This window comes from Eleutherodactylus coqui, chromosome 6 (genome assembly GCF_035609145.1).
Source record: "Eleutherodactylus coqui strain aEleCoq1 chromosome 6, aEleCoq1.hap1, whole genome shotgun sequence".
NCBI lineage: Eukaryota > Metazoa > Chordata > Amphibia > Anura > Eleutherodactylidae > Eleutherodactylus > Eleutherodactylus coqui.
This window is the reverse complement of record NC_089842.1, coordinates 6,494,614-6,638,792: the sequence shown is the minus strand read 5'-3', so window position 1 is coordinate 6,638,792 and position 144,179 is coordinate 6,494,614. Positions and strand designations below refer to the sequence as shown.

The following is a 144,179-nucleotide window of genomic DNA, read 5'->3' as shown; positions in this document are numbered from 1 at the left end:
TTTATTAAAAGACCCAATTTTAAACAAGGAGATACAAGACAAACCAAAGGTAATTTATCGTGGGAACAAAACCACACAAAATACACTAGCCCCATCTAATCCTCATAAAAAACTAAACAAGGAAGTTATCAATAAACCCTTAGTGACAGGAGTGAACTGTCGCGGTAGAAAAAAATGCAAGTTACAAATGCAGTAATATCACACGGGGGAGAAAATCGGTATATTGCCAAAAAGAACAAAGAAATATTAAAATAAATCAATTTTTAAATTGTTGTTGTAAATTCATCATATACCTGATAGAATGTCCGTGCGGACTGCAATATATAGGACGCACTACGAACACTTTAACCCCTTCATGACACGGCCTATTTTGGGCTTAAGGACGCAACAATTTTTGGCGGATTTTCTTCTCCGTTTATCAAAAGCCATAACTTTTTTATTTTTCCGTCGACGCGGCCGTATGAGGGCTTGTTTTTTGCGTGGCGAACTGTAGTTTTTAATCGATGCCAATTTTGGGTACATAGACTATATTGTAAATTTTTTTTTTTTTTTTTTAATGATAGCAGAGAGAGAAAACGCATCAATTCTGCCATAGATTTTTTTTTTTTTTTTACACCGTTAATCATGCAGCATAAATGAGACTTTCCATTTTTTCTGCAGACCGGTACGGTTACAACGATACCAAAATTCTAACATTTTTTTTAGGTTTTCCCACTTTTCTGCAATAAAAACCCTTTTTTTTGGAAATCTTTTTTCTATTCTAAATTGCTGCATTCAAAGTCACGTAACTTTTTTATTTTTTGATGTACAGAGCTCTATGAGGGCTTATTTTTTGCGAGACGAGCTGTAGATTTTATTGGTACCATTTTGGCGTACATAGACTTTTTTGATCACTTTTATTGCGTTTTTAGTGAGGCAAAATGCTAAAAATGAGCATTTTGCCTCAGTTTTTTAGCTTTTTTTTTAGCGTTTTTTTCCGTGCACAGTCAAAAGCATGTGCAACTTATTGTACGCATTGTTACGGATGCGACAATACCAAATATGTGGGGTTTTATTTTTTTTTTACCTTTTTTTATGCTAATCTGAGAAAAAGCATAAAAAATGGTTTTTTTACTCTTTTTTTTTTACATTTTTTTAATTCATTTTTTAAATCTCTCTTTTTTTTTACACTGTTTGTGTCCCTCTGAGGGACTTTAACCACTGCCCTGATGATCGCTGTCATAAGGCATGGCAGACCTACTGATCTCCCATGCCTTATCGCTCATACAGCGATCTCAGGCATAGGCAACACAGGACGCCAGTGTCTGGTGTCCTGTTGCCATGGTGACAGGCCGGGCTCTCACGATGACATCGCGAGTTCCGGCCGGAGACACAGAGGGAGCCGCGCTCCCGCTGTGAACTCTTTCCCTGCCGCGATCTACTTAGATCGCGGCAGGGAAGGGGTTAACAGTGGCGGGCGCATCTCCGATGTCCCCCCACTGTTGCAGCGAGACGCCGGCTGTGACTGACAGCCGGCTCCCGCTGCGGGATAGCGCTGGATCATATGTGATCCCGCTGGATCATATGTGATCCCGCGCTATCTCCAGGACGTAAGTTTACGCCCTGCAGCGGGAATGGGTTAAACATAAGGGTCAACCAACATAGGTTTAACATAACAACAGGCTACTCTAAACACGGTGTTTCACGCCATTTTTTGGAAAAACACAATAAAAATCCGAAAGATATAAAAATAACTCCATTGGAACAAATCCATACTTTCTCTTTTGCAAAATTAAGAACACGAGATGTTTTGGATTTTTAGAATGAACGCTTTATCGCCGTTTGGTCTTAATGAGGTTTTAGAGAAATTTTGATAGCACTATTTTTAGATTATTATGAATTTTTTTTTTTAAATATGTAGTTTACAGTATCCATTTTAGAGATATATTATAGATAACGTAACATCCATTTATATATTAATTCTTAGGTTTATTTTGGGTCTTTCATATTTTATGTTTACATTTCATCATTAGAGATGAGCGAACGTGCTCGGCCACGCCCCTTTTTTGCCCGAATACCGCGATTTTCGAGTACTTCCGTACTCGGGCGAAAAAATTCGGGGTCACCGTGGCGGCGCGGGGGGTTGCAGCGGGGAGTGGGGGAGAGGGAGAGAGAGAGGGCTCCCCCCTGTTCCCCGCTGCTACCCCCCGCGCTGCCACGCCTCTCCCCGCCCCCCGACGCACCCGAGTACTTTTCACCCGAGTAGTGAAGTACTCGAAAATCGCGGTGCTCGATTGCGAAATCGCCCTTACTGAGTACGTTCGCTCATCTCTATTCATCATGTATATTCACATTATATTTATTGATCTCCATTACCATGCATGTATTTATAGATTTGAGTAATAGAATCCCATTATGAAGTATATAGTTATTCATTTTTTAAACTAGTAAAGTTATATATTTTAGGATATATATCATTTATTCTAAGAGAAGTAATTAATTGATTAATATTGATATTACTAGACAAATAATTTGAAGAAATGACACTGCATCCACTCCTTTGGAGGTCGGAGTCAGCTCTAGCTAGCGCTATATCGGGAGTTACGCAGTTAGCGTTCCTCCCCTTTCACGCTACGGAATCTACGTTCAGGTTCAGCGCACACATGCGCTGGAACACCTCCTCCAATACGGAGCTATGACGCCCAGATATCACGCCAGAGCGACACGATACGGAGGCGCGCGGAGAGCACTCGTAACTCCCACCTCCACAAGGTAAGACATGCTATTTAACCCCTTAATGACGCGGCCATTTTTCGTTTTCCATTTTCGTTTTTTCCTCCCCCCTTTAAAAAAATCATAACTCCTTTATTTATCCATCCACGTCACTGTATGAGGGCTTGTTTTTTGCGGGATGAGTTGTATTTTTCAATGGTGCTATTTAAAGTACCATATAATGTACTGAAAAACTTTTAAAAAATTCTAAGTGGAGTAAAATGGAAAAAAAACGACATTTTGCCATCTTTTAGTACGTCTTGCTTCTACGGCGCACAAATGGCAACAAAAACAACATGATAACTTTATTCTATGGGTCGGTACGATTACTACGATGCCAAACTTGTTTAGGTTTTTTTTTACTATACTCCTCTTTTTTTTTTTAAAAGACATAAAAATTTTTTCAATTATTTTCTGTCGTCATTTTGTGCGCGCGATAACTTTTTTATTTTTCCGTCGACGTAGTTGAGCAAGGTCTCATTTTTTGCGGGATGTCCAGTAGTTTCTGACAGTACCATTTTGGAATACATGTGACTTTTTGATCGCTTTTTATTGCGTTTTTTCTTGGAGACAGGGTAACTAAAAAAGTGCATTTCTGGCGTTCTTCATTTTTTGTTTCGGACGACGTTCACCGTGCGGGAAAAATTATGTGCTACTTTGATAGATCGGACTTTTACGGACGCGGCGATATCAAATACATATTTTTAATTTATTATTTAGATTTTTTAATAATAGATATGGCAAAAGGGGGGTGATTTAAACTTTTACAACTTTTTTTTTTTTTCAATTAAAAAAAAACTTTATTGATTCTTTTTTTTACTTCACTTTGAAGTCCCCCTGGGGGACTTTAAGATGCGATGCTTTGATCGCTCCTGCAGTATGACGTAATGCTATAGCATTACGTCATACTGCTTTTTGACAGGCAGCCTATGAAGCCACCCCACGGGGATGGCTTGATAGGCAGTCTGCTAAGGCAGCCCTGGGGCCTTTCATTAGGCCCCCGGCTGCCATGATACGTGCATGGCTCCCCCGATCTCACCGCGGGGGGGCCGCGCGAGACCCCCGAACATCGTTCGGGGGATTTAAATGCCGCTGTCAGAATTGACAGCGGCGTTTAAATGGTTAATAGCCGCGATCGGCCGCGCGGCCGCTCGCGGCTATTGCCCGCGGGTGTCAGCTGTTATAAACAGCTGATGCCCGCACTGTATGAAGAGAGGTTGCCACGCAACCTCTCTTCATACATACCCCGACGCTCCATGACGTACCAGGTACGTCATTGGTCGTTAAGGGGTTAAAAGATGTATTTCCAATCTATTGTTATGCTTGAAAAAGGCGTCTAAGAACGCCGAAACGCGTTGTATGATTACTGCTGCAAGAATTTTTTCTTGTATGCAATCCCGTTGTATCCTTTGTTTTGGAATAAATTTATTATATAAAAAAGACTGTCAGCTATGACAGTTGGTTTGTTCTGAGCAAGCAGATCTACAGCAGGAGCACGGAAAGAAACTTTTTTCTTTGAACCTTCATATACGCACTTATGACATACATACTTATGACAAGGCACAGACATGGATGGGATTGGTTTGCACTTAAAAGGAATTCTGCAAGGGAAAACAACCTTTTATTGTCTAGGCACTGATAGCGGAGTGAAAGTTTTATGGTCCCTGAATTACTGTTGGGGTGGTGGGGGTAGGGGTGGGGGTCATCAGGCTAGGAATGCTACAAGAGGTACACAAACATTTATAACTAGACACTGATAAGGGATTATAAACCATACAGGAACCGTCCGTGATGAAGGACTGCACGGAGTTGCCCTGAAATGTTCCTGTACAGCAGGAGCACGGAAAAAAACTTTTTTCTTTGAAACTTCGTTTATTTAACCCATTGAAGAAAAAGTTTTTTCTCTGGGATTTTTTCATTCCGGCGGCTCTCCTCTATTGAAGGATATCTGGAGTTTCTTCGCATATATACTACAGGCACACTTGGACCACAGGTTCAGGCGGGGTGTCCCTAATGGTTTCACGGGAACCCCGTTACGCACCAGGTGAGTTATTTCATCGTTTGTTATATGGTGGCGCAGATCCTTGTTCTAATTTCATAAGTGTGTATAAATATTCATGCCTCTTCAGATCTATTCCATTTTTAGCCTGACGAAGAGCCCATCATGTATTTTTGTTAGCCATTAAAAGGTATCATATCTACAAGATTACTTGGTTTCTCTTGCTGGGAACAATCACACTATAAACTCTATTCACAATTATATACACAAAATCCGATACAATCAGATATCCCAACCATTGTCCTTTCCCATATCTCATTACTCTCCCTATCAGCAGAGCAGTGTTCGTTCTTAAACGGCCCTATATCACAGACAGAAATAAAAGAAGCTAAAGCAAATTTAAAAAACAAGGCCCGAGGACCAGACGAAATTTTTTAAAATTCTAAAAGACCAAGCAACCCCAATACTGGAAAAACGTTTTAATGGATACATGCAAGAAAATCCCATCCCAAATTAAATGAACACAGCCCACATCAAATTATTACCCAAACCGGGGAAAGACCCCACTGAGGCGAAGGCATATCGGCCGATTTACCTAATATTTATACACCTAAGATATAGCTATTCATGAATGAATAGCTAAGGGCTATGTGTGATTGGCTGAGCGCACAGCCAATAGCTAAGCAGTAGCTGCTATTGGCTGAGTCCTCAGCCAATCTGCACAGCCCTTTCAGGAGGCGGGGATTTTTAAATCCCCGACTGCTGAAAGAGCTTCATAGCAGTGCTGGGAAGCAAGCAGGAGGACGCGGCTGAGCGCAGGAGAGACGAGTATGATTTTTTTTTTTTCACACTTTTGGCAAATTATCGGGGAAGGGCTTATATTTCAAGCCCTTCCCCGATAATCATTCCAAATGGCTTGCAGAAAGCAGTGCTTTCAATGGGATCGGCAGCAGTGCCGATCCCATTGAAAGCAATGCAATAGAATACCAGGGACTTCTGCCACAGCTGTGGCAGAGGATTCCTTCATCCCGGCGGTCCCCGTGGGGATGAAGGAAACTCCTGCCATAGCTGTCACAGCTGTGACAGCTGTGGCAGAAGTCCCCAGCATTCTCCATCGCTTTTCAATGGGGCTAGCGCTGCTGCCGCTGGCCCCACTGAAAAGACTGGCGATATGTCGACGTGATGCCGATTTTTTTTCCTCGCACTGCGATGCGAGACTTTAACTTTAGAATCGCATTGCAGTGGAGAAAATATCGCCAGTGGGTGGGAGCCCTTACAACCAGCTCTCACCGTGAAACTGCACTCTAAAATTTCCTAGCCTACTGCAAAGTAGTTCAGTTATACCGTTGTGTGTGCAGTGCATAACGCAGAGTTTAGGGACACAGCGACTTCTATAGGGAAAGTTTTAAAGTCCAGATCCTCCGTACAAGTACACCAACGCTCATTCTTAGAGCTACATCTCACCATGTGCTTCACAGTTGTGGCTGGCTGGGAGCAGTAGTGCATTAATTTTTGTATTACACATCTAGGCCTGTTTCCAGCCTTGCAGTTACAGCGTTCTCAGCCTGCAGTGCATAATGCAGAGTTTAGGGACAGAGCTGCTTTTATGGTGAAAGTTATACAGTCCTGATCCTCCATACAAGAACCCCAATGGTCCTTCTTAAGGCAACATCTCCCCATGTGCTTTACAGTTGTGGCTGGCTGGGAGTAGTAGTGCACCAACTTTTGTATTACGCATCTAGGCCGGTTCCCAGCCTTTCAGTAATAGCGTTCTCAGCCTGCAGTGCCTTACAATGAGCTCTCACCTTGAACTTGCACTCTAAAATTTTCTAGCCTACTGCAAACTAGTTCAGTTATACAGTTCTACGTCTGCAGTGCATTAGACAGCGGTCTCACCGCTAAACAGTACTGTAATATTACCGGGGCCACTGCAAAGCATTTTAGCTCTGCCGCTGTGCAGAGCGTCTCACAATACCCTTTCCTTGGTGGGGTTGAGATAGCTGCAGTTACCAGCACTAACCCCGAGGTATCAGCGCAAGACAGCGGGTTATTTTTTCAAGTCACAGCATAGAGCCTCCGCTATCTACAAGTCTCTGTGTGCGGTGAATTAGCCACAGTTGTCAGTGCTGTACAGTGGGGTAATTTATTTGGGCCCTGCTCTATTCTTAATCCGCCATGATGAGGAGTAGGGGTAAGGGCCGAGGACATGGGCGTCCAAGTGAGGGTGTGGGCACAGGCCGAGTTCCTGGTCCAGGTGAATCACAGCCGGCTGCTGCGGGATTAGGAGAGAGGCAAGTTTCTGGGCTTCCCAGCTTCATATCACAATTTACGGGTCTGCGTGGTAGACCTTTATTACAAACAGAGCAGTGTGAGCAGGTCCTGTTGTGGATGGCAGAAAACGCATCCAGCAATGTATCGACCACCCAGTCTTTTACGCAAAACTGACAGAATTTAAACGTACATGAACCAAGTCACACTGCAAACCTGACCAGACACGCATTCATGACTACTTACCTGAGGGGCCATACAGACTGACCAGGAGCTGGGTTTATATGTGAGCACAGATCCAGGGGATTGGCTAGCAGACAGTACCACACCCAGCCAGCTCAATCATTAACCCTGAGAGTGCTGTGCTGCTGGAATCACAATAGTACAAGCAGCACACGTAACACTGGGGACTTACGGCAAGTGTCTCAAGAGCTTTTTGTGGATGAGGATGATGAGAAACAGTTGTCTGTCAGTGAGGTAGTAGTAAGGGCAGTAAGTCCGAGGGAGGAGGGCACAGGGGGTTCGGAGGAAGAGCAGCTGGATGATGAGGTGACTGACCCCACCTGGTTTACTAAGCCAACTGAGGAAAGGGCTTCAGAGGGGGAGGCAAGTGCAGCAGCAGGACAGGTTGGTAGAGGCAGTGGAGTGGCCAGGAGTAGAGGCCCCAACCTGCCACACAGATCCAATCCCCCTCCCAGGACACAGGCACGAGCACCTCCCAGCCTGCACCCACACCCTCACCTCCACTGTCCTCCACTCCATCCAGCAATGTCTCTCAGCGCAGCGTCCAGCTGTCGCTAACACAAGCGTTGGAGCGAAAGCGGAAATACGCCGCCACCCACCCGCATGCACAAGCTTTAAACGTGCACATTGCCAAATTAACCAGCCAGGAAATGCTGCCATACAGGCTTGTGGAAACGGCGTCTTTCAAAAACCAGATGGCAGCAGTGGTCCAGCGCTACTCGGTCCCTAGTCGTCACTATTTTTCCGGGCATGCCATCCCCACCCTACACCAGCATGTCTCCCACAACATAAATCGTGCCCTCAACAACGCGGTTACTGGGAAGGTCGACTTAACCACAGACACGTGGACAAGTATTGGCGGGCAGGGCCACTATATCTCCCTTATGGCACATTGGGTGAACTTGGTGGAGGCTGGGACCGAGTCAGAGCCTGGGACCGCTCATGTCCTACCCACACCCAGAATAGCGGGTCCTACCTCGGTGCTGGTATCTGCAGAGTTTTATACCACCTCCTCTAAACCCTCCCCCTCCTCCGCCACATCTACCTCTCAATTAAGAAGTGTGAGCACGTCGCCAGCAGTCGGTAGCGCGCAGCATGGCAGCACAGCAGTGGGCAAGCGTCAGGAAGCCATGCTGAAACTAATCAGCTCTAGGTTACAAGAGGCTCATGGCCCCCAAGCTGTTGCAGGGTCTGACAGAGCAGACCGACCTCTGGCTTTCGCCGCTGAGCCTCCAACTAGGCATGGTCTTGTGTGACAACGACCATAACCTGGTGGTGGCTCTGCAGCTCGGCAGCCTAACACACGAGGCATGCCTGGCCCACGTCTTTAATCTGGTGTTTCAGCAGTTTCTGAAAAACTACCCCCACTTGTCTGACCTGCTCGGCAAGGTGCGCCACGTCTGCGCAGATTTACGCAAGTCCACCACGGACGCTGCCACCCTGAAGACCCTGCAATGTCGGTTTCAGCTGCCAGAGTACCGACTGCTGTGCGACGTGCCCACGTGCTGGATTTCTATGCTGCATATGTTGGCCAGGCTGTACGAGCAGCGTAGAGCAATAGTGGAATACCAGCTGCAACATGGGCGGCGGAGTGGTATTCAGCCTCCGCAATTCTCTACTGAGGAGTGGGCATGGATGGCAGATATCTGCCAGGTCCTCGGAAACTTTGAGGAGTCTAGCCAGATGGTGAGCGACGATTCGACCATCATTAGCATTACCATCCCGTTGCTTTGCCTGCTGAGAAGTTCGCTGCTAAGCATAAAGGCTGATGCTTTGCGGTTGGAACAGGAGACGGCGGATGACAGTATATCGCTTGATGGCCAGACCAGCCTCATGTCTATGTCTCAGCACGTTTTGGAGGAGAAGAAGAAGGGGGAGGAGGAGAAGGAGGAGGGGGAAGAGACAGCTGGCCACACTACAGAGGGCACCCATGCTGCTTGCCTATCATCTGTTCAGCGTGTATGAGCTGAAGAGGAGGAGGATCCTGAAAGTCGTACTCCTAGTGAGGACAGCGATGTGTTGCGTACTGGGACCCTGCCACACATGGCTGACTTCATATTAGGCTGCCTTTCCCGTGACCCTCACATTAGACGCATTCTGCACAACACGGATTACTGGGTGTACACCCTTCTCGACCAATGATATAAGGAGAACCTTTCCACTCTCATTCCCGAAGAGGAAAGGGGTACGAAAGTGCTGCAATACCACAGGGCCCTGGTGGAAAAAGTGATGCTAAAGTTCCCATCTGACAGCGCTAGTGGCAGAAGGAGCAGTTCCGAGGGCCAAATAGCAGGGGAGGAATGGGGATCAGGCAACATGTCCAGCACAGGCAGGGGAACACTCTCCAAGGTTTTTGCCAGCTTTATAGCTACCCAGCAAGACTGTGTCACCACTCCCAAGTCAAGGCTCAGTCGGAGGGGCACTGTAAAAAGATGGTGAGGGAGTATGTAGCCGTTTATACCACCGTCCTCCGTGATGCCTCTGCTCCATACAACTACTGGGTGTCAAAGCTGGACACGTGGCAGGAACTTGCGCTGTACGCCCTGGAGGTGCTGACCTGCCCTGCCGATAGCGTCTTGTTAGAGAGGGTGTTTAGTGCAGCTGGGGGAATCATCACGGATGAGCATACCCGCCTGTCAACTGCCAGTGCCAACATGCTTACACTCATAAAGATGGACAAAGGCTGGATTTCCCCAGACTTCTCTTCTCCACCGGCGGAGAGCAGCGGAACTTAATGATTCTTTTTGCTGCAACAAGAGAAAAATGCATCCTCTATCACCTCAGAAAAGGGGAAATTAGCCTTGTCAAGAACTTTCGGATATCATTACTCCTCCTCCTCCTCCTAAAACAGCATGTCATCACGCTGAACTGCCAATTTTTCTGCGACACAAAAGGCTCTGCTTATAAGTTTTTTTCAATTTTTCAAAGTTTCAGAAGTATTTATACTTTAACAGAAACCAATTTTTTTCACAGGGCTGCCTGCAGGCTCTGTTACAAATTAAGCAAAAGCGAGCTGTATCTTTAAAAAAATGCCCTCGCGGTTAAGCAGTTTTTCAGGGGTGCACTTGTACTCTTGGTACACCAATTTTTCTGGCCCTCGCCTATACTGTTATCTAACTAATTTTTCCGGCCTTCGCCTACACTCTAGGTATCCAAATTTTTCAGGTGTTCGCCTATACTCTTGCTACAAAAATGTTACAGGGGTGTGCCTATACTCTTGCTACAGAAATGTTACTGGGGTCGCCTATACTCTTGCTACAGAAATGTTACTGGGGTCGCCTATACTCTTGCTACAGAAATGTTACTGGGGTCGCCTATACTCTTGCTACAGAAATGTTACTGGGGTCCGCCTATACTCTTGCTACAGAAATGCTACTGGGGTCCGCCTATACTCTTGCTACAGAAATGTTACTGGGGTCCGCCTATACTCTTGCTACAGACATGTTACAGGGGTCTGCCTATACTATTGGTACAGAAATGTTATTGGTGTCCACCTATACTCTTGCTACAGAAATACTACTGGGGTCCGCCTATACTCTTGCTACAGACATGTTACAGGGGTCTGCCTATACTCTTGCTACAGACATGTTATAGGGGTCTGCCTATACTCTTGCTACAGACATGTTACAGGGGTCTGCCTATACTCTTGCTACAGAGATGTTACTTGGGTCCACCTACACCCTTGCTACATAAATGTCATTGGGCTCCGCCTATACTCTTGCTACAGAAATGTTACTGCGGTCCGCCTATACTCTTGCTACCTAAATGTTATTGGGGTCAACCTATACTCTTGCTACATAAGTGTTATTGGGGTCCGCCTATACTCTTCCTACATAAATGTTATTGGGGTCCGCCTATACTCTTGCTACAGAAATGTTACTGCGGTCCGGTTATACTCTTGCTACAGACAGGTTACAGGGGTTTGCCTATACTCTTGCAACATAAATGTTATTGCTGTCCGCCTATACTCTTGCTACAGAAATGCTAGAGGGGTTTGCCTATACTCTTGCTACAGAAATGTTACTGGGGTCCGCCTATACTCTTGCTACGGAAATGTTACTGCGGTCCGCCTATACTCTTGCTACAGACAGGTTACCAGGGTCCACCTATACTCTTGCTACAGACATGTTACAGGGGGTCCGCCTATACTCTTGCTACAGACATATTACAGGGGTCCGTCTAAACTCTTGCTACATAAATGTTATTGGGGTCCGCCTATACTCTTGCTACATAAATGTTATTGGGGTCCGCCTATACTCTTGCTACAGACATGTTACAGGGGTCCACCTATACTCTTGCTACATAAATGGTACAGGGGTTCGCCTATACTCTTGCTACAGAAATGTTACAGGGGTCCGCCTATACTCTTGCTTGATAAATGTTACTGGTGTCCGCCTATACTCTTGCTACAGACATGTTACAGGGGTCCGCCTATATTCTTGCAACATAAGTATTACAGGGGTCCGCCTATACTCTTGCAACAGAAATGTTTTGGGGTCTGCCTATACTCTTGCTACAGAAATGTTATTGGGGTCCGCCTATACTCTTGCTACAGAAATGTTACAGGGCTCTGCCTATACTCTTGCTACAGACATGTTACAGGGGTCCGCCAATACTCTTGCTGCAGAAACGTTATTGGGGTCCGCCTATACTCTTGCTACAGACAGGTTACAGGGGTTTGCCTATACTCTTGCAACATAAATGTTATTGCTGTCCGCCTATACTCTTGCTACAGAAATGCTAGAGGGGTTTGCCTATACTCTTGCTACAGAAATGTTACTGGGGTCCGCCTATACTCTTGCTACGGAAATGTTACTGCGGTCCGCCTATACTCTTGCTACAGACAGGTTACAGGGGTCAGCCTATACTCTTGCTACAGACATGTTACCAGGGTCCACCTATACTCTTGCTACAGACATGTTACAGGGGGTCCGCCTATACTCTTGCTACAGACATATTACAGGGGTCCGTCTATACTCTTGCTACATAAATGTTATTGGGGTCCGCCTATACTCTTGCTACATAAATGTTATTGGGGTCCGCCTATACTCTTGCTACAGACATGTTACAGGGGTCCACCTATACTCTTGCTACATAAATGGTACAGGGGTTCGCCTATACTCTTGCTACAGACATGTTACAGGGGTCCGCCTATACTCTTGCTTGATAAATGTTACTGGTGTCCGCCTATACTCTTGCTACAGACATGTTACAGGGGTCCGCCTATATTCTTGCAACATAAGTATTACAGGGGTCCGCCTATACTCTTGCAACAGAAATGTTTTGGGGTCTGCCTATACTCTTGCTACAGAAATGTTATTGGGGTCCGCCTATACTCTTGCTACAGAAATGTTACAGGGCTCTGCCTATACTCTTGCTACAGACATGTTACAGGGGTCCGCCAATACTCTTGCTGCAGAAACGTTATTGGGGTCCGCCTATACTCTTGCTACAGACAGGTTACAGGGGTTTGCCTATACTCTTGCAACATAAATGTTATTGCTGTCCGCCTATACTCTTACTACAGAAATGCTAGAGGGGTTTGCCTATACTCTTGCTACAGAAATGTTACTGGGGTCCGCCTATACTCTTGCTACGGAAATGTTACTGCGGTCCGCCTATACTCTTGCTACAGACAGGTTACAGGGGTCAGCCTATACTCTTGCTACAGACATGTTACCAGGGTCCACCTATACTCTTGCTACAGACATATTACAGGGGTCCGTCTATACTCTTGCTACATAAATGTTACTGGGGTCCGCCTATACTCTTGCTACAGACATGTTACAGGGGGTCCGCCTATACTCTTGCTACAGACATATTACAGGGGTCCGTCTATACTCTTGCTACATAAATGTTATTGGGGTCCGCCTATACTCTTGCTACATAAATGTTATTGGGGTCCGCCTATACTCTTGCTACAGACATGTTACCAGGGTCCACCTATACTCTTGCTACAGACATGTTACAGGGGGTCCGCCTATACTCTTGCTACAGACATATTACAGGGGTCCGTCTATACTCTTGCTACATAAATGTTATTGGGGTCCGCCTATACTCTTGCTACATAAATGTTATTGGGGTCCGCCTATACTCTTGCTACATAAATGTTATTGGGGTCCGCCTATACTCTTGCTACAGACATGTTACAGGGGTCCACCTATACTCTTGCTACATAAATGGTACAGGGGTTCGCCTATACTCTTGCTACAGAAATGTTACAGGGGTCCGTCTATACTCTTGCTTGATAAATGTTACTGGTGTCCGCCTATACTCTTGCTACAGACATGTTACAGGGGTCCGCCTATATTCTTGCAACATAAGTATTACAGGGGTCCGCCTATACTCTTGCAACAGAAATGTTTTGGGGTCTGCCTATACTCTTGCTACAGAAATGTTATTGGGGTCCGCCTATACTCTTGCTACAGAAATGTTACAGGGCTCTGCCTATACTCTTGCTACAGACATGTTACAGGGGTCCGCCAATACTCTTGCTGCAGAAACGTTATTGGGGTCCGCCTATACTCTTGCTACAGACAGGTTACAGGGGTCAGCCTATACTCTTGCTACATAAATGTTATTGGGGTCCACCTATACTCTTGCTACAGAAATGTTACTGGGGTCCGCCTATACTCTTGCTTCATAAATGTTATTGGGTCTGCCTATGTTCTTTCTACATAAATGTTATTGGTGTCCGCCTATTCTCTTGCTACAGAAATGTTACAGGTGTCCACATATACTCTTGCTACATAAATGTCATTGGGGTCCGCCTATACTCTGGCTACATAAATGTTATTAGTGTCCGCCTATACTCTTGCTACAGACATGTTACAGGGGGCCACCTATACTCTTGCTACAGAAATGTTACTGGGGTCCGCCTATACTGTCGCTACATCAATGTTACTGAGGTCCACCTATATTGCTACAGAAATGTTACTAGAGTCCGCCTATAAACTTGATACTGAAAGGTTTGAGTGGTTCACCTATACTCTTGCTACAGAAATGTTACTGGGGTCCGCCTATACACTTGCTACTGAAAGGTTTGAGGGGTTCATCTATCCTCTTGCTACAGAAATGTCACTGGGGTACACCTATACTGTGGGTGCACAAAGGTTTCCCATTGCAGTGTTCAGCTGCCTAACACATAAACAGAATGAAGTGTGTGGGGACACATAGATTTCACATAGCTATTTAACTCACGGCACCTTGGGTCACACAAGGTGGAGGTTGAGACCAAGCCTGAGCCAGGGCCAGCTCACGTACTTCCTACACAGAGTATTGTGGGTCCTACCTTGGCCATGGTTTTCTTGGCCTTATTATGCCACCTCCTCCTCCTGCTTGGGGTCTGGGGCTCAGCGGTGGGCAACATGTATTTTCTCTCATGTTACCACAGTTATCTGAAACAGTGGTTTGGGCCAAACAAAAGGAGCGTTACTGCATTAATGAAACGATCACAGCTGCACTAGCATCCGAGTCCGCTTGAGGTCCATGATTACTGAGAGTGTGGGCAGAGGTCAAGGTCCTGGGGGAGGGGGTAGAATCAACTGTGCCAGGTATGGCATGTGGAACTTCTTTGTGGTTCATCCACTCTTTGAAGCCATATAAGCAACCGTTACTGATTTAAAGAGACGTTCACAGCTGTACTAGCATCCAGGTCCGCTTTATGCCAATGATTACTGTGGGTGTGAGCCGAGGCCTAGGTCCTTGATGGGATGAAACTGTCTTGTTTGGGTGCTCTGATTTCTTTATGTGTAATACCGTCTTTGAGTTTCATGGGCTCGCCTATGCTATGGGTGCACAAAGGCTTTCCAATTGCATTGTTCAGCTATCTGACATATACAAAGAATAAATTGGGCAGAAATGTGGGCCGAGCCCGAGGTCCTGGGCGTGGTGAAACTCTGCCAAGTTTGGGCACTCTGATTTCTTTCTGTGTAATACCATCTTTGTACACCCACAGCATAGGTGAGCCCAAGGAACTCAAAGACTTCCCATTGCCCTGTTGAGCTATCTGACACCTACACAGAATGAATTGTGTGGGGACACATGGATTTCCCATTCTATGTAACTCATGGCACCTTGGGTCACACAAGGTCGAGGCTAGGACCGAGCCTGACCCTGGGTCCAGTCACATGCTTCCCACACAGAGTATTGCTGCATTGTGAGATGTGTAGAAGTGCTGGCACCTGAGTCCCCTTTCTGCCCACGTTTGCGGCTCTTGACAGTTTTGTGATGGAGGTGGCATGGGATTGGAATAATGATTGCATGTCAATTTATCATCAATTCTCAACAGCATTGTTGGCTATCGCCCACACTTTCAAAGAGGGTCACTACCTGCCAACTAGCCCTGCCAAGCCTCTGCAGTGCGTGCCTCCAGTTCTCCTCTCCAGTATGCACTTATAAATAGACATGAGGGTGGTGTGGCTATGAAGCAAGCGTGTGGCATGAGACCAGCTGAGCGCTGCGCAGGGAACATTTTGTGTGCGCTGTGGACGCAGGGTCGTGTGGAGGGTTGGACAGCAATGCCAACATGTAACCCAGGAGAAGAGGCAGCAGTGTCACCCGCAGGCTGTGATTGTCCTTGGTTGCAGGTAGTGTGGTGTTTAGCTAAGATGTGCCAGCACGTGTGCCTTGCTAATGAGGGTCTGTCCCAAGTAAATTGTTAGGGCGGTGACCGCCAGGCTCTTTCCCCCATTTTGGCTTAATAGTGGCACCTGGGAGCCTCAGATGCAGCCATGCATGCTGCCCCTGCCCTTCCCTATCCATTTCTGTGGTGTTTCCATGACTTTCTGATGTTTTCTGGTGTTTCCCAAGTCATCACCTATGCGGAGCATAGGTCCCATACAAAAATGCTTGAGTCCCCCATTGACTTCAATGAGGTTCGTTACTCGAAACGAGCTCTCAAGGATTATGAAACGTTTGACTCTGGTACTGAGCATCTGAGCATTTTGGTGCTCGCTCATCTCTATTCTCTATCCCTCACAATCTATCCTATTTTTACTTAAACGACAAGATTTGGGAAGGACAGCATTAACACAGCATTCACGGCCTTCATCTGGTCCCACAAACGTCCACGTATAGCCTTGAAAAAGCTTATGCTACCTAAGACTAGAGGTGGATTGAACTTTCCAGATATACGTGCATATAATATAGCCAGCCTTATGCGACATTCAGTTGACTGGCTACTGAAGACGAGCCATTTCTCAAACTACCAGCTGGAGAACGACCTGATGCACCCTTGGAGCTTAAACACTCTCCTACACACAGGATTTTCCAGTCTTCCATCGGGGGCCAAACATTCTACTATGGCAAAGGACACCATTGCTGCTTGGAAAATAATCCACTAAAACTATCAGCTACCATTCAAATTATCAAAACATATGGATTTGTGGGGGCATCCGGAGTTCAAAGAAGGGCAAGACAATAAAATGTTTGAGCTATGGCGTAGTAGGGGAATTATGAAAGTCCAACACCTTCTTCATCATAGAGAACCTAGATACAAAACGTTTGAAGAGCTTCGTGAAGTACATGGCCTACCCGCATCACACTTTTTACCATATGCACAAATAAAGGGTTTTCAAAGCGCTAGACTTGGGTATGTCTCAAAAGAGGCAATAACGAATCCAATTGACATGTTCATGCAAGGATCATCACAAAGGCATTCTTTATCTGATCTATACTACCGATTCAGGGAGGGGTGGGCCGAAACAGATAGTACACCTTTGTTTACAAAGTGGGAACGGGAACTACAAGACCCAGAACTATCTCAAAAACTGGTAGATGGTTGGATATTTATAAGAAAGGCTATAAACAATGAGAGATGGAGGGAAACTTATTTTAAAATCATACATGGAGCGATTTATGGTTTCAACATACCCCCGCACCCCGGGAACCCAACTAGACAACAGGCGTGCCCTAGATGCTCCCAACCAAAACCAGATTTTCTGCATGGAATCTGGCATTGCCCCAAAATCAAAACACTCTGGACAGAAATTAAATCATTGGTACATGAATTTGCAGGAATTACTCTACCATTGAGCCCACAAGCTTATGTATTTCACTCTCTCCCTAGCCATATAAAAAACGCTAATTTGATACACACTATTCTTATAATAGGCAACAGGAGCATGTTAGCAAAATGGTTGCAGGCCAGTCCCCTGGAAGTGCCAGATATCATGCAGCAACTAAGGCACCTTCTAAAAATGGAGAGACTGGAGACGGAAAAACGGGCAGAATCCCAAGCATCAACATTTTTGGGGAAATGGCGAGTTTTCATAGAGAGATTCACGGACCAAAATGAGATCTTGGAATGCATGAGCCTATTTAGTAACACATCCTGGTATCACTCAAGCAGGAGCGGATAGATTAGGAAGATTAAAAATAACATAAAGCAATGTTATTAAAACATATAGGAGATGAGAAGACAATATTTTCAGGCAATAAACCGAAATTTTTACATATTGATAGGACGTAGCATATAGTAAATGAATAAAAAGAAAAAACAGAGACACAACGCTTTACTACGAAAATCCACTGTTAAATGTCCAATGCTTGTTTATTTAGTTTATTTTGTTCTATGTTGACAATTAAAGGGGTTCTGACATCAAAAAAAAAAAATTGTACTCACCTTGCCTGGCCTGGCCCGATCGCCAGGCATGTCCCCTCCAGCCGGCATCTTCTTCTGTGCCTTTAAAGCAGAGCAGGAGCGGTCAAAAAGACCGCTTCCTGCTCTGGTCCGTCCGTCAGGCACTTCCGAGGTGAACGGACGGGCTCTACGTCACAAGCAGTGCTTGCTGTGGGCGGCCCGTCCGTCCTGCTGAACTCCGGAGTGCTGCGCATGCGCAGTGGAGACGCAGCCCGCCCTGACTCCTGTCAGAGGGTACCTCTCCACTGCGCATGCGCGCGATCCCGGAGCGGCACGGCTCGTGCAGACAGAAGAAGAGGAGCAGCGCCTGCCGGGAGATGACCCCCCGATGTCAACAACAACAGAAGAACAGGTAAGTATTATCTTTTTATGCTTTAGCAGCCATTAAACCATGGGTTCCCTGGGTCCATTAGGCAGACCAGGGAACAATGGCTGCTAAAGCATAAAAACATTATTTGTGTCAGAACCCCTTTAAAGCTAATGTGCTATATATATAATTGTTAACCATTGCGATGCTATTACTCAACATGTAGATGTGTCAAAGATGTAAATGACTACACATAAAAAAAAAATTTCTTGTATCGTAATGTGAGTTGATGTTTTGATTTGTTCTTGATTATGAAAAAATTGTAATAAAAAAGAGATAAAAAAAATAATAAGTTTACAATTTTTTATTCATATTTAGAAAAAAAAAAAGACAAAAGAAAATAAAATAAAAACAAGCAAAAGCATATTTGTTCCAAAAAAGTCTGATTTATCAAAGTATTTATCCACTATTATCCTGCATGGTAAATGTCATCAGCAAGAAAAATACACAATGCCAGAATTGCACTTTGGTCTCCCCGTCTCCAAGAAAAATGTAACAAAAATCTATCTAAACGTCACATGAACTCCAGAACACCAATAGAAACTACAGAAAATCCGGGGGGGAAAATCGAGCAACCAGATCGATGGAAAAGTTAGAAAGTTATGGCAGTCAGAAAATGCCAGAAAAAAAAAAATATTTTTTTCCAAAAATATTTTATTTTATAAAAGTAGTACAACAACAAAAAAACTAGAGAAATGTTGTATCGTAATAATTGTACTGACGCAGGGAATAACATGATCAGGTCATTTTTGCTGCAGTGTGTTGCGTGTTAACTTACCGCAATGATATATACTGCTGTTAGTATAGTTTTACCATAACCCCCCCCCCCCCCAACCCCCCCCCAAAAAACTGAGGCAAAATGCTTCCTTAGTTCATTTTGCATCCCGAAAAACACAATAAAAGCGGTTAAAGAAGCCGTATGTACCCCAAAGTGGAAACAAAAAAGCTACAGCTCATCACGCAAAAAGCAAGCCCTCACAGAGCTCCGTCCATGGAAAAATAAAAAAGTTATGGGACTTTGAATGCAGCGATGTAGAAAAATATTAATAATTACAAAGGGATTTTATTGTGCAAAAAAAAACAATAATAATTTTGGTATCGCCCTAATCATGCCGACCCGCAGAAAAAAATGTATCCTGTTATTTATGCTACATAATTAACGCTGAAAAACAAAAATTATAACAATGCCAGAATAGATGTGTTTTCTCTCCCTGCTCTAAAACAATTAATTAATAAAAGTTTTACAATACATTATATGTACCCACATATGGTACCAATAAAACCTACACAAAAAACAAGATCTCATATGGCCATGTCGATGGAGAAATAAAAAAGTTCTGGCTTTTGAAAGTGGAGATAAAAATCCCAAAAAAATCGTTGCATCTTTTGGGCCAAATTAAGCCAAAGTCACTAAGGGGTTAAAGGGAATCTGTATTCAGAAATTGACCTATTGTATAAACCAGGGGTGAATACTTCTGAGACTGCAGGAGTCGGTGAAAGTGGCATTTTGTGGTGAATTTGGGGAAACTAGTTTTTTTTTAGTTGTATTAAATTTGTAAGTTGTTCTCGTTTGATTGTCTTTTTGAAAACAGCTGAAAGTTTGTACATTTAACAAATAAATGTAATTTGTAATGGGGGAATAACTATGATTGCAACTGTGTGTTTTACAGTAGTTGCTGTGTCTTTGCCCTGTGTTCTCTATAGAGCCCTCGCCACTTTATCCACTCCTCTTTCCCATACAGAGCCGGTCACCTGTCTTTCACCACCTCTCTCGCCACACAGGGGCTTATCATCTTGTGCCGTCAGCCTACTCTGTCCCCCACAAAAACTCTTTCTCTTCATATTCTGTATCTTCTCCTCACAAATCCCAGCCACTGTGTGTTTCCCCAGGGCCGGCCCCCTTCTGCCCACACAGAGCCCCTAGCACCTTGTGTTCTCCATGATACCCCCTCTCTGATAACTAGCTGCATGGAGCCCAGAAATTCCTGATGTAGCCCTGAGCAGAAGCGCTGCGCCTTTTTTTTTTTAATTCCCCAATATCTATTAGATTATTACAATAGAAAACATCCAATAACACTGAGCTTCTCGCTCTCGGGCTTCTCCTCAGTTCCAGGTGGCCAGAGCTGAAGAAAACCCAAGAGTCAGAAGGGTCTGAGCAGCGGTTAACCAGAATGCAACCTGCACATACAAATAGGTAATATTGACTCTAGAAATGGTGTGAAGGATGGCATTTGGAAAGGGAGGCTGAAGTTTTGATACCGCACAGGGTCTATGGTCCAGGCCACCAGAGATGCTGAGCTCTAGCTGCACTTCTACAGTCCGACACCAATGGAGGAGTCCTAAGCCCACTCCTCCTACAGCCTGCCGGACTAGAAGCCCCAGGACAGACCCTCCTGCAGTCGCTACTTCATTGACCTCATGAAGTGGCACCCGGACCGGGATCTATGGCTGTTGAGTCGGCTCTTCAGTGTGTCAGTCTAGCGAGTCACATTCTGTGCCTTTACTTACCACTTCTGTTACTACTACTAATTCTGAATGTGTAAGCAGACTGGCTTCTTCTGTAGATTTGCCGTCTCTAACAGGTCATGGTGCCCTTGTTGGCATGCTTTCAGAAACTAAACATACAGGTACTGTAGCTCACCTGAGGTTAACTCTCCAGTGCCAGGATGTATGATAGGAATCCTCACCAGACGCTTTAGTTACAGATTTTCTGCACCATCTTCAGGGATCCTGTGGTGAATTCATCTTCTGGGACTTCAGAAGCAAATGTGGTAAATGACATATGACTGGTTGAAGCACCAGAGGTGAGATCTGCATCTGTTTTAAAGGTTCATTAAGGGCCCATTTGAAGTTGACGGTGACAGAGAAGATGTGGAGAGATGAATTGGTTGAAGTCTTCTCGCTGCTTCCTCTTAAGAACTATAATTAGGACAAAGGTAAATCTGATAAAAGCAGGGAGGAGGAAGAAAAGTATAACTATTAACTGATTTCATAGAGCTTTTGCAATTAGCTCCAGGCCTTCGCTACTCTTGTAACACGGCTCACCCATATGTGATCTTATTTACACCCAATTATACTGAGTCCAATGCAGGGGACACTCAGGCTGCTCAGCTTCATTAAAGTGAAGAAAAACCTGTTAAAGGATCCAGCAGCAGGATTTACATAAAGTCACAAGCTTTCTTTAAACAGGATTAAAAACCATACGGGAACATTTCAGGGCAGCTCCGTGCAGTCCTTCATCACGGATGGTTCCGGTATGGTTTATAATCATGCTAAAATAAAACTTGTGATTTTAGAGATATCTTGATGCTGGATCCTGTAACAGTGTCGAAGACTTGTGTGGTAACGGCATAATAGTCTGTTCCATCAGCACAAGGTCGTATGCCCATCACTACAAAGGGTCCACATTGACATAGGTGTGTGGAGATGCCTGTGGATTAGAGATGAGTGAACGTACTCGTCCGAGCTTGATACTCGTTCGAGTATTAGCGTGTTCGAGATGCTCATTACTCGAGACGAGCACCACGCGATGTTCGAGTTACTTTCACTTTCATCTCTGAGACGTTAGCGCGCTTTTCTGGCCAATAGAAAGACAGGGAAGGCATTACAACTTCCTCCTGTGACGTTCAAGCCCTATACCACCCCCCTGCTGTGAGTGGCTGGGGAGATCAGGTGTCACCCGAGTATAAAAATCGGCCCCTCCCGCAGCTCGCCACAGATGCATTCTGACAGAGATGAGGGACAGTGCTGCTGATGCCGGAGCTGCTATAGGGAGAGCGTTAGGAGTTATTTTAGGCTTCAAGAACCCCAACGGTCCTTCTTAGGGCCACATCTGACCGTGTGCAGTACTGTTGAGGCTGCTTTTTGCAGTGTTGCACTTTTTTTTTTTTTTTTTTGTATATCGGCCGTGCAGAGCATTGCGTCCAGAGCATTGCGTCCTGCAGTAATTTTACATAGTCCACGGCCAGTAGTGGTGGTGAGGCAGGGACAGTGAAAGACATATCCAGTCTATATAGGCAGTGGGCTTTTCCAAAAAAATTTGGGAAAAAAAATCTATTTGGGCTGCCTATGACCGTCCTCAGTGTTCTGGGTCTGTGCTGGGGGTAGTTGTCCTAATTCATACGCAGCCAGCTAAGTGTTACAGCAGGCTTGCGCAAAATTCTTTCCTGCCTCTGCGTTGCCTCTTACATCACCGCTGTCATCCTGTCCAGAGTGAAACAGTCTGCAGTAATTTTACATAGTATAGGGCCAGTAGTGGTGGTGAGGCAGGGACAGTGAAAGACATCTCCAGTCTATATACGCAGTGGGCTTTTCCAAAAAAATTTGGGAAAAAAAATCTGTTTGGGCTGCCTGTGACCGTCCTGAGTGTACTGCGTCTCTGCTGGGGGTAGTTGTCCTAATTCATACGCAGCCAGCTAAGTGTTACAGCAGGCTTGCACAAAATTATTTCCCGGCTCTGCTGTGCGTTCCGTAAGCGAAGTCAGCAACCACAGGCCAATAAGCGGCACATTTAATTACAGCGTTCTGTTTCTGCACTACTGGTAATACAGCATGCTGAGGGGTAGGGGTAGGCCTAGAGGACGTGGACGCGGGCGAGGACGCGGAGGCCCAAGTCAGGGTGTGGGCACAGGCCGAGCTCCTGATCCAGGTGTATCGCAGCCGACTGCTGCGGGATTAGGAGAGAGGCACGTTTCTGGCGTCCCCACATTCATCTCACAAATAATGGGTCCACGCGGTAGACCTTTATTAGAAAATGAGCAGTGTGAGCAGGTCCTGTCGTGGATGGCAGAAAGTGCATCCAGCAATCTATCGACCACCCAGAATTCTGCGCCGTCCACTGCTGCAACTCTGAATCCTCTGGCTGCTGCTCCTCCTTCCTCCCAGCCTCCTCACTCCATTACAATGACATCATTCTGAGGAGCAGGCAGACTCCCAGGAACTGTTCTCGGGCCCCTGCCCAGAATGGGCAGCAATGGTTCCGAATCCTCTCCCACTGGAGGAGTTTGTCGTTACCGATGCCCAACCTATGATGGTGGCGGCGGCCCCGCTCTACTCAGTTCCCAGTCGCCACTACTTTTCCCGATGTGCCGTCCCAGCCCTGCACGACCACGTCTCCCGCAACATTGTACGCGCCCTCACCAACGCGGTTACTGCCAAGGTCCACTTAACAACGGACATGTGGACAAGCACAGGCGGGCAGGGCCACTATATCTCCCTGACGGCACATTGGGTGAATTAAGTGGAGGCTGGGACAGAGTCAGAGCTCGGTGGTGGTATCTGCGGCGGTATATGCTTCCTCCACTAAACCACCCTCCTCCTCCTACGCAACCTCTGTCTCGCAATCAAGATGTGTCAGCAGCAGCACGTCGACAGCAGTCGGTGTCGCGCGGCGTGGCAGCACAGCGGTGGGCAAGCGTCAGCAGGCCGTGCTGAAACTACTCAGCTTAGGAGAAAAGAGGCACACGGCCTACGAACTGCTGCAGAGTCTGACAGAGCATACCGACCGCTGGCTTGCGCCGCTGAGCCTCCAACCGGGCATGGTCATGTGTGACAACGGCCGTAACCTGGTGGCGGCTCTGCAGCTCGGCAGCCTCACGCACGTGCCATGCCTGGCCCACGTCTTTAATTTGGTGGTTCAGCGCTTTCTGAAAAGCTACCCACGCTTGTCAGACCTGCTCGGAAAGGTGCGCCGGCTCTGCGCACATTTCCGCAAGTCCCACACGGACGCTGCCACCCTGCGCACCCTGCAACATCGGTTTCATCTGCCAGTGCACCGACTGCTGTGCGACGTCCCCACACGGTGGAACTCTACGCTCCACATGTTGGCCAGGCTCTATGAGCAGCGTAGAGCTATAGTGGAATACCAACTCCAACATGGGCGGCGCAGTGGGAGTCAGCCTCCTCAATTCTTTACAGAAGAGTGGGCCTGGTTGGCAGATATCTGCCAGGTCCTTGGAAACTTTGAGGAGTCTACCCAGATGGTGAGCGGCGATGCTGCAATCATTAGCGTCACCATTCCTCTGCTATGCCTCTTGAGAAGTTCCCTGCAAAGCATAAAGGCAGACGCTTTGCGCTCGGAAACAGAGGCGGGGGAAGACAGTATGTCGCTGGATAGTCAGAGCACCCTCATGTCTATATCTCAACGCGTTGAGGAGGAGGAGGAGGAGGAGCATGAGGAGGATGAGGAGAAGGGGGAAGATACAGCTTGGCCCACTGCTGAGGGTACCCATGCTGCTTGCCTGTCATCCTTTCTGCGTGTATGGCCTGAGGAGGAGGAGGAGGAGGAGGATCCTGAAAGTGATCTTCCTAGTGAGGACAGCCATGTGTTGCGTACAGGTACCCTGGCACACATGGCTGACATCATGTTAGGATGCCTTTCTCGTGACCCTCGCGTTACACGCATTCTGGCCACTACGGATTACTGGGTGTACACACTGCTCGACCCACGGTATAAGGAGAACCTTTCCACTCTCATACCCAAAGAGGAAAGAGGTTCGAGAGTGATGCTATACCACAGGACCCTGGTGGACAAACTGATGGTAAAATTCCCATCCGACAGCGCTAGTGGCCGAAGGCACAGTTCCGAGGGCCAGGTAGCAGGGGAGGCGCAGAGATCAGGCAGCATGTACAGCACAGGCAGGGGAACACTCTCTAAGGCCTTTGACAGCTTTCTGGCTCCCCAGCAAGACTGTGTCACCGCTCCCCAGTCCCGCTGAGTCGGCGGGAGCACTGTAAAAGGATGGTGAGGGAGTACGTAGCCGATCGCACGACCGTCCTCCGTGACGCCTCTGCCCCCTACAACTACTGGGTGTCGAAGCTGGACACGTGGCCTGAACTCGCGCTGTATGCCCTGGAGGTGCTTGCTTGTCCTGCGGCTAGCGTCTTGTCAGAGAGGGTGTTTAGTGCGGCTGGGGGAATCATCACAGATAAGCGTACCCGCCTGTCAACCGACAGTGCCGACAGGCTAACACTCATAAAGATGAACAAAGCCTGGATTTCACCAGACTTCTCTTCTCCACCAGCGGACAGCAGCGATACCTAAACAATACGTAGGCTGCACCCGCGGATGGAAGCATCGTTCTCTCTCACCATCCAAAACGGGGACATTTTTGCTTCATCAATCTGTGTATAATATTCATCCTCCTCCTCCTGCTCCTCCTTCTGAAACCTGACGTAATCACGCCGAACGGGCAATTTTTCTTAGGCCCACAAGGCTCACTCATCTAATTTTTCTAAACAATTTTTATACGTTTCAATGATCATTAAAGCGTTGAAACTTGCACCTGAACCAATTTTTATTTTAACTGGGCTGCCTCCAGGCCTAGTTACAAATTAAGCCACATTAACCAAAGCGATTAATGGGTTTCACCTGCCCTCTTGGTTGGGCATGGGCAATTTTTCTGACGTACATTAGTACTGTTGGTACACCAATTTTTTGGGGCCCTCGCCTACAGTGTAATCCAATTAATTTTTTGCCCACCTGCATTAAAGCTGATGTTACATCAGCTGTGCTGGGCACTGCAATGGGATATATTTATGTACCGCCAGTGGGTTCCAGGGAGCCACCCATGCTGTGGGTCCACAGGGAGTTGTAACTGCATGTGTCTACTTCTAAAGAACCCCAGTCTGACTGGGGCATGCAGTGTGGGCCGAAGCCCACCAGCATTTAACATGACATTACCTCAGCTGTGATGGGCAATGCAATGGGATATATTTATGTACTGCCAGTGGCTTCCTGGCACCCATCCATGCTGTGGGTCCACAGGGAGTTGTAACTGCATGTGTCCACTTCTAAAGAACCCCAGTCTGACTGGGGCATGCAGTGTGGGCCGAAGCCCACCTGCATTAAACATGACATTACCTCAGCTGTGATGGGCAATGCAATGGGATATATTTATGTACCGCCGGTGGCTTCCTGGCACCCACCCATGCTGTGGGTCCACAGGGAGTTGTAACTGCATGTGTCCACTTCTAAAGAACCCCAGTGTGACTGGGGTATGCAGTGTGGGCCGAAGCCCACCTGCATTTAATCAGACGTTACCTCAGCTGTGATGGGCACTGCAATGGGATACATTTATGTACAGCCGGTGGGTTCCAGGGAGCCACCCATGCTGTGGGTGCACACGGAATTCCCATTGCGGAGTTGTACCTGCCTGTGACTATTTATAAAAAACCACGGTCTGACTGGGGCATGCAGACACCTTGACAGAATGAATAGTGTGTGGCACATAGGTTCCCCATTGCTATGCCCACGTGTGCAGCTCCTGATGGTGGTGGCACAGGATTATATTTCTCATTGCTTCTGTACAGCATTGTGGGCTATCGCCCCGCCCCTTTTAAAGAGGGTCGCTGCCTGGCCGTGCCAACCCTCTGCAGTGTGTGCCTGCGGTTCCTCCTCATGGCAGACGCACTTATAAGTAGACATGAGTCTGGTGTGGCATGAGGGCAGCTGAAGGCTGCGCAGGGACACTTTGGTGTGCGCTGTGGACACTGGGTCGTGCAGGGGGGGGGGGGGCAGCATGTAACCCAGGAGAAGTGGCAGCGGAGTGTCATGCAGGCAGTGATTGTGCTTTGTTGTAGGTAGTGTGGTGCTTAGCTAAGGTATGCATTACTAATGAGGGCTTTTCAGAAGTAAAACTTGTTGGGAGGGGGGGGGCACTCTTGCCGCTATTGTGGCTTAATAGTGGGACCTGGGAACTTGAGATGCAGCCCAACATGTAGCCCCTCACCTGCCCTATCCGCTTCTGTGTCGTTCCCATCACTTTCTTGAATTGCCCAGATTTTCACAAATGAAAACCTTAGCGGAGCATAGGTCCCATACAAAAATGCTCGGGTCGCCCATTGACTTCAATGGGGTTCGTTACTCGAAACGAACCCTCGAGCATCGCGATAATTTCGTCCCGAGTAACGAGCACCCGAGCATTTTGGTGCTCGCTCATCTCTACTGTGGATGTGACAACATGCATAGTGCATATGCCCATTCCTAGTGTATTGGCTAGGACCAAATAGTGACAGCTTGGGGTCCAAAGCCTCCACCCGACCAGCATGTTGGTGGCACTTCAATGTAGGTCAATGTCATTTGGGAGTTTATGTTGCCTTAACCCATTAATGACCTATGACACATATATACATCATGGGTTGCAAGGGGCTATGAAGCAGGCTAAGGAGGACATATAGTATTTTTTTTTTTTATTATTCTTTATTTTCTGTTTTCAAGTTTAATACAAACAATAGGAATCGTTGCAAAACATTTGTGTAATACAATAAAATCGATTCTTTGTCTACCTTCTTGGTAACATTTTCCGTTGCCATCAGATTCTAATCTTTGAGTGAACTTTTAAAACTATGTGTGTGGATGGGGGCCACGCTCAATGTCCCATCCTAGGGTCTCTGATTTAAGACGAGGACCTGTTGTTCTATTTAGGTTCTATTGCATTTATCATGTCTTGTTAAAGTGATAACATTAACATAAATTGAAACTCAAATCATCCATAATTATGAACTAAGAAGCAAGTTGTTTTTGGAAAGCAGCACTGGTCCAGGGGAGATCAGCCAAGAGACAGAAGGTATTGCTGAAATATCATCCTTTATTGGTGAATACAGATCCAGAAGTAAAACAGCATGGCGACGTTTCGACGGCTGCTGCCGTCTTTGTCAAGCTCAATACACAATACTTGGCTCCTCGGTGTCCGGGACCTGGCAGGCGTGACGACGAGTATTTATTATCTTCCTCCACACCTATTATATGGTGCATATTGGCTTGGTGCTGCTGTTTGGCTACTATTCATATATAATTATGAACTAAGACGCAGGACTGGGTACAATAGGGAACGAGTAGGGTAGTGGGGGAAGGGATATACGAAGGACAGAGAAGGATGTGGGTATGGGGGGGCTCTGTAACCTCGATTAATTGGTTTCTAATAGTCTCCGGTGTTTTGTTGAGGTTTGGAACTCAAGCCAGTGGAACAATGTATTTTTGAACTTTTCCTGAGTACCTTTGAGTGTAGCTGTGAGGTCCTCCATTTCCAGAACTCCTCGGATCATGTTAAGCCAAAGGGTTATTGATGGCAGGGTAGTCTGGTATGCAGGATCTCACTGCGGTGACCAGATGACGTATTACTGAATTTTTGTAAGCTGAAATAGGAATCTCGTTATGATGTAGGAGAAAGAAGGCGGGGGGTTTTGAAATAGAGTAATGAGTGAATTTGGAGGTTATCTGCCAGACTTTTGTCCAGAAGCTCGCCAACACATGACATTCCCAGAAGATGTGTAAAAGTATCCCATGCTCCGATCCGCATTTCCAACATATGGGGGAGACCGAGGGATATATTTTGCTAAGGCGTGTAGGCACCCTGTACCAGCGAGATAGTACCTTATACCCTGCCTCCTGAATTTTACTGGATATGGATGAGGAGCGTGTGAGCTTGAATATTTTTCCCCTTTCTGTCTGGGAAAGTGTAATTTTTAGGTCCTCCTCCCATTTCCGGACGAATTCCGGGGATTGTGATTCTGTTTTTGTGTTAAGTATGTTGTACGAGAGACAGTGTGTGTCTGGATGGGCCCTCTGTGCTGCATATTGTCTCGAACTGCGTTTTGGGACACGTAAATGCGCTAGGGTGTGGAAGGGAGTTGAGGAAGTGTCTCACTTGAGTTGTTTGCCAGAACAGTATCAGGTGTGGGTCTTGTGTCCCTATCATATGTTCCATAGTGAGCCACTGTCCTTCATGCAGAAAATGAGCAGCTCGGAATCTACCCTTTCTCACCCATAGACGGAAGACTTTGTCTTCGTTCCCTGGAGGAAACGAGGGATTGCCCAGAACTGGAAACATTGGTGAGGGGCTGGGGGCAATGTCAGGTCTTGTTAGAGTTTTCGCTACTATCGCCAAGGTAGGACCGATTGTGGGGTGTTGGCTCAATTCAGTAGTGATTTGTTCCTGAATCCACGGTAGGGCCTTCAGTGGTATGGACGTGGACGATTGTTCTATACTGATCCATTGTTTAAGCTCCCCAAGTCTGTGCCAATCGATTATGCGAGCCAGGTGGGTTGCTTGGTAGTATTTGATAAAATTAGGGAGTCCTAGTCCTTCCTCCTCCTTGGGTCTTGTTAGTGTGTCGCGGGCGATACGAGAGGGTTTATCTGCCCATACAAGATTGGATGTGAGGGAGGACAATTGTTGGAAGAATTGTTTGGGGACATTGATGGGGAGTGCTTGGAGCTGGTAGAGTACTCTGGGGAGTATGTTCATTTTGAAGATTGCGCATCTCCTGAACCATGAGTGTAAGCCTTTCGTCCATGAGATTAGGTTTGTCTTGCACAGGAGAGCGGGATAGTTGGCCTCAAATAGGCCTTCCGGCTCAGGGGTGAGGTGTATTCCTAGGTATTGGATGTGGCTGCTGGCCCAGGTGAATGGGAAGGAATTTTTAAGCTCAACGACGAATGACTGCGGTAGGGATATGTTCAGGGCCGCTGATTTGTGATAGTTAATTTTAAAGTTTGAAAGCTCAGAATTTTGTTTGATTTCAGCTAGCAGGTTCGGGAGTGAGATTCGTGGGTTGGTGAGGAAGAATAGGAGATCCCTGTTATATTCGGATTGGCACGGATTTGGGTTAGCAAAGGCTCCAGGCACAAGATGAAGATTATGGGTGATAAGGGGCACCCTTGTCTCGTACCATTTGTAATTGAGAAGGGACAGGAGATTTGTTCGTTCACTCTTACCGACGTTGTGGGGTAGGAGTAGAAGCTTTTTATCCAGCTTAACATTTTAGGGCCCAGTCCCAAGTGTGTCATAGTGGCGAATAGGAAGTCCCAATCCACTCTGTCAAAGGCTTTGTCTGCGTCTGTGGACAGCAGGCATGCTGGTAAGGCTAGTTTTTTGGCTAAGTGGATTACATTTAGTGCTTTTGTCGTGTTGTCTTTTGCTTCTCTGAGAGGGACGAATCTGACCTGGTCTCTATGAATTGTGTATTGTAAAAGTGGGGAGAATCTGTTTGCCAGTATTTTTGTAAATAGTTTCAGGCCTACGTTCAGTAGGAAGGTGGGGCGGTAGCTCTGGCATTGTGAGGGGTCTTTTCCTTCCTTTGGGATTACTGTGATGTGGGCTCTTAGTGTGTCTCTGTGCAATTCTTTCCCTACCCTGATAGAGTTAAAGGCTTGTAAAAAATGTGGGGTTAGGGTCTTCGAGTATTTCTTATAGTATGAGAGGGTGATTCCGTCTGGCCCGGGAGATTTTCCTGTTTGGGTTTCGGTAAGCGCGGTTGACAGTTCGCTTTGTGTTATTGGGTCTTCTAGTAAGTCTGATGCCTCTCGTGTGAGCCCTCTCATATTTGATTGTTGTAAGTATACTTGTATTTTCATCTTCCGTGTGGCTCTGTCTTGTTCCGATGATAGGGTGGTTAGATTGTATAGCTTTCGGTAAAATGTGCGGAATACGTCTGTAATCTGATGTGGTTGGTGCATTGTTTGGCCGGTGGGGGAGGAGATGTGTGGGACGTATGTTTTTGCTCTTGTAGCCCAAAGGGCCCGTACAAGTGTGTGGCTCGCTTTGTTACTGAATTCATAGAAGTGACGTCTACATTTTGCTAGGGATCCCTTCGTCTGCCCCAAGCAGTGAGTTCTCACTTGGTCCCTTAGGAGTGTTAATTCCATACCCGTGGCGTTATCTTGGGTGTATTTATGTAGGTGCTCTAGTGCTTGGATTTGATTGAGAAGTCCACATAGGTGAGCTCCTCTTTCTTTTTTAACACAGGACCCCAGACCTATAAGGTATCCCCTTATTACGCATTTGTGCACCTCCCAGATCATAAGTGGGTCCATGTCCGTGGTGCAGTTGTTTTCGAAGTAGTTTGTTAACTCTTTTTGTATTTGTTCCGATGTCTCGGGGTTGTGGATAAGGGATTCGTTTAACCGCCAGTGCCAAGCTCTGTCGTGTATGGTGGGGAGTGTCAGGGAGAGAGTTATGGGTGCGTGGTGGGAAAGTCTAATGTTGTCTATTTCTGCTGAGGTTAGTAGGGGAAGGGTCGAATGATGTATCAGGAAAAAGTCAATCCTAGAGTATGAGTTGTGTGGGGGAGAAAAGTATGTGTAGTCTCTGGTAGTGGGGTGTAATATTCTCCAGGCGTCTATTAGTTTGTGCTTGTGGGGTGTCTTCCTGAGCCTGCTGTGAGCGGACAACGCGAGACTGCTGTGTCCCTTGGAGGTATCTGTGTGTGGTTCTACCATGATGTTGAAGTCTCCTCCTAGCACCAGGGTGCCCTCCTTAAATTCGTCCAAGTCCTCCAGGGCCCTTTCTAGGAAAGAGACCTGGTTGGAGTTGGGAAGGTACATGTTCGCGAATGTGACTGGTGTGTTAGCAAGCTTACCTTTGACGAAGATGCATCTTCCCTCAGGATCACAATGCGTAGCTGAGTGTTCCCATGGGATGGAGCTGGCAACTAGGATCGACACTCCCTTTGATTTGGAGGTTGAGTTCAGGCAGTGGTAGGCATTCGGGAACTTGGCATCGGAGAATTGGGGAGCCCCCTCAGTGTGGAAGTGGGTCTCCTGAATGAAAGCCACCTGTGCTCTTTTCTTCCAGAGGAGTTTGAGGATGGAGGACCTTTTCTCGGGGATGTTCAATCCCTGTGCGTTGAGGGAAACGATAGTGAGGTTAGCTGGAGCCAGAGGCATGGTCTTTCAGTTTAGAATGGTACTAGGTAGATAAAAAGAATATAGTGAGTAATCTGTTTGGCCGACGGGTGAAGAGGGAGGGGGGAGGTTATGTAAGGGTTGGGTGGGGTGAACGTGAAGGTGGATGGGGAGGGTAGGTTGGGGTAGACAAGACAAAACTAAGGTACTCTCCGAGTTTGTCAGGAGACCCGCGTCCCCACCAGAAAGGGGTGGAGAGAATGGGAAGAAAATAGAGATGGAGGGGAGCTGCTACCGTTAAAAATTTCCTTCTTTATTGAATAAAATAAAGCATACAGCTCACAAGTGCACGCTGAACGCGTTTCGGCAAAAGCCTTTTGCCGAAACGCGTTCAGCGTGCACTTGTGAGCTGTATGCTTTATTTTATTCAATAAAGAAGGAAATTTTTAATGGTAGCAGCTCCCCTCCATCTCTATTTTCTGCTCATATGGAATCTGGCCGTTTGCCGTCGGCTACTTGAGGATGGAGCTCCTGTTGGATCCCAGATCTTCCTGCAACATTGAAAGTTACTGCTGGTGAGGTGAGCCCACATCTTTCTTTTTTGGAGAGAATGGGAACTCTGGCGCCCTATTGGGGGAACAAGGGAGAGCATACAGGAGCTAAATGCTCTGTGTCCTGAGCTGTGGGGTAATGCAAGATAGTGCGAGTCCACGCAGTGGATAGTGTTTCTTGTTGAACAATCGAAGTTAAAGTCAAAGATGCTTTATCCAATTGGTTCCAGGGGTCCGTATCGCCGCATCTTGGATGCTGTATAATTGGGAAGTGGGGAAGTCCTAGCTTGGAGGAGAGAAGAGAGGGAGGGTGTTTCTACTCAGAAATGTTTGGTTCCTGCTGCCTTCCGTGAATAGGTGGGAGAACGTTTGGGTATTTGGGTGTCTGAAGGGAGAAGGGTAATCCGGTGCCCTGTGGTGTACTGTTGGTCTGTACGTTGTGGCCGTTGGGTGGTAGTCTGTGGTTCTAGGTTCTGAGTTAGAGTCTGAGCTTCTTAGTGGCTGGGGTCACCGACTGTCGGGCAGTCCGTCAGGACCAACAGCTATGTTTAGGTAAAAGGGGCATGGTTCTGTGGGGTCCCTGGGTTTCATGTGTTAGAGGGAGCCATTTCCTGTGGTATGGTCCAGTCTGGTATTGGCGTTGCTGGGACTCCGAGAAAGTCAAATGCCCCATCTAGGTCTGCCGGTGATCTGACTGTGAAGAGCCGACCCCGTTTTCGGAGGATCAGGTGGAAAGGGTATCCCCATCTATATGTTGCCTCGGCTCTGCATGTGGCATCCAGAAGAGGGCGTATCAGTCTCCGGCAGTTGAGTGTCAATCTGGACACATCAGGAAGGATTGTTATGTCCGTGCCATTGTACTTGATGGGGCCTGTTCCCAGGCTAGGCGTAGTATCTCTTCTTTTTTTCTATAGAAGTGAACTCGACAGATTACGTCTCTCGGGAGATTTGGGTTTTGGGCTCTTCCCCCTTGTAAGCGGTGTACTCTATCTAGTTCGATCATCCTGTTATCGGGTCGCTGCAGAAGTTTGTTGAAGATGGTAGTTACGTGATCGTAGAGGTCTTCTGATGGTATGTCCTCAGGGAGACCCCTTACTTTGAGATTATTGTGTCTGTTTCTGTTTTCGATGTCGTCCAAATGAAAAGTCAGTTCTCTTAGTTGTGTCTGCTGCTTTTCGATCGTTCGGGTCATTTGTTGAAAGTCTATGTTCGGGGTCTCTGAAGTCTGTTCCAGTTATGTGACCCGTTCTGCCAGCTCCTGCACCGAATGGTTAATTGCGTTGATTTCTGTCGTATGTTTTTCCTCAATGCGTCTAAGATGCGTTTCGAGGTCTGTTTTGGTGCGTAGGGCGTAAATCATGACCCATAGGGCTTGTAGGGTCTGCGAGTCGTCTTGTGGTGGGCTCTGTGGTGAATGGATTCCCGTCAGAGTCAGAAAAGCCGAGCTCTGTGGATTAGCGCTGCCTGGTCTGTTGTTTCCCGCCAGTGGTGTTGGGGGGTAGGTTGGGGCTGCCTTCCCTCTTTGCACAGGGCTGCCCATGCCTGATGCAGTTTCCTTAGTGTAGTTAACGCCATAGGGTGACCCTGGCTCTTCGCTGGTTGCTGCAGGTGTGTGGTGGCTTCTCTGTGTGGGCAGCTGTGGGGGTTGGGAGTTCAGAGGTGTCTCCGGCTGTGGATCTCTGGTCCCCTCACTGACCTTTTGAAGCTGTTTTGAGCGTTGGGGTGGTGCTGCCAGGTACTCCATGTTGGCTGCTTGCTCCACATGTGTTTCTGGCGCCGTGCCAGAGGTGCCTGGAGTGCCGCCCGGCGTGTCTGCAGAGAGTGTGCTGGCCGGTGAACTCTCTGCCTGTGTGCAGCTGGCTCTTGCAGTGTCTCCTCCGCTGGGGCTTCTCTGCTGCCGTTTGTCCTGCAGCAGCGTTGGGGCTTCCGACTTCTCTGGGCAGGTGAGCGCGCTCTCTCCCTTGCCGTCCGGTGCCATGGTGGAGGGGCTGTGTGATGTGCCGGCAGAGCTCGTGCCGCTTGTGGATGGTGGGTCTTCCCTTCTTTTTCCCCCTCTTTTAACGGTGGGTAGGCGCTGTATCATCCTGGTTTAAAGGCTATCTGTATGGTAGCGGCGGAGGAGCTCTGAAGCGCGCGTCTTCACGCCTCCATGCTCAGGCCATGCCCCCAGGACGTATAGTATTAACTCCAGCAAATAGTGCAACCTGAATAACAAACATAGGCAAATCCCCCAAACCAGGGAACAGATCAGGCAAGTCATAGTTCAGACTAGGCGCCAACACATCAACAGATGGAGGGAAATTCTAGCGCCCGCACATCTACGGATGGAAAGGGAATACAAACAAAACCACATGCGTGCAGCCCACAAACCAGACAAACAGAACTATACACTAACAAGCACACAGAGATCTGCACAGCATGCCTCCTATCACCAGGGTTCAGTTAGGAGATGTAAAGGTAAATGACCACCACCCTACAGCCAGAGGGGCTGGTATTTTTGTGCACAGACCCCAGGTGATTGGCTGGCTGGAGCAATCCACAGAACAGCCATCCAAATCAGCCCACGCCTTCAGAAATGCACTCCTGAAAGTGCATAGTACTAAAAGACTCCAGGGAAAAAATATGTTTATCAAATGGAAAGAGGGGGGGAAATATAAAGAAGAATATAATGCAGTCTGCAGAAACTGTAGGCCAAGTGTCAGAAAAGCTCAAGCTAATAATGAATTAAGGCTCGCAAGAGAGGCCAAAAGCAATAAAAAGGATTTTAGGGATATGTCAAAAGCAAAAGAAAAGTCAAGGATTCTATAGAACTTGGTTAGGTCTAGCAGATGGTGGCGTCGTCCTGCCTCCTGAGTCTGCTTCTGTTTCTTTGAGCATCCACAGGGTTACTGTGTCTGGCTCCTCCACCCCGATTCCCAGAATGCTTGGTGGTGTTGTTCATTTCCTTGTATTACTGCATGTGAGCTGCTGCTGCAGTTATCCTGTCTGTATCCCGTTCCCTGTGTATGCTTAGTTAGATTTTAATGTGTCTTTGGGTGAATTCAGCTTTCTGTGTGTTTTGCTGCTGGTCTCTTGTTTACTGTCTGTTCCCTGTGTCTGTTGTTTCTGTATAGGACTGTCTCCTGTCCTTTCCTTACATTTACTCCTCCATGCCTGCTTGGCTTGGTACAACTCCCTCTGCTGTCTGTCATCATCGGGTAGGTGGAAGACTAGGAGTAAGGGATAGGAGAGGTGGCCTGGAACTCCCCACCTTCAGGGGCACCTCCAGGTAAGGGACACTTAGTCCTTCTCAGTTCAGGGCCAGGTTTGTTCTTGTCCCTTGTACCGAGTGCTAGCTTTTCCGCAGTCAGCTGTCCATCCTGCTGGGTGGTTTCACTCAGCAGGATGATGCAGTGGACCCACTAACACCTCGTAACAAACCTTTACAGGATGAAAATTGTGAATTGGTTAAAAAGGATATTGAGAAGGCTGAACTTTTAAATTCCTATTTCGTATCTGTTTTCTATCAGTAAATGTAACATCAACTGATCATTGGATCATTCTACTGGGATTTGTTGTTCTACAAGGTTTCTCAGCAGCTCAGCTCCACAGGTGGGGTTGATTAAACTGACTGGGTGTGGATTGCTCCAGCCAGCCAATCCCCCAGGTCTGCTGCTCATATATATCAGCTCTTTTGGAGGCTGCTGGTGTTTCTCGTTTGTTCAGGGTGTTCTGGTGTGAGCTGTGTCATGTTCTTGTGTGTCTGTGCAAGTTTCCGTGTTACGGGGGTGTGATCTGTGCCTTGCAGGTGCTAATTTATGAGCTAGTATTAGGTAGGACCCTAGGTTCCAGCGCAGGATGTCCTTATTAGGATGATCGCTCTGCTGCAGGCAAGTTTCCTGGGGTCAGTTGTCTTATTAGAGTAGGAACTCACAAGACTATAAGGACCTTTGAAGTGGGCTTGCAGGTTTAAGTATCTTGGCCAAAATATAAACTAATACCTCGTACATTCTATAGGTACTCAATCTGGCTATGTGTGCAGGTATGCAGGTCAGTGTTTTGTGCGCTTGGCAATCTTTGGTTAATGCCTATCCATGAGTATGTAGTCTGTTTCCCTGTCCTGTGGTCCCATCTGAGTTTGTCTATTCACAAGTATGAGTGCAGCTCTGTTCTGCGGTTCTGTCTGAGTTTGCCTGTTGGCGAGTGTGAAGTCACTTTCACAGCGTCCGTACTCCGTCTGAGTTCCGGAGAGTCTGTGTTCTGTCTAAATTCCTGAGTCCCTGAGTGCACTTCTGCAATTCCGTCTGAGCTCCTGAGTTCTGAATTTCCATGTTCCATCTGAGTTCTGTCTGAGTTTCTGTGTGAGAAAGATGTAACATTGATCTTTCCTGTGCTATTGAAGGAATAAAAGATTGTAGGCTATTTAGAAGCAGAGATATGGTAAGGGAACACTTAGCTAATATAAATGAATTCAAGTCTCTTGGTCCAGATAAATTACATCCTTGGGTGTGGAAGGAAGCAGTGGAGGTAATTGCTAAACCACTCGCCATTATCTTTGAAAATTCCTGGAGAACAAGAGAAGTCCCAGAAGATTGGAGAAGGCAAATGTTATCCCTATCTTTAAAAAGGGAAGAAGGTGGATCCAGGCCTGTGAGCCTGACTGGTCTGTATATATATATATATATATATACACACATATTAGCAATGTTCTCCAGAGGGGTGGCAAAAACACGCAGAGGCTGCAGGTCCTCCTGGGGCAGCAGGGCGCTGGGCTTCACGGTCAGGGCACGTACCCCAGGCTGGTTGTCCGGTTGCCGGGGGCACGGGTGGCTGGTCGGTGTGGTCCACGCGCTCGTGGGTCCAAGCGGCGACGTGCACGCGCCTGTGAGTGCAGCTCCATGCACGAGCCCCTGTTTATGGTATTCTGCTGGGAGGTAGTCGCCTCCCTCTTTCCGCCCCTGGGTGGAGGCTTCTGTTTATAAGGCTGGCAGTGAGGTCCATTCACTGCCAGTTATTGGTGTCTGTCAGCGTGCTAGCATCCTGCCTCTGTCAGTCTCCTGTTTGTCAGCTTTTGCTATATCTGCCAGGTTCTCCCATCTGCCTCGGTCTGCCGGTATTTCCTGTTCGTTTTCTTCATCTGCCCTTCCTATCGGTATTCTACCCAGTTCCATCTTGGTATGCCAGTTTCCCCTCTCGGTCCCTAGTGAAGTTGCCTGCCTGGGCTTAGCCAGGAGTGGAGTGGAGTCATTTTCAGGATCTAGTGGGCGTGATTCAAGACCTGACCGGTCGTATGGTGGCCCAGGAGCGGCGGGTGTTGGCGCAGGTTCCTGCCGCCCCGTCTATCTCTGAGCCCAAGGGTCCCCTCTGTCCGGGAAGAGAAGCAAGTTTTTTGTTTTTCAGCAGGCATGTAGACTACATTTCTGGATGCGTCCCGGATCCTCCAGCTCAGAGTCCCAGAAGGTGGGATTGATTATGCCCCTACTGCGAGGTCCCCCCCCCCCCCCCCCCCAGACATGGGCCTACTCCTTACCTGAGAGTTCGACTAGCCTGCAGTCTGTTGATTCGTTTTTTCAGGAACTAGGAGGTATTTTTGATGAGCTGGACCGGGCGGGGTTGGCAGTTTCCCACCTCATGGCTTTGCGTCAGGGGCAGCAGTGTGCTGAAGACTATTGCTCTAAGTTTAGACAGTATACCGGTAAAACCTCCTGGAACAATGGTGCCATCAAAGATGTGTTTTTGTTGGGTCTTTCTGATGCTGTCAAGGATCTAATTATTTCCCATCCCGCTCCCATAACACTTAAGGAGGCGATGAAATTGGCAGTAAAGGCTGACAGGAGACTGAGATCTGGAGAAAAGGAACGTCAGGCCTGTGAATCTAGGGAGTCCTGCAGACCCGCTCCCACTTCTCCCATGCCAACTCCTGGGGCCAAGCCTATGGAAGTGGACCAGCTAAGTCCCGGGGAATGGTGACGGTTCCGGATGACTCACCGTCTTTGCCTCTGCTGTGGGAAAACCGGACATCGGGTAGGAACCTGTCCACAGAAGCAACAGCAACATCAGTCTGAACCAGCGGAAAAACTACAGATCGTAGGCGGTTGTCGGGAGGATCGCCTAGGATCACAGGTACTCCCTAGGTTGTTGGCGCCTTGTCAGGTTGGCTTCCAGAATTTTATTTGGTCCGGTCAAGCCTATTTTGATTCGGGTGCTGCAGTCAATCTGATTAATTTAAATTTTGTCAGACCTCTGATGACCAAATTTTTCATGCTGGAGCCCCGCATACGCTTCATCAGTATTGATTCTACCCCTCTGTCCGCAGCTGTTGTCCAATGGAGGACCATTCTACAGCTCACTGTGGGTGCTCTCCATTCTGAGAACCTGTCTTTCCTGGTTATGGAAAAGATGTCTGTTGATGTGGTGCTTGGTATGCCCTGGTTGGCACTGCACAACCCCCAATTGGATTGGTCCACACGTGAATTGACACATTGGGGGTTGTCCTGTCATAATCATTTAACTACTATAGCCATGTGCTCAGCAGATACCGTGCTGGTCCCAGAGTATTTGTCGGATTTTCAAGACGTATTCTCCAAAAAACTGTCTGAGACTTTGCCTCCCCATAGGGAGTGGGACTGTGGTATTGATCTGATTCCCGAAGTCTCATCCCTAAGGAGCCATTTTCAATTTGTTGGGGTGTGATCACGAAGCCCTTAAGTCCTATATCTCGGAGTCTCTGGCCAAGCAACATATCCGTCCGTCCAGGTCCCCTGCTGGGCAGGTCTCTTCTTTGTTGAGAAGAAGGATGGCACATTGAGGCCATGTGTGGATTATCGGGCTTTGAATAAAATCACAGTGAAGAACCAGTGCTCCTTGCCCCTGATTCCGGACTTGTTGAATCAGATGGTAGTGACCCACTGTTTTTCCAAACTGGACTCAAGGGGAGCTTACAATTTAATTCGCATTTGAGAGAGAGAGATGAATGGAGGACCACGTTCAACACCCCGTTAGGACATTTTGAATGTCTGGTCATGCCCTTCGGACTCTGTAACGCCCCCGCCATGTTCCAGGGGTATATGAACGCGGTATTCCACGAATTCCTGGAGGTATTTCTGGTCATCTATCTGGTGTATTCTACAGACTGGGATTCACATGTGCGGCACCTGAGATCGATTCTGACCCACTTGCGTGAGTACCAACTGTTTGTCAAGTTAGAGAAATGTTTATTTGGTACTAAACATGTGTCTTTCCGAGGTTATGTGATTTCACCCATGGAGATTCAGATGGAGTCAGATAAAGTGGCAGCAATCTCCCAATGGGTCAGACCAGATAACCTGAAAGCTCTCCAGTGGTTTTGGGGTTTGGCAAATTTTTACCGTAAATTCATTAAGAATTACTCAGTTATTGCTCAACCCTTGACCGACCTTACTAAGAAGGGGGCCGACTTGGTAAAATAGGTCGCCTGCGGCCCTAGAGGCTTTAAGTCATCTAAAAAGAGCATTTACTACTGCCCCCGTGTTAGTACAGCCGGACGCGCGGCGACTATTTTTTATTGAGGTAGATGCATCTGAGGTGGGAGCAGGAGCTGTATTGTCTCAGGAAGTCAGTGGAAGATCCGGGTATTGTCCCTGTGTGTTCTTTTCATGGAAGTTTAGTTCGGCAAAACGTAACTACGACGTGGTTAACCGTGAGTTACTGGTGATCAAGTGGGCTATAGAAGATTGGCGACACCATCTTGAGGGGGCTAGACATCCCATTATCGTGTATATGAATCATAAAAACCTGGTATACCTCGCCAATGCTAAAAGACTCACTGTTCGTCAAGCCAGGTGGGCATTGTTTTTCATGAGGTTTAATTTCGCCGTGACTTATATTCCAGGAGTGAAGAATGTGAAGGCAGATGCCCTGTCACGGAGTTTCGGGTCGCCAGAAAGTGAAACAGTGACTCCTGAGAATATGTTGGTACTTGGGGTGGTGGTGGCAGCTGTAGAATCTAACCTCATCCCTGAACTACAGAACTGTAAGCAGGACGCTCCTTCGGGGGTACCGGAGCGCAGATGGTTTGTGCCAGAGACCTTACGTCTCAGAGTCATTGAAGAATCTCACTCGTCGGTTTTCGCAAGCCATCCGGGGGTAGACTCTGAATTTTTGTTCTAGACACTTCTGGTGGCCAGGCATGTCTCAGGAGATCCAAAACTTTGTTAAGGGATGCTCTGTTTGTGCACTAATGGTCAGACTGAGCGGAAGAACCAAGATTTAGTGCAATATTTATGGTTGTTTGCTAGCGAAAAGTCTCATCAGTGGGCAGAGTTCCTGCCATTGGCAGAGTTTGTGCTAAACAACCGCACTTGTTCTTCCACTGCCGTATCTCCATTCTTTTGTGTATACAGTCAGCATCCTTGCTTCCTTACAGCGATTCCTACTCGATCTGTCTGTCCTGTAGCTGGCGTCGCCACAGATCCGCTGCAGGGAGTATGGAAAGAGATACAGAAAAACTTGGAAGCAACGGGGGCTCGTACGCAGTTGCGTGGTCTGAGGTGTCTGTCAATATCTGAACCTTACAGGGTGGGACAGAAGGTATACCCGTCTTCTAAAAATCTCAAATTAAAGGTTCCATCCTTGAAGCTGGCGCCACGTTACATGGGGCCCTTTGTCATCACATGTGTAGTGAATCCTTTCGCCTATGAACTGGATTTGCCAGCTACATGGAGGGTTCACAGGATTTTCCATAAGTCTTTATTGAAACCTTTTGTCCCTTCGGTAGTCCCCCACCACCCACCCTGGTCCGGGATGAAGTTGAAGGAGATCCTGGATTCTCGTCTGTGTCAGGGAACCTTACAATATTTGGTGGCCTGGAGGGGCTTTGGGCTGGAAGATCATTCCTGGGTGGCTGCACGTGATGTTCATGCTCCAGTTTTGGTGTGGCGTTTCCACCATCTGTTTCTAGATAGGCCTGCACATGGTGGCGGGGTCCCGGAAGTCCCCAGTCAGAGGGGGGTAATGTTACCATGTGGCAGCTGCGGGTCCTCCTGGGGTGGCAGGACACTGGGTCCTGCGGTCGGGGCATGTCCCCCTGGTTGGTTGTCTGGTTGCCGGGGCATGGATGGCTGGTCAGTCTCCTGTTTGTCAGCTTTTGCTATATCTGCCAGTTTATCCCATCTGCCTCGGTCTGCGTGTATTCCCTGTTGGTTTTCTTCATCTGCCCTTCCTGTCGGTATTCTACCCTTTTCCATCTTGGTACGCCAGTCCCCCCCTTTTGGTCCCTAGTGAGAGCAGGGACCGCCGCCTAGTTGCCCGCCTGGGCTTAGCCAGGAGTGGAGGCAAGTAAGCAGGGACAGGGGTTGTGGGTAAGTTCTAGGGTTACCCAGGCTGGAGTATCATCGGGTAGGATACCATAACAACTGGATGTTTTTCCCCATTTATGGACTGGGACAACACTACACCCAACCCTACATTAGAAGCATCCATCTGCACAATAAACTCTTTCGAGAAGTTGGCCATTATCAATACTGGCTGTTGGCAAAGAGCAGACTTTAAACTTTGAAAGGCCTGCTCGGCCTCAGCTGTCCATGCCACCATTACCGACTTGCCCCCTTTCATCAAGTCTGTAAGTGGTGCTGCAATAGAGGCAAAGTTAGGCACAAACCTACGGTAGTACCCGGTCATTCCTAAAAAGGCTCTGACCTGTTTTTTTTGTTAAAGGTCTAGGCCATGCCTGTATGGCCTCTACCTTGCTGACCTGGGGTTTAATGACGCCATGGCCAATAACATAGCCATGGTACTTGGCTTCCTCCAGGGCTAGTGAACATTTTTCAGGGTTTAAGGTTAAACCCGCCCCTTTTATGGCATTTATGACTGCCTGTACCTTATTAAGGTGACTCTCCCAATCGGTACTATAGACTATGACATCGTCTAGGTACGCGGCAGAATCGTTTCGGTGAGGCCTCAAAATCCGATCCATTAACCTTTGAAAGGTAGCAGGCGCACCATGTAGTACAAACAGCATGTCTTTGTACTGAAACAAGCCCTCTAGGATTGAGAAGGACGTTTTCGCTTTGGCCTTGTCAGTCAGAGGTATTTGCCAGTACCCTTTAGTAAGGTCAAGTGTGGTGATATATCTGGCATTACCTAGTCTCTCAATTAATTCATCAACCCTGGGCATGGGATATGCATCAAATTTAGAGATTTCGTTTAACTTCCTAAAATCATTGCAAAACCTCCAAGTACCATCTGGTTTGGGGACTAACACAATGGGGCTTGACCACTCGCTTTTTGATTCCTCCATCACTCCTAATTCCAGCATGAGCTTAACCACGGCAGAGACTGCTTCCCTACGTGCTTCTGGAATCCTATACAGCTTCAAGTTTACCTTCATCCCGGGTTCAGTTATGATATTATGTGTTATGACTAGAGATGAGCGAGCATATTCGTCCGAGCTTGATGCTCGTTCGAGTATTAGGATGTTAGAGATACTCGTTATTCGAGACGAGCACCATGCGATGCTCGACTCCATTCCATTTCCTTCCCTGCATGTTTAGCGCCATTTTCTGGCCAATAGACATGCAGGGAAGGCATTACCACTTCCTCCTGTGACGTTCCAGCCCTATCCCACCCCCCTGCAGTGAGTGGCTGGCGAGATCAAGTGACCGCCGTGTATATAATAATAATAATAAACTTTATTTGTATAGCGCCAACATATTCCGCAGCGCTTACATAGACAGGGGGAATACAGAGAGACAAAAGTACAAACATTACAGAACCACGCTTACATATAGTAATCAGTTGATTGGTACAATAGGGGTGAGGGTCCTGCTCCAACGAGCTTACATACTACGAATAGTGGGGTGATACAGAAGGTAAAGGGTCTGGAGATGTGCACGGTATGGCGGGGTGGAGATGTGCACGGTATGGCGAGGTGGAGATGTGCACGGTATGGCGAGGTGGAGATGGGCACGGTATGGCGAGGTGGAAGAGTGAGCGATGTTATACACATAGACAATGGTCAGACATTTAGCTGTGTGACGGCAGAAACGGTGTGACTGCAGGAGCGGTTATATAAAGTGGGCCCGCCTGCGGCTCGCCACAGACACACGCTGGCAAAGATTAGCGAGAGTGCTGCTGCTGCTATAGGGAGAGTGTTAGCATCTAAAAGAACCCCAACGGTCCTTCTTAGGGCCACAGCTCACCTAGTGCATTACTGATGTGGCTGCTGGGAACAGTTTTGCACTTGTTTTTTTTTTGTATATTGGGCATGCAGGCTATAGCATTCTCAGGCTGCAGGCTGTACTAATGTAGTATAGGGGAATAATACCATAACCTCTATCCTCATCTTTACTGCTAGCTTTAAAACCTATTTCCAACGCCCACCTCTGGTGCATTCTATTCACATCACCCCATCTCTCCTATGCACAGTTCACATGCTCTCTTTACATTCTTACTAAGCCTCAAACCCCCTAAATCTCCTAACCACCTGCTCACCTCTACTATATGCTGCTACGAGCAGCAGGGAATATCTCTCTTAATCCTGGCCCACCCTCTATTGCTCCTAACTATTACCCCCCACCTGCCTCACTTAGACACCCTTTCAAGCCCAACTACTAGCCCACGCATAATCTCGCATAACCCACGCTAAATATGTTCACGGTTGCCATCATCCACTCTCGGCTTGATTATTGCAACTCATTGCTGATCTGCTTTCCCCGAGCCAGACTCTCCCCTCTGCAATCCATGCTGTCCAGCCGCTACATGGACGCCTCGGCCCTGTGCCAGTCACCGCACTGGCTGCCCATTAAATGCAGAATTCAATTTAAAATCATTACCTTTATCCACAAAGTTCTTAACAGCACCGCACTGCCCTACACTGCCTCCCTCTTTTCAATCCACCACCCAGCCTGTGCCCTCTGCTCTGCCAATGAAATCAGACTGCGAGGGCCAAGTAACAGATGGAGGGTGAGCAATCCTCTGAAGTACAAGAGACCAAAGAGGCGGCAGCTAGGGAAGTGCCAGTGGAAAATAGAGACCCCCGAGCCTGGAGTTTTGACCCCAGGGGGTCAAAAGCTGTGAAGATGCCTACTGCCTTTATCAGGGAGAGGGAATATGTAAGAGTGCAGTACACAGAATGGCCTGCAGAGGGTGGTAGACAGGGATTCAGACTGCAGTAACAAGAGGTAACATAAAAGTGTCAGTTCCTGCCACACTCAGGGGTAAGGTGGCTGAGAGCCAGAGTGAGAGGTGGTGAAAAGACGCCGCATCAGGAACTAGGAGCCTGAGGTCCGGCATGGACCATTTGGGGCACGTCCCAAATCTGATAGAGGAGATGCCTCTAGACTCCCTGTGTGAGGGGTGGTGATGGAAGAAATTCCAAGTCTCCTGAGCCTTTTATGCATCCCGACTTAAAGATGGCGATCCGATAGGTGAGAATTCCCCAGGTTGCCACAATCCCCCTGGTTGGTGTCATCTTGTTTTGGCAATGAGCCAATCAGGTCACAGTAGATTTCAGCTATTGATGTCATGTATTGGAGCTGAGAGGAGCTCATTTGTCAGCATATTATGTGATTGTTATCAAGTTGTTTGGTGTTTTTTATGTTCTCTCATTTAGTGAGCTTGTAAATCGTAATAAAAGAAATAGCAAAAAGAGTTGACTGGTCACCAAGGAAGCAATGTAAAATAGTACTATTATGAAATTCTGAAGACATTACAAGAAACATTGGTGGAAAAAAACAAACATTTTTATCTCTCAAACAAAGGCGGGACAATGGAGCAGTGTTACTTAGAGTGATGAGACCAAAATCTCCCTGTTTAGTAGTGAAAGCATAAAATACGTAAGAAGAAGAACCGGAGATTTGCATCCTGCTTGCATTTTTCCTCCTGTGAAATTCCCAGTTAGTATTATGATCTGGGGAATTTGATTGATTAATGGGAATATACATAGATCTGTTCCAAGATAATGAAGCATTTATTTTTCAACAGGTTTCAGTTCCATATTTCTTCTGTCTGCAAAAAGTGGTTTCCAGATAATCATCTTCCACTGCTGGATCGGTCTGGGAATAGCCAAGATCTTAACATAAATGAAAATCTATGGAACCGACTAAAAAAACTTGTTAGTCAGGAACAACCCGGTAATTACAGCCCATTAATAGAAGCAGGATGCAAATCCTGGCTTCACATGATAATAGCTGCAGAACTAGAAAACTTGGCTCACTCCATGGGAGGGCGTTGTAATTAACTCTAAAGGTTTCCTAACTCGCTATTAACTGACGAGACAATTTATGTAAATCTCATTTCTTTCTACGTGTTTCACTTTTCTTCTTTATAACTGTTGTCCTAAGAAAAACTACTTTCTAAAAGTTACTGCATTACGTTCCTGATTAAATTACCTTTCCATTTATATATAACTAGCTTACCCGTCGTGCGTTGCTGCGAAGACAGACATACATACATACATTCGTTTTTATATATCTAGATAACAACCAATCACAGCACAGCTTTCAAGTTACCTCAGTGGTATAATATATAACAACGAATTGCAGCGCAGCTTTCATGTAACCTCAGTAGATAAGAAGTAGCAACCAATCACAGCACAGCTTTCATGTTGCCTCAGCAGTATAAGTATCAACCAATCACAGCACAGCTTTCATGTTTCCTCAGCATTCTCAATATCCAGCAATTGTCTTGCGAAACGTTCGGCGGATGCATCATTTTGTAGTTGAACACTCATCCCGTTGCTCGTAATGACTTTTGCTTTCGTGCTTGAGATGGAAATCAAACGATCTTTGTCTGGGGGGCATAACTGTCGACGATGCTCACACGCGCGCCACCTATCGTAGGATAGATGTACTATGCCAGTAATCCTCCCAGGAGTGTACTCAACAACTTCCCAAAGTTTCATGGCGATTGGATGAATGGTGTAGTAATGCATAAAGGACAGACAGACAGACATTCATTTATATATATATAGATGACATCAGGAAGTGAGAGAATTAGATTCCGTGCGTAAAATTTGGACGCTAATTCTTTTGCGCTTAGAACTGAATAATCGAGTTGGGACACATTAACTTTTCCTATTTATGACATAATCAATGCCCGTGCCAAATTACATCGGGAAGTGAGGGAATTAGATTCCGTACTACGCAAAGTTTGGACGCTAATTCTTTGGCGCTGAGAATTGAATAATCGAGTTGGGACCCATTAGCTTTTCCTATTTATGACATAATCAATGCTGGTGTCAAATTTTAAGTTTCTACGACATTGGGAAGTCATGGAATTAGATTCCGTACGTAAAATTTGGACGCTAATTTTTTTGCACTTAGAATTGAATAATCGAGTTGGGACCCATTAACTTTTCCTATTTATGACATATTCAATGCCCGTGCCAAATTTAATGTTTCTATGATATTGGGAAGTGAGAGAATTAGATTCCGTACTACGTAAAATTTGGACGCTAATTCTTTTGCGCTAGAAATGAATTACCAAGTTGGGACCATTAACTTCTCCTATTTATGACATAATCAATGCTCATGCCAAATTTCAAGTTTCTATGACATTGGAAAGTGAGAAAATTAGATTACGTACGTAAAATTTGGACGCTAATTCTTTGGTGCTTAGAATTGAATAATCGAGTTGGGACCCATTAGCTTTTCCTATTTATGACATAATCAATGTTCATGTCAAATTTCATGTTTCTACGACATCGGGAAGTGAGAGAATTAGTGGATGGGATTCAGCCATGGGTTTTCAATGATGGAAATCGAACGATCTACGTGGGGGGGGGGGGGGGGCGTAACTGTCGATGGCGCTCGCACGCGCGCCATTAATCATAGCATAAATGTACTATGCCAGTAATCTTCCCAGGACTGTACTCAACAACTTCCCAAAGTTTCATGGCGATCGGATGAATGGTGTAGTAATGCATAAAGGACAAACAGACACACAGACAGACATACATTCAATTTTATATATATAGATTACTAGTAATTACTAGGAAATTATAATACCAGTGTTTCTGGTGGTGCAACAGCTTTGCTACATGCACGTCACACACAGCTGTGGTACAACGGCGTGTGACAGACACACAACTTTGCTACATGCCATGTGCCTGACAGACACAGCTCTGCTACATGACATGCTTGTCACAAACACAGCTCTGCTACATGACATACATCCATGCTGGCTATACACATTACACGCACAGCACATTAGACAAACAGTCCTACTACATTTATGCTGACTGCACACATGACACACAGAGCTCCTGGATACAGTGATGAGCCACTGCTCATGTGATCCCTGGCTTCACCCACACAGGTGATCACATGACAGTGACATCATCACAGGTCCTGGTACTTTTTGTTGACTTATCCAGTACACAGTCCTACTAAACTCCAGAATGGCTCCTCCCACAGCAGTGATTTCACCACAGGTCCTTCAGCCCACCGTATCCCTGTGGTGGCAGTAGGTCGGTGTCTCCTGTCAGGATCATTGAGTTGTGTCTGAGATAATAGCGGTTTAGTTATTCTCAGTGTGTTAGGCTGCCATAACGGCATCAGGGGGCAGAGTTATGACAGCACCAGGGGGGCGGACTATGATGTGGTTATGGGCCAGGGCTATGACATCACCAGGGAGCCAAGCTATTAAATTCACTCACATACAAACAGACAAAGTAGTCGTTAGTAGTTTGATAGTATTACTCCAGAAAAAAGTGGTGTTATGAGACATCAAACCTCAAGGCGAGAATCCCCCAGGTTGCCACAATATACATAGACATACACATACATAGAAAATGATACGTATCAATAGAAGGAACTATTTATCATCTGTTCCACCAAATAGACTAATATATATATATATATATATATATATATATATATATATATATATATATATATATATATATATATATATAGGCGAGTATATTTCTTGAACAAAGAACAGCCTATAGTCTCTAGTCTTTCACCCCATGTAGTTCACCCTGTATATAGGAGAGAACTAACTGGGGCTTCTTCTTTTTCTGTGACCTCACAAGATAACCTCACACTCCTCTGCCTGTCCATGATGTCCAAACTAAGTTAAACTTGTAAAGACGCAGGAAGACATGGAATAGCAGTAAGATGGAGACAGTGAAATAGTATGGCTTCTCTCAGCCCAGAACTAGATGATTATTTTTTCCTGCCACCACATATTTCTACACAATTTGCAACACACTTTCCCAGCACATGCGCACAGTATTCACAGCCCCTTCCATCCGGCTGCCCCCTTTAATAGTGCCAAACAGGTGTTACCTCTAATAAGTAAACTATCTTACACAAACTGCTCCCCAGCCTCTCCCTCACAGACCACGGCATATCCCACCATAAACCACGGTCTGCTGAAACCCACTCTATTTGTGAAGCAAGATGCCACTAATGGTTCACCTCCTGCCCCTCTCATTATTCAGAATGCCCCTTAGGGTACGTTCAAATGTAGCAGAAATGGTGCAGTGGAAAATCTGCATTATTTCTACTTGAAATATAGGGGCGCAGGGCGCAATGTGCGAGTGGGGCGCAGGAATTTCTAGACCCACGTGTGTGTGTGACGTGCATGTAGCAGAGTTGTTTGTGTGTGACGTGCATGTACCAGAGCTGTGTATGAGCAACGTGCATGTAGCAGAGCTGTTTGTGTGCGATGTGTGTGTGACGTGCATGTAGGAGAGCTGTGTGTGAGACGTGCATGTAGCAGAGCTTTGTGTGTGTGACGTGCATGTAGCAGAGCTGTTTGTGTGCGATGTGTGTTTGACGTGCATGTAGGAGAGCTGTGTGTGAGACGTGCATGCAGCAGAGCTTTGTGTGTGTGACGTGCATGTAGCAGAGCTGTGTGTGTTTGCTGTGCATGTGGTAGAGAAACTCTGGTACTATAATTTCCGAATAATTACTAGTTTCTTATATGTGTGACCTGAGGTGATGTATTTCTCTATCCTTTTCCCCTGAAAATAAGAGAGGGTGTTATATACATTTTTACTCCATAGGATTTTACATTTTTATATGTATAGCTGCCTGGACACTATTTAAATAGAATTTTTTATTACCTGTAACTTGGGCTTATTTTTGGAGTAGGCCATATATTTCAAGCATGCTCAAGCCCTAGCAGGATTTTTCAGGATTTTTATTTCTGGGGTAGGCCTTAATTTCCTTCATGTTTTGTTTTTTAATTGTTTTTATGTAATTTTCAATAAACATTTTTTTTTATTGATAGTTCTGCAGTCATATCTTGGACATTGATTTTGGGGTTGTCATATTAATAAATATGTAGGACTGATATTTTTGGTGGGATTATAGCTGTCTTTATATAGGATTTATGTTTGGTACAAAGCCAACACTGTGCATCACTAGAAGACCACCAGACCCGCAGTGAAGATAGTGGGGGCAGCATTACGAGTCTCACTGTTTATCTGCTGCTGGGGCTTTAGTCAAGGGGGAGGAAATTATGAACAGTCCCAAACATCAGTCCACTTTGGCACAAAACCTTGAGGCCTCTGCTAAAAAGCTGAAGAGGAGTTTCATCTTTCAGCGTGACAAAGACCAAAAGCAGACAGACAAGTCACCAAAAGAATGGTTTCACCTGAAGAAGATGATAGTTTTTCTGATCTCAGCATGTATTATAGTCCTCTCTTAGTCACTTGTATTTACTGCAGTTGTTCCGTATGAAACGAAATGTATCTCATATATACTGTGTATATATATATAATTTTTTTTTTTTTACTATTTAAAACCAGCAATTTTAGAATTATTTTATTAGTTTTTTTTTAAGGCAGCGTAAATGACCTTTTACCTTCATTCTGTGGGTCAATATACAATTATAGATATACCAAATTTATATCATTTATTGTCATTTATTACTACTTTTACGCAATAAAAACACGGATTTAAAGTTCATCATCATGTGAAATAAATAACTATTTTCATTGTTTGGGTGAATATGAGTGTGGCAACACCCGTTATGTGTACTTTTCTTTATTTTGTTGGTTTTTTTATATTACATTTTTTTTAGTAAGAGAATTTTTTTTAAATTACGGTTGATTTTTTGTTAACAAAGCTTTTTTGCACTTTTTTAAACAATTTTTTAGTCCCTCCATGATTATTCAATCGCTAGCATTGCACACTGCATTATTTCTGTAGTGCAGTGAACTAAGCATTTACTGTCAACCTATCAGAATTCACTAGAGGCAGGGTCTTTGCCAAGCCCCCTGCTGCCATGGAAACCCATCACACCCCCCCTTACCTGCTTACATGCCCCAATCACTATTGATCGGGGCATAGAAGTGGTTACGTGGTCAGGAGTAGAGGCTTTTTCACTCCCAGCTATTACAAGAAATCCTGGCCGTCATGAGACCACTGGGACTCGGCTCTCCCAGCACAGGAGATCCGTGCTGACTTAAAGCTGCATCGCTGTACAAAGGCAATTATGCAGGTTTAGAGCCCCTTAGAAACTGCTGTAAAAAGCCATATGGGTGGTCACTAAGGGGTTAAAAACCTCTCTCCTAACATGTCTAGTTTTGTAAAAACTTGCATTTCCATAAAAGTACCAATCTGGAGCCTCTTTTCTTATAACTCTGGATAAAGGTCCATTTAGAAACAACGATTATCGCTCAAAAGACATCTTTTGATTGATAATCGTTGTGTCATTTAAAGCGCAAGGTGATCGCTCAAACATTGAGCAATCACCTTGCATTCCGAGCGGAGGATGCAGAAGACAAGCGGGGCCACTTGTCTTCTGCATCCAGCTGTTCCCTGTCCGGAGTGCCCGGCTGTTATGCAGCCGAGCACTCTGAGCGAAGGATGCAGAAGAAAAATGGCCGTTACTTACTGACTGGGGAGGGCATATAGATGCATCCTCCTCTCACCATGCAGGTAGCTGACTACCAAATGGAGGAGCCAATAACACCTGTGAGGGCACTGATAAGACACCCACTCACACTGCCTCCTGATAATGAGGGGGGTGGATGCTTGGTGTACACTCCCACACATAGTGGATACAGGGTGCCAGACCATTCTGATATATGTAGTTCACCATGCAGACCAGCAACCTATTAATGACGCCATGATAATTCGGCAGGTTGCCCTGCATTTCCTTCAGTGAACCACATTGGTACTGCCACCCTGGGCTCCCCCTGGAGACTTAATGCCACACTGCATGTGAATGATAGATAATAAATGCAAGGCATTGGTTGGATGTTGGCCAAGATACATGAGCCCACTAACCACTTCACGGTTCCCTGCGTTGTAGTGGGTCTCTACTAGAGATGAGCGAACCTACTCATTTCGAGTAATTACTCGATCGAGCACTGCGATTTTCGAGTACTTCAGTACTCAGGTGAAATGATTCGGGGGGCGCCGGGGGGCGGGGGGAGGCATGGCAGCGCGGGGGTAGCAGCGGGGAACAGGGAGATCCCTCTCCCCCCTGCAGCCCCCCACTCACCCACGGCGCCCCCCGAATCTTTTCGTCCGAGGACAGAAGTACTCGAAAATCGCGGTACTCGGGCGAAAAAGGGGCGTGGCCGAGTAGGTTTGCTCATCTCTAGTCCCTACACTAATATAAATGCATCACAGAAGGGGAAATCAAGAATTAAAAACAATCACAGTGGCTCCTCCATTTGGTAGTCAGCTACCTGCATGGTGAGAGGAGGATGCATCTATATGCCCTCCTCAGTCAGTAAGTAACGGCCATTTTCTGTGATTGTTTTTAATTCTTGATTTCCCCTTCTGTGATGCATTTATATTAGTGTAGGGACCCACTACAACGCAAGGAACCGTGAAGTGGTTAATGGGCTCATGTATCTTGGCCAACATCCAACCAATGCCTTGCATTTATTGTCTATCATTCACATGCAGTGTGGCATTAAGACTCCAGGGGGAGCCCAGGGTGGCAGTACCAATGTGGTTCACTGATGGATATGCAGGGCAACCCGCCGAATTATCATGGCGTCATTAATAGGTTGCTGGTCTGCATGGTGAACTACATATATCAGAATGGTCTGGCACCCTGTATCCACTATGTGTGGGAGTGTACACCAAGCATCCACCCCCCTCATTATCAGGAGGCAGTGTGAGTGGTTGTCTCATCGGTGTCCTGCACAGGTGTTATTGGCTCCTCCATTTGGTAGTCAGCTACCTGCATGGTGAGAGGAGGATGCATCTATATGCACTCCTCAGTCAGTAAGTAACGGCCATTTTTCTGTGATTGTTTTTAATTCTTGATTTCCCCTTCTGTGATGCAAGGATGCAGAAGACAAGCGGGGTGGCGCTGCTTGTCTTCCGCATCCAGTTGTCCTCTGCTCGGAGCGCCCAGCTGTTCTACAGCCGAGCGCTCCAAGCTTGGTATGGAGAACACAGCTGGCCCGCTCTGCTCTTCATATCCAGCCTGTCATCAGGGAGCGGGATACAGTTGAAACAATAGTATCAGCTGTATCCCGATGTGAATCCCTGATCAGGCTCATCGTTGTCTTTAAGCATACTGAAAGATCAGCGATCATCGACAAAATCACGAAAATTGCACGGTCAGTGCAGTTAGACACAACGATTAATACTCAAAAGATGGCTTTTGAGCGAATTTTGAGTGATAATCGTTGTGTCTAAATAGGCCTTTACGCTGCTCTTCTGTTAGGGTGGTTTCCCACCTCCATTTGGAGTCCTTTTAAAGCGGATCAGTTTTTAATTGAATCTGGACTAGTTACAAGCTGAAGGCGAACTGATGAAGCGTGCAAATACCTTTTTTGAGGTAGAGTAGCTGATTATTGGATATGCAGGTCATTGCACACTCCACCAGTTTTACTCTGGGATGTCTGCAAGATCTATTCCTCCAAGACAGCACAATGCACACAATACACACTCCTGGCCGGTGGGTGGTGGCTAAGCTTCTCCCTCCTCTTCCCTGGGCTTCTCTTCCCTCCCCTTTCATGTCCCTCTGAGCTCACCTATTGTTTTTCCATGCAGTGTACTGATAAAAAGGATCCATTCAAAACTAAGGACATGGAGGCTCTAGTACCCTGTTGTACCGCCTCTAGCTTGGATACAAGATGTGATACGGATGGGCATGGAGGCTCTAGTATCCTGTTGTATCACCTCTAGCTTGAATACAAGATGTGATACGGTGGCGGGCATGGAGGCTCTAGTATCCTTTTGTACCACCTCTAGCTTGGATACAAGATGTGATACGGGTGGGCATGGAGACTCTAGTACCCTGTTGTACCGCCTCTAGTTTGGATACAAGATGTGATATGGGCAGGCATAGAGGCTCTAGTATCCTGTTGTATCACATCTTGTATCCAAGCTAGAGGTGGTACAAGTGGGCATGGAGGCTCCAGTACCCTGTTATACCACCTCTAAATTGGATACAAGATGTGATATAGGGGCGGGCATGGAGGCTCTAGTATCCTGTTGTATCACCTCTAGCTTGGATACAAGATGTGATACAGGTGGGCATGGAGGCTCTAGTACCCTGTTGCACCACCTCTAGCCTGAGTACAAGATGTGATATGGGGAGGCATGGAGGCTCCGGTATCCTGTTGTACCGCCTCTAGCTTGGATACAAGATGAGATACGGGCGGACATGGAGGCTCTAGTATCCTGTTGCACCACCTATAGGTAGGATACAAGATGTGATACGGGTGGATATGGAGGCTTTAGTATCGTTGTACCACCTCTAGCTTGGGTAGAAGATGTGATACGGGCGGGCATGAAGGCTCCAGTACCCTGTTGTACCGCCTCTAGCTTGGATACAAGATGTGATACAGGCAGGTATGGAGGCTCCAGTACCCTGTTGTACAGCCTCTAGTTTGGATACAAGATGTGGTACGGATGGGCATGGAGGCTCTAGTACCCTGTTGTACCGCCTCTAGCTTGGATACAAGATGTGATACGGGCGGGCATGGATGCTCCAGTATCCTGTTGTACCACCTCTTGCTAGGATACAAGATGTGATACGGGTGGGCATGGAGGCTCTAGTATCCTGTTGCACCAACTATAGGTAGGATACAAGATGTGATACGGGTGGGTATGGAGGCTTTAGTACCGTTGTACCGCCTCTAGCTTGGGTAGAAGATGTGATACGGGCGGGCATGAAGGCTGTTGTTTACTGCTGACGGAGGCGATGGTGGGTGTCAGACGCCGTAAATGTAATGGGGGTCGCAAGACCAAATGTCCTTCTACCAAGCGCCTGGAAATGGTTATGACAGACACATGGGTGTAATGATGGCGCTCCGTTTTTGGATGGCGTACAATGAAACAGCTGGATGTGCTGCTGCTTGAGGACAATCAGACGCTCCTCTCTACTGGTGGTCTGTAGGGGGAGTCCTGAGCCTGGTCCATGTGTGCCCCTATCCAATGGTCCCAACACCCCCTAACAGTCTGGTCAGACGCTCCTCTCAACTGATGGTCTGTCGGGGGGTCCTGAGCCTGGTGACCTTGTGTGCCCCCATCCACTGGTCCAACACCTCCTAACAGTCTGGTCAGACACTCCTCTCTACTGGTGGTCTGTAGGGGGCGTCCTGAGCCCGGTCACCTTGTGTGCCCTCACACATCCACTGGTCCCAACACCCCCTAACAGTCTGGTCAGATGCTCCTCTCTTCTGGTGGTCTGTAGGGGGCGTCCTGAGCCCATTCACCTTGTGTGCCCACATCCACTGGTCCCAACACCTCCTAACAGTCTGGTCAGGTGCTCCTCTCTACTGGTGGTCTGTAGGGGGCGTTCTGAGCCCAGTATCCTTGTGTGCCCTCACACATCCACTGGTCCCAACACCCCCTAACAGTCTGGTCAGATGCTCCTCTCTTCTGGTGGTCTATAGGGGGCGTCCTGAGCCCGGTCACCTTGTGTGCCCTCACACAGCCACTGCTCCCATTACCTCCTAACAGTCTGTTCAGACGCTCCTCTCTACTGGTGGTCTGTAGGGGGCATTTTGAGCCCGGTCGTCTTGTGTGCCCTCATTCATTTGTCCTAACAGTTGGGTTAGAACGGCCCGGTGGGGGACAATTCATCGATACGACCATCCAGCTTCTCACATCCATATAATGCTCCCCTCCCAGCCTCAGTGAAATCTTTTTGATTGCATCGTAGAGGCATCTAGTGGCATTCCATTTTCCTGCTTTGTTTGGGAAGCAGGATAATGGCACCCCCTGGCTGAAGAGTCCTGCATTGACTATAATTGGGGTCCGCCTAATTTCCAGCCAGCAGTCTGGCATTTTGCTGGAGTTTATAGGATGAAATAGAGCTGCTTGCAGCGTTATTCCATCCCATTTCCTAGCAGAAATCAGTGACAGAGGTTGGAGCCTCCGACCCATACTGCTGTCCTGCTCCCGCTAGCAGCCTGTTGCCTTATATATAGAGACAGGTTGTTGCTGCTGTACGGTATATGTGCTCATTCTCTGTGGAATACTGACACCTAGTGGTCAACTGCTCCAGGTTCAAAACAGATATATACACAGATATACATACATACACATCAATTAGCCGAAGAATTAAAATTACTGACAGGTAAAGTGAATAATATGTATTATCTAGTGACAATGGCCAGTGGCTTTAGCTATAGGGGGATCACAATCCCAACTGCTCCCCTTGTCACACTGCCGCTGCCTGTACCTTTATATCGTATACTTTCCTTCATTACATATTATGCACCACCGTATAGACGCGTGGGGCAGCGGGTACATTCTGCATCCTCCCCTATCTCCTCCTTCTTGGCTCTGCAAAACTAAGAGGATAGTGGTGCAGTTTGCACATCTGGACATGCATGGCTGCTCTAAGGTCAGCGATGTGCAGTGAAGAAAAGTACAAGATATGAAGGTACTGGCAGGGGGCCCTAAGGAGGGAGCACTATTATGTGAGGGGGATGCACAGAGGGATCGTTAGCACTTGGGGGAACACACAGTGGGACCACTATCACTTGGGAAGGAGTCGAACAATGAGACCACTATTACTTTGGGGAAGGGGTGCAGATAGACGACTTTCATTTTAAGGGACGCTTTACCTTGGTCTTGTTACTTTAGGATACAAAGTGGATATTATTACTGTGTGAGGGGATAAATAGTGGCACTATTACAGTGGAGCACAGAGAGGGAATCAAGCACTTTATGGGACACAAAGGAAGTATTACTGTGTGGAAGCACAAAGAAGATACTGTTTCCCTGAAAATAAGACCTATCCAGATTTTTTGGGATTTATATATAAGCCCTGCCCCCAAAATAAGCCCTAGCTGCATTACATATAAAAGAAATACATTACCTAGCAGGCTCAGTCCAGGTTCTCCCGCTGGTCTCCGGAGCTCCGACGCACTTCTTGCAGTCCTCGGCTGCCCACAGAAGATCACTTCCTGGTTACAGGTTTCATAAATCCCACCTCCAGGAAGCAATACCTCTGACTGATTCTCAAGTGCTCCGCCAAGCAGTGCAGCGCTCAATAAACCAATGCAATGGCTGTGATTGGTTCATCGAGCGCTGCATTGATTGACTGAGCAGAGGTCGAGGAACGAATCACAGCCATCGTGTTGTGGAGGCGGCATTTATGAATTGACCCATCAATGCCACACCTCAGCCAATTCATAAATACCGCCTCCACAACGCAATGGCTGTTATTGGTTCTTCAAACGCTGCTCAGCCAATCAATTTAGCGCTCGATGAACCAATCACAGCCAACGCATTGGTTCATTAAGCGCGGCATCGATTGGCTGAGCAGCACTTGAGATTCAATCAAAGCCATTGCTTCCTAAAGTCTGGATTTATGAATCCCGTAACCAGTAAATCATCTTCTGTGGGCGACTGAGGACTGCCAGAAGCACGTCAGAGACCAGTGGGAGGGACCTGGACTGAGCCTGCTAGATAAGTATAATAAGACATGTCTGAAAATAAGACCTAGCGCCTCTTTTGGGGCATAAATTAATATAAGACAGGGTCTTATTTTCGGGGAAACACGGTACTACTACTCTCTGGAAGCACAGAGGAGCGAACTATTGCTATGAGGAACCAGGGAGGCATTTTTGGGGGGAGGCAACAATGGAGGGATTATTAATGCATGGGGCATCTCAGCCTCACATATTATAAAAGTTGTCTTGTGGATACGTTACCTCCTTTGTATTTATTTTTGGGGGGAGGACTGGGGCAAAATAAATGTCTTAGATTTTCTAAGACCCTCGCAATAATCCTACATCTCTTCAGAGACCCAATGATGCAACTGAAAAATACTGAAGGGGCAAAAACATGAAGCTGCTCCAAAGAAAGGGGGGCCCAAGGAGAACTTTTACACCAGGCCTCATTAGCTATTACCTACTTGACCATCGGAATAGAGCCCTGGGGCAATGGAAGAAGGCGGCCCATTCATACCGGCGTACTTTCTGTCCATTTTATTTGCTGACTGAACACGGACAACACACGGACCCCTTTAATTAAATTGCTGTATTCAGACGTGCGTATCTTACTAGTCCGTATCCCCAGACCAAAACTGCCCATCAAAGTCTATGGGAGCATAAAAAACCTGCACTGATTGGGCCTTGTTGCGTAAAAAATGGATGTAACATGGACATAAAAAAATCCCGCATGTATGCAGCAACAATCCATGTAACGCGCATACACGCACAGTGACGTTATTCAAAGACTAAAATTGCAAATGCCGGTGTGAATAAGCCTGAAGGAATCCCATTTTCTCTTATGTCATGTGGACCAACGGGTGGCTGTGCGCTGCTTATCTTACATCTGGTGTCCCAATTCATCCCTAATGCCCATTTACACGGGTCGACTGTCAGTAAACGATCTGTACGTGCGGGGGATGTCACCGCTAGCTGCGTTAGACAGGCAGATCACCGCTGAGTATCTCTGACTTCCCACTCAGCGCTTCACATTCTCAATATACCCCGAGCAGGGAGCGTTTACACGCAGCGATGGCTTTTATGCTGCTTGAAAGTGAGCGACAAATGAAAAGTAAATGATGGCCGTGGATTTAGACGTAACGATAATTAAATGATTAAAAATTATAATAATTCTATTAAGATGAAATAATTGTTGAGCGTTTTGTTTGTTTGAACTAATCGTCCGATGTAAATGGCTCTTAAGGCGTTCGGTGGGCTCGGTGCCTCCTCACCAGACTCCGTAAACGCCATTAGGGACCTCAATTTGTGCGCAGTCAGGCAGGACCAGGAAAGACCCTTCCCTAATGTCTGGCCACAAAGTACAATGTCTGCTGTAACATTATGATGATCCGTCACTATAAATAAGGAACCGAACTCTGAAAACCACCCAATACCAACACTCTTCCACCAAATGCTACAATGTTGCATTCTTCTAGGTAGCGTTCTTTGGGCATCCGCCAAACCCAGATTCTTCCATCAGACGGTCATATACTGAAACATGATGTCACTCCAGAGGAAGCGTTCCTACTGCTGGAGTCCAGTGACGACGTGCTTTACAACATTCCAGCTACTGCTTGGCATTGTCCACGGAGATCTTAAGCTTGTGTGCAGCTGCTGGACCGTGGAAACTCATTTCCTGAGGCTCCCGCCACAGTTCTTGTGCTAATGTCATATCCAGAAGCCGCTCATAACTCTGTAGAGACCAAGAGTTTGCTTAGTCTGCCGTTTCATGGCCGATTAGTAATTTCATGAACTGACTTATGGCAAAGATGGATCCTCTGGTAGCGGCACGTTTAAGATCACTGAACTCTTCAGTACGACCCACTTCTCTTCTTTGAATGGAAAAGAACATAAAAAATTCCTCTTTTTTCATGTTGAGAAGATATGTAAATTAACCCCTTAATGACCAGCTTATTTTATGTGTTAAGGGCCCGGCGATTTTCATCACCATATTGCTGATAAGCTCTGCTAGAAAAATAGAGGGTTCTAGATACCTCCTTTGTTCCCTGCTAAAGTTAGGGAAATGTCATTACTTTAAAAAAAAAAAAAGTAGGTAAATCTTTATTTAATCTCTTAAGGACCTAGCACGGTAAATATACGGCTCTTGGTCCTCAGCTTTAATCCCCACCGATAGCAAAAATACAATGCGGGATTAAAGCCTCTGCTAATGTAATCAAGTAGGAGCAGGTCAGATCCTCAGTGGTCAGACACAGCAGAGGACCCGAAGGAGAAGTGATTTTAACCATTTCTGCCTTCTCCTTTCCTGTGTACATAGCCCTCAATGAATGCTATGTACTAAGAAGTGGAAGTGTTTCTTCCACCATACGACCCAGTGATCAGGTGCCCAACAGGATCCCCTGGCACAGCAGAGCTGCAGGTTCCTATCAGACCCTGATCAGCTCTACCAGTGAATATTGACACTACAGGGGAATGTTTCCCTGTAACTGGGGCTCCTATGGATGCAGCTCCTATGGACGCCTCAGCTACAGTGGAAAAGTGTGAAATAAAAAAAAGACAATGTGAATGACCCCCAGAGGTCTTATATGACATCATTGGGGACATAGATGGTAAAAAAATAGTTACAAAAGCATGTAAAAATAAAATTACAGAATAACATAAAAATATAAAAAATTACCCAAAGCCACCGCCGTATGCAACCTATAATCCAAAACTATGCGTATTATATATCAAACCGTTGAAAACAAAATAAGGAACCAAATCCATACTTTATTTTAACGTAAATATATTAATTTAAAAAAAAACAACTATAAATGTTAATTCATTTTTTTCAACTTTTTACCCCCAATAAAACTAAAAAACAGGGGAAAAAGTCAGTGAAAAAAGATGTTGAAAAATCACCCTATGTGTCATGTGGAAAAAAACACAGCAAAAATAATTTTGGTAGCTGAAGGAAGAAAAATAGGGCAGTAAAACCACCACATGGGAAAAATCCCTATAAAGGGACTGGTCCTTTAGGTGCAAAACAGCCTGGTCCTTAAGGGGTTAAAAGTTGAAAATAATATTTTCTAAGCTCCAGTCTGCAGTGCTAGTTATTACTGTGAACAAAGGGAACCATAATGGAACAGAAACAAACTAAAAGCATTCCATTTTTTTAAAAACTCATTGAAATCAATGGGGAAAAAAAACCTTGAAATGTTTAAAGGGGTTGTCTCGCGGCAGCAAGTTGGGTCTATACACTTCTGTATGGCCATATTAATGCACTTTGTAATATACATCGTGCATTAAATATCAGCCATACAGAAGTTATTCACTTACCTGCTCCGTTGCTGGCGTCCCCGTCGCCATGGTGCCGTCTAATTTCAGCGTCTAATCGCCCGATTAGACGCGCTTGCGCAGATGGGTCTTTTCCCTTCGGCTCGGCAGCAGCGGCATTCTGGCTCCGCCCCCTTGTACGCATCATCGCGTAGCTCCGCCCCATGACGTGTGCCGATTCCAGCCTCCTGATTTCTACAAAAATTTGTAGAGTCTGGCAGTGTATCCATCCAGACCTGGGCTCTTGTTCACCTTCAGGTTTTGGATAATATCTAACAGTTCCTGGGGGGAGAAGTCTAATTCTAAGTCCCCAGCTTCCGTGGAAGTCAGGCTCCCAGGGGTATGGTCTGTTAAATTGGCATCTATCTCATTTTTGTGGGTCAGTGATGACGTTTGAGAGTCAGGTTTAATGTTATATAGTTTGTCATAATAAATTTTAAATTCCTCCAGGATATCAGTGGTGCTGTGTACCATGTGACCCCTGTTAGATCGGATTTTGGGGATATATGTGAGCGGTGTCCTAAGGTGTTATATCCTGGCCAGGTGACTACCACATTTGTCCCCATATTCGAAGGATCCTTTTTTTAAGCTTGTCTCTGAGGGCTAGCAAGCGTTGATCCAAAATCTCGAGGATCTGCTGTCGGGTGGTGGAGATTTCCGCGCGTAAAACGTCGTTTTGTTGACGTTTATTTGCTGACTCTTTAGACTTCAGAGTGGTTAAAAGGTTCAGGAGAGCCACCGATCTCTCTTTTTTGATTCTAGTTCCCTGAGAGATCAACACGCCCCTAAGTACACATTTAAGTGTTTCCCATTTTACTGGAGCAGGGCTCTGGTCTGCCTCATGAGTCTCCTGAAAGTCTTCTATTGTTTTTCTGATTGCCGCTACAAAGGGGGGTCTCTAAGGAGATTGTCGTTAAGTCTCCACTAGAGATGAGCGAACGTACTCGTTTCGAGTAATTACTCGATCGAGCACCGCGATTCTCGAGTACTTCCGTACTCGGGTGAAAAGATTCGGGGGCGCCGGGGGGAGGCGTAGCGGAGCGGGGGGTAGCAGCAGGGAACAGGGGGGAGCCCTCTCTCACTCCCCCCCACTCCCCGCTGCAACCCCCCACTCACCAACGGCGCCCCCCGAATCTTTTCGCCCGAGTACGGAAGTACTCGAAAATCACGGCGCTCGGGCAAAAAAGGGGCATGGCCGAGTATGCTCGCTCATCTCTAGTCTCCACGAGTGACATCTTAAGGCTGCTCCACAACCAGCAAGGTCTCCAAACACAGGAGCGTGGTCTGACCACAAAAAAATCACCGTGGGGGCCCCATCTAGTAGGCCGTGAGAGATCATGAGGTGATCAATCCTACTGTAAGAGTTGTGCGCCGCTGAGTGAAAAGTGTACTCTCATGTCTCTGGGTGTAAGATTCTCCAGAGGTCTATTAGGTGTATGGTGTCAAGTTTTTTCTTGAGTGCCCGAGTTGCCGCTCGGGAGACGGAGGACTTACCCGGCGAGGAGTCTATGGCAGGATCCATGACCAGATTGAAGTCTCCCCCCAAGATGATTTTCGATCCTTTTGCAAAGGCGGCTAGGGTGTTCAACGTTCTTGTTGCATGTGAGACTTGGTTCTGGTTAGGAAGATATACATTAGCAAAGGTGATCACAACGCCTACTAGTTCAAGTTGAAGGAAGATGTACCTACCACCCAGGTCTATTAGGGAATCAATATGTTGGTTCTGCAAGGTTCTGTGTAGGGCGATAGATACTCCTCTGCCTTTCTCAGAGGGTCTGGGCCGTGAAACCATGTTGGGAAATATTGGGAGGAACAATTTGGCACACACCCTAATTTAAAGTGGGTTTCCTGGAACATTGCCACCATTACCTTTTTTTTATGAAGGTGGTAAAGAATTTGTCTTCTTTTCTGAGGGCTATTTAAACCCTAAGTATTATAAGTGCAAAAAGTTAGATACGCCATTTAAATTTTGAGAAACGGGTGGTTAAGTGCCTCTTGTTTCTCCCCGGGCTGGTTGGTGAAAGGGTGGGTGGGGGAGGGGGGAGGGATACACATAAGGAAATGACGGACACTGGTGACGAACAAAAAAGAACATTGTTTCCTTAATGGAAACCAGACAAACACAATACAACGAGTGCAAAAACAGGGGGAGCCCCTAATGGCCCCTGTATACTAGTGGTCTGCCTAAGACTGGCAGTAAACAACAGCTTAATTTAGCTGTAAGCCCTAAGTGGGAGGGTGGAGGCTCAGGGGAAGTAAGCTTCCTCCCGCTCCCCAGTCGCCCGTCGGTTTTTAGGTTCCAATTGCTTTATGGAACTGGTTATGCAGCCTATGGTGGTTTCCAGACCCGGCCTGGGTCTAATTTCCCCCCTTGGTTCAAGTTGATGACCTTTGTCATATAGAGGGGGGAAGAGAGGGAAGGGAGGTAGTGGAAGAGAGAGAGAGGTCTTTAGATTCAAAGCGAGGAGGAGTAAGGAATGGAGAAATTTCAGCTATCTCATTCTCCTGTTTCGCTTCTGTTGTCGGTCCTCTCCCTTTGGCGAGGGTCTCTACGGCATCACCTGGATCTCTTCGTTGTCGTCTGCCAAAGGTTCCGAGGGGGCAGTAGTGGAAGAGGGCTCAAGGACGACCAATCTGGGAGCTGGACAGACAGAAGTTCGAGAGAGCCCAAAAAATTCGGGAGGTCACCCAGTCCTCTGAAGGTCAGTGTCTTACCGTTTTTCGATGCGTGGAACTGGAAAGGGTAGCCCCACCTGTAGGGGGATCTCTCTTTCCTGTAATAGTGACAATAGAGGTCTCAAGGCTCTTTGCAACTGTTAAGTACGGCGCGAGAGATCTGGTAGGATCTGGATCTGGGAGCCTTTGAATGTAAGGTCTTTTAGGAGGCGTGTTTTTTGCAAAATCAGGTCCTTGTCTTTGTAAAAATGTATTCTGCAGACCACATCCTCTGGTCTTTTTAGTATGTTGGTAAAGAAAGTTTGGGCCCATGGTTCCAATTTAGAAGGTTCGACTTCCCCAGGAAGCCCTCTAATTCGTAGTTTATTTCTACGGTGGCGATTTTCCAAGTCGTCTCTAAGAGTGACTACCCACTACAGTTTTTTTTCACGTTTTTTTTTCTGCTGGGGTCTATGGGACTTGTAATGTTAAAATCGCAATCGAGCAAAATCACAATTTACCGCGAAATTGCGATTTTGCGTGATCTTGATTTTAACATTACAAGTCCCCTGCAGGAAAAAAAACACTGCAAATTTCGCAGTCAAAAAAAACTGTAGTGGGTAATCACCCTTAGGGTGCCTGCACACGAGCAGAATTTCAAGCGCGTGATTTTAGGCACATAATCCGCCCCAGACCGCAGCCAATATACTCCTATGAGGATCCGCAGTTGTCCCCAGACGGACGGATGTGTATCGCGTTTTTTCACGCGAGTGAAAAAATCTGCGACCTGTTCTAATTTTGGTCGGATTCTGCGCGTGAAGCCTCCAATACAAGTGAATGGGTGCGTTTTTTCATGCAGTACATCCGGAGTGCAGCTGCGGATGGAGTCACTGGTTGCTATGACTACAGGAAGTAGGCATGGTAGGAGGCGTCCCAGCACACAGCACAGAGCTTCACAGGCACATTTCAACTGCAGATCTGTCCTTTCAGTCCCCTCATCTACCAGAGAGCAGCCAGCAGACACCAGCCAGGGTGCACCCAGTACCTCCTTTTTTTCCTGGGGGGCTCTTCCTCCTCCGTTACCGCAGTACGTCCGAAAAAAGTTACATGGATCAACCATGCCCACAAAGACATCTGCTCACCGGGTGAAAGCATGTTGCCAGAATAATTTAACAGTGCTCACACAAGCAAGAGGGACAGAACGGAGTCTGGGTGTTGGTTTTTAAGCTGTTTTCCAGGGAATGGGCAGTTCTCTAGGGGTTGGGTTTACAATAAGGGTGTCTTCCGGATTTTTCTGCGCGTTTTTTTCCGCAACACATCCGCGTATATCCGCGCGTGATTTTTCACGCATCCGCACCTATCCGCAAGCACATTTAGGTACCATACGCGCATGAAAATCCGCGAGTGGAATCCGGAACGCTCGTGTGCAGGCGGCCTTAGGGTGTACAGTTTCATGATCTGTTGGGAGTGTGCTTGTAATTCTTGCTTGTGGGTTTCAAGAGTCTCGGCTGCCTTCTCCTGAGCTTCCTCGACTGTCTCGACTCTCTGGCCTACTTGTCGGATCTCGCTTTGGAGCGCCGCGACGTCTTTTTTACGTGCAGATTCGAGTTGTTGGAACAGAGTGTCGATGTAACTCTGAGTCGGCATGGATCTTAGATGTTTCTTCCAATCCCAGTCATCTTCGTCTTCAGCAGAGGCGTGAAAGCTGGGGAGTATGTTTAGGTTGGCTTGTCTTGTGAGGGTTGTTTGCCCCTCATTACTGCTAGAATTTTCAGGTCTATATAATCCCTGGCCAGACTTGCTGGGGTATGGGCTTGGATCTTTGCGCTTTACTGAGGTCTGGGTGTCAGGTTGATTAGTTCTCCGTGTGCCTATGTTTCTTTGTGGCAATGGAGTGAGTTGATGTGATGTGGGCATTGAGGCCGCAGACATGCTGGCGCTGGAGCTAAGTGCGGCACGCTGAGGGGTAGCCTCGCTTGCTGCGTAGAGTGCCATGGGTTCTTGTGGAGGAGGAGAGTGGTGGCTCTCTGGGGGGGACCTCATGGCGTGGAGATTCTCCCCTTGGCTTCTGCGGTTTTGAGTGGTCTGGGCTTGGAGTTATATCTGTGCTGGGCTTGTGGCCACTGATGGCTGTTGTTATAGCTCTCTGGGCTAGTGGGGTCTTGTTTGAAAAGGATTGCGGCTGAGACCCCTTGTATGAGCTCCTGATGCAGTGAGCAGGGCTTGTGGACCCCCGTCTGTCCAACAGATTCTGTGGGGGGGGGGGGGGAGGGTTGGGGGATCTTCCAGGGTGCCTGGAATCACAATCTCTGGCCCAACACTGTTTCCCCTCATCCGGGCATCTTTTCTCCTCCAGCACTCACCACTCCAGTTTCCTCGGGAGTTGGAGGCTGGCCCTGGTCCTTTTCTTCTCCTCCCGTTCCCTCACTCCCCGCTTGTGACTTCTCTCCGTTACCGCGATGTCGCAGGCTTCCGGGGACCGTGTCTGGTGGGTAAGCGGGGTTATCGCTGCCTCCTCTCAGGGTTCTCTCCTCTGGCGGCTGGTCTCTGTCCGTGTCGGAGCTCGGGTGAGGAGCCGGAAGCTCTGTCGGCGCCATCTTGGGTGTAGCCGCGCGGGACTCCTCTCTCTGCGGTCGCCTCAGGTATGAGGTAATGCCCCTCCCGGAGTCCCCTTAAGCCGCCCGGAGTGTTCCTCTCTGTTTCCCCCTCGCCATAGGGTCTAAAAGCCGGGTCTGGGTCATCCAACAGGCTGGGTTGAACGGGCCGGTAACAGGTAAAAGTTTATATAAGGTTTCAAAACAGGAAGTTAGTTCATTCACGGGCAAGTTACAGCATTTTGTGTGCTGATAGGTCATTCTCATAGGGAGGTATTTGTGAGGTAGCTGTGAGCTCATTTGCCGGGGAGGAGCTTCCATTGAGCATGCTCTATTCATTCTTGACTTGTTGTCCAAAGGAGATACTTCCTGTTTCTCTCCAGCCATTTCCTGTCATTTAACACAAAGACATTGCTTTTTTGCCATAAGGCTGTAACTTGAGCCTTATGTAAGTTTTCCAGAATACACTGCTCCTTTAATTCTTGTGGGGGATGTTTCCTTCCCCCATCTTAACATCTTTACAGCATACAACAGAAAATACACAAAATCGCGAACCTCTCATAGTCATTCTCCGACACACTCAATACCCCATAACGACAAAGTGACAATAAAAACGTACAAAGATTTCTAACATTTCACATTGACTTAAGTATCCTTTGATATGATGAAATTTAAATCTGGGCCTTCCATTTCTCTTGATCATTTTTAAGATGTTTCTACGCCTTGATTGGAGTCACCTGTCGTAAATTCAGCTGACGGGACATAAAAGATGACCCCACCATCTATTTAACATCTCACAATGCATATCAGAGCCAAAACCAAGCCATGAGGAGGAAAGAACTGCCTGTAGAGCTGACAGACAAGATTGTATAGAGGTACAGATCTGGAGAAGGCTACAAAAACATTTCTGCTGTGCTAAAAGTTCCCAAGAGCCCAGTGGCCTTCATAAAGGTCAACCATCACTACAGCACTTCACCAATCTGGGCTTTATGGCAGAGAGGCGAAAAAGAAGCTTGCTCAGTGAGACACATGAAGCAGCCTGGAGTTTAACAAAAAGCACCTAAAAACAAAATTATCTGCTCTGATGACCCCAAGATGGAACACTTGGGCCTCTAAGTGTTCTGTCTGAAGGAAGCCAGGCACTGCTCGTCCCCTGCCCAATACCATCCCTACAGTGAAGACTGCTGGTGAAGCATCATGCTGGGAGAGTGGAGACCAGTCAGGGTTGATGGAAAGCTGAATGGAGCAAAGTACAGAGATGACAACCTAACCTACAGCGCAAAGGACCTCAGACTGGGCAGAAGGGTCACCTTCCAACAAGACAATGACCCTAAGCACACAGCCAAGACAACATAGGGCCAACTGTGGATTTCCTTGAGTGGCCCAACCAGAGCCCTGACTTGTACCCAATTGAACATCTATGGAGAAATCTGAAAATGGCTGTCCATAGATGACCCCCATCCAACCTGACAGGGGGCAAAAAAATCCCCAAATCCAAGTGTAGAAATCTTGTGGCATCATTCCTGTTACAGACAGCGAGTGTGGACTCACTGTCCCAACCAACCGGTTTCACTTTGGGCTAATCCTGATGAGTTCCTGGTATTCACCCTTCAACCCCTGTACAGGGATCTGGACTTGACGGTGGGCACCGAGCAGGCCACTACCTCAGTAGTAGTCTGAGTCTGGTTGGCATCTGACCTTGGTGCAGAGCACCGAGAAACAGTGCAGGCTATGGACAGAAACCCAAATGATGCTAGGACAGGCAGAGTGCAATGATACTAAGTAAGTTCACGAATCCGGGCAGATACTGCAGACAGGAAAAGGGGGCCTCTGCTGGGTGACAGGCAAACATACACCAACACTTGGGCAAACTGGAAGATCCCAAGCTCAGCTAAACAGGAGGATAATAGCCCATTACCCTGCAGCTGGGCTGAGAGCACTGAGGAGGATTAACTCCTGCAGTGCTGATGGAGAGCACCCAGCACTGAGGATTAAAGGGGTTGTCCCGCGCCGAAACGGGTTTTTTTTTTTTTTAAACCCCCCCGTTCGGCGCGAGACAACCCCGATGCAGGGGTTAAAAAAACCACCCGCACAGCGCTTACCTGAATCCCGGCGGTCCGGCGTCTTCATACTCACCTGCTGAAGATGGCCGCCGGGATCCTCTGTCTTCATGGACCGCAGGGCTTCTGTGCGGTCCATTGCCGATTCCAGCCTCCTGATTGGCTGGAATCGGCACGTGACGGGGCGGAGCTACACGGAGCTACACGGAGCCCCATAGAGAAGAGGAGAAGACCCGGACTGCGCAAGCGCGGCTAATTTGGCCATCGGAGGGCGAAAATTAGTCGGCACCATGGAGACGAGGACGCTAGCAACGGAGCAGGTAAGTATAAAACTTTTTATAACTTCTGTATGGCTCATAATTAATGCACAATGTACATTACAAAGTGCATTATTATGGCCATGCAGAAGTGTACAGACCCACTTGCTGCCTCGGGACAACCCCTTTAACTCAAGCAGTGCGGATAGAAAGTACACAGCTAAGCACTATTCATGCAGAAGGAGTAGAGAGACACTCGCGTCTGCCTGAAATAGCAAGAGGGCAGTAGACCTGGGTAGCCGACCTAATAGTACCTCCCTCCTTATGCCCCATCTTCCTGCCAATTCTTAGTAAGAATTTCTGCAGTAAAGGGGAGGCATTGACATTCTCCGAAGGCTTCCAAGACCTCTCCTCCGGGCGCACCCCTTCCAGTCCACCAAAAAATAGGTCTTGTGTCTGATCTTCATATCCAAAATGTTTTTGACCTCATATACGCTCTCGGAATTAACTTGGGCTATAGCAGACTTGGATTTCTTAGAATATTTATTAAGAACCAGAGGTTTGAGAGGTGAGACATGGAAAGAATTAGATATATGCAAGGAGGCAGAAAGCTGTAAATTGTAGCATACGGGGTTCACCTTTTTGGATACCTTGAAAGGGCCCAAACAAATCGAGGGGCTGGTTTACAGGGGGGTACTTTTAATCTGATATGGTTAGAGAAAAGCTGTACTCTGTCACCTGGGACAAACTGCAGAAGGGATCGGCGCTTGTGATCAGCGAATCTCTTCATCTGGGTAGTTGCTCTCTCCAGTGTAGTCTTGGTCTCCTGCTAGATTTTGAAAAATTTTCCACCAACGCAACTGCTGCCAGAACCTCAGACACGGAAGAGATAGGCAGAGGAATCCTGGGTTGATGACCATACATTATGAGAAAGGGAGATTCATTAGTGGACTCACTGGCATGATGGTTATGGGAGAACTCCACTCAGGGAAGCAGATTGGACCAATCGTCTTGCTTTATGTTGGTAAAGTGACAGAGGTCATTAGTCAGGATCTGATTGGTGTGTTCAGCCTGCCCATTAGACTGCAGATGGCATGCAGAAGAGAAGCCCAGGACTACATCCATAAGTTTACAAAGGGTCCTCCAAAATCTTGAAGTAAACCGGACCCCCTATCAGACACTATGTGCAGAGGAAAACCATGGAGCCGGAAGATGTGGTCAATGAACTTGCTAATCGACTGGCAGAGGGTAATCTGGGCAGTGGGATAAAGTGAGCCGTCTTGGAAAACCAATCGACAATCACCCTGATGACTGGGCAGCCATTGGATTAGGGCAAGTCTGTGATAAAGTACATGGTTATGTGCTGCAATAGGGCCTCGGGAATGGGTAGAGGGCAAAGACGACCTGCGGGTTTTTGTTTTGACGACTTATTTAGAGGGCAAGTGGTGCAAGGAGAAACAAAGTTCCCGGTATCTTTCATCATAGGCGGCCGCTACTAATGACAAATTAACTCCGCAGTTTTATGTTGATTTGGGTAGCCAGCCAGCTTAGAACAGTGTCTCCAGGACAAAACTAATTTTCTTTTAGGTTCGGGTACATCTTTTCCCAGGAGGAATGTTCTTTATTTGAACAGAAGCCACTGTTACTATCCTAGCAGGGTTTATGATGTATTATGGCTTCCCCTTGAGATCACCGGGACCAGATGCACGCCCAAGAAAGATCCTGACCCTGCATCCAGTCCTAAGCATTCAAGCTTGAGAAAGACATTTTTGTCCGGTCGAAATGTCGCTGCCACTGCGTTGGGGAGGAATCAAGATGCATCTTATTTGATGCTATTTGCACTACCTATGCTGCCCAAGCACTTTCTTTGAACACTTTGACATTCTTATCAGCAGGGCGGAAGTGCAAAATAAAACCAAATCGGGCAAAGAATCAGGACCACCAGGCTTGTCGAGGATTGTTGTTGTGCGGTCTGTAAGTCAAATTCTTATGATCTGTATACCCTCTGGTCGATACAAAACAAGCACCGAATAAAAGGCTAGTTTCAAGGCTGGGAAGGTGGCTTCGGCCTCCGGAGACCACCGCTTGGCATCCGCCCCTTTACGGGTGAGGGCAGAGATAGGCGCCGTCAAGGTGGAGAAATGAGGGATAGTTTGTGAAGCCCAAAAACCGCTGAATAGAATGAAGATGAGAAGGACGGGGCCAATTCAGCACAGCGAATACTTTGCCGGGGTCCATTTACAGACCCAGGTTTGAAACTATATAGGTTACTTTTTTTAAAGAGACATTTCTTGAATTTGGCATAGAGTCGGTTTTCCCTAACCGCTGGAGTACTGTATGGACTTGTTTATGATGTGAGTGGATCTCAGGAGAGAAGATCAGAATATTGTGGAAGTACACGACAACACAGTCATATCGGAGTTTCCTGAAGATGTGATTCACGAAAGACGGCTGGAGCATTACACAGTCCGAAAAGCATTACCAAATACTCCTAGTGTCCATCCCTAGTGTTAAAAGGTGTCCTTGCACTAATCACCTTTTTGAATGCAGATTAGATTGTAGGCTCCTTTTAGGTCAAGTTTAGTAAAGATACGTGAACCATGCAAGCGGTTAAACAGATCAGGAATTAAAGGTAGTGGATATTTTTTCTTAATTGTGATAACGTTCAAGCCCCGATAGTCTACACAGGGCCGGAGTGACCCGTCTTTCTTTTTAACAAAAAAGAATCTGGCCCCAGCTGGAGAGGAAGACTTGCAAATAAAACCCATGTCGAGGTTGTCTTTGACGTATTTTGCTGTATCTTGGGTCTCAGCTAGCGACAGCAGGTATACCCTGCCTTGTGGAGGCAGGGTACCTGGTAGCAGGTCAACTAGACAGTCATAGGAGCAATGTGGTGGCGGACATTGTACCTTTTGTCGAAGAAATCAGCGAAACTGTAGTAGGCCCCTGGCAGGACCTGGAGGTTCTAAAGGCAACGGAGGTCGTCAAACAGGCTGTATTGGAAGCAGGCACTTGGACTGACAGGATGACCCCCAAAGTCAAACCTCCCCAAACCTCCAATCCAAGGTGGAATTATGCAGACAAAGCCAAGGTAGACCCAACAAGGAACTGGTGGATCTTGGGGGGGGAACAACAATGGGATCTTCTCGGAGTGGAGAACGCCTACTTTCAGATCCAGAGGCTCCGTGACTAAATGTTCTCGGAAAGGGGACTTCCACTGTTGTGACCACAAAATGTCTCTCAAGCTGTCCGATAGGAATTTGGTAGCAGGCCACTACGGCCTGCTGCAAGAAGTTCCCTGCCAAACTAGAATCCAGGAAGGCCAATACAGTTAACTGAGTACCGGAGACAAAGTCACGGGTAAACTCACTCTTGGAGAGGGCTCATCTTCACCTAGGGTAGCCTCTCATACTAATCCTAGTCTCAGAAGTTTCCCGGCCCAAGAGGGTAGGTTCGGATGTAATGCCTTTGGGATCCACAGTACATACACAGATCTATAAAGCATCTGAGCATGCACTCCTCTTTGGTTAACTTGAGCCTATCGACTTGCATGGGCTCAGGACCAAGAGCCAAGGAAACAGACGGGGGAATAGAAAGTGGCCACTGGAAATTGGGTGCCAGTTGGATTGATCTCTTCTCCTCAGCTACCTTTTTGATCCTCTCCTGAAATTGAAGATCAATTTTTGTAGCCAAAGAAATCAAGGCGTCCTGGAAAGACAGAATCTCACGACCCGCCAACTCATCCTTAAGGCGACTTGCCAGACCCTCCCAAAACGCAACTAACAAAGCCTCATTATTTCAGTCCAACTCCAAGGCCAGGGTTTGGAATTGAATAGCATATTGGCCCACAGTGAGGCTGCCCTGGTGTAGACACAGCAGAGAGAAGGCAGCCAAAGTAGTACAAGCAGGTTTATCAAACACCCTCCAGAATCTCTCTACAAACATACTTAGGCTAGCACCTTTCTGGAGATGTGAAACATCATTGCTCCTAGCGATCGTGTTGTTGAGCCCTCTCTTGGAACAATTCCGAGAGTCCCTTAAAGGAAGAACCAGCGGGGTCCATGGCCCGAGTGTACTGTTATGGACCGCGAGCGTGGACCCACTGTGCCAACCAACCAATTTGACTTTGGGCTAATCCCGACGCCGCTACCCTGACGGGTCCCCAGTATTCAATCTTTAATCCCGGTACAGGAATCTGGACTTCACAGTGGGGCACCAAGCAGGCTGCTACCTCAGAAGTCTCAATTTGAAACTAAAGACAGAAACAGGAGGCCTTTGCTAGGTGATAGGCAAACATACACCAACACTCGGACAAAGAGGAGGATCCCCAGATCAGCTAAATAAAAGGGTAATGGCCTATTACGCTGCAGCTGGGCTGAAAGAACTGAGGATTAACCCCTGCAGTGCTGATGGAAAGTACACAGCTAAGCACTATTCATGCAAGAGGGAGGCAGACCTGGGTAGTCGACCTAACAATACCAAGAAAACTGGAGGCTGGAATCGCTGCCAAATGCCTTCAACTAAGTACGGAGTGCAGGGGTGTAAATACTTATGTCAATGCAAGTTGTTAGTTTTTCATTTCAAAACAATGTACAAAATTTTCTAGCATTCTGTTTTCAGTTTGTCCTGATGTACTGAGTGCAGAATGATGACGGAAAACCTGCACAAGGAAACAACATAAAATGTAAAAAAATAGGGAGGGTCTGAGGACTTTCTGCTCCCACACTATTTCTTTGCCAAGAGAAGTACACTGACTTGTGTGACTTGTATACGGGACGTCGCAGGAGAGCTGTTGGCATCACAAGTCATGTGTACTGTTCAAAAATACGAGTTACCAAACTAGTGTGTACGGCAGGGGGCAAAAACATAACTTGGACGAACCCTTTAATATCCATCTGACGTCCAGCAGGGATCCTATTCTTTTTCATAGGACCCTGAATGATAACACTTGCTGGGCGTTGGGTGGAAGTCTTGGCACCGGCACCACCTTGTATCTCTCCATGATCGGCAGGGAGTAACATTGTTGGACACTTTAAAGGGGTTTTATGGTCACAAGATAGAAATTTTTATGGGCTGGGAACGACTTAAAATAAAAAAAATAAAGCATATTCATCTGTCTTCACCTCCTCGGGATACAGCTTACTGGCTATCACATCCCTGTCCTCCGCCGCCAGAAGTCAGGTGACCACTATGGCTAATCAGAAGCCGCAGCATCACAACTCCTGGCATCAGCGCTAACATGCAGGGTGCCATGATTCCTGGAGTACAGGTTAGTGACACTGCGGCCTCTGATTGGCTGCAGCAGTCACCTGACTTCTGGTGGTTAAGGACAGGGCAGCGGGAGCTGATTATCTGTACCCCAGAGGTCAGAAGACACGAATGACATCACTGTCGGGGAGAAGCGGCCCCCACAGTGACAGATTAGGACAATAATGCCCTTCCTCAACAGTAGTTATAGCGCCTCCATAGTGCCCCCAGCAGTAATAGCGCCTCCACAGTGCCCCCAGCAGTAATAGCGCCTGCATAGTGGCCCCAGTAGTAATAGCGCCTCCATAGTGGCCCCAGTAGTAATAGCGCCTCCATAGTGGCCCCAATAGTAATAGCGCCTCCATGGAGCCCCCAGTAATAATAGCGCCTCCATAGTGGCCCCAGTAGTAATAGCGCCTCCATAGTGGCCCCAGTAGTAATAGCGCCTCCATAGTGGCCCCAGTAGTAATAGCGCCTCCATAGTGGCCCCAGTAGTAATAGCGCCTCCATAGTGGCCCCAGTAGTAATAGCGCCTCCATAGTGGCCCCAGTAGTAATAGCGCCTCCATAGCGGCCCCAGTAGTAATAGCGCCTCCATGGCGCCCCCAGTAGTAATAGTGCTTCCATAGCATCCCCAGTAGGAATAGCGCCTCCATAGTGGCCCCAGTAGTAAGAGTGCCTCCATAGTGGCCCCAGTAGTAATAGCGCCTCCATAGTGGCCCCAGTAGTAATAGCGCCTCCATAGTGGCCCCAGTAGTAATATCGCCTCCATAGTGGCCCCAGTAGTAATAGCGCCTCCATAGTGGCCCCAGTAGTAATAGCGCCTCCATAGTGGCCCCAGTAGTAATAGCGCCTCCATAGTGGCCCCAGTAGTAATAGCGCCTCCATGGCGCCCCCAGTAGTAATAGTGCTTCCATAGCATCCCCAGTAGGAATAGCGCCTCCATAGCGGCCCCAGTAGTAAGAGTGCCTCCATAGTGGCCCCAGTAGTAATAGCGCCTCCATAGTGGCCCCAGTAGTAATAGCGCCTCCATAGTGGCCCCAGTAGTAATAGCGCCTCCATAGTGGCCCCAGTAGTAATAGCGCCTCCATAGTGGCCCCAGTAGTAATAGCGCCTCCATAGTGGCCCCAGTAGTAAGAGTGCCTCCATAGTGGCCCCAGTAGTAAGAGCGCCTCCATAGTGGCCCCAGTAGTAAGAGCGCCTCCATAGTGGCCCCAGTAGTAAGAGCGCCTCCATAGTGGCCCCAGTAGTAAGAGTGCCTCCATAGTGGCCCCAGTAGTAAGAGCGCCTCCATAGTGGCCCCAGTAGTAAGAGCGCCTCCATAGTGGCCCCAGTAGTAAGAGCGCCTCCATAGTGGCCCCAGTAGTAAGAGCGCCTCCATAGTGGCCCCAGTAGTAAGAGTGCCTCCATAGTGGCCCCAGTAGTAAGAGCGCCTCCATAGTGGCCCCAGTAATAAGAGTGCCTCCATAGTGGCCCCAGTAGTAAGAGTGCTTCCATAGTGGCCCCAGTAGTAAGAGCGCCTCCATAGTGGCCCCAGTAGTAAGAGCGCCTCCATAGTGGCCCCAGTAATAAGAGTGCCTCCATAGTGGCCCCAGTAGTAAGAGCGCCTCCATAGTGGCCCCAGTAGTAAGAGCGCCTCCATAGTGGCCCCAGTAGTAAGAGCGCCTCCATAGTGGCCCCAGTAGTAAGAGCGCCTCCATAGTGGCCCCAGTAGTAAGAGCGCCTCCATAGTGGCCCCAGTAATAAGAGTGCCTCCATAGTGGCCCCAGTAGTAAGAGTGCCTCCATAGTGGCCCCAGTAGTAAGAGCGCCTCCATAGTGGCCCCAGTAGTAAGAGCGCCTCCATAGTGCCCCCCATAGTGGACCTACAGCCACCAGACAAGCATTTAACTCACTTAGGCTGGGTTCACACTTGGCGTATTCCCGTCGGAAATCTCGCGGTTTGGCCGCAGCAAAAACCGCGAGATTTCCGCCGGGAGAACCGTCGCGGTTTAAGCCGCGGCGGCTTTTAAGCGGCCCGGCCGCATGCTTTTCCGTTGGGCCGGGGCTCCCATAGAGGAGAGCGCGGCCGTAACATAAACAAAAAAACTAAAGTAAACAGACATGCTGCTTCTTTTGAAACCGCGGCGGCCGCAGCTTCAACGGGACTTACCGCAGCGGATTGGCCGTCCCGTGTGGACGAGGTTTCTGAGAAATCTCATCCACATGGCTGGCTAATCCCGAGATTAGCGGCCGCGGGCGGTTTTGCCACGGGCGAATCTGCTGCGGCAGAACCGCAGCAAATCCGCCCTGTGTGAACCTGGGCTTATAGTCCCCGTCAGGCGGCGCGGCTGTAATCAGTGCGACCTCTGACCTCTCCGCTGGGAACTGCACACCAGGGGTCGCTCTAATCACACTACATGTGAGCTAAATGCATGTTGGGGTGCGGGTGTCGGCACCCTGAAGCCGGGGACCGTGTCCCAAATCCAGGGCAGTCCAGCAACATCCGGGGCGGCTGCGAGGCACGATATGCAAACACTGCAGCAACGCCCTGCGGCCAGCGATTAACCGCAGTGGTCACATGCCCGCGCTCCTGCAGGTGGCACCGGGCACGGCTGGCGCAGCAGCTGAGATGAACATGCTGGGCAACTTTAAAAAATAATAAATAAATAAATAAAAAATTTGCCCCTGGAAAGCAGAAAAGATTAATGAAAAGTGCCGCTGCCAGCCTCCAGCAGACAGGCTGCAGCACCGACAGGGCATTCATCACGTCTGCTGCAGGAAGTGAGCCATGGACGGAGAATGTAAGCCACCTCCGGAGTCCGAGTCATGACCAGCGCAGGCGGAACCGCTCGCTGACCCCTAGTAGCTGCAGCTGCCCACATCCACTATGGCTGCGGGCAGGCTCCCAGAAACTAACTGCGCATGCGGCAGCTGTGAAGAAACCGTCCAATCACATCTTTCCATTTCTTCAGCAGTGCCGTGGGCGGAGCTTTCTATGCAAACGAGGGCTGTGTGCGCGGCCCTCACATGAGAGGCGGAAGTGACGGCGCTGTGTGCTCGGCCCTGGGAGACCCTTCTCCCCTCCCTGCCCGGCGTACACTGGGAGGGCCAGTCCGGGGGCCGCGGTGCTCGCCGGTAGCAATAACCTCCCTTCTTCTCCTTTACCATGGCGACTAATATGCGGAAAGGTGGAGGGCTCATCGGCCTGGTGAAAGACGCGTTCCAGCCGCATCACCACCACCCAGCTGCTCAGCCCGGGGCAGTGGACCGGAAGACGGTGGAGAAGTGCTGGAAGCTGATGGATAAGGTGGGCTTTCTCCCTTGTGGCGTGTCGGCAGAGCCATGTATACTCGGCTCACGGGGCCATAATGGTTCCGCTCACTGTGAACCCCCGGGCACTTAGATGGAACTGCCTGTTGCCCGTAGCAACCAATCAGAGCGCGGCTTTCACTCTGCCAGAGCCGGATATGGAATGAAAGCTGCGCTCTGATTGGTGGCTGCGAGCTGAAGGGGCAGGATCCTGAGAACTAAAAAACTGTTGCCAGTAGCAACCAATCATTCCGTATCCCGCTGTGGTAAAGTGAGAGCAGTGCTGTGGTTGGTTGCTACGGGCAGCAGGCCGTTTACTAAGTGCACCCCCTCTCTTAATCACGGCAGCCGGCTCCGCCGTTACTCCTTTACACGATATGTCTGCTGACTGGTCTCCTCACTTCATGCCGGAGGAGCGGCGGGTCCGGCGGAGCAGAGAAGCTGAAAGAAAACGAGGAAAACCATTTGTTGGGGTTGCAAAAAAAAGTATGTTTCCGTTTTAAATAGATATTTTTGTCAGTTTCTCCTCTTCAAAAGCGGAGCAGAGAGACGGAAACGCTGGACCGACCGCAGCGCAGGCGTGAGAGCGGTGGAGGGTCTGACCGATCCATAAAATAACGGACACTTGGAACTGTTGGTTTGCGTTTCTCATCCGTTTGGGCCAAATCTGCCGTTTTATTTTGCGTATCCGTTAAATGGAGAAAATAACGCAAACTAAATCCCGTCCGGTTGCGTCCGTTTCCGCCGGAGTCGACCGGATTTCGCAGTTCCGTTACTTTAAATGGAAACAATGCTGCAGACTGCGCTATTTCTTCCATCATAAAAGCGGAAGTGCGTCGGAACGGACGCAAGCCGGAGCGAACGGAAGAGACGTGTTAGACCGAAGGGACGGCTGACTGATCCGATGTTCTGCTTCAGAAGCGGACAGCGTACCGTAGATGTGCTGATGAGACCGGCGATACGCGTTGGCTGTCGGACAGACGCCCGTGTGCTGCCATGACGCCCGTGTGCTGCCATGAAGAGCCCGAGGAGCGAGGGTCCTGCTCCGGGGGCCGATCGTCAGATTATGCATGACTGACTATCGCGCCGTATAACTGCCGGCAGCGGATGATCCGGTCGCTGACCGCGTGTCTCCGCTTTCTGCAGGCGCGTACGCTGACTGCCGTCGGCCGTGGATGCAGGGATCACTCCTCTATGAGCGACGGCCCGTTTACTGTGAACAGAGCGATCTGCCCGCTGCACCGCCGTGCATTGATGATCGCAGCTGTGTCGGAGGGTGCCTGGCGGTCACATTTGCGTCTGTCTTCTCGTGTAAAAGGGCCCTAAAGGTCCTTATACACAGCAGGTAATTCACCGACCGATGATGAGTGTGGGGGCGGCGCTCGTGCGCTCCGTGTACACGGGTAGGTTACCTGCTCTACGGGAGCGACCGACTGCTAACGCGTCACTGATGGCCCGCATATCTGCCCCCTCTGCATCCTGTATCGGGAGACCTCGCTGGTCTGTCCCTCCGAAATCAGACAACAAAGGGCTCTTCGTATACAGTTTCAGAGCGCGCGGATTTTCTGTGCGCATTGCCAGTCCGTAACACGAACCAAGATGAGAGGTCCTGGCCTGAGCCCCCGCGGCGGTCCTGGCCTGAGCCCCCGCGGCGGTCCTGGCCATTGTGAAGCCAATGAGAGGCTGCGGCGTCACGATCTTGAACTGCAGGAATCATGGCGCTCCGGATGTGAGCGGTGACTTTTCCCGGCTCCCCCACCCACCAGCTGATTGGGGCTGTACATCTCCCTGGGCGCATTGAGCGAGGGCGATCACATGACCGTTTCTGTAGTAGCATCTGTAGGCGTCATGCGGACTGTTGTAGTATTGGCACAGCCCTTCTGTACCAATACTACCCGTGAGCCGCTTCTGGGTCTACAGCTGTGATGCCAACTAGCTTATTGTTGGTGTAGATGCAAGCAGGGCTGTGTGGCACTGTGGTGCTGGCCCTGGGGTGTATTAGCCCCCTATGTGCCCTGTGAGGGTGCTGTCCCTGGGGTATATTAGCCCCCTATGTGCCCCGTGAGGGTGCTGTCCTCCTGCGCCCCTCCCCCCTCTGTAACTGCAGTGTTATCATGAGGTGTAAAGTGTCGCTTCCCTTTTTGGTGACAGGGGCTCCTTGTAACTTCCTAATCAGCATTTGTGACTTCCTCCTTTTTATCGCTCTTATCGTGTCCGCGCGGTTTGCATCACGGTAAATGATCTAAAAACGGGCATAACGAGGTCTGTAATTGTGCGCCAGATATCCTGCCATTGGCGTGACTACAATCTGTTCCTGGTGGCACAGCGATGTACACAGATAATAAACCAGCGTGATTGTCCCTGCCAACGCGTAGATCGTATCGCGGCTGATCGCCTGCACCCCCTGCTGGTCGCGGTGCAACAGGGTACCAGAGCCTCCATGCCCACCCGTATCACATCTTGTAGCCAAGCAAGAGGCAGTACAACAGGGTACTAGAGCCTCCATGCCCGTCCGTATCACATCTTGTATCCAAGCTAGAGGCGGTACAACAGGGTACTAGAGCCTCCATACCCACCTGTATCACATCTTGTATCCAAGCTAGAGGCGGTACAACAGGGTACTAGAGCCTCCATGCCCCCCGTATCACATCTTGTAGCCAAGCAAGAGGCAGTACAACAGGGTACTAGAGCCTCCATGCCCGTCCGTATCACATCTTGTATCCAAGCTAGAGGCGGTACAGCAGGATACTAGAGCCTCCATGCCGCCCGTATCACATCTTGTATCCAAGCTAGAGGCGGTACAGCAGGGTACTAGAGCCTCCATGCCCCCCGTATCACATCTTGTATCCAAGCTAGAGGCGGTACAACAGGGTACTAGAGCCTCCATGCCCACCCGTATCACATTTTGTATCCAAGCTAGAGGCGGTACAGCAGGATACTAGAGCCTCCATGCCCCCCGTATCACATCTCGTATCCAAGCTAGAGGCGGTACAGCAGGGTACTAGAGCCTCCATGCCCCCCGTATCACATCTTGTATCCAAGCTAGAGGTGGTACAGCAGGGTACTAGAGTCTCCATGCCCCCCGTATCACATCTTGTATCCAAGCTAGAGGCAGTACAGCAGGGTACTAGAGCCTCCATGCCTGCCCATAATCACATCTTGTATCCAAGCTAGAGGCGGTACAACAGGATACTAGAGCCTCCATGCCCCCCGTATCACATCTTGTATCCAAGCTAGAGGCAGTACAGCAGGGTACTAGAGCCCCCATGCTTGCCGGTATCACATCTTGTATCCAAGCTAGAGGCAGTACAACAGGGTGCTAGAGCCTTCATGCCCGTCCGTATCACATCTTGTATCCAAGCTAGAGGCGGTACATCAGGGTGCTAGAGCCTCCCTGCGAGGGGTCAGTTCTCCACATATGATCCTTTTGCCCCTCGGCTCCTCAGACATCTTACAGAACAGGATGTATTAGACCATTATTCGGCTTGGTGGTAATCCGTCCGAAAGCAATCGGCTAAACTTGAAACCAATGAAACTCAAGGCAATTATTTCCATAGGAATCAATGTGAATCCAATTAATCTGTTCTAGACATTCCAAAAAAAAAACCCCAAACCAAATTTTTGCTCCGTGTTTAGTGCTAAACGTTGTACAACGCTCCCTTTCATTTCAGTGGGGCTGCTCACACAAGCATCAAACATAGAACATGCACCGCTGTCAGTCTTCGGCTGTTTTCGCCCGACATCGCCCATTGAAATGAATGGGCAGTGGTTTCAGCGCTACCGAAAAATGTGGCACAACTTGGTACCTCGTTTTTGGCAGCGCTAAATTGAATTTCCCCGCCTCATGCAAGAGATTGCTCTGATTGGCTGAGCGGGCTGTCACTCACAGCCAGCACTGGCTACTCCAATCACAGCCATTAATCCACGAATGGCTGTGATTGGAGCATCTGTGGGCCGTGTCACAAGCGAGGTCACATGGGCTGGCGGCCTCCGGCGAAACTAGAGGCGAAATTCGGCCTTGAAAAATCAGTGAAAGTAGAAGATAAAGAAGGTGTGTGTGTGTGTGTGTGTGTGTGTGTGTGTGTGTGTGTGTGTGTGTGTGTGTGTGTGTGATCTATCACCTCTCAGTGTAATCCTGCCTGAGATGTTTTCTCTACAGAACAGGAAGTGTCAGACTATTATTAGGTTTAGTGGTCAGAGTGAGAACTGCAGGATTTCAGGTTTCTTTTTTTTTTACTTTTTAAATATAGATTGTGACATCGAAAACTAAAGTCACTCAAAATTCTTAAATATGTAACTAAATACTTGAGTTTTCCAGTAGGTTATTTTCTGCTGACGCTCGCAGCCCCCAGCAGAGAATGACCTGGTCTGTACGGGAAAGGCTGACCGGTCATATGAGGGGAAGAGCATACAAGGTCTGTGTGAAGGGGAGGCAGTGAGCTGCGAGGGGGCTGTAAGTCACATTGACCCCCGACACGTTAAATTGGGAACTCCCGCAGTAAAATGTCAGATTTTTTTATTGTAGATTTTTAGTTTGTTTCCTGTAAATATATTTGGCGCAGAGTCACTAAAGTGCATTTTTAACCCCTTACATACATAATTGATTTTAGTCCTAAGAGCCAGTAAATCACTTCCCCTTTTGTGTTCCAGCGGTCATAACTCTAGTTTTCCGTCCGTGTAGCTTTCTGACCCCTCGTGTTTTGTGGGCCGAGTTCTCGTTTCTATACATTTGGGTTCTTGTGTATTGAATAACGTTTATTAATTGTTCTTTAGCCGGAGGGAAATTGGGGGGGGGGGGGGTTCACCTTCGTTCTTTGCGATTTTTCTTCTTACAGTGTTCCAATAATGGTATAACGTGAGGTTATTCCGCAGGTCACTACGGTTATGGCAAGAGCAGATATAGAGGGGTTGATGTTTTACCAATGTGTCATATATATATATATTCTGTGTGGCGTCGCATCGGGACCGTTTTATTTCGCAGTCCTTATTGCTGTATCAAGCCTGTTTTTGTAGTTTTTATTGGTCCCAGTTTGAGGTTTGCACAATTGTTCTGTTTTCATTGTTTTTTAAAAAAAATGTATTCCTGTTTTGGGAAAGCAAGATGATCCGAAAAGGTCTTTTTGTCTTATTTTTTTATGGCATTTACTGTGCTAGATGAATGTGATATTTCCCAGTGTGGGTTCTCATCGATGTGGCGATAACAATTGTGCGTGGCTTCCCCCCCCCCCCCCCCAATATTTAAGGTCCGATGCCCACGGATGGAATTTCCGCCGCTGTCATTAGTTTATGCAATCCTATGCTGACAGCCGCGATTTGACCGCGTGAACACTTGCGTGGTATTAAAATCGCGGCATGGCCTATTCGTATGCGGGCCTCACAGAGGCTCAGACAGAAACGTCACCGATGATGCGCCAGCTCTGCGCATGTGCGGCTTTGCGCCAGCCGGCACATCTCAGAGCGGAGAGAGAGAAGACGCCGGGCACGTAAGCGCGAGGTCAATGCCAGGGCACAGGTCACATCCCGCTGGTGAATCTCGCAGTCGGAATCCGACCCGGCCGTGGGCATGAGGCCTAAGGGGAAAAGCTTAGATGCCACAGTCAGCAATGCCTGTCACCCCTCCTCTTTTATAGGGAGATGTAGAAGAGAATCACAGGTCTTCTCTGCTGTGTGCTCAACCCCTCCCATCCCCCGATCCTCTACACTGATAACAGACAGCTGGTCCGATCCTGCAAGCCCTACTAACATGCGTTGAATCCCTTTCCAATCCAATTTTGGATTCAGGGTTTCCTAAAAGGCTTTCTGTTTTTGCTGTTATACAACAGTGCCATCTGCTGCATAAAGCCAGTGTGTGTGCACCATAGGGGCTCCAACAGTGGAGTGGCTGGCAATAGACGGTAAGAATACCCTGTCGGTTGTCTTCTGAGATTGGAGCTGTACAAGCTTCAATCAGAATGTAGGAAGAAGTCAGACAGTAGATTGGAAAGGGTTAAAATGACACCAGAAGCATGACGGCGGCCCTGATGGAGGCGGAGCCGCAGCCGTTTGAAGTAGGACAAGCGCTGTTCGTCTAAAACTGTAATGTCCTCCTGCAGAACAATCAGAGCTCTGGGGTAAGAGAAAACCCGTAACTGAAGTGTGCTGCTCTCCAGGGACTAATAGATGCTTTAGTGCCCCCCCCCCCCCAATGTGACTCCATTTTCAGGTCAAAGGTTCTGTCCTGGGATCGGAGGAGGTTTATTACCTGCAGTTGTCCCTCCGATCCGCTGGTTTCGGGCCCGTTTTCAGCCTTCCAGTATGGCTTTAGTAATTTTCCAACTACCAGTGCACTGGTCACCAATTCGCCAGTGCTGATCACGAGTCAGCAGGTATACGACATTAGTAGTCTAACGCTAGCAATGCACTGTGGGAATTAGTCAGAAGACTGCATCGGGAGTCGGTGAATCGATCAGCCGTTTAAGGTGTCCGCAGCCTATGAGACTTCGTCGGCATGGCAGACCTGTGTACCTGCAGACTGCTGCCCCCCGTACAGCGCCATAGTCCGTAGGGTGTTGAGGGTGGCTCGGGGACTTTTGCTAGATGCATTACAGCTGCTTGTCATGGAAGCCTCTACCTTTAAAGGGGGTGGAATCCGCATAAGCAGAAATTGACATGCTGATGACTTAAAAATCTGGATCGCTGGTCAATTTCCATGCAGAAAACACTGCAGCGTTTTGGGTGAGATTGGGTGAACCCTCCTTCACACGGGCGGTAAGTGCTGTACGGTCCCAGCGCCGCCCCCCCCCCCCCCCTTCTCTTTCCTCTGTGGCCCTCACAGCCTTTCCCCTGGTAACTAGCTCTAACATTTCAGGTCTGTGATTGACGTGATCATCATGGCAGATGCTTGGTACCCAAGTCCCGGACCCCATTTGTCATGAGGCTTGGAGGTCCTGGTGCGCGAAGAGGAGACTGACAAGCTGTCGGTGCCCACCCTGGTGTGCCACGTGTGACAGTAGCAGCTGCAGCACAAGATCAGGAATCCGCAGCTGTTTGGTGTCGCGCATCGTCTGCGCTCGCAGCGGGGAGACCTGCAGGAAACCAACACTTGGCTTATTTATAGAGCGCTCACTGAAAGTGAAGAGGGAAGCTAATGTGTTGTGGTGGTCTCCGGCGTCGTGGTGGTCTCCGGCGTCGTGGTGGTCTCCTCCGGTGTCCTGGTGGTTCTAGGATAAACGGGGCATTTATGGGACTGAACTTGTGGGGAACGGAGAGTCCGAGGAGCAGCGCTTTGTACTCGTCAGCTCCCCCTCGCTGCTCTGTGTCACCATGAAGTTGGAGCCTGCAGTCTCTCTCGGACGGCTCCTACTCATTTCTGTGGGAGCGCGGAGAGCTGCCTGAAAACTCGCTGTGCGTACTCCAACTCCGCGGGACGCAACACCCTTCCATTCCCTCAAGCTTTGAACCCCATAACCTAGTTTGAGGCTTAAAGGTGATGACTGGCTCCCTTTAAGATAATACAGGGCTTCAGACTGAATCGGGCGGGCGGGCGGTGCTGAGCTATCGGGGCAGTAGCTGGCATCTCGCAGGTTCTCTTCACACAGCCCTGTGGTGACAAGATTTTTAAAAATTCTCATTTGTAAAATTTGTCATGTTGGCGAGCGTCATGGTCGCCATCTGTGCCCCCTTGTGGGCACGTACCCTGTTGTCCTATGGATGTGAGGGAGGGGCATCGTTCACACGTCTTAGGGAGCCATTTACATCGTTTTATCGTTGCATCGCGGGAGTCTGAACCATAATTTGTTGGTCGTTTGGCATAAAAATCAGGCTGCGACCGGCCGGAGCGATCAAGCCGTTCATCTATGAACGACTGCCTGCGGACTGCTGATCCCCGGTCGCTCCACCTCCATCCACTGAGCGGTGATCGCTGGGACGACTGGAGGACCAGTGTAAAAGGGCCCTAAGACCATGTGCCTGGAGGGCCCCGATGCTGTAGCGAAGCGACATGAGTGGTGGTCATTAGCAGACACGTCGCTGCTCTCCCCACTGAGCCATTCCCCGTCGCTCAGATGAACGTCGGGAACAGTCTGCTATATAGCGGAGTCCTGTGGCCTAATGTACATAGGGGGGGCGGTCTCCGTGAGGGGGGGGGGGGGCCCATATATGTTATATGCTCCTTCAGACCCTCTGAAATCAGCGGGTTTGGACGGTATTAATCTAATGTGTTTTGGCAGCTTTGGAGATGGGGGTTACAGAAGGGAGGATCCGAGCTTGATGCTTGTTAGAGTATTGGCATACTCAATGGTGTTTGTTACTTGAACGAGCATCAAATCGTGTTCGACCCCACCCCAGCTATTGGCTCCTCCCCGCTGTGACAGAGACCGACCCAGCGTCCCACATACAAAAATGCTCGAGTCTCCCATTGTAGTCAATGGGGTTCGTTACTCGAGTAGAGCTCTCGAATTTTACGAAAAGCTGGACTCGTATAACGCGGACCCGCTCATCTCTACTCATGAGCCATACACACAAGTAACAGGAGGGAACCCATTGACTTCTATAGGAGAGTGGTGGGGGAATGTTCTTGGAGCTGTGCAGGGAGGGGTAGGAGGTGAGATGTGACGATCACCTATTGTGAATGGTGTATCCTGTATTATATTTCTGTCTGATTATGAGATGACGGCTGAGAAGTTTTTCTCTACAGAACAGGAAATGTCAGACTATTATTAGGTTTAGTGGTTAATGTGAGAACTGCAGGATTTTTTTTTTTTCTTTTTAAATACAGATTGTGACATCGAAAATACAATTAAAAAAGAAGTGCTAAAGATACGGGGGGGGGGGGGTGCTGATAAGTCTTTGGCTTTGTGTTCTTTTTTTGTTTCTATGGTAACGAATGTTACATCACATGAAAGCCTTATGTGTCTAATATATGTGTTTGTAGCTTATGGCAACAGTGATCTCGGCACGCGGGAAAACAAAATGGCGGAGTCTAAGGCGATATTCACAGCCAATGAGAGCGGAGGAGTGATAAAGTCCGTGCAGGATACTCCTGGTGATATGTGGCAGACATCAGGGGATCAATGCCCTTCATATTCTACAGTTAAGAACTGGGTGGCCCCTTAAGCACCAATGATGAGGAACGTCCTGGACGACCGAGAGAGGTGGTTGTTCCGGAGATCGGCGATGCTGCCCACAACCTCATATTGGAGAATCGGCCGGCTGCAGGAATAGCCGACATCATGGGGGTTTATGGTGAACGGGTTTGTCTCATTATCCATGAAGAAGCTATCTGCAGAGTGGGTCCCCAAATGTCTGACAACAGATCAGAAAAGCATGCGAGTGACAACTTCCCGCTCCATTTGTCAGTGTTTACGGACTGATAAGAACTTCCTGGATGGACCGGTCACTATGGATGAGACCTGGATTTATTGGTATGACCCTAAAACCAAGGAGCAGTCATAGTGTGGAGGCCCAGTGGTCCTCAGCCACTAAGGTGATGGCGTCTGTGTACAGATATATGCAGCCACCACTAGGGGGAGCAGTTAGAGTGGAGGCCCAGTGGTTCTCAGCCACTAAGGTGATGGCGTCTGTGTACAGATATATACAGCCACCACTAGGGGGAGCGGTCAGAGAGTGGAGGCCCAGTGGTCCTCAGCCACTAAGGTGATGGCGCCTGTGTTCTGGGTTAAGGAGGTCGTGCTGCTAGTGGACGACCTTCAAAATGGTTCCACCATCAATGCAAGGGATTACATGGAACTTTTGGACCAATTGAAGGCAGCTCTGAAGGCCAAAAGGCGTGGCAAGCTGTCCAAAGGAATCTTGTTACTGCAAGACAATGCCTCCGCTCACACTGCACAAGCGACCACGGCAAAACTGGTGGAGCTAGGCTTCCAGCTGGTTGACCACCACCCTTATTCACCAGATCTAGCTCCCTCCAACTATCATCTGTTTCCAAACCTGTAGAAACACCTCAAGGCGACCAAATTTCACCCCATTTCTGATGCCATGGCTGCTAGGGATGACTGGTTTAAGGCACAACCGAAATCCTTCTTGTTGCAAGGCTTACAGAGGTTGGAATCCCGATGTAAGAAGTGTGTTGGCATCAGTGGAGAGGATGTGGGAGAAATGGAAAGTGTCATCTTCCTATCTCGTTTCTTTCTGGGTAAAGCCAAAGACTCATCAGCAGACCCTCGTAACGAACATAAATTGATTCATCCAATTGGTCATTATCTGATCTTTAAGGTAGAAGAACTGACTTCATTTCGCCATATGTGTTGTGTAAAGCAGCTGGTCATCTTAAAGGGGTTGTCGGAGGTCATTCCCTTTAACTTCTGCTTCCCAGGTCTAAAAGTAATAAAGCCTCCTGTGCTGCCCGCTCCCGGCGGCTTCATCCTTAGCGCTGGTTCTGTTTACAGGCTGCTGTAGCCAATCAGATTTCAGCTATGGAGCATAACTGCTGAGCTCTGTGATTGGCTGCAGCAGCCTGTCCCGCCCCGTATACAGGTTATGTGCAGCCTGTAGATACGGTGTCCTAGAGGCGACCAGCGGATTCCTTCCTTGTGTAATATGGAGTTTATTGTTCATACGACTTGCAGCACGCGCTGTTTGGGGTCTGTATTATGGAACACAATAGGACCGCGAATGATACCTGCAGATCTGTGCATGAAGCCAATGGGACCGTCTTGCATTAATGCGCACAATTAAAAAAAAAAGCGCAATCTGGGCTGAAATTCGCAGGGAGTAGTCAGTCTGTCCGTGAACACGCTGCATCCGCCGGTGTGAATGAGCCCTAAGGGTCCTCTTACACGGAGCGAGAAATCGTTTGAATGAACCAACTATGTCTGCATGCAGATCGCGTGCATCTTATTCGCTCATTCTCTCCATCGTTGGCCGGTCAGGTGACCATATCAGAGAACGGGAACGACTGAACGATCGCTTGTAACACGTAACGCCTTGCGAAAGACTGAACGAAGATTTCTGTAAGTGAATGAATTCTCGTTTGTTCAGTCGTTGGCCGCTTTACTCATCAATTACCTTCAAATTCACACAATTTTTTTTTTGCCCAATGACTCGTTCCGTGTGACAGGGCCCCAAAGCATCATAAGGAAGTTATCCTGAGAAGTCTTGGTCAGATGGGTGGAGCTACAGATACGGCTTCACTTCCTCACCTTCTAGATGTGTTTACTGTCAGCAGAGGAAGTCCTTCTGGCTTACAGCTTTAGGCTACAGCTGGGCACGGCTAGTACTGCCCGCGGGCGGATGGGATCGTACCCGGTACAGGCAATCCTCTGTCAGCGCCTAAGTGTGGTGCAACGAGCAGATTACTCTTCCATGTGCTGAGCTGATGGATCCAGAGATCCCTTTATCCAATTACAGTGGGCTACCATTCCTGAGAGATCCCCCGCACCATATGTAGATCACCCCCAGACCACCGGACGCTCCACCTCTGTCTGCGGTCCGGGCTCACTCCCTTATCCATCACCTGAAAAACTGCCCCTTTCCGTCCGTGGTGATGCCATACGTAATCTAACGATCAGGCACATGTGTGGCCAAGAAGCAGCCACCGCGCAAATACCTGATTGTTTAGAGCGGCACCTTGCAGGGGAACACATGATGTCTCCAGTGGGCCGAGCTGGGGAAGTCACCAAGGATGGGAAGGGGCGAGCCTGGGCCGCACACAGAGGTGGAGCGTCCGTCGGATCGTCTGGGAATTAATTTGCATATGTCACATGACAGGGATATCCCACAAATGGTAGCGTCCTGGAAACTGATAAAGCTATATCTGCATCCATCATAACCGCACATGGAAGTGTCTTTTACTCGCAGCGCTACAATTGGGTGACAGGCTTTCCTTAATTGACCGTCGATGAAAGTTTCTAAATCTGCAACATGCTATTGAGGGGGCAAATTCTGGGGCAATCCGCTGCATTTGATGCGGTTTCTGTTGCAGCAGATCTGAAGTGGCCGTTCCCTAAGAGCATTATTGGGGGTGCAGTTTTAGTTTCCACTGCGTTAGTGGCATTTAAAGCTGCACTCCGGTCCTGGAGAAACAAAGATGGCCGCACCGCTTCCCTGACTACCTGATGTCTAAGACCCTACACCTGCTTTGATTGGCCAGTGCTGCCCATGTGAGCGGTGCTGGCCAGTAGGAGCAGCAAGTAGTGTCTTAGACTACCAATACATGCTAGACACAGTGGGCGTCAGGTAGTCGGAGAAGCAGTGCGGCCATCTTTGTTTCTCCCGGCCGGAGGATCGCTTTAATATCTACACAATTATTTTCTTTATCCTCTTTCCACCAGATAGCAGATAAATATCGGATTGAAGTTGTTGGTCCAGGAGGTCAGACTCACAATGTCAACATCTGTAAGTCCCGACCCCTTGGGGAGCGTGGTGTGCGTATCTGACCGCCGCTCCATCCATATCTATGGGACGGAGGGAGATTGCGGAAATGGATAATCTGCCTCTGTCCCATGGAAGTGAATGGAGCCGTGAACACGGATGAGCACCACTGCGCCGTTCTCGTGGAAGGGTCATTGCGCATAGATCGGCAGATTGCTGTAGGGTCGCAGCGGTCAGGCCATCAGCGGTCTGACGTTTATCCCCTATTGATGAGGCACAAGTGTTAGTGAGAAAACCGTTTTAGATCCAGACAGTCCTGAGTATTCTTGAATGAAGAGGGCTCCCATGTTGTATCCTGTGTGACATCCGCTTCACGTGCCGTGACCCCTCTACCAGCATCTGACCTGCCGTAGATCTGCCGCCTCCAGCTGTTCTTCTCCATCTAGTGTGGTCACGTGGGAACCTGCACAGCTGCCACTCCGATGCGGTTGTCAGATCCTCTGTACTAAAGGAAACCGCAAACAGCTTCCCCTGGAAACAGTGACTCAGCCCGAGCCGCGGAGACGGCCAGCGAGACTCCTGAAGAAGCTGATAAAGGAGGAGGAAGAGTCTTGTGGATGTATAACGGGCGCCTCCCGGAGAGGAGGACGTCGGACCCGTAGGACAGCTTCCAGGAATCTCTTCTAAGGCATTCTAGAACTTGCCGTTCTCTTCAGGTTTGTAATGAAGTGAAAACCATGTTGCTTTATGCAACACTAAGAAGAATAACTGGAAGCTCCATCCATCACCGAGGTCAGAGGTCAAAACACCTGACAAACCAAGAATGCTAAAACCCATTCTTGTACAGATGTCATACATTAACGTGAGATAAACATCCGCAACCGTAACGATGATTGATCTAACCTGAAGAATTATGTACCCCGACCGCCCCTTTATTTACCGACCCCCATCTAGCAACGTTGGGCTCCTTTGGTCTTTAGAACTGCAGCAATTCCTTGTTGCAAAGATTCCACTTGGTGATAAATTCGCTCTACAGGAATATCGGCCCCCGCGGACAGGAAGCTTCTTGTAGTTGCCGCAGATTAGATGGCGGTGCTGGCATGTTCTGACAGGAAGGGGTCAGCGATTCATGCTGCTTGCGCCAAATTCTGACCTCCCATCAGCAACAGTAATCTGGATCTATCTGACCAGGAGATGTTCCGCGGTTGGCGGTGAGCCCCTCGCCAGCACTGATGACCGGCCTCGTTGGAAGTCACTCCGATCGCTGGATTTTCTCATCTAATTTGGATTCGCACTAAAACTGATCCGTGGAAAACTTGTCATGTGATTGTATGCCGCACTCCGCGGTCACGGGGGGAATTACCATACAGGGAAGCGCCAATCGTGAGAGGCCGGGGGTCTAATAAAGGGCCATTCAGTGTATAGGTGTAGATAGATGGTGTGTATGTAGGGGTAAAGAAGAAATACAAGACCAGTTGTAATTGTGGTCCCAGTAGTAAGAGTAAGCCCCAAGGATAGATGTTCACCAAGTAGTAAAAGTGGGCTGCAGTGGTTCCAGTAATAAGATTGGTTTGCAGTAGTTAGTAATAGTGGTGCCTAGTAGTAATAACGGTCCTCAGTGGTAATAGTACTTCCCAATGGGGCAGCAATCCACCAGGAAGTACTTCCCTCTGTACCTCCGGTCAGTCTGCCGCTGATGAACACCGACTCTGACTTCTCCCGGCGTCTGCGTTGCTGCACGTCCTACACAGCACAGATGTCAGGGCAGAGGGGTCAGAGCCTGTGATAACCAGTGACGGTCGGACCAGAGCTTTGGCAGGAGGTAAGGTACTCTCGCAGGTGCAAATGAGCAGTTAGTGCAAAAGCACTGTCTGATCAGTATGGAAGCAGTCAGAGGGGTCTAGCGCTGCCAGACCCTCCCGACATCGGACCAAAAGATGCACATGCTTTTTTTTTTCTTGCTAAAGCTTGCCTCTTTTGTCCTAAAAGTAGAGTATTTTGTGCTTGTCCCTGAAGGGCACTGGTATTCACTACAGAACCCTTTGAGGTCAAAAAGTATTTGAAATCCCAAAAATGCTACTGTGGATTCCAAACGTCTGTGCGGATGTACTTTAGCACGTCGGCGGTCCTGGAGACGGAGGTGGCTTTTTTTTTAGAATTTTGTATGCTCCTAACCTATAAAAAAAAAAACCAGCCGAAGCCCGCTGGTGTAGGCAGTCCGGAGAAACCTTGCACAATACTGAGGATGTCGACAAAACCTTTTCCTTTTTTTGCTAAAGGGAAGTTGAAAATTATTCTGAGAATCCGCGGACATGAACATTGTGGCGTCATCACACAGGAAGCTGAGGCAACGGGACTGAGTGGCTCTACAGAACGCAGGGAGAAATCTATGACTACTTCGTGTTTAAGCGGTGTTATGTTTTATCAGCCTTTTCTGTTTTAGTCCAGCCGATATATAATCATGCGGTCAAACAGGTGGATCACGCGGGTCAGTCAACATTTCATGAACTTCTTTAGGCCTTATGCACACAGCCGTGACGGGCTCCACAAGCGGAATACCGCAGCGGAGTCCATCACGGCCGCTTCTTCCACTTGTAGAGCTTGTTGGCCACTAGGCGCCTCTACGACGCAGAGAAGAGATTTTACCCGTTAACAGAGTCTGACAGGGGCGCAATATTGGGATGTGAGAAGCTGGATGGTCGTATTGATGAATTGTCACCCAACGTCTGTTCTGACCAGATTGTTAGGGGGTGTCGGGACCAGTGGATGGGGGTACACAAGGGGATGGGGCTCAGGACGCCCCCTACAAACCAACAGTAGATAGGAGCGTCTGACCAGACTGTTAGGAGGTGTTGGGACCAGTGGATGTGTGAGAACACACAAGGTGACTGGGCTCAGGACGCCCCCTGCAGACCACCAGTAGAGGCGCGCTTCTGATCAGACTGTTGGGACCAGTGGATGGTCCACAAGGTGACCGGGCTCAGGACCCCCAACAGACCACTAGTAGAGAAGAGCATCTGACCAGACTGTTAGGTGTTGGGACCAGTGGATGTGTGAGGGCACACAAGGTGACCGGGCTCAGGACGCCCCCTAGTAGCTGACTTGTATATGCAGGGGGACTAGTAACAGTAAAAAGTGCAAATTTACCTAAATGTTTTTGTGCTGAAAAATCCCTCTAAATTGCTGGCCATTTGGGGTCTTCCTTCTTCCCATTTTGCTGCCCACTGCATGTTAACATATAACTTTCATCTGTAGTAACAGACTGATTACAGGAAGTGTGTATGTGGGGTGTTGTCCCATGCTGCTCATAGATGTCTGTGGAGCGGGGAGGGAGACAGAAGCAGAGACACGTGCTGCAGCTAATAGTACTTTGGGCGCATTTTTGTGTCGTAATGTGGATGTGTGTCCCAGCATGACTGCGGGTCTCCTGACCCAAACTCCGAGCCTAAGATTTTAATGATCTGAGTTCAGATTAGGAGACACGCTTTCAAGCCACAACATACATCTGTACTATGGACATAAAGACCGCAGCTGAAACCAGGTGATGTCACCAACCATAGAGAAGAATACATCCGGATTCCTCTCTGTGCACAATTAAATTGAGACAACATCATAGCAGTCTACACCCACCATCTCAAAAATAGGAGAACAGGGTCTCTTATTCTCTGTGTACAGTGTATGGAGACGACCTAGCAGCAGTCTACACCCACCAGCTCAGAGATAGAGAAGAGATCCTGCTCTCCTATGTGTACAGTGTATGGAGACATCATAGCAGCAGACTACACCCACCAGCTCAGAGATAGAGAAGACATCCTGCTCTCCTATGTGTACAGTGTATGGAGACATCATAGCAGTAGTCTACACCCACCAGCTCAGAGATAGAGAAGAGATCCTGCTCTCCTATATGTACAGTGTATGGAGACATCATAGCAGCAGACTACACCCACCAGCTCAATGACAGAGAAGAGATCCTGCTCTTCTATGTGTACAGTGTATGGAGACATCATAGCAGCAGTCTACACCCACCAGCTCAAGGATAAAGAGATCCTGCTCTCCAATGTGTACAGTGTATAGAGACATCATAGCAGTAGTCTACACCCACCAGCTCAGAGATAAAGAGATCCTGATCCCCTATGTGTACAGTGTATGGAGACATCATAGCAGCAGTCTACACCCACCAGCTCAGAGATAGAGAAGAGATCCTGCTCTCCTATGTGTACAGTGTATGGAGATATCATAGCAGCAGTCTACATCCACCAGCTCAGAGATACAGAAGAGATCCTGCTCTCCTATATGTACAGTGTATGGAGATATCATAGCAGCAGACTACACCCACCAGCTCAGAGATACAGAAGAGATCCTGCTCTCCTATGTGTACAGTGTATGGAGACATCATTGCAGCAGTCTACACCCACCAGCTCAGAGATAGAGAAGAGATCCTGCTCTCCTATGTGTACAGTGTATGGAGACATCATAGCAGCAGTCTACACCCTCCAGCTCAGAGATAGAGAAGAGATCCTGCTCTCCTATATGTACAGTGTATGGAGACATCATAGCAGCAGACTACACCCACCAGCTCAATGACAGAGAAGAGATCCTGCTCTTCTATGTGTACAGTGTATGGAGACATCATAGCAGCAGTCTACACCCACCAGCTCAAGGATAGAGAAGAGATCCTGCTCTCCAATGTGTACAGTGTATAGAGACATCATAGCAGTAGTCTACACCCACCAGCTCAGAGATAGAGAAGAGATCCTGATCCCCTATGTGTACAGTGTATGGAGACATCATAGCAGCAGTCTACACCCACCAGCTCAGAGATAGAGAAGAGATCCTGCTCTCCTCTATGTACAGTGTATGGAGACATCATAGCAGCAGTCTACACCCACCAGCTCAGAGATACAGAAGAGATCCTGCTCTCCTATGTGTGCAGTGTATGGAGATATCATAGCAGCAGTCTACATCCACCAGCTCAGAGATACAGAAGAGATCCTGCTCTCCTATGTGTACAGTGTATGGAGATATCATAGCAGCAGTCTACACCCACCAGCTCAGAGATAGAGAAGAGATCCCGCTCTATGTGTACAGTGTATGGAGACATCATAGCAGCAGTCTACACCCACCAGCTCAGAGATACAGAAGAGATCCTGCTCTCCTATGTGTGCAGTGTATGGAGATATCATAGCAGCAGTCTACATCCACCAGCTCAGAGATACAGAAGAGATCCTGCTCTCCTATGTGTACAGTGTATGGAGATATCATAGCAGCAGTCTACATCCACCAGCTCAGAGATAGAGAAGAGATCCCGCTCTATGTGTACAGTGTATGGAGACATCATAGCAGCAGTCTACACCCACCAGCTCAGAGATGGAGAAGACATCCTGCTCTCCTATGTGTGCAGTGTATGGAGACATCATAGCAGCAGTCTACACCCACCAGCTCAGAGATAAAGAGATCCTGCTCTCCTATGTGTACAGTGTATGGAGACATCATAGTAGCAGTCTACACCCACCAGCTCAGAGAGAGAGAAGAGATCCTGCTCTCCTATGTGTACAGTATATATAGACATCATAGCAGCAGTCTACACCCACCAGCTCAGAGATAGAAAAGGGATCCCGCTCTCCTATGTGTACAGTGTATGGAGACATCATAGCAGCAGTCTACACCCACCAGCTCAGAGATAGAGAAGAGATCCTGCTCTCCCATGTGTACAGTGTATGGAGACATCATAGCAGCAGTCTACACCCACCAGCTCAGAGATAGAGAAGAGATCCTGCTCTCCCATGTGTACAGTGTATGGAGACATCATAGCAGCAGTCTACACCCACCAGCACAGAGAGAGGAGATCCTGCTGTCCTATGTGTACAGTGTATGGAGACATCATAGCAGCAGTCTATAGAATCTCTAGAGAAAACAGAAAATTACAGATGCAGCCTGCAACTAGTGATAAATGCCATATAGAAGTCATGTAACGGCCAGATAGTTATTGCTCATGTACACACGGCTGCTTATTTTGAAAAGTCAGGTAAGCTTTAAATATGACCCTACCCTTTAAAGGCCTGTCCACAGGCATCCATGACGCGGTCTTGTGTGCAGCGGATGTCTCATCTTATAGAAATGTACCCAGCAGATGCTCCCTGTGACCGTGCTCTCCAATTACCTCCCACTCCAGCTAAGTTACTGCTAACTGGCTTCCTATGAAGTTGGTCTTTGTGTCGGGCCTGATGAGCGGTGATCCCTGCACACAGCTGCGGATATGTTAGCACTAAATAACATGGGAATAGCCTGCTGGTCCGGGGTCCAGGTCTAAGTGAATGCGGCTCCTCCGAGGGCGAGGTCAGGGACTATCGTACTGGGATAGTAGGGGGTCCATAGAAAGGTGTACTGGCCATCGCTGAGGTAATCGAGATGCCGCCTATCGGGGCAGGTAACCCGGAATTTAAATGTAGCGATCAGTCCAAACAGTCGTTCCACACCCCGCCTTCCCGATGAGAATGCGGGCGCTGTCTGAGTGTCATGGCAGTCTGGGACACAGATTGTCTGCAAGAATATAGTGTACTGCAATACTGCGCTATTACAGTGTAATCAAACGTAAGCGATCAAATGATGGCAGGTTTAAATAGTTAGAAAAGGGGTTCCCTTTTTTTTTTTTTTCTTTGCATTAAAACATAAAAATAGAATTGGCGTCGTTTTCTCCATAAAGGTGATATTTTAATAAGTTGGGGATTATTAATCCTGCGTGGTAAACATCACCCAAGAAGAATGTATGCGATGCCAGAGCTGGGGCTCTTTAGAGTCTGTAACTAATATGGAACTGCAACCCTTTAAAAAGTCGTACAGACCCCAAAATGGTACTGATAGAAACCACAGGCCTTCCTGCAAAAAAAAAAGAGTCCTCATACACCTCCGCATCAACGGGAAAAAACATTATGGCGATCGGAAGACTGCGATAGAAAATGTATACTTTGTGTGTGTGTGGGGGGGGGGGGGGCGTGGGGGGGGGGTTGTAGTAAAAAAAAAAAAAAACTACATAAACTTGGTATCATTGTAATCGTACAGAGTAAAGATGCGACTTTTGCTGCAGTTTGTATATTGTAAAAGCAAACCCTCCAGAAAGCTTAATTTTGCTTTCATTTTACTCCACTTAAAAATGTTCAAAAATTCCCAGTGCATTTTCTGGTATGTCAGGGAGCGCCATAGAAAACTAGAAGTCTCCCCACTAATCGAGCCTTCAGACAGCAGCGGCTCCGGAACAATAAGAGTTGGGGTTTGTTTTTAAAGTGGGGAGGAAAAAACAAGAATGTCCGTCATCAAGAGGTTAAAATAGAAATCCTAAGAAATCCGAAAAACGGGGTTACTGATTGTTTGTTCTCTTTGTAGGTGGTTCGGTTGTGCCAGAACCAGAGGCTTGCGTTGAAGAACAGCCCCCCTTATATTTTGGACTTGCTGCCGGACACGTACCAGCACCTCCGCACCATTATGTCTCGCTACGAGGGAAAGATGGAGATTCTGGGAGAAAACGAGTACTTTAGAGTTTTCATGGAAAACCTCTTGAAGAAGACAAAGCAAACGATTAGTCTGTTCAAGGAGGGCAAAGAACGCATGTACGAGGAGAACTCGCAGCCGAGGTGAGTTACGGGGTCCTGTGTGACGCCATCTGGTGCCGGTATGGGGGTCTATTTCAGGCCTTGTACCAGAATCACTAGTTGGCCAAAGCTAGTTTGCCGAGACGCCCACCGATCACAAGAATGGGGGTCCCATGTCCCTCCGCATCCTCACTGCAGGCTTATTAGACCGCCCCCCGCAGTGAGGCAGATGAGAAATAGTAACATAGTTCGTAAGGCTGAATGAAGACAATGTCCGTCTAGTCCAGCCTGTTAGCAAATGCAGCGCTGGGCGTGCAAACTTACCTCCGCACCATTAATTTTCAGTGGGACTGTGGAGATAGCTGAGCAGTAAGCGGTGAGCATCTCATACAGCACTTTGCCCCGGGTTCTGTCCCCATTGGGGTTCACCATCTGTTTCTTTCAGCCCCACTGAAGTAAATGGAGTTCTGACCTCGCACACCCGGCCAGCGCTTCATTCAGTGACGTCACGTCAGGTGGGAAAAGCGATGAGGAGAACATGGGGGCTCAGGACCTCTAGTCTCAGAATCAGTGAGAGTTGCAGCGCTGAGACCCCCACGATATTCTAAGGATAGGGGATACATTGTAGTTCTGATACAACCCCTTCAGAGGTGCCGAGAGTAAAACTTCTCCTGTATCCACAGATTAAGGGATAAATGTCTGAGTGGTTGGGGTCCGACTACTGGGGGGACACAGATCCCAATCGTGGAGCAGTGGGTCGGACACGCACATTCCACTCATCTGTGTGGGACTGGCGCTCACCTCTCTGCAGCAGTCCCATAGAGAGGACTGGGGAGCATTAGCCAATTTAATCGGCAAGTACCTGTTCCAACTCTGATTCTGCAGTGTCTCTTATAGCTTTCAGAACTTCCATCATTTGTGAAGAAGTCTTCCCACCAGATTTTGGGCCCCCCACTGAATGCACAGGTGGATGCCCAGGGACATGAAGGGTATGATGGTACCTTTTGTATATCCAGTGTGACTGCACTCACCCCGTCTTTGGGCTGCACACCATATGCTAGGACGATGCGGTCCCGCTGCATCCCTGCCCCTCACTGATGAAACCCCACCCAATCAGTACTTTGTAATGTCTCCAGCTCCGCCCACTACAGAAGTCACATGTTCAGCGTCACCACATGCGCTGTGACTCTTTCCCTGCCAGACTGGCGACGGCGCACGTGGTGACGCTGAACACATGACGTCCTCCGTAGTGAGTGGGCGGGGTTTACAGGGATACAGCGGGAACACCCATCAGACGGTGCATATAGTGCGCGGCCCAAAGACCGTGTGAGTGCGGTCACACTGGATCAGAACAATAGGGGGCACACTTGCTGATGGGTGGGGGTCTCAGCGGGGGGCTGTGTGGCAAGCTTTCATGGGTTTACGTTTGCTGGCCTGTCCTCAGTCTGGGTCATCCACCCCTCTAATCCAGAAAGATATTCCTATTAGCGGGCCGCACTTTGTTCGCTGATTTTTGAAGACGCTAGACATTTCGACTAATGCCCCATTTACACGGGACGATCCAAGACCATGGCGCATTCTCGCACAGCATACGATTTTTCTCCTCTTTTAACCCCTTAACGACCCGAGCTGTACAGTTACGTCCTGTGCATTCGGGGTTTCTATGGAGGGGGGTCAGGAGTTGATCCCGCTACATGCAGGGCTGTTGACGGCTACTTCTTACAGCTGACACCTGCCGGCAACAGCTTCAATCAGCACCACTGTTGATCGCAGCTGTTAACCTTTTAAATGCTGTCTTTATTTCTTATAGCGGCATTTAAATGCCCTGTTGAGGTCCCAAGATGCCATTGAGTTGCAATGGGCCTTCTGAAAGTCCCCATTGTTGCCATTGCAGATGGCCTATCAATACTACGGTGTTACATCATACTACAGCAGTGATCAAACCTTCGCAAGTTCAAGTCCCTTAAGGGCACTAGGTAAAAAAAAAAAAAAAAGTATTTATAATCTAAATTAAAAACAACTGAAACGTATTTGGTATCGCTGCGTCTGTAAGAGCCCAATCTATCAAAGTACCGCATTATTTACCTTGTGTCAGGAAACAAAAATAACACATCAGAACTTGGCTTTTTTGGTCACCCCATCTGCAAGAAAAACGAATAAAAAGCGATCCAGAAGTCATAAGTACTCCAAAATGGTACCAACAAAGAAGCTACAGGATGTTGCGCAAAAAACGAGCTCTCAACTATGTCGACATAAAAATAAAGTTATGGCGGAAGAAAGTAATTGTTTTTATTTATTTTTTAAATAATTTTGCATCATCTTAAATCTACTGACCCACAGAATAAAATTGTCATTTTTGCTGTAGTGTAGGAACAAGACCACTCCTGTCGGACAATTGTGTCCAGGTCTGCCATGGCCTGTGATCGCTATGAGAAGCGATGATACATTGCAGTACGTCTGTACTGCAACTTATCAGCTCGATCATAGCATTACAGGTTCAAGTCCCCTACAGGGACATAAAAAATGTTTAAAAGAAACTTGTCTTAGTTCAAAAAATGTTATTTAATTTAAAAACCAACATGTTTGTTATGTGCGCATCCGTTACAACCTATACAGAAAATATAAAAAACATAATTTTGGTGATATTGTAATCGTACGGATCCGCAGAAAAAAATTATGTCAATGTTAAAAAATAAGTCAAAGAAAAAATGGCAGAATTGATGTTTTCTCTCCTCATCCTCCCAAAGAAAACAATCCATTATATGTACCCAAAGAATAGTACCAATAAAATCTGCAGCTCACCGTGCAACAACACCCCCCCCCCCCCCCCCCCGCACAGCTGTGTCAATGGTAGGATAGTTATGGACTGAGAAAAGGACAGATGAAGCCCCCATGAATTGTCACGGTCCAGAATAGGCCGCGTCACTAAGGGGTTAAACATCCAGCCTGAAGTAGACCAGAGGAGCTGCAGAGCTTCCTCTTTCGTGTAGACGAGAGCTCAGCGCTGCGGTGGGTGAGAGGTGCGCGCTACACTTCCGTGGTAAGGATCCTTGCTTTCTACGGTGAAACATGACGCTCTGCAGCCGCTTCTTGCAGCTTTTGGGGCGGCAACACGTTTCTGTATAAAAGTAGGAAGTTTTGCATTTTGCAGTGGAAAAAGTGAGAGGAAGTGAATGTGACCGCAGTCGGGGGGGCTTCGACGCACGAAGATTGTGAAACGGTGGCGGGATAGTTGTACGCGCAGCTGCAGAGTCGGTAGAACTGCCGTATAGGGTCCGCGAGGCCTCGTTACACGCTTTATAGCTGAATATTTATGTGCTCCAGTTTGGCCTCCACTCTGTTTGCACCCATCAGGATTGGTGAGGGGGATGATGGGTAAAGGGATTGGAAGAGATCAGAAAAGCCGCTGTTTTCTTTAAACCCCTGTCCTCGGGTTGTAGGGGGTATTGCAGCTCAGTCCCTTACACTCCAATAGAGCTGAGCTGCAGTACATCGCACTGCCTGTGGCCAGCTGTGGCGCTGTTCAACCACTGTTTCACATGCAACTGTGTTTAGAAAGTGCCATCGGTTTAGGGTACTCAAGGACACTTTTTATCCTGCATAGCAAATGCTATAAAAATGGCCGATGCTCCTCCATGCACGGCAGGTGCTGGCTGTCTTTGACAGTTGGCACTCGCCCGCAGCAGACTGTCAACACTTGAAATGCTGCTGCCAATTCTGACAGGGGCCGAACGAGCCTCCCTGTGAGATCGCCGGGTGCTGTTCAGTTGCCATGATTGTCTATCAATCCATGCTGCAGGCCACTGCATGTCAGAGCGTGGTACAACATAATATTGGGGTATTGCATTATACTCCGATCAGCAATCAAGCGTTCTCAAGTTCAAGTCCCTTATGTGGACAAAAAAAGTGAAAATGAGTTTTGAAAAAATAAAAGGTAATAAGTTAAAAAGAAAACAAAAAAAACCTTTCCTTGTTTATTTATAATAAAATGAGAAGGAAAAATAAACCCTTTTTGGTATAGCTGCATCCATCAAAGTCGGATCTGTCAAAAGTAATTCATTATCCCATCAGAAAGAAAGAATACGCATTTGCCGTTTTTTGGTCACCAGTCATAGAATCCTAGAATGGTAGAGTTGGAAGGGTCCTCCAGGGTCATCAGGTCTAACCCCCTGCTTAGTGCAGGATCACTAAATCATCCCAGATAGATATTTGTCCAGCCTTTGTTTGAACACTTCCATTGACGGAGAACTCCCCACCTCCCTGGTAACCTGTTCCACTCATTGATCCCCTCACTGTCTAATATCTAATCTGTGTCTCCTCCCTTGCAGTTTCATCCCATTGCTTCTAGTCTTTCCTTGTGCAGATGAGAATAGGGCTGATCCCTCTGCACTGTAACAGCCCTTCAGATATTTGTAGACAGCTATTAAGTCTCCTCTCAGCCTTCTCTTCTGCTAAACATTCCCAGATCCTTTAACCGCTCCTCATAGGACAAGATTCGCAGACCGCTCACCATCTTGGTAACTCTTCTTTGAACTTGCTGCAGTTTGTCTGTCTTTTTAAAGTGGGGTGCCCAGGGAGAACACAAGTGGGGTGCCCAGTATTCCGGTCTCCCGACCGAAGCCGCCTTCTGCCTGGATTAGACGCGCTTGCGCTGTCTGCTGCTTCTGTCCCGCTGAAGGGGCCGCTCCGGCGTGCTCGCGCCGCAGAGGTCTTTTGCGCATGCGCAAAAGACCTCTGCGGCGCGAGCACGCCGGAGCGGGACAGAAGAGGTCAGACAGTGCAAGTGCTTCTAATCCAGGCAGAAGAAGGCTTCGGTCGTCGCCATGGCGACAGGGACGCCAGCACCGGAGGGGGTAAGTATATAACTTCTGTATGGCCAATATTTAATGCACGATGTACATTACAAAGTGCATTAATATGGCCATACAGAAGTGTATAACCCCACTTGCTGCCGCGGGACAACCCCTTTAATAAAAACCAGTCAAAAAGTCATATGTGCCCCAAGTGGTTTCAGTGGAAAACTACAGGATGCCACAAAAAAAACGAGCCCTCACACAATTCTATCGATGGAAAATAAGTTATGACAAGTTAGAACATGACGGCAGAAAATCTTATATTTTTTTCAAAAATGTTTTATTTTTTTAAAAGTAGTAAAGCAGAAAAAAACAAATAATTAGAATCTGGTGTGGCAGTGATTGTACCGACCCACAGAGTAGCTATCGGGTTGTGGGATCTACGTTGTTCTCAGTACATTAAATGGTAGCATTGAAAACTACAACTCGTGCGGCAAAGAAGTCATCAGATGGCTACAGCGGCGGAAAAATAAGGGTGGTGATTTTTTTTGAAAGCGGGTAAGAAAAAAGCAAAAACTGAGGGGAAGAAAAAGACCGCGTCATTAAAGGGTTAGAAGTAAAGCCCGGAGAGAAGATGTCTGGGTAGCGGACAGGATTTGCATTTTTGTAAAGAGGAAACGCTTGCAACTGGGTTAACTTGTTTCTGACAGACCTGCCGCCATTGGACCTACCGTTTATACTCAAATATAAGTCGAGTGTTTCAGCACAAAAAAATGTGCTAAATAAAGCCCCCCTCGGCTTGTACTCGAGTGAGGTAAAGGAATAAAAAAACCTCAATACTCACATATCAGCCGGCGTCTGTGTCCCTGGTGGTGAGGCCAGCTGCTGCAGTCTTCTACCCGCTGTGTTCTCCCTGGCTTGCTTTTAAAATCCCCGCCCACCAGCGTTTTGATTGGATCAAGCGCCGGCCAATAAACCAATCACAGCCATTCAGTGATGACATTCTGAATGGCTGTCATTGGTTTGAGTGCCGGCTGTGATTGGCTGGCGCTAAATACAATCACAGCGCTGACGGTGGGGATTTCAAAAGCAAGCCGGGGAGAAGACAGCAGCAGCTGGCCGTACCGCTGGGGAGAGCATCGTGCCAGGGACAGAGACGCCGGCTGATAGGCGAGTATTAAGGTTTTGTTTTGTTTTTTTATCTACTATATACGCGAGTCAATACGTTTTTTTTACTTTTTTTTTTTTGTGGTAAAACTTGACTCGGCTTATACTCGGGTCGGCTTATACTCAGGTATATACGGTAACTCTTTAGCAGCTACCTTGTCCCCCAGTGACTCTAGACCAAAACGTGGCGTTTGATGGAAAGTTGTGCACTAAGTATTTCTTCATTATTAATACTGGCTCTTTCTTCCCACCAGGCGGAACCTGACCAAACTGTCCCTCATCTTCAGTCACATGCTGGCAGAGTTAAAGGGAATCTTCCCCAATGGGTTGTTCCAAGGAGATACTTTCCGGATCACCAAGGCAGACGCCGCCGAATTCTGGAGAAAAGCTTTTGGAGAGAAGTAAGGATTCTCTGACTGCCGGGTCTTGGCAGATGGCAGCCCTGTTTATTAGACGTAAAATGCAATGTCGGCAGTAACTGAATTATCATGTTTGGCGGATCCGCAGGACGCGGGTCTTTGTCACGTGTTTGTGTGCGGCGGCGGACGCACACCCAACCATCGCTACATTCAAAGTCCTTGTCACCGCAACTGATGAAGGTCCCATAGGTCGGACTTCTACTAATTTGATGCTTGTTACCACCAGTGGGGAAGCGATGCATGTTTTGGCTGGAATACCCCAATAAAGGGATCTTCCCACTAATGGCTGAAAAAATTACAATTAAAGTAAAACCCCCACCGTTCCCATCTTAGTATGAAAGACACAAAAATCGACACAATTTTGATTATGCTGCAATCCTAACGACCCGGGTAAATAAACGTGCACGCCGTGAAAAAATATACGCTAAATTGGCCATTTTTGCCACATTTTTAATATCTCCTCACAAAAAAACAATCGAAAGTGATGAAAAAGTCAGGGATCACCAAATTAAAAAGCACAACTTGTCCCGCCAGGGGAAAAACATCACGTGGTCGGGGGAAGGGAATAAATGCGATGAAAGAAATTTTTAAAACTATATATATATAATAAACTTTAGTAGTAGCAGCATACTGAGAAACAGAGTGTGTACATTTGGTGTTAGAATTGCAGATTTAGTTCGCCTCTAGAAAAAAAAGCGTAACAAAAAGTAGCGAAAATGTTACGTTCCAAAAATTAGGACAAATGAAGACCCAGCGCTCCTCCCGCTCCGCTGATGGAAAATTAAAACTGTTAGAGATCTTGGAATGCAGCAACACAAAAAAAAACTTTATTATTTTTTGGACAATTTTTTTATTTTTTTTTTTCAAATTCTTCAAGCTGTATGAAGTTCGTATCACCCGAAGCAATGGTGGACGTTCCCACCCTCCCCCAATAAGACTCAAAAGTTATAGAATGTTATATGTACCCCAAAATGATGCCGTTAAACATACAAGTTGTCCTGCAATAAACGAGCCCTCCTACGACTCAAGGCTCGGCTCTAAGAATGACTGTGACAAGGAAACGAGACGGAATAATCAGTTGGTCGGTGAAGCCTGAAATGGGTCAGTGATTGAAGGGCCCTTTTACACGAGCGGCAATCACTACTGTGCGTTTACACAGAAGCTATGATCGCTCAGTGCATTGAGCCGCCCGCCTCCATTCAGTGACTGTCCATTTACATGGCCGATCGCTGTACAGTTTGTGCGCAGAAGCTGAATGATGAGCGACTGAATTCTCGTTTATTGTCACTGACGACCTTTACACTAACTGATCAGATTCTGTCAATCCAGTAAAAATCTGAACCATTTTGGCCCCTGTAAAAGGGGCACTAAGGGGTCAAAGGGGTCGTAGCAAGAATCAAACTTGTCCCATATGCAGGGATACTGATGGAAATAGTCGATCGGGTGCTGCTCCGGTATTCCTGCAGCCCCATTGAAGGTGACCCCAAGTGCCCTTGTGTGACCAGCGCCCCATTCAGTCGTCTCGGTGATGAGGCTGCGGTGGGGAGACTCCCACCAATCACCATGTTACCCCCCCCCCCCCCCCCCCCCCCCCATCCTGTGGATAGTCTATGGATAGGGGAGGACTTCTAGACTTGGTGCAGCCCCTTCGCAGACATTTCTTCTCCCGATCGGAGGTCACAGTTTTGTCTGTACTTAAAGGGGTTGTCCCGCGAAACAAAGTGGGGTTCAGCACTTCTGTATGGCCATATTAATGCACTTTGTAATGTACATCGTGCTTTAATTATGAGCCATACAGAAGTTATTCACTTACCTGCTCCGTTGCTAGCGTCCTCGTCTCCATGGTGCCGTCTAATTTTCAGCGTCTAATCGCCAGATTAGACGCGCTTGCGCAGTCCGGTCTTCTTCTTTTCTGAATGGGGCCGCTCGTGCCAGAGAGCGGCTCCTCGTAGCTCCGCCCCGTCACGTGCCGATTCCAGCCAATCAGGAGGCTGGAATCGGCAATGGACCGCACAGAAGACCTGCCGTCCACCGAGGGTGAAGATCCCGGCGGCCATCTTCACCAGGTAAGTAAGAAGTCACCAGAGCGCGGGGATTCGGGTAAGTACTATCCGGTTTTCTTCTTTAACCCCTGCATCGGGTTTGTCTCGCGCCGAACAGGGGGGCTATTGAAAAAAAAAAAAAACGTTTCGGCGCGGGACAACCCCTTTAATCTAAAAGAAACAAGATTTTCCCAAACTGCATCTATCTGACGTTAAGACCCAATCGATGGCCGCTGCTCATATTTCAGGTTTTTCCACTTTCTTCCAGACTGACTGCATGAAATGTCTTTCTGGTAATCGGCGGCCGGGATGGTTAGGACAAAGCTATATTTACCGTTTGAGCAGAACAATGGCCGTGGGTATCCGCCTTCCCCCTGCCTCCAGCTCTGCTCAGTCCCATTAGCTGCGGGTCACATGACTGCCGGCCTTCCTGCTGATTGCTACATTTCGCTCCTCTCCCTGCGGCCGGAGTCACACGGGAACCTCAAGAAAGCCTTTCCCAGAAGCCCCTGCCGGCTCTCCTTACCTGGTGGGACCAGATCCCGTCTGATCCTCAGAAGGACCAGACTTTTAGTTCTCTTCTCAACTTTCAGAAAATCCTAATTCTTTTTGTTTATCCGTCGCCGTCTGCGGGTTGTTTTTGCGGGACGAGTTCTATTCTTTAATGACATAATGCACTGAAAAACGTTTACAAAATTTCTACGTGGAGTGAAATGGGGAGAAAAACTAAATTTGGGCGCATATTTTCATGGCGTAGACTCCTACAAAGATGCCATAATGTTGTTCTGTGGGGCAGTACGATCACGACGATGGCAAATTTAATTCGGGTTTTTTTTTTTTTTTTTCCTGTACCATTATTTTGTATTTATCTTTATTTTGTGTATATAATGTATATTTTCATGCTCTGCTGCCGTCTTCTGACCTCTATAACTTTATTTTGTGTATATAATGTATATTTCCATGCTCTGCCGTCTTCTGACCTCCATAACCTTATTTTCCCGTTGCTGTAGCTGTGTGAGGGGCTCTTATTTGCGACATGACCGGTTTTCTATTGGTACTAGTTTTGGAGAACCTATAACTTTATTGATCGCCATTCTGGATTGTGCATTAATATTTGTCTGTTGATGCTCAATAAGAAAACCTATTTGGTATCACGGTGTCCATAAAAGTCGCATCTATCAAAATAATGCAGTAAGTCCTCAAAGGGGACTAGAACTTGTAGTCATTTGTGCTACAGTATTGCATTATACCTCGTTCTGACAGGCAGTCTATTAAGATGTGCCATAAGCAGGCCTTAGTAGACATTCATGGCAATCCTGGCGACCGTCAGAAGGCCCCTCACAATCTTATCGCAAGGGGGGCCATTCAGGACTTTGAAATACTATTGTCAAAATTGCAACCTTTAACGGGTTAACATCTGGGATCAGTGGCTATAAGGGGCATTGCCCTGTCATTATGGCATAATCCACACCATATGTGGTAAGGGGGGGTCCTGGGAGAACCTGGGCAGCCAATGGAGAGATTTCTTCTGGGAATTTTGCTCCCCATATGTTCCATCGCGGCCCCCGGAGCCCAACGGCAGGAGCGCGGGGGTCTGTAGAGGTCCTTTACTTGGAGTTCTTCATTAGGATTTTACCTCTTCCTGGCATTCTGGGAGTTTTGGAGAACTGAGCGAGTAGCTTGGACCGCTGTTCTTCCAAGCAGGGCAGGCCTTAGATGTGGGACCGGCGCAGATCACGCCCCTACAATCTCTGCACCTCATATGCTGTATTTCAAAGTTTAAAGGGAAGGCCGGCATGCTCGGCGGTCAGATGTTCCCTGGTCCATCAGAAACGCTCCGACCTTCACCACCCCACATCCAGGAAGTTGCTGCGGCGGCTCATGTGAGCACTCAGCCAATCACAGGCTTCAGCAGTGTATTTACCGTAAATGCCTCCTCACTGCTGAAGCCGGTGATTTCCTGAGTGGCACGTAAACACAGAACATGTATGTGAGGAGTATGCCCAAGGCTGCGTTCACACAGGCGAGTTTGTCGCTCGTGTGAATAAGCCCTCAGTCTGCTGTTCTCTGCCTTCAGCTGCTCCTCTAAGCGTCGGGGAATCCTTTTCCGGCTGCGCAGGATCTGCAGTTTCTTCTCCGCAGTGCGGGCTCTGGAGAGTCACAATCCGAGGGATGCCATAAATATAGCCGCCCCTATTTAACTTTTTTCCTCATGTTGCAGAAACGCAGCAAAACCGCCGCTTCCAGTTACTGTGCGGTTCTTGTTTGTTTTTTTTAAATCAAGTTTTATTGGTATTTTTCTTAATTTTCATAACGGATCACAAAATATTAAAGAATCAACAAATTCCACACATTTTGCAATTTTGGGACGCGCTAAAAAGGTACACGCATAATCAAATACGTTAAGTCTTTCCAGAAAAAAAGAGAAAATCACTATTCATACTCACAACTATCGGCTTGGACTTCCCTGAAAGAAGATAAACCGGAACATAAAAAGGGAACAGTCGCCCCCGAATGGCACCATAACCTAAGTTGTGCTTGAGGTGACTGGTAACCAGAGGATGCTTGCCCCCTGCCCCGTACCTGCGGCGTCCGCTAGTGAAGTCCACACGGTCTGAGAACCTCTGTGCACACGCATACCCCGTCGCCTCGCTGAACCGCGCCATAACTTAGTTTATAGCGGCGGTCGGTGGGGACGGGTGCCCTTTAAGATAATAAATGGAACTAAAGTTCATAAACTTGTAGTGGAAATGCTGAAGTATAGGGGGAACTGAAAGCGCCTTCTACTAGTAAAGCTGTTGTACCGGAGGGCCGACTCAACAAAAATGTTTTTTTACTTTTTCTTACAGAACCATCGTCCCCTGGAAAATCTTCCGCCACGCGCTGCACGACGTCCACCCCATTTCTTCTGGCCTGGAAGCCATGGCGCTGAAATCCACCATCGACCTCACATGCAACGATTATATCTCTGTTTTTGAGTTTGACATCTTCACCCGCCTCTTTCAGGTAGGGCCTATTTTCCTTGATTATGCAATAAACCAGAGGTCCCCAACTCCAGTCCTCAGGGACCACCAACAGGTCATGTTTTCAGGATATCCTATGGTAAGAACACCTGTGGCAATGTCGGAGGCGCTGATGATAATTACATCACCTGTGCAACACTGAGGAAATCCTGACAACATGACCTGTGGGCGGTCCCTGAGGACTGGAGTTGGGGAACCCTGCAATAAACGAAATAACTGCTTCCTCCAGGTAATGGGTTTGTACCAAGATCTAAAGAGATCCCCTATCTGATAGCTTTATGATCAGTAGCAGTCTGACCGGGAATGGGAGTTCAGACGGGTCCCGCGTGAGCCGAGAGGTCACATGGGCGTGGCCACTGTCCATTTATTTCAATGACACTGCTGGAGATTGCCGCGCATGCATTCTCTTTGGCGCGGTCGTTGAAATGAATGGAGCGACGGTGTGGGGCTCCCAGCGTGCCTGTGGATAGGGAATAGTTAGCTCTTGGTAGCACCTTAAGACCCATTTACCTTATTTTTCTGACTAAAAGATTCATCTTTTAGCAAGAAAAAATTGTTGCTAAAAAGTGTTCGTCTTTTGGTCCGACGTCAGGAGGGTCCGGCAGCGCCAGACCCCTGTGACTTCTTCCGTAATCAGTTACAGCACTTTTGTGCTGTTAGTGATCATTAGGACCAACAACCCCGCCAGAAAGAACTACCTCCCTTTGTAGCTCCGGTCCACCTCCGGCTAATCCTCATAGGCTCGGACCCCCTCGCGCGGCTTCTGCATGGCGTGTACAGGATGCTGGAGAGGCCGGACCGGAACTATGGAGAGAAGCCAAGGTATTTCCTGGCGGGGTTGCTGCCTGGCTTGGGGCATCGAGAGGTGGCGCGATTACTATGGGGCAACTGAGGACTGGCACAATTATTGGGGCGGCTGTGGCTACCCAAGTCCACGTGAAACTAAACCCACCAGTGCCGTTTTAATAAGTAGGAAATATTGTTCTCCCACTCTCTGTTGTCTGCCCTTGGTGGGCTGAGAGTCGGACTGCGTTAAGGAGCGCCAGTTGATGAAGCACACCGATTGTCCCTTGTTCACGGTCATTCACACTGCAGATAATCGACTCTATGGCGACAAACCATTGTAAACGATTGATTGTCCCGTGGAGCCGTCATCGTTGGCTGCACACCTTCCCGTTCACATGGAGAGATGTACAGCCAACCACTGGGGATTTTTACGCTTGCATGAAGACGTAGATGAAGCGTTCCCGCGTTCGTTGGCCGCTCTCTTGCACATTTACACGGGCCGATTATCAGGGAAACCAACCTCCCATGAATCGTCATGTAAGTGACCTCGTATCTGAGCGCGCTCATTGATTGCTTCCTTTTCCTTCTTCCCGCAGCCGTGGTCTTCGCTCCTCAGGAACTGGAATAGCCTGGCCGTGACTCATCCGGGTTACATGGCTTTCCTGACTTACGATGAAGTTAAAGCACGACTTCAGAAATTTATTCACAAGCCCGGGAGGTGAGGACATTGGGGCTTCATTCCATGCGGGGGGGTTGTGGCTTAAATGGTACTTGTTCCTGAGACTTCAGGGGTTAAACCCTTCACAACCACAAACCTAAATCTACGCCGTTCGTCCCGCTGCTCACTGTTATGGGTGACGTCCGACTGCTGATCACGTCTCATGTTGCCTGCTGATGGGGAGCCGTGGGGTCTTCTCACTTGGCAGTCCATAGCTCCAGGAGCCGGATCTAGGTAGGGCCTGTAGGGGGCGAACAGGGGTGCGTATGAAGAGAAGTGGCAATAGGCTGGCCATGACTGCAAAGCTACACAGCCCGAAGATTTTATCACAGGTCCTCTTTAACCCCTTCCCTCCCCAGGAGGAAAGCTTACATTCTATGGATGGCATGGACTCGTAAGCTGAGCCTGCGCCATCCCCGGCGGGAGTTAGACATGACTCTGACAGCGGGATATTAACCCCCTATATGCCACAATCAATACTGATCACAAAATATAAATGGTTCAGAGGGATGATGCACCCTCTTGGAGCCATTGACACCCTACTATGTAATCATGGAGGCCTGATGGGTAACCATGGCCACCAGACAATGGCGTCTGGGTCTGCCATAGTTTATGATCACAGCTATTTGTGATAATACATTGCAGTACAGAAGTACTGCAATGTAATGGCATAGCAATCGTAGGCTTAAGTCCCCTACAAGAAAATGGAAATAAAGAAGTTAAATGGGAATTAAAAAAAACTTTTTTGTGCACTTTCCTGCCTTTTTTTTTATAGTTTGGTATCCTTGCACCCGGACGACCTCTACAATAAACTGAACACGCGGTTTAAATTCTTAAAAAAAAAAAAAATATATATATATATAATATATATGCTTCTAAGCCAAAATGCAGTTTGTTCATTGTGCCTTCTTAAAAAAAATAAAATGATCAAAAAGGCCATATGTACCCCAAAATGGAACCAATTAAAAAGACAAATTGTTGTGCACAAAACGCGCCCCCTCAGAGCCGTCAATGGGAAAGTAAGAATGTTCTGGAACATTGAACTCGGCGAATAGAAGGTTATGGCTAAAAGTGGAGATGAAAACACCCAAAACCTTGTCGTGTCCCGAGGACCCAAATAGGCGGTGTCACTAAGGAGTTAATTACCCAGCAGTCTGTAGCGTGACTAGAAGGACTAACATAGGGACAAAGCGCTCATTTTTTCCCATTTCTTGTTCTCTTGCAGTTACATTTTCCGCCTGAGTTGTACCAGACTCGGTCAGTGGGCGATTGGATACGTTACCGGGGATGGCAACATTTTACAGACCATTCCACACAACAAACCTCTATTCCAGGCGCTGATCGATGGATTCCGGGAAGGATTGTGAGTGCGGTATTACATGGTTCTAGCCCTGTGATCTCCAGATCGGGCCGCGAGGCTGTCATCCTGCCGACTCTTTATATTGTCCTCATATAGAGACTTGTCATGTTTTCCCAGTGCTACTAGCTGCTGTGGGTAGCAAATGCCCAGGCAGGAGTGGCAGCACTTGGCACGCATGGAGGAGATATGGTGTTATAGCAAGTGCAAGAAGTTACTGCGGCTCTTGTGGAGGCAGCAGGGAGTCTGAGGAGCCGCAGCTTCCAAACACACAGCTGACCCTAACCAGGCTGCTGGCTTAATTCTACAAAAGTCTGACCCCGCTCTAGATTATGGGGGTCAACAACATCAGACTTTCTATCGGCTCAGTTTTCCATGTAGATTATCTTACTTTGCTGCTGTTTGCGATCCGCTTCCAGGGGTGGGCGATGTCCTCGGCTATTCTGCCAGTACTGGATTGGCTGGGACTTGCTACACTTCCCATGCTGCTTGCACAGCCCTGCTCCAATCAGCAGCATCTGAATGCTCACCCCTGTATGTAGTAACTAGCAGTGTCCCCATGTCCCTAACAGGCTGTGGATTGCAAAGGTCCTGGAAGTGAGACCCCTAGTGGCAGACACTGCAAACTACAGTGGTAGAACACAAAAACATTTTTATGCACGTACCTTACATACAAGATTCGTACGCACGGGCTACTGAGCAGAAGTTGTATGAAAAGTTACTGTTTCTTTATGTATTTTTTTTTGTGCCTGCAGCTATCTCTTTCCTGATGGCCGAAATCAGAACCCAGATTTAACAGGCCTATGTGAACCCACCCCTCAGGACCACATCAAAGTTACTCAGGTAAACTACTGTTAAATGACTATTCCTATGTCAACACTTATGGCCTATCCATAGGATAGACGATAAGTCTCATAGGTAGAGCTCTGACCTCTGGAAGTTCATCTAGTTTGAGCTGTTGCCCCCACTGCCTCCGGCACGGCTGTACTGGGTGGTTGGGACTTAGAAGGGGTTTACCAAGGATATAGGTTATCTCCTATCCACTGGGAGGGTAACTTGCTGATCGGTGGGGATCTCCCTGTATCCTCTTCTGCCTGTCGCTATGTGGGTTCATTTCTAACCCCATTCCCCAGTGACCTTAACATGATGGGAGCGTTGGCTGATCAGCGCGGGCAACACTTCATTCATTTCAATGGAGCTGACAGAAATACCCTGCCTGGTGCCGCAATCCCATTAAAAGTGAATAGAGAGTTCGCTTGTGCGACCAGTACCCCATGCAGTGTCTTTTTACTGCGGGTGTTTCAGTAACTCCACAGTGAGGACGACGGGGGACATGAGACCCCTGATCTCAAGATCGGCAGGGGTCTCAGTGGACAGATGGGGGATAACGTGGAATCCCTACAACCCCTATAAGAGAACAGCCGAGGCGGCTTCGCTGCACTGTTTCGGTAAGTCCTGTAGAAGGAGTTTTTCCATCTCGGCCTTGGTTAGCTGCGATGGGAACACCAGTCTGAGCTTATTTTTCCTGCTTGTAGGGTGGTGCTGATATTGACGCTCCGCTCTGGTGACTCCATATCACTGCGGTATTAGTAACCGAGGGTCTTTGATGACCCCGAGCGCGGTACTTGGATGCTGCCAGCCGGTGATGTGCTACTATGTGTTCATTCTCTCCCCAGGAGCAGTATGAGCTGTATTGTGAAATGGGCTCCACCTTCCAGCTCTGCAAGATTTGTGCCGAGAATGATAAAGATGTAAAGATTGAACCCTGCGGGCATCTCATGTGCACGCTGTGCCTCACTTCCTGGCAGGTGAGCTCTTTGTCTTGTTCTCTAACCTTCTTGGATTTCATAAGGCATTCGCTCACAACTTGTCTCTTCCTCCTCTGTAGGAGTCGGAGGGTCAGGGGTGTCCCTTCTGCCGCTGTGAAATAAAAGGAACAGAACCCATTGTAGTGGACCCCTTCGACCCTCGAGGCGGTGGTATGGCAGAAATGCTCCGCCACTGTCTGGATGGGGCGCCTTCACCTTGTTATGAAGATGATGACGACGACGTAGTCGGAAACGACTTTCTCTTCATGTTAGCGGGGGCCAAGGTTCGCCTCACATTTTCTTTTTGGGATTTGATGCCTGGGTGTCGCACTACATACATTTTAATTCTGGTTAATATGGTTCGTTTCAGAGTACTGTTACCAGCTGTAAGGTGCGCCCTGTTATGGTACCTCGGGAGGCAACGTTTTTTGGGGGGGATTTTCATATCTGCTTTTCATTCTAGTCTTCTGTCAGGCTGGTCATGGGGCTTGTTATGAGGCACGCTGTAGTTTTTATTGGTACCATTTTGGGTTACATATAATGTATAATCTTTATTAATTTTCAGGGTAGGGTGAAATAACACGTTGCCAGAAGTTGTGTATGTGGGGTGCGATTCTCCATTTTGTGTCTCAAATTACATTAAAATCTTGGCTTTATCTTTTAGGTTGAAAGGCCTCCATCTCCACTTTCAATGGCCCCACCGACAAACCTACCACCTGTACCGCCTCGTCTAGACTTGCTGCAGCAAAGAACTGCAAATCCCCCGGGAGCTTGTAGTCCCTCAACCAGCTCTAAGGTAACTCTTGAATATCCACACTTATACTATGTGGACAAAACTATTGCGCTCCCCCAATCCTGCGCTGTCAGGGGATGTGTGAGCATCAGGTGTAAATGAGAGGATCACACAGGCACGGCCCAGTGCAGGAATCTCCAGGTGTAGAGCTGACACCGGGGTCTGGCGGGGGGATGCCACCAGGTGTAGAGCTGACACCGGGGTCTGGCGGGGGGATGCCACCAGGTGTAGAGCTGACACCGGGGTCTGGCGGGGGGATGCCACCAGGTGTAGAGCTGACACCGGGGTCTGGCGGGGGGATGCCACCAGGTGTAGAGCTGACACCGGGGTCTGGCGGGGGGATGCCACCAGGTGTAGAGCTGACACCGGGGTCTGGCGGGGGGATGCCACCAGGTGTAGAGCTGACACCGGGGTCTGGCGGGGGGATGCCACCAACCAATCTGTACGGGGACATCACAGCTTCTGGACCTTCCAGAGTCCACTGTTGGCCATGTTATTGGGAGATGGAAGCCATCCGGTGTGTGTAGTGCCACCACGTTCAGGGAGACCTCGTAGACTGACAGAACATGGACAACGAAGCCTTGTACCAGCTGTGAAGACATCACACGCATCGTCTGCCTTCGCTCAGGGGGTCTCAAAGGGCATTGGAACATTCATTAGCACCAGAACCCTCCCTTGGGAACGCAATGTGAAGGGTTACCATGGGCAAGTGACTGCACACAACATCACAGCAGTGAATGCACAGCGGTGCAAGTGTTGCGGATGAATCAGAGCACACCATCTTGCAATCGGATGGCTGCACTTGGGTTTGGTGGTTGTCTGCAGAGCGGTTTCTACATGATTGTATCATCCCAACAGTGGAGTTTGGAGGAGGTTCTGTTATGGTGTTGCGGGGTTTCTGCTGGAAAGGACTGGCGCCATTGGTTCTAGTGAGTCCACCGTCTAACACCAATGGGTACAGAGACATCACAATGTGGCATCACCTCCCCTGTGGTAATACTCTGGTTCAGCTCCGTGTCTCTACCAACATGACTGAGCTCCATGTCATACGGCACACAGTGTTCAAGCTTGGTCTGAGGAGCAGAATGTCTGCAAACTTCATTGGCCAGCCCAAAGCACTGATCATCTCCCCGCATCACTGCCTGAAGCTCCTTGAGGGATGGAGACCAATCCCTTCGCACATCTATTGGAATTTTGTGGAAACCAGCCGAGGAGGGTTCCTGCTGTCATTCAGACCGAAGGTGGCCAACACCGGGCTGAGAAATGAGCATAAAATCCAATTTGATCTCCTCCTCTGTGCGTCCCAATACTTCGGTCAGCGTAGTATATAGCAGTTTGTACGAAGGACTTTTTTGTCTCTCTTTATTTTTAATGAAAATCTTTCTTTGGTTGTTTTAGGCTTCTACTAGTTTACATCACAAAGACAAACCGTTGCCTGTCCCTCCAACGCTTCGAGATCTCCCACCACCTCCACCCCCAGATAGACCACATTCAATGGTGGGTGACAACAGACCTCAGAGGAGACCTCTTCCCTCCACCCCTGCAGAAAAGCCACTTCCCATTCCTTCCAGTCGTCCAGACCCTTGGCATGTGCGTTCTGTTCCCAAAGCTCCGACACCCGCTGCCAATCCCAGCGATCCGTGGTCTGGGAGCAAGGATCTCACCAACCGGCACTCGCTGCCATTTACGTTGCCTTCACACATTGATGATAAAAGGGTAGACCGCCATGCGAGCACGCAGAGCTTGGACAACGCCGGTACAGTAAGTAGACTGATGAAACCAAGGAACCCCTTATGCCTCATGTCCATGGGCAAAAGAAGAATTTAAATACGCAGCGGATTTTAACTCTTCTCCCGCACGTGGATCCGCGCCCCATAGGGATGCATTGACCACCCGCAGGGTAGATAAATACCCGCGGATGGTCAATAAAAGTGATTTTTTTTAAAAATGGAGCATGAAAAAATCTGGACCATGCTCCATTTTCATGCGGGTCTCCCACGGGGACGGCTCCCACAGGCTTCTATTGAAGCCTATGGAAGCCGTCCGGATCCGCGGGAGACAAAATTCGGAATTTACTCACCCGCTCCGATTCTTCCCTTCGCCGTGGCTCCATCTTCTCTCCGTCACGGCTGGATCTTTTTTCTTCGGGCCGGCGCATGAGCGGGGCACGTCACCGATGTACCCTGCGCAACATGCCGCCGCGGCGAAGGGAAGATCCGGAGCGGGCGAGAGGTAAGTTTATTCTTATTTTTATGCCTCATGTCCGCGGGGCAGGAGGGATCCGCTACGGATTCTCCATGGGGAATCCGGAGCGGGCCTGATTTTCCGCGTGGACATGAGGCCTTAATGGTGGCCCATTTTGGCTCATAATGACCAACCAGTTTCGTTATCTCATTTCTAGAGCCACAACGCCTCAACCTTTATTTATTTATTTTTTTTTTTCTGTTGACTCGGCCATATGAAGAGTTTTTAGTTGTTTTGCGGGACAAGTTGTATTCCTAATGGTGTCATTTTGGAGTACATATAACGTATAACGTTACGCCATAGTATTTGGGGGATTTTATTTTTCCAGTATTCCGCATGCAGAATGAACGGGAGAACCTTATTCTGAGTCGGCACGATTCTGGCGATACAACGTTTACGCAGGATATTAATTTTTTTTGTGTGTTGCTGCGTTCCAAGAGCCGGGACCTTTTTATCTTTTACCGGCGGAGCTCTAGAACTGCTTGCTGTTTGCAGGATGAACTCGTTTCCAAAAATAGGATCAACAAAAACTAAACATTTTGATCATTTATTTATTTTTTTTATTACATTTTTTTTCTAGAGGCGAGACGAACGTACAGTTTTGGCAAATATGTCTTCCATTCTGCAGTATAAATACGTTAAATTCTGGGTCCGTGCGATTTATTACCAAGTTTGTCGTTTTTTCATTTGCTGCTTTTGCACACTTTTTTTCTTGTTTAAAAATTAGGTTTTTTTTTGTTTTTTATTGTACTGCTGCAGAGACCCCCCGCGTGGTGCTGGGTGGGCGCCTCCTCCTTTCTAGCGGCACAAGTTCTGCTTTTTATTAGTACCGTTCAGTAATTCATATGGCTTTATGATCCGTCTCCATTCTGTTTTTATCCTTGTTTTTTCTCGAATTATGCGTAATGTGTGGTTTTAAGGCGAATTTTATCTTTAGAATTTTTTTTTTGCGCTTAATTTTTTCCACCTTTTTTATTTTAGTCTCACTGAGGGACTTGAATGTCCTTAGGCGCGATCATTCCTCTAATGCATTGTAATGTTTCAGTACTGCAGTGTATTATATTAGCCTACTGGATCCTGCCTCTCACCGCTGTAGAGACCATGGTCAATGTTCTGAGTGCCATAACACATTAGCACCCTGCAGTCACACTGTGGCTGACTGCATGCTTTTTACATGCTGGTGTTAATGTGCCTGCAGCATTTAAAAGGTTAAACGGCTGGGATCAGAGGTTTCTCTGCTCCCGGCTGTTATAGCTGGAGCCTGGCTGTTATAGCTGGAGCCCTGCTGTTAGCTTTATTTCAGTGGGCTGTCAAAAGACTAATGCATTGGAGGAAGACCCCTAGCGACCACACATTTACAGTCACTATGGGGTTAAATGGCTATAGTGAGCTGCGCTGCTCTGTAAGACTATGGGCGGGGATGGGGGGGGGGACCAATCAAAGTGTTGCTGCAGTCGGCAGTATGTACCGTAGTGTTTTGATAAGATGTAGACTGGGGGATCACAGTTCGCTTTGACCAGTAAACTGTTAAACTCTATTTTTCAGGGTGGGTGTTTGGAGCTGCTGGCAGGACTGGATATTGATGATCCCAAAGTGAAGCCATCCTCTTCCGCCAATGCCATATACTCCTTGGCCTCCAGGTAATGTCATTCCCATCAGCGCTCCTCCCGTACAAATACTGTCAGGACCCAAAGTTTGCGGCTCATGCACCGTTGCTTCTTACTTGCACAAAGCGGCTGCTGCGGCTCCTCTGGGCCGTACTGCACCTCTGATTTCACGCTGTGTCCTTCAGGTTGACAGGTAGACGCACGATGCAGGAAGTGTGCGCTTCCAGTAGGGCTACATTTAGACAGTGCTGCAGATCTACTATAGTGACTCCCCAGTCTTCCGGCGCAGATCATGCCAGCCAATGTTCGTGCGCCGGCTGTACACTACATCTAGAATGTTAGAAATTTCTCACACTTTTATTTTTTCACCGCATTCGACAAAAGGGGCAATCCTTTGTAGAAAGGGGGCGGGGCCGAAATGTAACATCGGGGCTTATTTACTACTCAAAATACAGTTTTCTGACGCAAATTACACCAGAAAACTGTTTTGTATTTGATGCTTTATATTAAGGCCAACTACACTCGGGCAAGCGCGATATCGTCCCGTGAATATCATCGCACTCGCCACCGTTTTTACGCCTAAACTGGCACGCATCACTTCAGGTGAGGAAGCGGTCCTTCTGCCGCGGCTGTCGGCTGCAGAGGAGGATTGCGGAGTTTGTCTTCAGTGGGAAACCTTGCATTGCATGCCCCCAGCATGTGGCGTGATGCTGCCACCGGCCCCCTTGAGAACCATGGGAGATGGGATATGCGAGCACGCAGCAAGATGGTACATGCCGCGGTTTGTTTTCTGCTTTGTGGTGCCTTGTGGGAAAACATTGCTCATGTATATGACCCCAATCTGAAAGATGGAGTTCATATTTGTGTCTCAACACACAAATCTCACGTGATTTTCTCGCCCGTGTGAAGATGGCATGTTTTCAGAAACTTCTGTACAGTTTTTCTGACTTGTCCAGAAAGGGCGTGGCCTAGATTGTGCCAAAATTTTGGCATAAGCGAAGCCTGGGTTCACATCTGCGCTGGAAGCCGTTTGGTGTTCGCAGATCTGGACCTTTTTTCTGTAAAGTGCCGGGCAGCTGAGTGGAAACCGAACCGCTCCCATTCTAGTCAGCGGAGTCCGTTTTGGCGCCGATCGGTTCTGTGATCAGACTAATCCATGCGCTCGTTTATTACAGCAACTTTGCGGATTGAGAAATCTGTCAAATTTTTTTGTATATTCAATTTACAAATTCCGCAATAAATGCGTGCAGTTTCAATCCTTGAAAACTCTGCATATGTCAGAGTGATGAGCCATGTGAACGAGCCATTAACCCCTTCAGGACGCGGCCCTTTTTTTCCCCCCATTTTCGTTTTTTCCTCCCCCCTTAAAAAAAAACAAAAAAAACAATCCTAACTCCTTTATCCATCGACGTCGCTGTATGAGGGCTTGTTTGCAGGACGAGTTGTATTTTTCAATTTACTGTACCATATAATGTACTGAAAAACTTTTAAAAAATTCTAAGTGGAGTGAAATGAAAAAAAAACGACATTCCGCCATCTTTCTGTACGTCTTGTTTCTACGGCGCACAAACTGCAACAAAAGTGACATAACTTTATCCTATGGGTCGGTACCATTACGACGATACCGAACTTGTATAGTTTTTTTTTACTGTACTACTCTTTTTTTCCAAAGACCTTTTAATTTTTTTTCAATTATTTTCCGTGGACGTAGTTCAGCAATGGCTCATGTTCTGCGGGATGTCCTGTAGTTTCCGTTAGTACTAATTCAGAATACGTACGACTTTTTGATCACTTTTTATTGCGTGTTTTCTGGGAGACAGGGTGACTACTAGATCGGACTTTTATGGATGCGGCGATACCAAATATGTATTTTTATTTTATTATTTAGACTTTTTAATTATAGATATGGCAAAAGGAGGTGATTTTCAACTTTTTTTTTTTTTTACAATTAAAAACTTTATTGCTCTCTTTTTTTACTTTACTTTTAAGCCCTCCTGGGGGACTACAATATGCGATTCTTTGATCGCTCCTGCAATGACGTAATGCTATATAATAAACCGGGCCGCTTTTTATGTTGGTGTATCATTTTTGCAGTCTAATTGTGCTTTAATTAAAGGGGTTTCATCATTAAAGGCATTTTACCCTATTCCCAGTGTAAGGGATGAATGTCTTGTCGCTCAGGGTCTGACTATTGTGATCCCCAGCACAAATAGTGTCTAACCGTAGCCAGTATTAGTAGATGAGCCCCATTGTGCCAAAATGTCGTGAAACTCGTAGGTGATATAAAGTTTATCATTCAGCAGAGTCCTTGTAATAGATATGGCGCAGTCACATGGGTGTACCCAGTTTCGGACCGTGCAATACGCAGCGTTTTTACTGTGTGTTTGGTCCGTTTTGCCTTTTTTTGCATGCGTATTCACTGCTTTCTTATGCTTACATAATGGGCAGTTTTGGTACAAAGTAGGACACGCTGCGATTTGTGGGCCTTATTAATACCCCAATGCAGATCAATGGGGTTAGTGCTGTCCCTATTATTGTGGGTAATATGGAGCACAAATACGCCTGTGTGAATGCGGCCCAAGGCTAAAGGCCCATTTATACGGAGTGAGGATCGCTAAAAAATCACTAAAAGGTGATCGTTTCAGCGATAATTGTCGCGTCTAAAAGTCCAACCTAAAAATCGTCCTTCACTCTTATCAGTAGTTCTCCACAGGGTGTGCTGATAGCATTGGAGAACAAGGGATCTGAGCGCAGATAAGAGCCTGGGGCTACTAACTGTATTCAGCTAATCATTTGCACATCTAATTGGTACTTAACTAGCTGAGTATCTACTTAATAGTTCATGCAAAATGATCGCTCAAAGCCGTCACTGAGACTGTCCTGAGAGCGATCATCGGCCCGTGTAAATGGGCCTTTAGTTTGCAGTGTGTATTATTCTGCTACATCATTTCTTCTACTTTTTAAAAGTTACCAAAACCTTCAAAAAAGGTTCCTGACAGTTTATGGTGACGTCAGAAGTTTCGATCAGCGGCATTCGGGGTGCTGAGAACTCCACTGATCTCTAAAACGAATAGACAGAAGAATCCTGCGCTGTGCTATACTAGCTCCATTCACTTCTATAGGAGGGGTGGAAGCTGCTCATCAATCTCCTGTCCCATAGAAGTGAATGGTGCGCTGAGCTTGGGATCGGTGGGGCTCCAGCAGTCGGCCCCCAGCGGTCAGGCATTTGTCCTGTGTATAAAGGGATAAAGGCTTTTAGTAGTAAAATCCCTTTTAATGAGACTAAAGTTGAATACATGACCCCCCCCCCCCCCCCCCTATGGGAACCGGTCACTGGCTTCATACGGCATGAGCCCGGGACAGATCTGCCCGGTCACTGGCTTCATACGGCATGAGCCCGGGACAGATCTGCCCGGTCACTGGCTTCATACGGCATGAGCCCGGGACAGATCTGCCCGGTCACTGGCTTCATACGGCATGAGCCCGGGACAGATCTGCCCGGTCACTGGCTTCATACGGCATGAGCCCGGGACAGATCTGCCCGGTCACTGGCTTCATACGGCATGAGCCCGGGACAGATCTGCCCGGTCACTGACTTCATACGGCATGAGCCCGGGACAGATCTGCCCGGTCACTGGCTTCATACGGCATGAGCCCGGGACAGATCTGCCCGGCGCCCGCATGTTCGTGTTCTGCGAAGCTCTGGCATTTTAAAATAAACACACTTTTTGAAGTTTGACTCGAGAATGGCGCTCTGAAGTCAGAGGCGTGCCTGCGATGTGCCTACTGCCAGGAGAGCCCGCGCCCGCCCTTGCTCTTCTCCTTTCTTAACCCAATGTCTTTGCATCACAATACAATGCCAAGAAATCCTCTGCGTTCAGCTGATTCATTAAACCGGAAGCGCTGACTCAGCCCTGAAGCAGGAAATGTCACCGGAGGAAGTTGATTAAAACTTGCAACCCAGACGCCTGGAGGTTTTACAGGAGGAATAACCACTTGCAGTGCGGCGCGTCCCCCCAGAAGGTGTTGTGGTGTAAACCAATCATTAACCCCCTATAAAAATCACTAAAGCGCTCACTGACTGACTGACTCTAACTTCCCGCTGTCGTATAAAACATGACATTTGGCACGACCGTTCTTTAGGTCCCAAATAGGAAAAGTAACGGGGTCACAACTCGATTATTTAATGCTAAGTGCAAAAGTAAGTGCACCCCTATGCAATGTAACTCCCCGGTGTCATACAAGCGTGAAATTCAGCATGAGCATTCTTCAGGTCCTAAATGGGAAAAGTAAACGGGTCACAACTCTTTTATTTGCATCCCTATGTAATGTAACTTCCCACTGTTGTACAAACGTGAAATTTGGCACAAGCATTTCTTAGGTCCTAAATGAAAAGAATGGGAGGGGTGGCACATTTTGCAGAGGGACATCGGTACATGCAGTCTGAGGAGAATCTAACGCACCTCTATATGTAAACATATTTTATTCCTTGGTTCCTCTAAAGCAGTGGTGGCGAACCTATGGCACGTGTGCCAGAGGCGGCACACAGAGCCCTTCCCACTGGTACGCACCACGTTGGTGAATAGCGGCCGGCATTCACTCAGCTGCGCTGATTCCAGTACACACTGTAATGTCAGTGTGCAGCCGGGAGCCGATTAAAGAAGTGGGTTTTGGGTTGCAGTTTTGGCGCTCCATCTCTGAAAGGTTCGCCATCGCTGCTCTAAAGTAACCTTGACTTTATAAAATTTCCCATGCGACCACCACATAAAAACACCTGTATTATTATTTTTTTATGTAAGTCGGGTCTAAGCCGATTCTGCTGCTTCCATCGATCCTCTAGTGCCTTCCCATAATTCCCTGCAGCACGCCATGTCAGAACGCAAGATTTTACAAGAACTAGTGAAGCTTCCCATTCTGCCACTGTATGCTGCCGAGTATTATGGGACGGTACCGGGGTCATGATGGGAGCTGCTTGACGTCCGCAGATACTTTGCCTTTTTTACAGACTTGGTTTTATTTTTTCACAATTTTTAAAACTGGGTTATTCGAAAAAGGAGCAGATTTGGGGATTTATTTGAAGACTTCAAAAGAGAGGCGCACAATCTGCACGTCGCTGAAAAGACGAGGTTCAAAGCTTATGCCGTACTGTAAAGTTATGTTTTCTGTCGCGCCGCAGCGCTGGGCGTCCTGTTTACAGTTTTATGGTCCCTGGCGACCGTTTTTTTTCTGTTTTGTATACACAACCAAGTTGGACAAACTTTCTGTGCCGCTCGTAAACTTGCATGTGAAGAGGCGGCTGTTTGTGAATCCATGTTCATGTGCAACGTGAATTCCAAACTTTGCGAACTGAAGCACACGGAACGCTTTCTCCTTCGGTGTCACCGTTTTCCTGCAAACTCTGAACCCCAAACAGTGCTGCGGCGCAGCCGAAAATGACGCCTACCGGTATGGCATAAACTTTGAACCTTCCTCTTTTCAGTGATGTGTAGATTGTGGACCCGTCTTTTGTAGTTTATCATCAAATCTCCTTTCGAATAACCCTGCATTAGAGGATGAGCTGTGATCTCCTCTATTATACCTGTCTGACAGGAGCTCTGTGATTATCATCGGTAACTGTGACTGGAGTATCTGTGTCCCTCTCTAAGGGCTTTTTCACACAGCCAAGAAAATCGCGCAAGTTGTGAGATGCATGAATATGAACCCCATTTTTTTTTTCTTTTTTGAATGGTGTCACGCACATTTCAGAATGTGAGTGGAGCCGGTTAGGAACCCCGTTTTGCCATCTCTGGCGGTGTGTGTGGGGGGAGGGGGGACAGAGTGTTTTGATGGTGTCATACCCTAATTCTCTGGGTCCGTAGCATCACCATATCACACTGGGGTTTTTGTGTGGTTTTTTTGCCCTACTCTTTCTATAAAGTCTTGGGGCCGCTGGAGTGTTGTCCTCTTGTATATTCTTACGGGCAGTAGAGATGGCCAGACACAAGCCTGTACCTTCTCATGAAGGGGATGTTTTCAGCGAAGCGCTGACTTTGTGGTTTCACGTACCTTTTATACCTTTTTATGTTTTGTAAATATCATATTTGTAATTGTGTTTTTTTTTTTTTTTTGTTTTTTTTTGTTTTTTTTTGTAAAAAGTGTTTTCAGCTCCTCAAAATCGCTGGCCTCCCCACAGGACAGGTTGCCATTAACTTATCAGCGGGGTTCCACTGCCTAGGACCCTGCCATGGAAGCTGCGTCTGCAATACCATGCCAGGCCACTGCACTATGTGCGGAGCTCTCTGCTCTCATACAGGGTCTTGAGTGGCGGCCCTCCACCAATCGGCTATTGGTGACCTATCTTGAGGAGAGATCATCAGCAGTTAAGACGTTTAGCATCCCCTTTGCATCACCTTGAACACGCTGCATACATTCCACATGCAGATCTGCAGCAGGAAGTTCTCTGCATATTCCCACCATCATCCGGTCTCTGTAAAGCTTGCACTGACCTCCAGCTGGAGATGGAGCGCTGCTGTGGGACGCACTGCGGATTGTTGCATAGTCGCGGCTTCATGTATATCTCTTTACACCGCAGGCCGTTCCCAGTGCCAAAACCTCCACTAGGAGACCATTCCGAAAGTGCTGATGACTCGGAGTATATGTGCCCATCCTCTCGTCCTGTAAACCCCCCCGCAGTACCGAAGTGCGAGACTAAAAGGCCGGTGGAAGTGACTCCCGGCATGAGGTGAGCAGATACTGTACATTTAAGGGGCATGAGGTTCTTTTGGAAGGTGTGTAATTTAAATGTTTGACCCCTCCCCCAACGCATAATTGGTTGCCAATTCCACTGAACGCACGTGAATATAGGCGAGTGGTCTTCAGGTGAAGAGGCAGCAGCAGAGGGCGCTCTATCAGGACCAGCGGGGCCTGGTCAGTCGAGGATCGCTCGCACCCAAGTGTTTTTGGGGAACCAATGAGCATTAAGTGTGAGGGCAAAATGTTCAAGGAAAGGTGGGAGCCAATCTGTGTTCATGTCAAGGCGCATGGCGGACAAGCACGCCTCCCAGCAAAATTGATCATTAATCAACCAGCAACTACTTTTAGGTGAGCTGAAACTTGGTGCCCAGGGGGTGAGCGCGCGCTCCAGGCCGCTTGGTGCCCACGGGGGGAGCGCGCGCTCCAGGCCGCTGGGTGCCCACGGGGTGAGCGCGCGCTCCAGGCCGCTGGGTGCCCACGGGGTGAGCGCGCGCTCCAGGCCGCTGGGTGCCCACGGGGTGAGCGCGCGCTCCAGGCCGCTGGGTGCCCACGGGGTGAGCGCGCGCTCCAGGCCGCTGGGTGCCCACGGGGTGAGCGCGCGCTCCAGGCCGCTGGGTGCCCACGGGGTGAGCGCGCGCTCCAGGCCGCTGGGTGCCCACGGGGTGAGCGCGCGCTCCAGGCCGCTGGGTGCCCACGGGGTGAGCGCGCGCTCCAGGCCGCTGGGTGCCCACGGGGTGAGCGCGCGCTCCAGGCCGCTGGGTGCCCACGGGGTGAGCGCGCGCTCCAGGCCGCTGGGTGCCCACGGGGTGAGCGCGCGCTCCAGGCCGCTGGGTGCCCACGGGGTGAGCGCGCGCTCCAGGCCGCTGGGTGCCCACGGGGTGAGCGCGCGCTCCAGGCCGCTGGGTGCCCACGGGGTGAGCGCGCGCTCCAGGCCGCTGGGTGCCCACGGGGTGAGCGCGCGCTCCAGGCCGCTGGGTGCCCACGGGGTGAGCGCGCGCTCCAGGCCGCTGGGTGCCCACGGGGTGAGCGCGCGCTCCAGGCCGCTGGGTGCCCACGGGGTGAGCGCGCGCTCCAGGCCGCTGGGTGCCCACGGGGTGAGCGCGCGCTCCAGGCCGCTGGGTGCCCACGGGGTGAGCGCGCGCTCCAGGCCGCTGGGTGCCCACGGGGTGAGCGCGCGCTCCAGGCCGCTGGGTGCCCACGGGGTGAGCGCGCGCTCCAGGCCGCTGGGTGCCCACGGGGTGAGCGCGCGCTCCAGGCCGCTGGGTGCCCACGGGGTGAGCGCGCGCTCCAGGCCGCTGGGTGCCCACGGGGTGAGCGCGCGCTCCAGGCCGCTGGGTGCCCACGGGGTGAGCGCGCGCTCCAGGCCGCTGGGTGCCCACGGGGTGAGCGCGCGCTCCAGGCCGCTGGGTGCCCACGGGGTGAGCGCGCGCTCCAGGCCGCTGGGTGCCCACGGGGTGAGCGCGCGCTCCAGGCCGCTGGGTGCCCACGGGGTGAGCGCGCGCTCCAGGCCGCTGGGTGCCCACGGGGTGAGCGCGCGCTCCAGGCCGCTGGGTGCCCACGGGGTGAGCGCGCGCTCCAGGCCGCTGGGTGCCCACGGGGTGAGCGCGCGCTCCAGGCCGCTGGGTGCCCACGGGGTGAGCGCGCGCTCCAGGCCGCTGGGTGCCCACGGGGTGAGCGCGCGCTCCAGGCCGCTGGGTGCCCACGGGGTGAGCGCGCGCTCCAGGCCGCTGGGTGCCCACGGGGTGAGCGCGCGCTCCAGGCCGCTGGGTGCCCACGGGGTGAGCGCGCGCTCCAGGCCGCTGGGTGCCCACGGGGTGAGCGCGCGCTCCAGGCCGCTGGGTGCCCACGGGGTGAGCGCGCGCTCCAGGCGGCTGGGTGCCCACGGGGTGAGCGCGCGCTCCAGGCGGCTGGGTGCCCACGGGGTGAGCGCGCGCTCCAGGCGGCTGGGTGCCCACGGGGTGAGCGCGCGCTCCAGGCGGCTGGGTGCCCACGGGGTGAGCGCGCGCTCCAGGCGGCTGGGTGCCCACGGGGTGAGCGCGCGCTCCAGGCGGCTGGGTGCCCACGGGGTGAGCGCGCGCTCCAGGCGGCTGGGTGCCCACGGGGTGAGCGCGCGCTCCAGGCGGCTGGGTGCCCACGGGGTGAGCGCGCGCTCCAGGCGGCTGGGTGCCCACGGGGTGAGCGCGCGCTCCAGGCGGCTGGGTGCCCACGGGGTGAGCGCGCGCTCCAGGCGGCTGGGTGCCCACGGGGTGAGCGCGCGCTCCAGGCGGCTGGGTGCCCACGGGGTGAGCGCGCGCTCCAGGCGGCTGGGTGCCCACGGGGTGAGCGCGCGCTCCAGGCGGCTGGGTGCCCACGGGGTGAGCGCGCGCTCCAGGCCGCTGGGTGCCCACGGGGTGAGCGCGCGCTCCAGGCCGCTGGGTGCCCACGGGGTGAGCGCGCGCTCCAGGCCGCTGGGTGCCCACGGGGTGAGCGCGCTCCAGGCCGCTGGGTGCGTTGAGACTCACAAACTTTGTGCGAATATGATCCCAATTCTTTTGAATGGAGTCGTATACTCGAGCGCTGTCCTGTATTTTCACCATCCTCGGAACGTATCGCACATTATTTTTAGTGGGACAGTTAAACCCCTCGCACACCCTGCGAGGCGCACACGAGTGCAGTACCAGGCTTCCCTTTGAAAACAATGGGAAACGGTTACGGATGATCTAGCTCGCTTGAAAGCCGCATCGGAAGCCCGCCACTGATGGGAGGGGTGAAAACGCATGTTGGCGAGCGCGGTATCAGCTGAGTTTCACGGCCCGATATCGCGTTCGCCACGTGTAGATAGCGTTGCCCTGTTGCTGGCCGTGTTTACATGTAACACTTGTCACTTTTATATTCGCTTTATTTATTGGTTTTTTACTTTTTTTCCCATTAAAAAAAAAAAAAAAACCTGCTGATCCCGGGTATTGCAGGCGGGTATCTATCACATACAGCCGGCACCCGCCTTGTATGGAGCGGGTCGGTTCAAGCTGGACGTACATGTGCGCCCCGTGGGGTCAAGATCCGGTTGGAAATGGTTTTTATTTACAAAAATGGATGCAATGTTAAAATCTTTCGTCGGGCGTCTGTGGGCTGGCGTCGGGCGTCTGTGGGCGGGCGTCGGGCATTTTAGAGTTTGCGCTAAACACTGATTACCTTTTCCGTTCATTCCTCTCAGGCCTGGTGACCAGCTGATTGAAAGGGATTCCTATGAGACGATGTACAACATCCAGTGCCAAGCTGCACCAGTTGCCATGGAAGCGGGAAGAGAAGTCGGTAAGATTTGCACAGTTAAACAAGCAGAGAAATCGCCTAAAGGGGTTGTCAGGTTGTAAACTCAATAGTGGGTTGGCGGGTGTCTGTCACCAGGACTCTTGCCGATCATCTGCCCGCGGGGCTGGTGTGCTTGTGCACTGAGCGGATTTGTGCAGGAAGCAGAGAGCTCTGTTCTTACGGTTGTGGCACGGATTGGTATTGCAGGCTATTCATTTCAGTGGGAACTTGTCTTGCCATTCTAATCCACTGCAGTAAGAACAGAGCTGTCTGCTTCCTGCACAAATCTGATCAGTGCACCAACCTGGGAAACAGCCGAAGGTCCTGACCAACCTGTAGCGGCCAGTTATTACTGATCTATCCTGAGGATCGCCCTTGAGTCGTTTACAGCTGGCCGCCCCGTAAGGATCACGGATATCTTTGCTTGCGTTTTATTTGTTTCAGTTCATGTATAACATATAAATAATTTTTGTAACGGATTATTGGCCCCCTAACGCCGCCGCCATTTTTTGTTTCATTTTTGTTTTCTCCTTTCCACTTTCAAAAAAAATATTTTTTTCTTTTTCTGCCGGCATAGCCGTATAAGCGCTTGTCTTCATGGCACAAATTGTACTCTTTCCATGGTGTCTATTAGTGATGAGCGAGCATTGCCTTAGCGAGTACCTGCCCGCTCGAGAGACAAGGTTCGGGTGCCGGCAGGGAGCTGCGGGGAGAAACGGAGGGGAGATCTCCCTCTCCCCCCCCTCCCCCGCTCCCCCCTGCTGACTGCCGAACCTCACCGCTCCCCCGCGCCGGCACACGAACCTTGTCTGTCGAGCGGGCAGGTACTCGCTAAGGGCAATGCTCGCTCATCTCTATTACCTAGGAATTTTTACGTTTTTCAGTACATTATAGGACGACATTAATAAGTGGGAAGAAATGGGGCGGCAATGGCAGCACTTTTGAGGGAAGGGTCTTTTTTGTTATTTTTTTAAACCTTTTCAGTTACCATCTTTTAACCATCATAACTCTTAATTAAAAAGTAGCAGTTTGTGTCAGTTGGGCGGTCCGGAGGCTCCTTTTTTGCAGAATGACCCTCGATACCACTTTGTAGTGCCCAGGACATTTTTATGGCTGGCTATTGAATTTTATCTTGGAGATGGGGGTGACTCAACCCCCATGTGTGTTTCCTTTTTCCTCTTAAGTTTTAGAACTGATATGTTTCTAACTACATAGCTGATCTCCATTTTCTACTGTATGTTGTATGTTTATATTGGAAAACTTCAGTAAATATATTTTGAAAGAAAAGTGCTTTATATGCAAAAAAAAAACTTGAAGTGATGAAAAATAGAGACCGAGTCCGTTAACCCCTTAGTGACCAAGCCTGTTTACGCCTTAATGACCAGGCCAAATTTTGCAAATCTGACACGTGTCACTTTAGCATGGAAAAACACCAGAAAGGTTTTGCATATCCAAGCGATTCTGACATTGTTTTTTCGCCGCATGTTGTACTTCATTTAGGTGGAAAAAATAGACCGATAGAACTTGTGTTTATTAAAAGCGCCAAAATTGGGAAAATTTTGAAAAAATCGTCATTTTTTCACATTTCCAACTGCAATATCTCAAATATGTGCAAACATAATATAGAAATTTTTGCTAAGATTTATATTTTCATCCGTTTACTTTATTTTGGGCGAACATTGGAAAAACATTCGTTTTTTTTTTTTAACCATTTCGGAGACGTACAAATGTAACATTACTTTTCAGCATTTTGAGGAACACTTTGTTTTCCTACATCAAGCCAAGATTGGAAAGGCTCATAGGAGTCAAAATTATAGATACACCCACAAGTGACCCCATTTTAAAAACTACACCCTTTAACGTATTCACTGAGGGGTGTCATGAGTATTTTAACCCCACAGTTTTTTTTCAGGAGTCAATGCAATTTAGAAGAGAAAAACAAAAATTTCATATTTTTGCAAATATGTCATTTTAAAGACAGGACTTTTTTCTATAGTACACATGAAAATTAGGATTTGCACCCCAAAATGGATACCCCTGTTTCTCCCGTGCTCAGAAACATACCCATTGTGGCCCTAGTATTACGTCTATATGCACAATGGGGCCCAAAATGAAAGGAGCAACCGGTGGCTTTCGGAACAGAAATTTTGCTTGAAGGAGATTTAGGCCCTATTGCCCACTTGTAGAGCCATTGAGTGACCAAAACGATGGAGAACGCCCACAGGTGACCCCATTTTGAAAAGTAGACCCCCTAACGAATTTATCTAGGGGTATAATGACTTTTTTGACTTTACAGTTTTTGAATGAATCTAAGCCAAGCAGAAGGAAAAAATTACGATTTTCATTTTTTTGGCAATTGTGTCAATTTAAAAACTGTTTTTTTTGGAAAGTGTACATAGGAATGAAGACTTTCGCCCCAAAATGGATACCCCCATTTGTCCCGTGTTCAGAAACATACCCATTGTGGCCCTAATCTACTTAAAGGAAACATAGCTAGGCCTATAATGGAAGGAGCACCCGTTGGATTTCAGGGTACAACGGTATAAATTCCAGGCCCCATTGCCCACATGTAGAGCCATTGAGCGTCCAAAACGATAGAGAACCCCCACAAATGACCCATTTTAAAAACTAGACCCCTTAACAAATTAATCTAGGGGTGTACTGTGTATTTTGACCCCAAAGTATTTGAATCTAAGCAAAGCAAAAGGAAAAAATTACGATTTTTATTTGTTTGGCAATTTTGTCAATTTAAAAACTGTTTTTTTTGTACAGTGTACATAGGAATGAAGACTTTCACCCCAAAATGGATACCCCTGTTTGTCCCGTGTTCAGAAACATACCCATTGTGGCCCTAATCTACTTACAGGACACATGGCTAGGCCCATAATGGAGGGAATGCCCGCTGGATTTCAGGGCAGAACTGAATAAATTCAAGGCCCCATTGCCCACTTATACGGAAAAATAATTGACTTCCTAAAAATAATCCCCCCCCCCCCGCCACCATCCCCATTTTTTGGCATTCCCTAAATATTAGATAAAGGTAATAATATAAATGCGTTTTATGTCCGAAGACAGGGGTAATTACGGAGGCTGGTTGGGCTGGGCACATGGGGCAAGAAAACCGGGTATCCCCCCTCCTCATGTATTTTGGGGGGTATTTCGTAACCTCAGCGGCGGGTATGGGGTGTAGAAAGTGGCGCTCTGTGAGGCTTTGTAATCTTGCTGCGGTGCAGCGGTCTCACAGAGAAGACGCTCAACAAGCTGCTCCTGGAACTGCAGGAAGGTGAGCGTTCCCGGGGCTTCTTGTAAATTACGGATTACAGGTAGCGGTCTGAATAACGCTGGGCTCACGTAACCGTAGGCGGAATCCGCTTGCCGAGGCCTGCAGAGGATTCCAGCTGTGAGCCCGGCTGTGACCCTGCGTACGGTTGCGTAATGTACTGCGCATAACTGCCTACTCACACAGGCGGTTTTTTGTTTGCATTTCCCACGCCGTCGCTTAGAGATGACTCGGTTACCCGCAGCCCGTACACAATGTGTTTGCATATGGGCTGCGGGTATATCCGCGGTCATAGAGCACAATGGGCTCTAGGTCGCAGATATCCGCGGTAAAATATAACATGCTGTGTTCTGTTTCTGCGAGTGGATTACGTAATTCCGACCCGCTAATTGGGGGGAATTGTGTAATCCAATGCATGCGATTGATCCGTGGATTACCGCTGATCAAGCGCATGCAGAACCTGTAATTCCTCTCCGGTCACGCGTGACCGGCCTAATGTTAGTTCGCTACTTTATCATGTGACCGGGGACCGCTCAGCGAGGCCACCGGTCACTGCTCCAAGCACTCAGCAACCGTTGGTCGCTGGGAGCAAGGAGATTTAACATTTCCTGGGCTTCCCGGCTCCTGCGAATGTGTCCGGCATTTTGCCGGCAGGCGCATGCGCAGCAGCCGGAAGGGTCCATGGAGGATAATCGCATCTGGATTCAAATGCGGAAGCCTCCGAGAAGATGTTTCATCTCCTCTCACCAATCACATCGGTGAGGGGAGATGAAACTGCCACTTTTTAAAGAACTTTTACGTGATCGCCATTATGCATTGGATAACGGCGATCACGTGACCAGTAACCGCATACCGCGGCTCCCCGTGACATCTCCAGGCTCTTGGCTACCTTTTGTAGCCAGCAGCAGGGAGATTTTATATTTCTTGGGCAATCTTTCACTTTTGCGCATGCGTCCGCCATCATGTTGACGGGCGGATGCGCTGAAGCTGGGGTAACATCCGCGGATCAACATCCCACCAGGGAACAAATCCGGGACCTTGGGTACGTAATTTCATCCCCCCTTACGGATACGATCCATAAGGGGAGATGAAACTTTAACTTTTCAAACTTTTTTTTACTTTTAACTTTTTTTTTTTTTTTTACACTTTAACTTTATATGATCACCGTTATCTGATGGATAACGGTGATCATATGACTGGAAACCGCATACAGCGGTCCCCAGTCATATCTCCCTGCACTCGGCTATCTGTGACAGCCGGGTGCAGGGAGATTTTGAATTTGCCGGGCTCGCCGGCTTCTGCACATGCGCGCCGCATTGGCACATCGCAGAAGCCAGCGGGGGGTCCAGACACCGGCCGGAGGACATCGGCGGACCTGAGGTGAGTATTTTCACCTCCCCTCATGGATCCGATCCATGAGGGGAGGTGAAACTTTTTTCTTTTTTTACACTTTTTTTTAACTTTTTTGCGATCGCCGCTATCCATTGGATAACGGCGATCGCGGTACCGGGGACCGCTCACCGCAGTCCCCGCTGACATCTCCTGCCTCCCGGCTACCTACAGGAGCCGGGAGCCAGGAGATTTTAAATCTCCCGCGCCGCCGGGCCTTCTGCGCATCGGCTGACGTAATGCCGCCAGGCGCGCATGCGCAGAAGGACGGCTACGGCGCCCGGAGCATCGGGACAGCTGGGAGTCGTGCGACGGACATCGGTGAGTAATTTCAGCTGCTCCGATGCATCCGATCCATCAGAGCAGCTGAATCTTTAACTTTTATTGCACTTTTATTTACTTTTTTGCGATCGGCGCTATCCATTGCATAGCGCCGATCGCAATGCCGGGGGGGGGGGGCTCCGAACAGCCCGGGATGACAGCTCCATGCTGTCAGCTACCTGCGGACACCAACAGCATGGAGCTGTCACGTCCACAGCCCGAGGGGCATTATTCTCTGCAGGAAGCATGTTTTTACGTCCTCAGAGAATAAGGCCCACTTCGGGAGGACGTAAAAACACTATGGGCTGGTCGTTAAGGGGTTAAGGCTCATTTACATGCAATGTAAAAGAATTGCATGCAGTGCTCAAAAGAACAAAAGTGATATATTTAGAGAACAGCAAGATGGCGTCATTACATGGGTTCAAATGTTCTGCCAGAAGTTGTGCTACAAGCAGATTTAGATCTTAGATCGGCTCTTTCCAACATGCCTGGTAAAGCGGCCTCCTCCCCCGATCTAATTCTTGATATTTGCCTGGCATACCTATTCAGATATGGCTGTACAAGTGGTAAACGGCTGTTATGGGGTATATTCCCTTTACACACAGATGATCAATTCGTCAGAAAATGACAGTTTTGGGCGATCATTTTGCATTAGCTGCTAATGAGCTAATCAGCCCATCGGTAGCCAACTAGCTTCATTTGCATGTATTTAGAGAACCGCAAGCGGAAGAGTCGCAGGGTGTGGACTTCGAAGGAGTGAAAGGTAAGCGGGGGAGCTGAGGGAATGACCTGGAAGGGGAGAGGATGATGCCTACTCCTCCACCGCGTCTGTCATCCGATCTGGGGGTGTGGGAGAACTGCAGGCCATCATAGGACAATGCAGCGGGGGAGGTAGAATCGGACGGCTGTATAAAGACACGATGTTCACTGCGCCAGATCAATGTGTTCCTTTGATTGGACTGTTGCGGGCGCAGTGCTGCCAAGTGTGTCTGGGTTTTTTTTACTGTTTTTTTTTATTATTAATATTGGAAAGGCGTTTTGTTTTTCTTCCAACTCTTTATTTTTTTTTTTAGTCCCATTAGGGAACTTGAACTTGTGATCAAGGAAAATTGGGAATGTATAAAACAGAAGCGTTATTTGCAGTGCTGACTGCGCCGGCTTGTGTAGTGCGAGATCATTAAGAGCGTCTTGTTTTGGCTTCTCCATATAGAAGAATGCACTGCAGCATCCAGCAACGGGCCGGAGGATGATGAAGATGATGGCTATGACATCCCAAAGTCCCACTTGCCACTGGCTCCAGCGCGGCGCACACTGTCTGATATCTCTAATGCCGTACCTGCCTTTAGTCCCCTGACCGCCGGCAGAGACCCCGCAGCAGGTAGGCAAAGACATTTCTAAGTATTTGATAGAAATAACAATCTGCCCCGGGTTTGTTACAAATAGTTCCTCTCTGGCCTCCGCCACGTCGTGGATACGGCCTGCATGTGTCCGACCCGCTGCGGGCGGAGGGCAGTCCGAGAGCTTTAAGAAAAAACATGGAAGGAAAAAATGAAGCATCCGGCGTGCTGTTCCATTAATTTGAAGGAATTGTTTGGCTTTCTGTATTGCCGCTTAACCCATTAGTGACGCGCCTAGTGACGAGACCGAAGGATGTAACGACTCTCTGTATTTACCATAAAATCTTTCTCGTCTCGTTCGTTAGGGGAATATCCCACTCACCCAAAGTGTTGTCAGACGTTGTCCATCTTTTTACCGCGTTCTCACCCTTGCCGGGTCGTTCTCCTTGGAGTCACGCATGGTTCTGAGCTCTGTTGCCTGCAGGAAGGGGCGGGTACAGCTGGTAGGAGGAGCTTACACTTCCTTTGCTTACTGTCTGCCTCCTCGTAGCAACAGCTATACCCCTGTGGTCCTCGGCTGTGTCCCATAAGGAGTTAGATTTGAAAGATTTTATGGTAAGTCCAAAAATCAGATTTTTGTGTTTTTTTTGGGGTTTTTTTATTTATTTTTTTTTTAACACAAAAATCTTATTTCTGGGATATAGATATAAAACTTTTTTCATAAAATGGACATGTAATAAAATATATACTATATTTTTGGGCATCGCTGAATTCAAAGTCCCAGAACTTTATTTTTCATTCAGCGCATCTCTGTGAGGGCTTGTTTCTAGCGGTACCGTTTTGGGGTACAGGGCTTTTTTGATCACTGTTATTGCCTTTTTTGGGGAGCTTGAGTGACAAGAAGAAAAATAATTTTGGCACTTGTTTCTAAGCTTTTATTATTCAGTGTCTGCCACGCTGGATATAAAGTGTCTTCCGCTTCCTGTTCCGTGCATTGTGCGCGTGGCGATGCCGAAAGGGTTGTGTTTAAAAATAAAATCTATCTGCTAGTATTGGCGATCGTAGGCCATGGATGGACTACAGTGTAGGGCCAGTTACATCAGAGCGAGCGCCGCCTTCTGTGAATCAACATTGACCACGGCATGTAAGGGGTTAGCAGTAGGGATTAATGTGGTCACCAAGCCCTGCTGCTGCAGTAGGAGGCCGGCTGTCGGTCCCAGCCGGCTCCCGCTGCAGATGGGGTGGGCTCAGCTTCTGAGGGAAGGGCTTCACAGCCAGGATGTAAGTTTATGTCCTGGGGAGGAAGGGGTTAGGGAAACCTGTGGCCAACATCTTGCCTCCTAAAACTAGATTACTGGCTGAGTGAATCCCATCTACTGGCCTCACTTCTCCTAAAGAGCCAGTGGACCGCCACAATTAGGTTCCAGAGTTACAGCTTTCCATATAAAAATGAGAAGAGTCATCTGGCCAAGAAGAGTCACTCTGATTTTATGAGTATTTGAGTAAACCCCACTTCACAATGGGTAGTGGGGTTTTGTTTTTTTTTTGGGGGGGGGTCATCTCATCACATTCCCATAACACGGTGAACCCAGTTTATCCAGAGAAAGGTGATGTGGTTCGCTCGGCCGCTCATAAACTCAATGTGACTCTTCTGGGCCAGATGACTCTTCGCATTGGCATATAGCAAGCTAGAACTTTGGAACCAGATTGTGGAGGTACATGGGCTCATGATGAAAAGAGACGGCATTAGAAGTGGTTGTGTGCTTTTCACCCCCTGGTTTCCAGTGAAGTTACTCTTAGGGGTGAGATGCTGTTGACAGGTTCCATTTTAAAGGGACTTTCTAGGGAGCCTAAAAAGGACCTTATTAACGAGAAATGACCTAATTAATGTTTTCCCTGTTTGCAGGGGCCTTCGAGTCTGCAGCTGTTGTTCCAGAGCGTCCTCCAAAACCCTTTCCAAGAAGGATGAACTCTGAGCGGCGCCCCGCACCCGCGGGTGACGAGGGGCCCGCTCCACTCTCCAGCGAGATTGAGAGTTTGTTGAACCAGGGCTATTCTCAACAGGATGTGAACAAAGCCTTGCTCATCGCCCATAACAACATCGAAATGGCTCGGAATATCCTTCGCGAGTTCGTAGCCATACCTTCTCCTCCGCACGTGGCTACATAGCAGTCGGATCCACAAATACTCCCACACGGCGTCATGAGAAGAGTAAAGAGGGCACCTCTGATCCTAAAGCTCATGGTCAGCAGGGAGCAGCTATGGGACCAGTGGGGGGTAACTGTGGGTACATGGAGGAAATTGTCCGTACTCCGCCCCTGACTGGAAGCATACAGGGTACGGGCACAAGCCTGCCCACCGATAAGCATTACAAATCAGGTGATTCCTAACCAATCAGAACACACTGTTCTAGAAAGCTCCGCCTCCCCAATTTCTGACAATGCAGATGTGGGAAGCTCTGATTGGTTCGGGTGATTATCATGGATACACTGAACCCACCTTTTAACCCCTTTTAATTTAACTGCCAGGTTACTATTGGCCCTCTGAGTTGTGTCTTGGTACAGCTCAAGGCGATCAGTAGGTAACATTGACTTTTCGCCAACTTTTTTTTTTTTTTTTAACAATTCAGTGTTATTTAATATTCTTCACCGGCATCTTGAGTCGATGCAGAATGGGGGACCTCACTGATTCATGTCGTTTTGGAAACAAAATCATGATGGCCCTTTTAAAATGGTCGGCATTAACGCATCAGATTTCATTTTTCGCGGCCCAGGGTATTTTTTTATCTTTTTTTACTTGCAGTGTTTTTGTTTTTTGTTGTTGACTCCTGTGACTGAAGGCAATAACGCATTCCAGAAGTTGGGGTTCCCCTACTCCCAACTTTAGGAGTGAAGTAATGCCACATAACTCAGGGTGAATGGGGGTGGGGGGCATTTAGTTACAAAGGGGGAGGGTCTTGTGCAGGGAGGAAGGAACTACAGGATGAATTATCAGCGCATCTTGGGCTTGTCAGCGTTTAATTCATTGGCCCCCAATTACTACAACTACATTAGCGAGCGATGCCGGTGATTGTGCGACTCTGTATACATATGTAACGTACATACGTATATTTGTGTATGTACACATGTATGTAAAAGGCACGTACAGACTGATCTATGGCATCCATCCTTCACTGCTCCGAATAGCGATATGGCTACCTGAGGAAGTCCACTTGCAAATCTACATCCTTCTGGCCCAATGGAATTCTACAAATGGCGCAAACCCAGAATAATGCTCCTCTTAAAGGGGCTGGCCCACCAACAACCTAGATCACCTATCATTGGGTGAAGTACTCGGCTATGTTGGTCAGTCCCATACGCAGTGAATGAAGCGGCAGCACCCATGCATGACCACCGCTTCAGTCACAGAGGGGACTCGGGACCCCAGTTTTTGGGATCCTGTGGAGGTTTCAGCAGCCAAACCCTTATCGATTTACACACTTTAAAGCAGGAATCAACTATTGATGTTACGGATAGGTTATCATTAGTTGATCAGTGTGGGTGCCCCGCTCGGGAACCTTGACGATCAGTTGATTGAAGGGACGGCGCCACTCAGGTGAGCACCACTGACCTTTCAGTGCATACTATACACAGCGCCGTATATTATATAGTGGCAAGTGCCTAAAATTGCAGCTCAATACAATTCACTTGAATGGGACTGAGCTACTCTTAGGCAGTGTAACCAATGAATGATGTTCAGGCCTAAGAAGTGCCAAGTGTCATGACCTCTTAAATCAGCAGATCTGTGGGGATCCTGAGCTGCAGAGCCCAACAATTAACTACTGATGACCTTATTCTGAGTATGGGTCAATCAGTACTATATTCCTGGGAACCCCCTTTAAGACCTATCTTGTGGCTAGGTGATGAATGTTGTCGGACCAACCCCTTTAATAGCCACTGGTTCTTTTACATGCAGCCTTTTAGTCCGGGTCCCCGTTTATCAGTTGACCAGAGTTTTCACGGACACAGTTGATGCCATTTTGGTTCACTTTTTGTGGTGGTCCAGCAGTCCTAGCCAGACAAGAGAACCCAGCGGCACCGTTGGGCATAAAGACTGATGTGCCTGATGCCATTACTGCCATATAGAAAGCTAGAGGATAAGTTTTAGCGTCAGTCACTTTTCCCTCAGTGCCAGAGGGCAGACTGCCAAACTTATGAGAACCCGGCCTTAGACAGTCTTTCTCATGCTGTTTAGGATCCCAGAGAAGTGAGAAAGGTAAAGCTGAAAGGGGTTGTCCAACTGTAGACTATTGATGCTGCTAATAGTAGCTAAGTGGGGGGGTTGCTGCCTAAGATCCCTGCCGACCAGTATTTTCCGGGCCCATGCAGGAAGCGGACTGCGTTGTTCCCACCAGGATTGTTACAAAGTTCATATTCACTTCAATTAAAATGTTGCCTGTAATAATAAGCCGGGCCACTGCGGTGGAAATGGAGCTGTCTGCTTCCTGCAGAAGTTGGCTCAGTGCATGAGTGCATTGGCCTGACTGCCAACCAGCAAGCGTCTCGGGCAGCGGACCCCAACAATATATTATTAGAATAGGCCATGAATAGTTTACAACTGGGCAGCCCCTTTCAGTTTCATCCTCCAACCCACCCACTCTTTATGAAGGAAAGGCAATGGAGATCTGAGTGTAAGATGCAAAATGTGAAGAAGCTGTAAGGCCACACTTACACGGCCGTACGTAAGGACGCCGCACTGATCTACCTGCAAGCTGATGGCAACCGGTGTAAAAGCAAAGCAAAAAATATGCAACTGCGTTCTTACACACCCCATTCATTTCAATGGGCGATTTATGTGTGAAAAATGCACTAAACCGCCCAAAATAGGACGTTCAGTGTGTGATTTTTGTAGGAAAGGCCCCATTAAAATACATGGAGGTTTAATGCTGCCTATTTCACCTGGAAGGTCAGGAACGCTATCTTTACTCCTGAAGGTGAGTGAGGAGACTTATAAGGCCATTCATGCTCTTCTGGGTAATATGCAAAAAAGGGAGATGGAACAATGCCTCCGCGGCGCCACCTATTGGATGGCAGCATATCTGCAAGTCAGTGTTAGACTCTTTATACAAGCCTTGTAACAATGACTGGGAATTGAAAGCCAAGCCAGAATCCATCCACAGACAGCTGTTTCACCCTTCATCAGTGTTACAAGGCTTGTATAAAGAGTCTAACATTGACTTGCAGGAAGCTGCCTTCCAATAGGTGGCGCTGCAGAGGTGGTGTTCTATCTTCCTTGTTTGCATCTCACCTGAAATACATAGCAAAAAGGCGGATTGAGAGAGCGGCCCACGGGTGACGTGTTCTGGATGCTGTGATAGAAATGTACATCTTGGTCGTCATTCTGTGGCCACTAAGATTGTGAGCGGTGTTCTTCTTGCATTGGCATAGGGGTGGTGGACTGGCACCGTGGCGGGTAGGGGCACAGTAAATTGGTTCCTTTATCCCTGCACAACATGGTTTCCTGGATACAACGTTCTGCCCTCTCGCTCTGAGGTCTCTTCTTCCTCCATGCATCTGTTGCCGTTTTTATTATGTTTTTACCTTAAAGGGGTTGTAACAAGATTTCACGTTATTTCCTATCCAATGGATGGGGGATAACTTGGTATTGATGAGGGTCTCATCTGCTGAGTGATTGATGGGAGTCTCGTGCCCCCAGTCCTCACTGCAGCACTACAGCTCCCTCGCAGTGAGGAGCAGACTGAATGGCGCGCTGGTCGCACGAGCATTCCACCGCTGCATTCGCTTTCAGCGGGACTGCCGAGATGGCTGATCAGCTGATGTCCGTCAGTCCCGTTGAAATGAATGGAGTCATGACTGCAGATGCTCGGCCCGCACTCAATTCAGAGTGATGTCACTGCGGGGGATGTGGGAGAAGTGACCGCCACAGTGACGGGACAGCATGGCACCGGAGTCCTGTTCTTCAGCTCGGCGGGGATCTCGGCAGCGCGGTGTCCCCTGACCGCTGGATGTCCTGTGGATGGGGGATAGCTTGAAGTCTTGTTACAATTTGGGGTCGATGATAAAATTATATACAGAGTATCAAAAATGTATTTTGTGCAGCACGAATGAAGGACTCCAAAAAAAAAAGTCAAAACATTTTTGAGGGTCAAAATACATTTTCACCTAAAGGTGGGATATTTGCGATTCCACAGTACCTTGCGTTCTCGCCTTATTTACCTCATGCTGTGGGGGGTTCGTTCTGCTTTTTGGCAATGTTCTGTTACATTTATGAATCTTGCATGTGTTGACATTCGCGATCCCAACGTCACTGCCGTCACTGGCGATGCCGATAAAGGTGCTGTGCAGTTGTAGACTAGTGATGGTTTATCGTCAGGAAAGGTCATCAACAGTAGATGTGGTGTTTCACAGGAACCTCGCCAATGAGGTGTTCTCTGCACTGGCATGTTCATACGTTGAGCAAACAGCTCTATTCCCACTGCAGTGGCCAGGCTTGGTATTGCAGACATTGAAGTGAATGGGAACATTTCCTGCAATACCAATCCCGGCCACTGCAGTGGAACAGAGCTATCTGCTTCCTGGAGAAATCAGCTCGGTAATACATGAGCGCACCAGCCTAGCGACCAGCTGATCAGAGGGCATCCCAGGTGGTAAACACCCGCCGATCTACTATTGATAACCTATCTGAAGGATAAACCAGCAGTAGTTTACAACTGGACAACCCCTTTAATTTCAATGGTGTATAGAGGGTTTGCAGCAGATGCATTTTATCTGAAAGTCCAGGAACACAGAACTTGTTAAATCCAGTAGCATTTATTTAAGACTGTGTTTACTGAAGTGTAAGGCGGCGTGTAGAGGGTCTCTTTATTCTGCATTAAAGGGGTTTTATGGGACACCTTAAAATTGTGTAAAATTAAGAAACTGCACACGCACCCGCTCAAACTGCTCACCGTCTGGCACGGGAGCTTCTGTACCCGCCTGCAGGCAGTGACGTGCCATACGTTGTGCATGTGACCACTCAGCCAATCACAGGCTTCAGCAGCCATGGAAGAGTCACTACTGAAGCCTGTGATTGGCTGAGCGGTCATGTGCACAATGAATGGCGCATGACCGCCCACAGGCTCTAAGCGATGGGTACCAGAGCTCCAGCGAGGGACAGAGCCGCTGCCTGTAAAGGGTTTTTGGGGGGTGGGGGGTTAACCTGTCCCAGAAACCCCTTTTAATTAGTGCGCTGTGGGCCTTCCATTGACCAACTGTAGTGAAGGCATTTAATGCATGCAATCATGTCCAAACCTTGACCGATGGGTATATTGCTTAAAGGGAACTGTCACATTGTAAGCATGGAGTCAGATCTGCAGCCAGTTGGAGTCGGAGGAGCAGCTTGATGGGGTCTTGTGGGGAAAGACTCAGTATAACGTTCTAATCTCTGCTCTTTTTATGCTCAGGAGTCCATTGGGGGGTCCTGTTTAATGGTGGCCATCTTGTTATGCATAATCGTATGAGGAAGACAGTCCATCACGAAGTAGGACTGATTGCTGGTTTCCTAAGCCTACAGCAAGGATTTAAAGGGCCACTCCAGCAAGTGCGCATTTTTCTATCACTGCGCCCCCCTTGCCTGATTGTCACACTCTAGTCCCCTTATATTGCACTCACTGCCATGCAGTGCTGCCTCCTGTCAGACACTTATCAGGCACCATCCTGATTTTTAGATTTTTATTTTTTTTCCCCCCTTCCCCACTGCTGTGCTATTATTCCCATGATGGATCAGCACAGCACCACATGACCACCTAGAACCAGTACCATCTCTGCCTGCTGGGAGAACAGTGTTATTACCATCTATATTCTCCTAAATAAGTTGAAGCTCATAGGTATACAGTAGTTGTTGCAGAATTTAGGTAAGACCCAAAGACCGGTCTCACGTTGCTTGTGGGTTCCCAATCAGTCCATTCCTCTGGGCTCAGGGAGCATGTAGGCCAGCCAATGAAGAGAGACGCAATGTAGACACAGGTGTGTACAATCAGGTGGTCAACCACCTTACATCTATTTACATGTATCCTGTCACAAAATCTGCCATAGCTTATGCTTCACAAATAGTGATGAGGAGGAATCATCTGCTTCATTATAACCCTGAGAGGAGCCTCTAATCAGCAGTACCTGTGAAAGGAGCGTCTGCCCCCCCCCTGTGAAGAACCTCTGTAGTAGGGTCCATGCAATTTCATCATGGTGACTAAGATTGTTCTCTGCAGGAGTCACAGGAAGACAAGTAATTCCCAGGAGGTCCCTGAGATCACATGACCCAACTTCAGAGATAGAAGGGAATAACCAACAAGGTAGCTGACTTCTATACGGGGGCTAGTGACAGAGGGAATGGGAAAAAAAGTCCCCAGAGTGGTCCTTTAACTTGGTAGAACTGTAGGACTTGGTGACTGTTTGCAGAAAAGGGCATTCGATGCATACAGTCGTGCTAGGACCTTTGCCTGTTGGTAGAGTTCTAAAGGAGAACCCGTCGCATTAAACATGGCGTCTGATCTGCAGGTAGTTAGAGGAGGAGCGAAGCAGAATATGTACAGGGTGGTCCAATGGTATGAAGACCCCTAAAGAAATGGAAACCGGAGGTTGGGAACGGCATCCTGAGTGTGGCTTTTTGCTAAGGAAAAGGGGGCAAATCTGAGAGGGGTGGTGTGCTACAGGGGGGCCATATTGAAAGCCGCCATCTTGGAACCAAGTTGATCTTTTCAGTTGGGATGTGACGTGTATCTGATATGAAACTGATGAGGAATCGGAATGGGATTAAATGTCTTGTACCTTCATTCCTGCCAACGCTATTACCATGTTTCTGTGACGTGGAACATATCCTGTTGTGACTCTTCATGTTCCATTTGCTGCCCACTTTTCGTACCCCACGAACCGCACCACAACTTTCTGTGCGCCAACCATCTTCTAGGAATCTGTATATTGTGGTTTTGTATCGGACCGATAGCGAAGGTTTTCTTTGTTCACCTCCCCGTTCACTGAACACTACCGTTGGGTGAAATCCGGGTTCCAGTGTAATCGCTGTAATGCCCATTCCGCACAGCGGTCAGGATCCTTCTCATCAGGTGCCATTTGTGTGTAGCCAGTATCCGCCAAATGATGGTTCAACTCGCCCCACCCTCCTGTGACACGCTGAGTGCTGCAACGTGGGATTTTGCAGAAGGATGCCAGGACAGCCATTGTTGCTTGGTCTGTGGCAGTTTTGTGTCCAATGCAAAACCTGTTTGGCGAAATTTGGCAATCAGTTTGCCAAGTGTGCCATGGCGGATGGGTGGTCTATTAGGGTGTTGACCCTTGAAATCCGCAGCAATAAGTTTGGCTTTGCGCTTCCCGGAGAACGTCACAATCTCTGCCCTCTCTCTGCCGGTTGATCTTACAGGTATATCGGTGTCTGTAGCAGAGGAAACTGTTCGTTTGGGCAGGAATAGAGATGTTAGACTTCAGCACAGATTTGGGTACCTCGCCAAATTATCGGGTGCGCACGTCGCGTGCATCCCTTCCCATTTGAAAATATCAACTTGGTTCCAAGATGGCGGCTTTCAACATGCTGGCAGTGTTGGACGCCTCTTCCCCATAGTAACATGCCACACACGGGATCTCATTTCGCACCCCCCACCCCCTTTCCATTTGTTCAGGCGTCTCCACACCTTCGGACCACCCTGTAGATTTGTGAGGAAAGATTCATTATAGCTTGTATTTTATTTATGTACATTCCTGCTCCTTCTGGGCTCAGGAGTCCAGTGGGCGGACCTGCTTAGAATAACTTTCAGATAACTTTTGACCTGTCATAGAGACGTGTCAAAAGGATTGATCCGTGGGGGTCCCGATGCTGAAGACCCTGACTGATCACTAGAAAGAGAGGGACTTCAGCACTCACCCGAGCGCTGTGCCCCCTGGATATCCTCGCTCATTTTCAGCTGCTTCTGGTAGCTGAAGGGCCTCGGTGAGGTCTACACCACTTTCTATACACCTTTTATGCAAGCGAAGATGGCCAAAGGGGCACAGTGCCCAGGTGAGTCCTGCAGCCACCTCATTCTAGTGGTTCGCGAAGGTCTCCACAGCGGGACCTCCACTGATTCCCATAACGTTTGACATGTCAGAGAGGACTCAAATGTATTAAAGTGTAGCTATTCTTTTAATGATTGACAGCCATCTATATGCACCGTCACAGGAGGAAGCCCCGCCCACTAGACCCGCCCACTGGACTCCTGAGCATAGAACAAGGATTTAAATCCGTAACATACAAGAGAGGCCGACACGTTCTGCTGTCTCCGGTCTACGATGCAGCTCGTTGCTTCGGGTGTCGGCAGTGTTTATAAGCTTGAATGTTTCATGACCATAAGCCTATCTTTTTGTAATCCGTGTCTTGATTATTTAGTCAAGACCCCAAAGGTAACTCTTCTTGCATATGAGGGCCCCCGTGAATTCCCTCATCCTGATATGTTTGTATTTTATGCCTGTGTTATTTTAACGATTGTAGATTATACTAAAAAGAAAAA

At 48.2% G+C, this 144,179-nt stretch overlaps 2 protein-coding genes across 3 annotated transcripts in view; one reads left to right on the top strand and one right to left on the bottom strand.

Annotated features, from left to right (window-relative positions):
• The window catches only part of LOC136631773 (NXPE family member 1-like), a 301,785-nt gene extending 280,561 nt beyond the window's left edge, over nucleotides 1-21,224 (bottom strand). The window contains exon 1 of one of the 2 annotated variants that reach the window (XR_010793085.1): nucleotides 20,912-21,210. The gene's annotated coding sequence lies outside the window, so the exon portion shown is untranslated. Of the gene's footprint in view, nucleotides 1-20,911 lie in introns of both variants that reach the window. The other variant, XM_066606108.1, reaches the window with a different exon arrangement.
• Nucleotides 21,225-76,393: 55,169 nt separating this feature from the next.
• Nucleotides 76,394-136,599, top strand: CBL (Cbl proto-oncogene). The gene is made up of 16 exons (XM_066606100.1): nucleotides 76,394-76,650; nucleotides 96,342-96,589; nucleotides 102,762-102,908; nucleotides 107,818-107,974; nucleotides 109,374-109,495; nucleotides 110,721-110,858; nucleotides 111,608-111,695; nucleotides 112,529-112,660; nucleotides 112,741-112,944; nucleotides 113,325-113,456; nucleotides 114,852-115,214; nucleotides 117,243-117,337; nucleotides 123,876-124,025; nucleotides 127,230-127,327; nucleotides 133,525-133,692; nucleotides 135,558-136,599. Exons 1-16 carry the CDS (start codon nucleotides 76,510-76,512, stop codon nucleotides 135,818-135,820), a joined length of 2,646 nt encoding a protein of 881 aa, XP_066462197.1. The 5' UTR covers nucleotides 76,394-76,509; the 3' UTR covers nucleotides 135,821-136,599.
• Nucleotides 136,600-144,179: the final 7,580 nt, after the last annotated feature.

Bases quoted from the DNA above. Each gene is read 5' to 3' on its own strand.
- CBL (XM_066606100.1), top strand. From the start codon at position 76,510: ATGGCGACTAATATGCGGAAAGGTGGAGGGCTCATCGGCCTGGTGAAA. The intron at 112,661-112,740 runs GTGAGCTCTTTG...CCTCCTCTGTAG, and splicing joins TGTGCCTCACTTCCTGGCAG to GAGTCGGAGGGTCAGGGGTG. The intron at 127,328-133,524 runs GTAAGATTTGCA...TTCTCCATATAG, and splicing joins GGAAGCGGGAAGAGAAGTCG to AAGAATGCACTGCAGCATCC.